This window comes from Pteronotus mesoamericanus, unplaced genomic scaffold, assembly GCF_021234165.1.
Source record: "Pteronotus mesoamericanus isolate MK-2021 breed Mesoamerican mustached bat unplaced genomic scaffold, CSHL_Meso_final contig_46, whole genome shotgun sequence".
Taxonomy (NCBI): Eukaryota; Metazoa; Chordata; class Mammalia; order Chiroptera; family Mormoopidae; genus Pteronotus; species Pteronotus mesoamericanus.
This window is the reverse complement of record NW_026555170.1, coordinates 9,003,340-9,147,518: the sequence shown is the minus strand read 5'-3', so window position 1 is coordinate 9,147,518 and position 144,179 is coordinate 9,003,340. Positions and strand designations below refer to the sequence as shown.

Below are 144,179 nucleotides of genomic sequence, written 5' to 3'. Positions count from 1 at the left end.
TATTGCTTGGTTTTGATGACTCTTTAAACCAGTAAAAAGCACTTCAAGGCAATCCTAGTCAACATCCTGGGTTCAGGAACGAGGCCAGAGGATGTGATGCAGGCTCCCAAGGCAGCCGGGGTCTGAGGAGGCTACCCCTGAGCTCAGCAGACCAGCCGATAAATCCCTGTGGGATAACTCTAGTTGAAAATGAGGGTGAGATAACAGAAAACCAAGTGCATCGTGACATTTTATGAGCTTTGTGGTACTCTGACAAGCCCTGAGAGAGGGATGGAGGGGCCAGGAGTGCACCCCCTCCTCCCCTTGCCCGTCAGCTTTCCAAGCGTGGTGATAATTTTCCAGCAGATGGCAGAACACACACATAGAAGACTTCAAAGCCACCCAAGGTTTCCGCCTCATTTTTGGTCCTTGGTGTTATTTCTTTAAAAGTCTGCCTTGTGTAAGAAGAAATCTTGCAAATAAAAAGCCCTACCCACCTTCCATCCTTGAATCCTGTTTACACAGTACTTTGGTCTTCCTGGAGAGGCTGAAATTCTTTGCAAAGAGAAGGACCACAAAGTAAAGAAATTCTGACCAATAAACTGCAAAGACCAGAATCAACATCTCCTGGCTGTTAGAGAGCCTAGCAAATAACTTGGTGCATTTTTTCTACGATTTCTAAACCCATTCAAGGTTTTCATTAATCTTCGCCACATGCACATATAAAGGTATAGTTACAAATTGTCCTTTCTAAAGAAGCCCATGATTTTTACATTGCCTGTTTCCAAGGAGAGAAGCCATACAATATTCAAAGTTACACAATGGGTCAGGAGAACAACCAGGTAAACCAATCAGGTGGCGCTCTACTAGGATGTGTTTTCACAAAAACAAAATCATGTTTCAAGCTGAAAATGTATTTTCTAAAATGTACTTTAATTGACTACTTCGGGCACAATAGTAAGTAAGTAGGTCACTTGCTCTCTAGGATTCAAAGAATATCGGCATGTGATGCCACGTTTCTATCGTAAACAAGAAAGTTAAAGGGAAAACATTCCACACAACAAGAAAATCCACACCACAAAGCCCTTTACAGCAGCAGCTACAGCTTACAGGTTCAATCTATGACCATGACTTTCATAGATGACTTTTAAGAGTCATTTGACCTACAGAAGTATAAATAATTGGGCTTCCCCCAAAATTTGCAAAAACCATATCCACACTACCAACCCTCCCTTCTAGACAACTTCTAGTCAGAAATGGGATCCAGGAATAAATGCCCTAGAAAAATTTTTTAAATAGCCCAAATTTTATTGTCAAGCCATATTCCTTCTCTCTGTTGCCCTCTTTTTTTCAGTGTCTAATCTGGTCCTGACCCAACCCCCAAACAATTATTCAGCGTTCCCAAGGATACCTACCCCATGTTCTGTGCTTTCCTAGATGCTATTGCCATACAAAATAGAATGTTAGAGCTAGAAAGGACTTGACAGAGGATTTAACACAGCTTCTTCTACAGATGAGAAAACCTTAGCCCTGAAAAATGAACTCTCCATGGCCAGAACTTGATGGTGCCAGAGTTATAACTTTACCCCTTAGAATCCACCTAGGTCTTGTCAGGTTGTTAATTTTCACCAGACAGTAAGTACGGGGCCAAAGTATCTGGCTTTGCTACTACTTCTCTCAGAAAACAGGTCTTTAATGAACCGGTTTGGGTTTAGAAATTTCAAGGAAGACTGGTTGGAGCAGACAAAATATTGAGCAGTGGGTACTTTCCAAGCCTTCAAAGTACATTCTGTGTATAAATAAACCATTCTTTAGAAATGTAAACATGGAGGACTAAGCTTTGGTGACCTGCCCCTTGGCAACTATAAAGAATGAATGCTCTGCTCTGACTGGTGTGACTCAGTTGGAGTGTTGTCTCATGGCCTGAAGGGTCGTGAGTTCACTCCCAGCCAGGGCACATGTCCAGGTTGTGAGTTCCGCCCTTGGTTAGAGTGCCTACAAGAAGGCAACCAATAGATGTTCAATATTTCTCTCTCATGTCAATGTTTCTCCCCCCTCTCTCTTTCTCTCTCTCTCTCTCTCCTTCCTCCCTCTCTAAAAGCAATGAAAAAATGTCCTTGAGTGAAGATTTTTTTTAAATGAATGAAAGCTCCATGAGGGTAGGGACTCTGTTTTATTCACATCTGTATCCCCAGCTTCCTGAAGCTGGCACTGAATAGCAGTTCAACCATAGATTTTTGTTAGATGAACAAAATGAAAGAATTATCCCTCCTCCTTTCTCTTTATAGTTCATTTCTACCCACTTTCTGGTACCTGTTGAACTAAAGTCTAGTTCTTTTAATCAATACTCTGTTATCAGGTAATATCTATCAGACATTTATATTTTGATAGGCTTTTAGCCACTACTTAGAGAGTTTGAAGTTTTAACAGTGGGTACTTTCCGTCTTAAAGTTTTACCTCTGAAAAAAAGCTTTGCAGGCTCAGTCTCAGTCTGCAAAGAAAGCCCTTTGTGATCAGGCCCTATCCATCTTCTCCAAGCATATGGCCAAGCTTTAAAATCTTTGAAAGAATAGGAACTTTTTCATAGGAACAGACATCTTCCCACCTATGGCTCTCCTTAGCTTTCACATCTTTATAAAATAATCTAAAACCCTATCTTCTTGCTGTCTCTATTTTCCTTTCTCAGCTGTCAAAACTTAAAAGACTTGCTGCTGTTGAGTATTTACATTCAGTCTCACTATTCAACAAATGCCAAGCGGTGAATTTCCCCACTGCTCACTCCACAGCCAGAACCCCTCACCTAAGTTAACCAAGAGCCCATCCCTGCCTGATCACACACTAGGGGGTGCTGTTGCTATATCCAGACCCAAGGACTTTGGTGACAAGGAGAAAAAGGAAGTGGTAGAGCTTTCAGGGCCTTGGAAGGCATTTCTAGCTGGGCCTCCCTGTGCAATCCCTCTGCAGTTTCTCAGAATCAAAGACCATTAGACCTCATCGAGCTGCACAATATACATGATGCAATAAAAAGGGAGGGCTGAGGATCTCCAAGCTAAAGGTTTTACTGTAAGACTCTTTTAGATACACAGGCTTATGTAATAGTATTTATGATGACTGCTGGATATGAATAATTAATATCCACTCGCCACAGGAGAGGAAAATTCTGTTTAGACAACCAAGTGGCAAACACTGTCAGGCAGAATTAGATGTATCAAGGGGAGCCAGAACAGCCAGGAAATACTTAAGTTTGTCCCTGCTTTTCACAATCATCTTTCCTGGTATGTGATGTCTAAGACTTTGGGAATGAAAGCTTCATACACAAACAAATGAATATCAGCGTCTTTCAGCCCCCAGCTTGGCTATTGCACAAAGCTTGCAGGCTGCCAGAGAAGCCTCCCAGGCCTCAGTTAACTCTTTCCTTGAATGACTGGTGGACCCATGCTGCAGGAAAACCTCTCTCATATAGCAGAAGGCCTTTTCAAATTTCTGAACAAGTCATGACAAAGAAAGTATTTGGTTGGGTTTGTGGGGTTTTATTTTTTAAGATAAGTTGAGAAAAATGTATTTTTTTTTTAAGTTTTCTGAAGGAGACTCTCACCTAACAGTATGAACATTAAGCATTCCCACACAGAGAAGAATGGATCTGCACCAAGGGAAATAACCCTGGTATTAATCCAAGGAGAAACAATACCGCTGGCCCTCGCCCCCACAGCAAGCTAGGGTTTCACACCCTTTGTTGGTGTGACTCGGGTACTCCACACAAATGCTAATGAGCAACAACTCACTAATGCTAATGATTAGAATTCTCTTTGGTTCCAAGAGCCACCCAGCCAAGCTAGAAACTTGAAGAATCCCAAAGCAGTTTAAGAGGGTTTCAGCCAGCCGGAGGTGCCATTTTAGGGAAAATCTTACACAGAGTGGTTTCCTTTTTCTCTGAACTCCCATCCATAAAAGGGACAGAATCCTAACTAGAGATGCATCAAACTTTTGGATAAAATGCAAGGAATTCCCAGTCCCAGGTGCATTGCAACAACTAACGTGACGTTTCCACGTAAAGCTCTAAAGACAAGGATAAATAAACCATATTTAATAGAGTGTTGGGTAAACTTTTTGAAAGTGGCTCTTAACCTAATTTCTGCCCTCACATACCCAAACGATACACTCCCATCTGTTAGGAAGGCTGATTCCAGCAGTATTACTTAATTGGGGCCCCAAGGAAGCAGATCACCAAGAGGAGGTCGGAGGCTGTAATATAAGGTGAAGTTTGGAAAAGGTTTACTCAGAGAATGAAACTCGGAATAGCCCCCTAGGGGCACTGTGCTCATCCTCATTGGAAATCACTAAGGTTAATGTAGTCATATGCCAAAGACAACACATAGGTAGGTAATACCAGGATATGCATGGTTTAAGGTCCTGATAAATAGTGGGTAAGCATTTCTAGTTCGAATACCCTAAATTTCATTTTTTAAAATGAAAAACACTTTCATTCTTTAAAAAGAAAAAGCCTTGTACCTGCTCCTATACAAAAACCTGCGTATGCAAAAATGCTAATTGGCTTTTTAAAAGTAATAACACTAGCAAGTTTTAATTTAATAATATTAGCTACATTATTAAAATTTTGTTTTACAGTCATTCCCATGATTTCCTAATCCAAACAATGAAAATGAATTCTTGCCTCCTTAGTACTTCCACAGTAATCTCAATCATTTGCCCATTAGATTCACTGGAAAGATTAAAATATGCTTGCCTTGACACCACCCCCAGTGAACTGTTATTTTTAATTGGATTGGGGCAGGACCTAGGTGTCGTACTTTTTAAAACTCCTCAGGTATACAGCCAGGTTGAGAACCAATGAGCTGGTGTATCCAGGCTTATAACCTGAAACTAAGGGCCTTCTCTGAACTTCCCAATATCTACATTTTACTCTTCAAAATATAAAAAGTTAATCAAGAGACCTCACACCCAAATACAGTGAAAACAAGACTACACTCATAAAGGACTTTGAGATAATGGGGTAAAATGAGAAGTGGGTACTTCTATTGATATTTGAAACCAATTGTTGGCACTGCTAACAATGAAGCCACAGATGTTGATGAGATGGTGAGATGATATACCAAATATGTAGCAAATCTATAACTCTATATATTTCCATAGTTCTGAGGTAGTAATGTATATTACATGGCCTCACCCAAGAATGTATTGCATTGTAGAATTTAGCATTAAATTTAAATAAAGAGGTAGTAGAAGGACCGAGAAAAGAATGGGATATGAGAAGCTTACATCATGAAAACTCTAAACTCAGATCCAGAAAGATGCCAATCCCTATTCTCGTGGAACAAACACAGCAGTCACCAGCGGAAGAAGAAATTAGTGCCTGCCTTTCCTTTGCTTTCCAACCCTCCGACACTTCCATGCAAATCCAATGGACTTGGTGGGTTCCTGACTGAAACCATTCATACTTCCTCTGCCCTGAATAGCAGTGAGCAGTCAGCCCCTCGCTGCTGACAGAGGTTAAGGGGACACAGACCCTTTTAGGGCCTAAAACATCTCTCGACACCAAATCAGATCTTCAGAGTAAGAATCAATAGACTAAATCATAGAAATTAGAACTCTCTGAGTCCTAACTTGACTTAAGAAGAAGAGGCCAAGTGGCACCCCTCAAATATACAAGCTCTGAATGGGCAAATTTCACTTTCTCGGAAAACAAGAATCACAGATGCACTTGGCCAGCAGAAGATGGCACATCTCCACTCCCCAACACCTGCAGCATCACCATGAGAGAAACGCCTTACATAATCAAAGATATGCTGTAAGGTGACATGCATGGACCTGTGTTGGAATTTCACACAGGTAAAAGTCTTTAGCTCCTTCCAAATGTATTTTTAATGACCTAATTTGGTCAGGATTTTGGTGATACATCTTAGCAACCAGCACAAAGTAACTTCCCTATCCCTTCCTGCAACGTACCCACAACCTCAGTTTCGACTCCTCTCAGCCCTTCCTAGTCAGGGCAAGCCCCAGGTTTCAGTTTCTTAAACAGGCCTTGGATTATGGCAATGATTTTTCATGCAATCACCTCAAACTCTTGCTTCTGGAAGACTGAAGCAGGCTTCTAATAGCCACCCATTATTAAGAACATACTGTGTTCTAGGCTCTAATCTCAAATTCATCTTCATAACAATTTATAATGGAAGTATATTAGCCCTGTTTTACAGATGAGGAAATTGGAGCACAGAGAAGTTAAATAACTTTTGTCTAAGGTCACAGAATTAGTAAGCAATAGAGCAGGCTTTAACTTCAGGCTTGTCTAATCCTAAACTCATATTTTTTAAAATAATAATGGTGGATTCTTATACAGCAACTTGTGTCAGGCATTGATCTAAACACTCTTTAAATCTAATTTATTTAATCTTTACAACAACCCTAGAAGAGAGGTATTATTTCTACCACTGCCATCATGCAGATGAGAAAACTGAGGGACAGAGAGATTCAACAACTTTTAAAATAGCAAAACTCATAGTTGATAATACCAGAATTCAAACCCGGGCAGGCTAGTTCTTGCATCCAGGCCTTAACCCCTGCCCCTCATTCTGCCAGTAACTTTCCTGTGTTCATTCATTCAAATATTGCTTAGGCACATTTGTGTACCAAACATCTTGCCAGGTATTGTACAAAGATAACCAGTATTTGACAGGTTCCTTCCCTCAGAGAGCAGTAACCTAGATGAGCAAAATTAGAAAAACAATATTAAGAAAGAAAGTAGTTACCAGACTGTGAAGCCAGGTAATGCATGTATGGCCAGCAGGAAGTCTCTTACATTGGAACGGGCAGGAAGACCTCAAGAGGTGCTGAAGGTTGGCTGAATATGGAGAAGTGGAGAGAATAGTCCGGGTAAGAGGAAATATGTGAGCAAAGGTAAAAACAAGGAGAAAAACCAGAAACAGAAGATAAACCCCCATGCCAGACTCCATAGTGCTGTTTTACATGTTATCTCATTTAATCTTCATACATGTCTACAAGGCATCTTCACTTAACAGATAAAGAAAATGAGGTGTAGAAAGTTCAACAACTCATGATGGTCACACCACCACCAAGGAACACCGCTGGGTTTGCTTGCCTCCGACACCTGTTCTCTAAACACAGGGTCTCTTCACACGGGTGAACACAAACTGAGAAGGCCAAGGAACTGGCAAAGCACTGGCAAAGCACTGTCAAGGCCAGGCAGAATCTAACCATTTTGATTTTTAGACCCTTTAGAGCAGCTAGAGCTCTTTGTCTTCCTCCCATCCCCCAGAGGGGTATGTGCATTTTCAATTTAGGAGCCTCTTCCTGTGGGGTTCCCACTCCAGACAAGCTCCCTTTCTGTACACTGACACATCATAACTTGCTTTGTCCAAATATAGAGCAGTCCTCTCACCAAGGAAGGGCCTGGTTGAGGACAAGCTCTCCACTGGTGAGGTCAGCTGGTGGGGACCCAGGCTGGGCCTCAGGGACTTCGAGGATCCCCTAATCCAGACCCTTCTGTTAAGAGGAAAATTCTGATACCCAGACTGGGGAGGAAAGTGAGTCACTGTAGACATTCCCTCACCCTACAAAAAGGAAAAAAAAAAAAATTCTGAGCTCCATGGAAGTGCCTTGGCAAGCAGAGGTCTTAAATTCCTCCAACAGCTTGGGGAGGAGGTAACTAAGGATCTGCCTTCCCACAGAGTCTGTCTTTAGATTCCAGTGTTGCTAAGACTAAAAAGAGCAAATCTGTTTTCTTAGCAAGGTTCAAGCTTTACTCAAATTTTGTTGCAGTTAGGATGGAACTGGGGTGGAGAGGCATCTAATTGTGAATCATCAGCTTTTAATTGAATTTACTCTCCTCCCTCTGCAAGGAAAGCAGGCCCTGATGTTGCAGCACCCACTTACAGCTTCTTATAGCATGCCTCTTACAGCACCCACCTCCTACAACAGAAATATAGGTGTTGTGATGCTTCTACCATTGTACCCTTAGGTGGTCCTCTAAACAGACCTGAAGCAGCAGAACTGCCCACAGCAAAGGAGAATCTGCTGTCCAAAGATAAAAGAAGTACCATTATGTCATTGACAGAATGTTAAAGTGTATATCAAGACAGTTACTCATCAAACATCCCCTCTAGGAACGTATATAACCCATTGCTCTTTCTAAAGCCAAAAGACTGTGAGTTACTTTCCATTAATATTTCCTGTCACTCTTCAGTTCCATTTCCACCAATCATCACATTAGACCATAGCCAAAAGACATAATATTTTTAAAAAATGTACTTACCTTAATGTGCTCAGAGTATTTAGAGGTCAGTTTCCCTGCTGGCTACTTTTAGTGTAGTTCTGTAGTACATAAAGGGGATTTCTTCTCATTGTCTTTAGCATGAGGTAAAATCCTCAGAGGGAGCAGAATCCAGATATGTTTCAATAAAATAGACCAATGACCTTGGACTATATTATTCACATAGTAGTAGTTGAATATGCTTTTTTTTTTTTCCCTGATCCAGGATTTATTGACCAAAAGTAATTTGCAGTATTTGGGAAACTAGAAATTGGATGACTTAAGTATGAGGAAGTTGGACCATTCCCCCTTTCTTTAAATTCTCTCTTCCCCTGTGCACACCTCTCTGTTTGCTTTCTACCTTTCTGATCACTCATGGTTAGGTTTCTTTATGCGCCTCTCTCCCTCTACCAAGCCCTTAAATGTTGGTATTTCCCTGAACAAACTCACCCACTCCCATGTCTACATTATATCATCCCAAATCTGTACCTCAATTGATATCTCTCTTCAGAACTCCAAACCCACTCATCCAACTGCCAACTATACAAGCTCCTCAAACTCGACATATAGAAAATTGAACTCATTATCTTCTCTCTCTACCACCTCCTCACACCCTTTTCTTTTTCTGTTCTCTGTATTGTTAATGGCACCATCTTTTATTGTGTCATTGCCCAAATCAGAGAACTGGTAGTCATCCTTCACTCTTTGCTACTCCTCACCAAAATTCCCTCACATGTCAAGGGCTGTCAAGTTCTTCTCTTGAATTCATTCATTTTTCTCCACTCTCATGGCTATTAGCCTAGTTCAGGTAAAATTCATCATTTTCGAACTGTGAGATGTCTCCCAATTTGTTCTCCTTTCCCTACTTGAGCTCTTCCAATCTATTCTTTATGTGGCACCCAATGATCTTTCTAATATGTGCATCTAAGTACATCATACCCCTCGCTAAAAATCCTTCTAAGTAGATCCTCTGCTTTTAAGATTAAGTCCAAATGCCTTAACCAACTGAAGAAACCCTGTATATCTTGGCCTCCACATACCTCTCCCACCTCATCTCTCACCAATTCTTTCTCATTTCATGGTCCAGCCACATTGAATTTCTTTCAGATTTTCAAACCAGCTCCATTCTCTCTTGCCTCCTGGCTTTCCTAGGATCATAGATTGCACAGAGGAAAGGGACTGAAAAATAGCCAAATCAGAGCTTTCCACCAGCTTCCTTCTTATCTTCAGAAAACTCAATCCAATTCATTGAATATTGATTGAGTGCCCACCAAGTGCAACACACTACTCTAGCAACTGAAATGACACTCAATAGGAAAGACATAGTCCATGCTTATTGAACTTGCAATTACACTGTTTCTCTTAAGCCTGCGTTTAAAAATTCAAGTTTCTAAAATTTACTTCCTTTCACGAAACTTAAGCTAAGCCACACTAAGAAACTATCTGTCCTTGGCACAACTGGCTTATGCCTATACTCACTTTTACCAGAATAGTTCACACCCTTCTTTATCAATCCAGGGCCTAAATATTTTTTCCCAGTTTCTTTACTTCAAAGAAGCCCCAACTGGCTGTTTATGCCTAGATTAGAAAACTCTTTAAGTTTCTGTTGATTTTCTCAGCTGTTGCTTAAGGCACTCCAATTGGCACTGATCACCAAAGATTCCCAGGAGCCAGAAGCCCTGCATTTAGTAGCTGTGTTTTGTGTTGCATCAATCAGTGCTGGAAAGAATGTTTAAATTTAAAATACTAGAACTCAGGAAAGGGGGAGAAGGAAGAGCCACCCTAAAGAAATTTAGTAACCGGCATTTCTGGGTTACCCTTGATCACACACACAGCAAAATGATGGATCCAGGCAAATCTAAAATTAAAAGACTATATTTTATGTCTTTGTTGAATTAGGAATGTCATTTGATGATTAAGACAAAATCTTTGTGACAGTTTTCCTTCTTCTTGGTAAGTAGATGACTGGAAGGCTTAGTATTACTAGAATTGCAAAAAGGCATCCCCTCTTGGCAGACAGGTGTCAGAACATCAACCTTTCTTCCCTTGTGACTGGAAGCAGGCTTTGTGCAAGGCGTATACTGCCTGTCCACACGTGGTTGGCCTCCAGACCCACCCATCCAACTGCCAGCTACACAAGCTCCTCAAATTTGAAACTTAGAAAATTGAACTCATTATCTTCTCTCTCTACCACCTCCCTAAAGAAATTTATATGACACCCTGTGCTTTCCAAAATCATGGCTGTCACTACACAAACAGAAGGTATTCATTCTCTCAGGTTTCTCACTACCCAGCCCCAAACAAGAGGGGGTCTACTTTCTAAACAGAGGAAGTTACTACATTTTGCATTCTTATTCTCTATTTAGAAACTCATGTGAAGTTTCTGAATGTCTTAAACTTTCATCATCTGTTCATAAGGGTCAACTCTCTCTCTCTCTCTCCCCTTCTCCCTCTCTCTCTCCCTCTCTCTCTCTCTCTCTCTCTCTCTCTCTCTCGCTCACACATACACCCACCCACCCACACACACACCACTGCCCTTAGTGAGGAAGAAATCTGGGTTGTTCTCAAATATAACACAAATAGAATTCCTGGCAATCAGAGTTTTACCCAGAGGTGTTAATGAAGCATAGTCATTCCTGGCTGACCAGAAGCCCAATGACTATTAATAGAGGAAAGCAACATGAAGGTATCAAATAGGGGAAAGAGCATGCTACAGCTGAGTTGAAACCTAAATAAATAGAAATAGGCTGTAGAGAATCAAGTGACCATTTGTCCAATGTCTTACTCTCTTTGGTTTTCTTAGGCTGAATTGATTCCTGTCTAGTTCGGGTTGGGAACACACAAGACTAACTTAGTTTGGGAGTCAACCAAAGATTCTAGGTGCTCCTTTTAAGACAGGTCCTGCGCCTTAGTTTAGCTGAGTGTTCTTATGTGAAAAATACCTTTCCTTCCATCTATGGCAGGCTATGTTTGTGAGTGTGGCAGACAGCAACAGCAATAAGCAGGAGAATCAAAAGATTGTATGTGGCATCAACCCTATATTTCACCTGCATTCCTAGAGCCGTGAAGTTTCTGCAACTGGTATAGCAAAACCTCCCCACAGGACTGCACACAGAGTGACTTTCATATTTTCCACCCCCTAGGTATGACCTTTTTACTCAGGCGATTTAACTCCTACAATCCACCTAAGAACTTTTCGGTGAGTCTTTCAGAATACAGAAGTATCAAATAAGGAAATTACTGATTTATATCTTTAAATATCAAAGATATTTGTTGAATTAGAAAACATGTATCAATGATCTTCTCTTAGGAAAACAATCGGTTTAGCACTAGGGTGCCATAGGGTAGGGTGAGGGAAGGTTTGAAAGATGAGAGACACAAGAAGCCTGCCCACATAAGAACTTAAAAATGGAGGAAACTGGCACAGATAAATACATAATACAAGAGGGACAGAGCCTAGGTGTCTGGAGTTGTGCTTGCTGAAAGAGAACCAAATTTGGAACTTGCCATACCATCAATACCTTTTAAATAATTTTTCATTCCTCCGGAGTAAAATTTTATCATACCTGCCAAGGAGAGAAACTACAGTAAACAGAAGTATGCTCCTTGGGGAAGATTTGTCTGTACTCTTTTGCTATTCTCAGCATAGCGGCCTGAGGTCTCTTTTCAAGTTGAGTTGGTTTTGATGTGTGTGAATGATTTGGTCCTTAAGATGGTTAAATAGTCAAATAGATCAAAAGGATTAGAAAGGCCCACTGAAGCAAGGTTATGATCGATCCATCCACCTGTATTTGGACTCTGCAGCACGGCCAGGACACTGACCTACTGATTCAAGTAGATAAGACCGTAACTGCGGGCCCCAAGGGTCTTTTACACTCTGGGGAGCCAGCAATTGCAGCCCTAACGGGAAGGTCTGAGAAAGCAACTGCAGAGCTCCACAATCCAGTGCATTGAAAGCTATCAAAATCGGAGGCTTTGCTGATGACAGAGGTGGAGCATTAGAGACCCTCAGGGAAACCCCCTCCTGCTGGGTTACAATTCTTGACTCAAGGCCTATTTCTGAAAGACATCAAACACAAAAAGAAAAAAAAAAGTCTGAGGAAAAAACAAAGCTTATTCCATTTGCAGGACAGAGAATGAGACAAGTAACAGATGGAATGGGGAAGTGCAAAGGGCTTAATAAGATTCACTGCAGGATTAGGCATTCATGTGATTAAAATCAGCATATGCAAGGCAGAGGCAGAACAAAATCACACCACTCTGACTCATCATCCTTCAGGGTGTGCAGCCACCACCGTGCAGGTGAGACCAGGTGGAAGCCATACACACGAGCCCTGCCAAGAAGCATCATAACTTGTGAACTGGACTGTGAAGGTTTTGTCTTGCTCTTTGATGTCATGAAAGTTTCAGCCACAGAAAGAACAACTCATCTGGTACAGAAACAGCTTCGAGTGCTCAGTACCAAGCACGGTGCCAGATAAATCAGTGCTTAATAACTGTGCTTTCAGTGAGTATAAGTCTAACCTCTTAGAAGGAATATAGGAATGGTCTGTGATCATATGCCCAGATTGGCCTGATAGTACCAGTTTATATCTGTTGTATCAGTATAATTAGTAATGCCTCCTTTCACTTGCAAAAGGGTATCAGTTTGTACAGCAAATTATATTTTACCTTAGGTATACAGTCTATCACCAAAATAAATGTTTTCCATTGGTTAGATGATCACAAATATACATGGGGCCCTTTACTTTTTCCATCAGGTAGCTCCTTAGTCCTTGCAGAGCCTATATTTGGTGAACTTTGAGAGGCCCTTTTCTCTTCGGTCTCCCTTTTTATCTCTTTGCCCATGTCTCTGTTATTTGTTCCATTTCTGTCTTTCCCTCAAGTGTCCTGACTCCACCCCCCAGGGGAGGGGAGTATGAATTAGCTTCTCTGTGTCCTGTGAGTCTTGATTATTTTAAGTCCTTCAGAGTCCACCACTTCTAACACACCTTTCCTTGCTAATATTGACCATCTTTCATAACACAACTTGGATATACATTTGTGCTGACAAAGTCTCTTTTTATCCTGTCTTACTAAAGGCCCCTCCCAAGAATGAGTGATAATGAAGAGAAGGAAAAGAAGCAAGAAAACCCTATCATGCTGCAAATAAACAAAGAGCTTGAGTGAGGTCCTACATATTGACTTTTAGCCCTGTGGGTTTCTCTTATCTACCAGAAAGGACTGAATTACGTGCTTGCTTTCTAAGCAAGCAGTCTGATTCATTCCTGGGACTTACATCTATTTCCATTTAGCTTAGCGTTTACACCAGCAAGATTCAAGAACAAATTCTATTTTGTGTGAGATAAATCATTTTTTTACCCTGGGAAGCCCAAAATAATCACAAAAATAAAGAGAAGTAAAAGGAAAGAGAAATGTTAGTAAGAATTGGATCCATGAATGTGTGTGGGATTTTTATATTTTTAATGTAAAAATTTTCAACCTCTCTCTCAGACCATGAGTGGGAGTTTATTATCTGCTGTGTAAAATTCTTATGAGCTTCTGGCATCATTGCTAATAAGGAAATAATAGCAGATCTATAGTCTCTGTCTTCATAAAAGGAAGCAAGAGACTCATTTGGCCATATCAAATGCAGGACTGAGTTAGGAACCTTAAAAAAAAAAAATTCAACTCCACATAGTGTATTGTAAATGAAATTAGAGTCTGAAGACAAGGACTGGAATCTTATTTTATCCGTTCCTTACTGTGTGGCCTTGTACAAATCTCTTGGGGCCTCAGTTTCTTATTTGCACAATGAGAGGCTTGTTTGCTCTACCCACATTACTCAAGCTCTATCAATCCATGACTTGGTCATTTGGTAAGAGAGAATTTTTTCTGTTATCAGCCCCATGTGAAAGACATCAAATGCTCACTCCATCTCCTACTCCCACATTCCACCAGTTATCTTCTAAAAACCCTCACGGAAGCCTCTGGGATCTCCGTGCTCCCTCACTGCCCCCGTCTTTCCCTGAATCAGACTCTCTGGATTACATAACTTCACCACGGTGATTTCTGTTAAACGAAAACTGTCTCTGCTCACAGTGTCCAGCTTGTGCTTTAGCTCTGAGCTCTCCGAGCACAGCAAAACATCTCATATCAAAAGGTCCATCTGCTTTCAGCTGGAAAATAAAGTTAGAATAACCAGGTTGCTATAAATTGGTCGGCTCAGGTCCGCCACTGAGAAATCAATTGCTCAGCCTTCCATGTCCCTCCTGAACCAGTGTAGGTTCAATGGATGCAATAATACAACCCAACTCCCACGCCTCCTTGGCAAGGTATGTTTTTTCATTCCCCCTGCCTAGAAAGGTACCAACATTCCCTGACTTGCTATTGACACTTTTATATTCAAACCTGACTCCCAGACATGTTCGATTATTAAAAATAGCCGAAGCAAAGTGTGTATTTTTCATTTTTCCTTCATTAGAGAATATTTTGCAGGATCTTTTTGTAGTAACCTTGGTCAATCTGGCTTAAAAATCGTGGTCACAACTAATACCCTCTGTTTCTATGCGATGCAAACACCTATACATAGTCAGGTGGTCTTAAGTCCGGGGGTCTTAAACCCCGTTTGGAGATTTCCTGAAAGTGCCCTCACAACTCCCTCCTGGAATTGCAGGGACCATGAAATGAGATGATGCATGTGAAGTATGCAAAGCCTAGCGTACTATAGGAACTCTTATTTCATAACAGAGCATTGCAGGAGATCTTTTCATGATGGTAGGGAAAGATTACTGTAAGTGGTAAAATGGTAGGAGTAGAAGAAAAGGAACAGATGCAGAAGTAGATAGAAAAGTGAAACAGATGTAGAATAAACCGTGAGCACAATGTGGGAAAGCTCTCCCAGACTCTGACTTCTCAGCATCCCAAATGGCCACATTCATGACAACCTGATTTTCTGGTGAGTCTCAAGCTCCATCCTCATTACAGAGTCTGTAATCAACTTACAAACTTCCCCTTCCTGCTCTCTGAATGCTGCAATCATAAAAGCACACTCTCTGCTCCTTAATTCTTACGTGCAATTCCTACATCTCTCCCATGGGATCAATGACATTCAAAACTCTGCATTTGATTTCTCTGATCTGAATGGAAACAGCCACCTGAGATGCTGCTGTACAGGTAATTTGATAACTTCATGCCCACTTAATTCTCTAGGAACTTTATCTATCACTGCTCTGCTATGTTCAAGGGCCCATAGTTGATACTTTCTTCATAGTAATCATGGAAGATATATATAGACTTCCAAATGATTTCAGTGCCTAACTGAAAATAGCTTCCCGCAGAGGAAGAAATTTCCTGCCCCCAACATCAAGGCTCCCCTCTCACGCCCTGCTTTGGTACACTCTGTCTAACCTAGTGAAATACTTCCTAGAAGAGAAGTTCATGAAAAGCCTCCATAATTCTAAATCTTAGGTTTGCTAAGATGACTGCCCCATTCCCACACCCTGGCTATATATATAACACAGATTCCTCATTACCTTTGAATCCCACTCCCTTGGCTCTACTGACTGGGTTCATGTACATTGGGCACCAGACATTCTTGAGAATGAGACTTCCAACCCAAATCTACCATCCACTCTCAGGTTAAACTGGTTCTCAATCTCTTTTCCTTGATTTTCTTTTTCTAGCTTCCTCTGTTCTTTCTATAATTACTGTTTTTCCTCCTGTTACAAGTAAGCCTCTCTTTCTGTCATCTCCTAAACCTCCCCGAAAGAATTCTTTGGCAAGTTCTGGGTATTATAAACTATCATAGATGCCTAAAACCAGTCAAATGACAATAACTACAAAAGAAGCATGAATTTCGTGTGGAAACCACATGCTTCTATGTTATCTTAGGCACTAGTACAGAAGGATCTCTTGAGAAAAAGCCAGGCTATGACATTACTTTATACTGAGTATCTTGGCAGCACTGCAAGGTGATATTTACCATGACCTTCCTTTGCACCAAGAGCTAGATTTCCAGCAACCCCTTCCCTGGGACCAATTTCTAATAGCTCTATGGCCAGAAACTGCTGTACAGCTGGGAGTTGGGCACAGGAATCAGATCCAGGCCCTATGTGGCGGTGGTGCTATATACAAAAAGCTGGTCCCTAGAGCAAATGAAGACCTGAAACTACTCTGGCCACCTGGCAATTTGAGAGTATCACTAGTTGCAGAAAAATGTTTGAGGTCTAACCCAAATAAAAGGGAAAGTTGGAACCTTACTTGCTAACTCTACACTGAAATAAGAAAGGAAGCCCAACCTCCAGAACTTCTTCCAGCAGCTAGGCAGGTGGCACAACAACCTGGCAGCAGGCCTTAACTCCCCCCACCCCACCTTGACCATACCCCAGCAAGAAAGCATTCCCCAATATAAAGTTCAGCAACACTCTGTCTATAAGGGTAACTAAGAAGGGGTGTATGGCCTGACTGCATTATCTGAAGTGATGAGAAACCTAGAAAGAGGCTATAGATACATCCTCGTATGGCCACCACAGCCTAATTCACACCTGTGTGTGTAGAAGTCCCTCATTCAGGGCCCACACAAAGCTTTGTGGGTGGGCAGCTGGGATGGAACATGTGTGTGATTTCAGTCCCCACTGCTTCCTGTGCTCCAGAACAGTGCAGAACGCACAGTCACACAGAGCTGCCCCATTCCATAGCTTAGAGGCTAGAAATAATTAGGCTCCAGGCAGAGGGTCAGAAAAGATAGCAGGTGTCATAGCTGGATCAGCACAAACCATTTTCACACTCCTCTAAATGTTGGGGCTTCCATCTGTGCTAGCCTAGCTGAGGGCAGAGGTTTTAGGAGGAACAAGGGGAGGAACATAGTGTCAGTACTCACATTCAAGCTGCCATGTCCTAACCTCATTCTGACACAGCCACTGAAACTGAACCCATTCCCATCATCAAATTCAGTCACCACCATCTGACTTTGAGGAAAATTATCACGAACACTCCGTGCTCTCTTGCTCTAAGTACATCTGGGGATCCAACAGTGATGGGAGGTGAGAAAAATGGGCTGAGCAGTATGGTCTCCAATAAAGTAATCAAAAGTAGCAGGGGAGTCTTAGTTGGTGTGGTTCACTGGATTGAGCACCAGCTTGCGAACCAAAGGGTCGCCAGTTCGATTCTCAGTGTAGGGCACCTTCCCAGGTTGCGGGCCAGGCCCTCAATAGCGGGAGTGCAAGAGGCAACCACACATTGATGTTTCTATCCCTCTCTTTTTCCTTTCCTTCCCCTCTGTAAAAGATAAGGAAATAAAATCTTTTAAAAGAGAAAAAATGTAACAGGGGAAAGCTTTAAAATCAGGGTGGATTGGTTCCTACTAAGAGAGAAGTAGAACCACACCATTCTTACCACTGCTCCAAGCAAAAAAATAAAATGTAAAAAGGAGATATTTAAAGGTGGGCTCTAAACCAATATAATGACCTCCTTGGACACAGCAGATTTCAGCTCTTGGGGATTCATGGCGACCTGAGATGCTCCACACATGGCAGGTGCCCTGAACCAGACTCACTATGAGAAATCAGGGCTAGACCAGTGTCCCCACCCATGCTACCCGCAAGAGGACAACTACTGCAGCTGTTGCCTTACAGTAAGCCCCTGTGAAGCTGCAAACCTAGTGAAACAGGAGGAAACCAGCACAGCTGTGAAATCAAGCTGCACTGAATGAGGACCTGAGCAAGGCTGCCCACGAATGAATGCAGGAGCTAGGCCTGTGACCTATTCGGTAGCACACAGGGCAGGACTCTCCCAGCACCCATGTAATACGTGGTTCCAAACAGGGTCCCAGGGGACTTGGGGCAGAGACAACCATCCAAGAAGAGATGAATGAAGAGAGAGGGAAAGAGAAAGTGAGAATCTCTCAATAAAGAGAGACAACCAAAAAAAGTGAGGCAACATTGCAAAGGCAATTTAAAATAATCCCAAAAGTGTTCCTGTATTTTTAATATCCTCACAGAGAGAAGAGAAGGATTAACATTTATTTAAAAACTGATAAAACAACGGGCACAGCTAATCAATTCCACAAGAGCAGAGAGTTAATTAAAGAGAAGCAATATTCAAAGGGTTAATGGCTAACAATTTTTGAGAATTGAAGAGATATGAGTCCACAGTTTGAAAATGCACTCTGAGGCAAGGTAAATCAATAAAAATAAATCTACAACCGTAGTGTATGGCCAAACTATGGAACAGTGTAAAAGTTACCAGAGAGAAAAAGATATATTCCTATGAAGGAATGACAATTAGATTGACAATAGATATATCATCAGCAACAATCAATACTAAAGGAAAATAGAATAACATCTTCCACATACTGAGAGAAAATAATTATCTACCTTGAATACACACACACACACACACACGTACCTATATATCCCAAGCCAACAAAGGGAATAAAGGAGTATAAAAAAATCATTTATCAATCCCACAGGAAGCAGAAAAGGAAGAAAAATAAAGAGGGTGGTTCTGGCAGAAGAGCCCAGATGTCTGTCAAAGATTTGTGTTCCTCTAACAAAGTGTGGAATTGTTGCTGGGAAGTGGCCATCATGCCATGAACTGCATTTCCCAGACCCATCTTGCTTTAGTGTAAGACCATGTGACTAGTTCTCATAAACAAAAGGTGAGTAGTTCCAGGCTGATGTGGTTAAGAAGCAGGTGTGTCTTCTGTACCTTTTCTTTCTCTTTCTTATGGCGATCTTGGAGCCCACGCGTTGAGAATGACAGAGCCATCAAATGGAAGGAGCCTGGATTCCTGAATGACTATGCGGGGCAGATCATACTCTGTGCCACTAATAGGATTCTACATAACAAAATATATACTTCTATTGTGTTGAGCCACCGAGGTTCCTGGGTTCATTTGTAACCTCAGCTAGCACTGTCCTAAGTAATACAGATGATAAACAGAAAGCACAAAATAAGGTAGCAGAAATAAGTCCAGATATATTATCAATCACAAAAATGTAAATGGATTAAGCCCGGTGGTTGACAAACTATACTTGGCAGGCCAAATCTGGCCATGCACATTCATTTATATATTGTCAGGGGCTATTTCTGAGTAATTACAAACAGACTACCTGGTCCACAGAGCCAAAAATATTAACTATCTCTCCTTGCAGGAAAATGTTGCTGTCCTCTGAGTTAAACCCAGTTTAAAAAGTGGGAAAAGAGAGTAGATCAATTTTTTAGAGATGCAAACAATGTTATTTATAAGAAAAAATTTTTTTAAAAATGACTCCAAAAGTTTGAAAATAAAGATATAAATAAAGATATGACTAGCAAATATTAACAAAAAGAAAACATACTTAGCAAGAATAATATCAGACAATATAAAGGTTAATGCAGGAGCATTAACAGAGATAAAGAATTATACTATATAAAGATAGGAAAAAACATACCAAGAAAATAAAACAATCTTGAACTTCTAAGCACCTAATTATATAAAGGAAAAGTAATAGAATTACAATGAAACCTTTTTTAGAACTAAAAATACAAAAGTACATTATACCACAAGGCTTTCAGAAACTGGTAAATAAAAGTAATAAATGTTAGTTATATAAAAGAGCAACTAAGAGATTTGAAAGCTATGATTTCCCGTGGAAAATGGGTGGGGTTTCAGAATCACCTGAGGAACTTTTTCAAATAGCACATACACCGCCCACCTTACCCAGAGAGGAGAAAAGGAAGAAATCCTTTGAGAACTGATTTGGTATACCCCTGTTATTGTCAGAAAGAGGGGTATCCCTTGGTGGGTGGGGGTATGCTGTGGTGAAAAGAAGCTGAGAATTATCTTTCTCAAGGTGGTAGATATTAGCCAACCTCAATGATATGTGCTATGAAAAGAAACATGTTGCTTTGTCAAGTAAACCATATCCAACCTGAGCTTTTCCTTAGCTACCAGAGATATCAAAGAACTGGAATAAGAGGGAAAGATCTGTTGTGATAGTAACCAGCTGTCTCTTCTGAATTGCTGGATAATTGTTTCTAATTTTCAAAACATGTCAGAGCTTTGTCTTAGTAGAGTCAGTTTTACTAAAGATAAAACTGCTCAGGATGGGAAATATTTTTTTAATATTGACTATATATTGACTTAAAACTTTTGGCTGTCCATCTTTAGAAAAGTTTTACCAATAAACATATTAAAAAGTATTCCCTTCCCCTAGCTAGACTGGGTAGCTCAGTATGTTAGAGCATTGTCCAGATACACCAAGGTTTCAGGTTCCATCCCTGGTCAGGGCACATGCAAGAATCAACAAATGAGTGCATAATAAGTGGAACAACAAATCAATGTCTCTCTCGCTCTCTCTCTCTCCTCTCTCAAATTAATAAATGTTTAAAAAATGTTAAAAACACCATTAAATGTACTTGCTCTAAAAGTTCAAATTCAAAGTCCATTGAATTAAAAAAGTCCAATTTAATCTAAGAAAATCACCAAAGGGAAGTTTAATAGATAAAATAGAAAACTGTAAGGCCTCACCCAATAAGTCCATCAGTCCACTTGGTTGCCTCTCTAGCCCTTGTTTGTGGAAAGGGATTTATGATAATATCACCGATATATAATACATCAAAATTCCCCATTAAGAATTTTGCCATGAAAGTTTATAAGGAATATATTTTGAGAATATATACTAAAATGCAGGAGTAAAGAAATTGTGTCTAGCCCTGGCTCATGTGGCTCAGTGGACTGAGCACCAGTCTACAACCGAAAGATCGCTGGCGCGATTCCCAGTCACGGCACGTGCCTGGGTTTTGGGCCAGGTATCCAGCTGGAGGCGTGGGAGAGGCAACCAATCAATGCATCGCTCACACACGGATCTTTCTCTCCTTCTCTTTCTCCCTCTCCTCCCATATCTCTAAAGGTAAATAAATAAATCTTTAAAAAAAAAAAAAGAAAAGAAATTGTGTCTAAATAATGGACTGGAGGCACCTGTTCAAATACTAAAAATAAATAATATTGGAGTGCAGTTTATAGGAAACATAAAAGACTGGGGAGAGAAGTTCAGTTCGGACATAGGAGAAGTTCAGTTCGGACAAAAATCACTACTTATTCTTCAGTAGGTGAGTGACATGGTGTAAATGATGTATGTACAAAATGAGAGTCAAATAGGTGAAAAAGGATTAGAGCAGGGAGAAGCTAAAAGACTTTTGGATAGTTCACGTATGAGTTGGCGCGAGTGGAGGTCTTACAGGGGTAGCCATGAGAGTAAGATGTAATGTGAATGAAGGCTGGGGAGGAAGAGCCAACCAGACGTAGTGAATGACTAGATGAGAGAGAAGAAAAAAAAGAAAAGAGGAAGAGAATGGAAGAGGAAAGAGCGGCAAGATGAAGAAACAAAGACTATCATGATTACACTTATAAAACGTTGGTCCAGGTATTATGACAGGGAAGAGAAACCTATATCTATTCTAGAAAGTTAGTTTCAGACTCATTGAATTCAAGATAAAAGATAAAAATCAGGCCAGCAGTTGAATAACACAGTAATTCTCAAAGACTAGCCTACAGTGCTCTGCACCAAAAGCCCCAGGTTGCCTATTAAAATGCAGATTCCTGGGCTCCTCTCCAGACCTACTGAATCACAAAATCGCAGTCCCAGGAATCTGCATTAAATGAGTCCAGAGCAGGTAAGTACCAAGCACACTGGAGTGTGTCCTCCACTGAACCAGAAGTAAGATACGCACCCTCTGTAGACCAAATATCAAGTGTCTCAGCTTACCCAAAGTTATTAAAGAGGAAAGCAGGATCCAAGCATTAAGACTTGGGGAGTGGGGTAGCATTAACAGTTATAGGTCATAAACAAAGAGGGGCCAATGAAAAATGCATTAAAAAAATAGTTTGTGAGCTACTCGCACAAATCAGAATTACACATTATCACAAAGATGAGAAGGTTTCTGGTGAAAACACAATTGAGTACTTAGATGTTTCTTTTCTTTTCTTTTTTTCTTTTTCATTTTCTTTCTTTCTTTTTCTTTTTCTTTTCTTTTTTTTTTTTTTTTTTTGTCCTCTGAAGTTCTGGATAATTTACATTGGGACTCTTATGGCTGCTGATAGCATCCTAGACAAAACCAATAGACAATAGTAGGTACAAAGAAGATACAAGTAGTGTGACTTGTAAGTCTTAACTCCCCCAAAGTGACAATATATCTTATCTCTCTCGTTTTCAGCATGCATTTAATAAGGATGATCTAAAGTATATAGCTTTGGGGTTTTTAAAAAAAATTTAATTTTTTTAATTTAAAATATTTAATTTAAAATAAATATTAAATTAGGAAATATTTAAACAGGTAGGTGCCTAATATTTTAAGCCTTCGCGGGGAGTAAAAGGTGACTGGCCATAAGTGTGCTTTTCCTCCCACTTTGTTTCCTTTCCATTATTTTTAAATGCTCCTAGTCTCCAAGGTAACAGCCAATGGATACTGGGTTGTATTATTTCCAATTTAAGAGTTGTAGGCAGATGCTCTTTAGGATGTAGTGAAGGCCTTTGATGCAATTATTCAAATGCTCTTCTTGAATTGATGAGTAAAAACATTAAATCACTGTAAACCTTAAAGCTAAAAAAGCTTCTCATGGCAACAACAGCTATTTATACACCCACAGAGCTTTGCAATGCACAAGGTACTTTCCTAATCATTTCTCACAGATCCCTCTGTCAACCCTCAAAAACAAGCAGGGCAGACAGTATTATTATCCTTATTTCATAAGAGGATGTGGGCTGTCCAAGAGGTGGAGCTGGGATTTGAATTCTGACCCTTAAACCTAGGGATCCATCCAGGATACCCAAAACACATAATTAATTAAAAAGAGATGTTTCCCCCTTTCAGAAATAAATCTGAGAGGAAGATTTGATTGATAAATGTTTTATTTGCAGTATACACTATTAAATATTTCAGTGAGGTGGCCTCAGTTTTTCTGGTGGACTTGAAGTCTAAATTTCTTGGGAAAACAAAAACCTTCAGCTGTGTGAATGAACAGAGTTGGCAGAGGTAGTGAAACCACAGTGTGGATAAGGAGATGTGAAATGTAAATCTTTTATGCAGCTGGAGTCTTGGTATAAGAACCAAACTCTTACTTATCTTACAACCCAGAAATATAAAGAGCCACTCCTGGAAGCAGTAAGGCTGGTCCAAAGAATCAGTCTTATATGAGGGCCTGAAAAGACTCCTGAAAGAGTGGAGTTCAAATAATAGGGGGTCAAGGGTGGGGGGCCTGGACATTGCTGTCTGTCACTCAAACTCACCATTCTGGAATCATTCAGGACTAAATCCTAGCTAGAACAGAGGTGGCTGAGATACAAAGAGCAAGTTAAAGCAAAGAATTACCTCATTAACATCTTCCTGAGACCCTGAGAACCCCTGACAACAGCATTCTGTGGCTCTAGCTGTGTTGAAGGGCAACATGAGAGACACATTGAGGTGTAGGAGTTGTTTCTGGAATAGCTCCTGTGTGAGCAGAAGGCATCTTGCCATGGTATAAACGGGTTAAAGTCATGGAAATATGTTCTTACAGTTCTTGCAGCTTTTTTATATATTATTTCACTCAGAAAGTATATATTGAGGTCAGACTTTATAACAGGTAGTTGGGATATAGCAGTGAACAAACAGATGAAGTCTTACTCTTTGGAAGTTTTATTGTAGTGGGGGAAGATAGAAGACAAACAAGCATATAAATTGTGTGGTGGAGATAGCTGCTATAGAAAAAAAAACTGAAGCAGGATAAAAGGATGTGGCTTTGATAAAACACAAGATGTGTTTTTATTTTAAATGCTTTTATAATTCATCAAAAGCCCACTTGATTAATTTAGTAGTTGTATAGTTGAAAACCATTTATTAATAATAATGGGATCAATTCCTGAAGAATACATAACAATGCTAAATGTGTCTCTATCTAACAACCGAGCATCAAATACATGAAGCACAAAATGTTGGAACTGAAAGGTCAAATAGAACTTCTTAATGATAGTTAAAGATTTCAACAATCCTCTCTCAAAAATGAATTAAAGAAGTACAAGAAAATCAGTATGAATATAAATGATTTGAACATTATCAACTAACTTGACCAATTAACATTTAGAACATTCCAGCCAACAACTGCACATTCTTTTTCTGTGCATATGGAGCATTCGTTAGCCACATCACTTCTGGGCTATAAAACAAGTCACAATAAATTTAAAATAATTGAAATCACCAGTCTGCATTCCCACAAACATTGCACTAGGGTTATGTTTCCCCCACAACCCCACCAGCACTTGTTGTTTGTTGATTTGTTTATGATAGCCATTCTGACCACTGTGAAGTGGTATTTCATTGTGGTTTTCATTTGCATCTGTCTGATGGTTAGTGATGCTGAGCATCCTTTCATATGTCTCTGGGCCTTCTGTATGTTCTCCTTCCAGAAGTGTTTGTTCAGGCCCTTTGTCCGTTTTTTAATTGGATTGTTTGTATTCCCGATGTGGAATCGTGTTGTACATTTTGGAGATCAAACGCTTGTCTGAGGTATCATTGGCAAATGTGTTTTCCCATACAGTTGGTTCGCTTTCTATTTTGTCGACATTTTCTTTAGCCATGCAGAAGCTATTCAGTTTAATGCAGTCCCATTTGTTTATGCTTTCCTTTATATCCCTAGAGGATGTATTGGTGAAAATATTGCTGTGTGGAATATCTGAGATTTTCCTGCCCACGTTCTCCCCTAGGACTTTTATGCTATCGTGAGTTATATTTAAGTTTTTATCAACCTTGAATTTATTTTTGCAAATGGTATAAGTTGGTGGTCAAGTTTCATTTTTTTGCATGCCCAATGTTCATAGCAACACAATTTACAATAGCCAAGTGTTGGAAGAAACCTAAGTGCCCCTCAGTAAATGAGTGGATCAAAAAACTATGGTACACTTACACAATGGAATACTACATAGCAGAAAAAAAGGAGCTCCTACTCTTCACAACAGCATGGATGGAACTGGAGAGCATTATGCTAAGTGAAATAAGCCAGGCAGTGAAAAACAAATACCGTATGATCTCACCTATAGTGGAACCTAATCAACAAAACAAACAAGCAAGCAAAATATAGCCAGAGATATTGAAATAAAGAACAAATGGACAGTAACCAGAGAGGAGCAGGGAGAGGGATAATGGGGGAAATAGGGGGAGAGTCATCTAGGAACCTGTATAAAGGACCCATGGACAAAGCCAAAGGCGGTAGGTTGGAGTGTGGGAGGTGGGAATGGGTGGGGCAGGGGGGAGTGGTGGTGGGAAAATGGAAACTTGAACAACAATACAAAGAAGAAACCTTAAAAAAATTAAATAAAATAAAAAGATTCAATCAAAAAATAAAGTAATTGAAATTATACCACAAGTGAATTAAATTAGAAAAAGAATACAAAGATTTCAGGAAACACCTCCCCCCTCCCTCCCCCCATGCAAGTATCTGGAAACTAAATATAAGTATCTAAATCCATGTGACAAAGAAAAAGAAAAGTAAAAGGGAGAGTAAATATTTTGAACTAAATAAAAATATAAGCACAGGACAGTAAAATTTGTGGTGTACAGCTAAAGCAGCTAAAATTGCTAAGAGGCACATTTATGGTTTTAAATTCTTCTATTAGAAAAAAAGAAAGGTCTAAAATTAATAATCTAAAATTCCTCTATACAATACTAGAGAAAGAAGAGCAAATTGAACTAAAGTAAATAGTAGGAAGGAAATAGTAAAGAGGAGAAATCAATGACAGGAATAAACAATAAAAAAATGAAATGAAAAATTAGGGTTTTTTGTAAAATACAATAAAATTGATAAAATTGTAGTCAGACAATTCAAGAAAATAAGAGAGGAAACACAAATTACCAACATTAGGAATGAAAGAGGAGATCTAATTCCAGATACTAGCAAGATTAAAAGAAAAATAAGATATTCTAAAAAACATAACGTTTTTCATAACCTGCTGTTTCAGGACAAAATTAGTCTTTTCCTTAAAAAAATAGAAGTACATACACAGTTATATTTCTCTGAAACTATTGCTTCTTAATGTAATCCCAACCATGTACAATGATTATAACTTTTAACCAGAGTGACTTATATTTTTCAGAGAAAACTGGGGTGGGATGGGTAGATGATGTGAACTGTCACACTGCGGCATTTTATCAGACTAGCAGAGCTTGTGAATTCATACAATACAGCTTTCTACCATTGCTGATATCCCATATACAACTTCTCAAAGTGGTGGAAATGAACATGTTCATTAACAAGAGCTAAAGATACAGTCTTTCTATAGTATATAAAAATGAGAAGCAAAGGTATACAAAGTTAAAGTTATTCTTAATAATTAATATTTTGGTATTAGATCTCACTTAGAAATGATCTAGATATTCAATGATTTTCCATTAATTAACCCAATTTAATACCAACACAAGATTTTAAGTAAGCTGACATATTACAGAACATAATTACTAATGAAATAAAGTTCATCAGATTAAGGATGCACCCTGGCCAGTGTGTCTCAGTAGGTTGGGCATCAAACAGCAAAGCTAAAGGTCATTGGTTTGATCCTGGTTAAGACACATGCCTGGGTTGCAGTTTTGGTCCCTGGTAGGGGAGCAAGTGAGAGGCAAAATCTCTCACATTGATGTTTCTTTCCCTCTATTTCTTTCTCCTTCCCCTCTCTCTAAAAATAACAAAGTCTTTTTAAAAAAAGAGAATAAAGGGACAAGTTGGTTAAACACAAATTTACATTTTTTATAAGCCAGCATTGAGTAGAAGTCACACTAGCTTATTTGATCAGTAAACCTGTATAAGTTTAGAAAAACACACAAGTATAATAAAAATGTATACTTGTATTATATATAACACTAATAAATAAGCGAAGACAGAATCATTTTCTTAAACCAAATAATTAAACTAGTCTAGTTTGGCAAAGATTTACCTAAATGAAGTGAACTTAAATCCTTAATATGTGTCTGAACTGGTTTCTTTTAAAATACTTTTAAATCAAGCACATTTTATATCTTGTAAGTTCCAATTCCTCATTTTCTAAGAATTATAGAAATATTATATTTATAAAAGCACTTATATATCTCATAAGCCAAACAGAATTCCTTTAATTTAGCATAGTTTATAATCTAATTTATTAATACCATCTGCATTTAGGAAAAGATTACACATTCATACAATGAGATAAAGACCTTTCTGAATTACAGGCATACAGACATGGAGTTTATAGCTTCCATTCTGTCATTTCAGTCATGAGTCAAGAGTAAACAGAGAAGCACAAAAATTTTACTGGTTCAGTTATCAAAGAGCTGTGCTCCTTCTTGGTGGCACACGGATTTGAACCCAAATAGAGGAATAGGCAAACAAGTTAAGAGTAACTAGTTTCTTTGCTGTCTCTCACCCAAGGGATACTAGATCTCTACAAATCACTAATGCATTTATAAAGCTCATCAAATGGTCAGACCATAATACCAAATACCCAATCATTGTTATTAACAGTAGGCTATGACTTAATGCTATAAACAGAACAAAAACAAACCACAAAATTAAGAGAACAATATGAAAATTAGAAAAGCAGAGAGTCAACAAAGTTATATTGCCATTTTGAAAGCTAAAAGCAGCCAATAGGCTGTGCTTCTCTGGTGAAAAGTATATCTAGTTTTCTTAGGTAAACCCCCAAACTATTAAAAGACAAAAAAAGTAAAAATCATGCATTTGATACAGGTATAAAACAAGCATGTGTTAAAATATTTATTGAATGTATTAATAAAGGAGCAAGGTAGATGTTGTAATCAGCTCCAAGGAGAAATAAAAAATCATAAATTTACATGGAGTCAATGAATGTTGAAATGAATGCGCAAATGGAAGCAAAACTAGCTTCTTCTGCAGTGGCAGAGGGAAATGAACTAGGCAAGTTTGAAAACAGTGCTCTACCATATTTTAGTTTATCAGGTTAGCTAGCCAAACCTCGAAATAAAACCCAGCCCTGGTAAGTTTTGAAAGATCTTGGAGTTCTTTTTAGATGGGATATTTAGGAGAAGTCCTGGGGAGTCAATGGGTACAACATGAGGGAAGGGAGTATGGCCATACAAGGAAGGGAATAGCAAAGAAAGGGATCTCCTGGGGAATTTAGATAAGTTTCATCTGATAGACAGTGTGTCCCATTGAAAAACAGGAGCCAAGAGGGGGAAAAACGCGTATTGAAAAGCCTGAAGCAGATTTGTGAAGGCTAGATAGTTCACAAGAGAAAGAGACAGAGAAACAGAACAATTAAATCATAACTTTCAGGATAGACTTGGGCACTGGTGTTTTAGAAAAGCTCTCTTGATGATTACAAACTGCATCCCAGTTGTAACCTCTGTTTCCCAGCTGGAGTTCATCAATTTCACACCAGGTAAAGTTGGTCATTGATGCTGTGGTTCTAAGGTGACTCATCTGTTCCCTGTTCCAAAGGATGTGAGAATTTTTGCTGAGTATCTTCTTCTTTTCAATTAGAACAAAATTCCTGAAAAGGAAATGACTTGTGGTCTTTGCCAGTTTTAATTGAGTCAGATCACTGAATGTTTCTTTTATGTGAATTAAAAAAAGAATAAGGTAGACTTTGCACTTATCGGTGTATACTATCCTGTTTCTGCAGTCAAATGAGCAGAACTCAGAAATGTGGTTGTAAAGTGGTAGGCTTGAAGTCTTCATTCTTTTCTTTGTAACATATTGCAAATAGTATGACCCAGTAACACTACATGGTACCGATATAATGAACAATGGATTTGGCCCCAAAGGATAGTAGGACCAGTGCCAGTATTGCCCGGGGAGATCACAACACACTTAGCCTCAGTTCCTTCTCTGGAAAAAAGAGATACATCTCTTTGGATCTAAAATGTCATTGGTTGTAAGATGCATCACAGTTTTATAGACTGCAAAGACAGATAATTGTATTATTCCACTGCTAATGTAAATAGTTAGAATTATTATGACAGTATGGTCCAGAATATAAAAAATAATACTTTTTTGTTAAAAATTGGATTAAAGTCAATTTGTTAACAATGCCTACTGAAATTTCTCATTTATGTCAATTCTTAACCCAGGATACAAAAGATTAACTGAAAAGCCAACTACTCATAACTTTTCTACATGACTTCCAAAAGATTTGCTCTCTCTCCAAGAAAGTGATTGGAGATTTAAATATACTTAAGCAGTGACAAGAGCAAAACTTGTTTTTGTCAAAATGCAAATATGGAATCTTAAATATTGTTTAGTTTAGCAGAAGCCAATAGTGTTTTAATGTTGCAAATGCGTAGTGTGAAGATGAGCATAATTACAAAGGCAAAAAGTGAACTGGATATATGTGTTCCGTTGGTGAAGTATGCAGTGTAGATGGGGGGTGTGCAGGTTGGGGGAAGAAGAAACAGGAAAAGACTGTCGGAGGAACACAAGAGCTTGTGTGGCGGGGGAGGGTACTATTTAACAGTAAGGAGAAAACAGAATAAGGAAATTCAAGATGTTAAATTTTAATGTCTCTAGCACATTGTCCAACTGGATGAAGCTTTTAATAAATGCATAGCCTGACAGAAAACAACATTCATAAAATATCCAGAAACGAAACGTCAGCCTATATTCAAACAGAGATGAGGGCAGGTGGAGTTATTTTCCTATACAATTGATTCTACGCAAATAAATGTAGCTAAAGGATAGTCCACTGTGACTGAGTTGGAGACCAAATACTCAGAGCCAACCTTAAGCTGCTCCAGAAGAACCTCTTAGCTGTGAGGAGACAAGATGTTAGCTCATAAAACCAAACTATGGAATAGAACGAATGATCCGGAGACTCAAACCACATTGGCACTCTTTCTTCATGTCTTTTCCTGGTCTTACTTGCTCAGCTTTCTTCTTTGGGGCACAGAACTTAGACACCAGTTATCTTGGGTTTACATCGTTATATCTCATGAGCCAAGGTTAAGAACCAGCCAACAAAACACTAGTTCTACCTACACCGTTCATCAGTGTATTCTAAAATCCTTAAGTGAGAGACTTGTGAGAAACTTTGTAATGGAGGGGTTCAGCCAGACATTGCAAACGTCAAGCTGGGATGCAGTATGAAGTCCGCGGCCCACCAGTGAACCGCTAATGCTTAAAAAACTAAACCTTAAAAAAATTGAACCTTTTGATGTAAATATGAATTTTCAATCAAAATGGAGGCTAGAGAAGTTAAATGACATCATCTTCAAGAAACTGGCCAAATGCAAGAATCATGATGTTCCACAGGGCAAATATCCATTGTCCCCACTAAATCAATGGCATGAAGAGAAGTGGTGAGAGGGTGACGTTAGAGAATAATAGAGGCCTAAGAGACACAGCAACCAAACATAATGGAAACGGGACTTTGCGTGGATTCTTGACAAGCCAACAATAAGACATCTTTGAAATAATCAAGGAAATTTGAACGTACAGTGAATACTAGGTGATATTAAGGAATTAACTTTTCAAGGTGTGATAATTAATGGCTGAGTGATTACTTTTCTTTTTAGATACCCGTCAAAGAAACTTTAAGTGGGAAACGACTTGCTTTAAAAGCATGGCGCTGCCCTAGCCCAGCCCTCTCCGCACCAAAGACGCCTCGAGGATCGAGTCTTCCCTGCTTGCCAAGTCCTCGAATGCGTCGCGCGCTTAAGTTTCGGCCTCGGCGCCGGTCCCGGCGTGCTCCGCGGATACAGCGCGATAGGCCTGAGCTCCCACAGCCCGGCTTGAAGCCCTGCCACAGGCTCCTTACCCAGGGTACCCCGGGCGCTTATTTGCATATCCCAACAGAGAGGTAAACCTGAAGTCTCAATCGCAACCTAGAGATCATAGCAAGCGACGTACGAGCCTCGTGACATGGTTCCGTTGTATCAAATTCCCCTAAACGTTCCGAGGTCTTCGGGAAGGTCGGCAATTCGGTCACCGTCAGTTATAGAGGAAGAGTCTTCCGTGCCTTAAATACTCCGTGGCGGTAGGTGGTGTCGTGCTCGCTTCGGCAGCACATATACTAAAATTGGAACGATACAGAGAAGATTAGCATGGCCCCTGCGCAAGGATGACACGCAAATTCGTGAAGCGTTCCATATTTTGCACCACTGGGCATTCTCCTACCAAGTTAGTCCTTATACTCGCATTCGAATCCTTCTTTTAAATTAATTAAATTAGTTTGGACAATGAACTTTTCATCAAGTTTTCCGTCACAGAGTTCGTCCGTTTTAGGTAAACTGGCACTTGTAAGTGATGCGTAAAAGCTACATGAATGACCTACAAAACCGGTCTTAGAAAGACTTGTGAAAAAAATCCAAGTGGGCTTGCTGCTTGCAGCCAATTTTCAGTTGGTCCTAGCGCTCTAAGGGTCCGCAGTTACCGGCCAACATTGATCTCGACCGTCTCTGCCTTTGCGCCGCTCGCGGCTTAAGGCCGTATGCACTCAGGTCTTAAAAACGGCTGAAAAATGTCACAAAGTAGACACAACAAATGAACACTAATGTTGCTTACCTCTTTTGGTAAGGATCCATTATTTTAGCAATAATTTAGTAACAATAATTCAGAAATGATTTGGAAGGCGTCACCGAGCAATTTATGTTCCAGGCTTCTAATTAATAAAAGCTAACCTACCTGGGTCTGAGGAGTTTGTGTTGTTGAGGGAGACAAAACCATAAATAAGACGTTTAAGGTTTATTGAAAGAAATGAAAGTGAGTAAATCAGCCTAAATACCCCAGATATAACTGAGTTTAATTTCATGTCACCTATTACCATGTACGAAAAGTCACAACTTTTGCTGTTGAGTACCACACATTGCACGTGGACTCACATCTTTTCTGAAAGTAATCATGCGGTCTGAGGGCGGGAGAATGCCCACTGGTGCAAAATATGGAACGCTTCACGAATTTGCGTGTCATCCTTGCGCAGGGGCCATGCTAATCTTCTCTGTATCGTTCCAATTTTAGTATATGTGCTGCCGAAGCGAGCACGACACCACCTCCCGCCACGGAGTATTTAAGGCACGGGAGACTCTTCCTCTATAACTGACGGTGACCGAATTGCCGACCTTCCCGAAGACCTCGGAACGTTTAGGGGAATTTGATGCAACGGGACCATGTCACGAGGCTCGTACGTCGCTTGCTATGATCTCTAGGTTGCGATTGAGACTTCAGGTTTACCGCTCTGTTGGGATATGCAAATAAGCGCCCGGGGTACCCTGGGTAAGGAGCCTGTGGCAGGGCTTCAAGCCGGGCTGTGGGAGCTCAGGCCTATCGCGCTGTATCCGCGGAGCACGCCGGGAGCGGTGGGCACCGCCGGAGACCCAGCGCTGGCGGTACTCTGGAAGTCCGAGCGAGTAGCCAACTCGTGGTCCTTGAGTCACCGGGCTGGCGTGATCGAGGCAGTCCCGGCGTCCTGCCTGGAGCAGGCGGCCTCTTCTCTCATTAGTTTGCCTGCTGCGCCACTTCGGCTTTGGATCGAGTACGGGTCCTCCCAGCAACATATGGAAGGTATCACCAATATTTCACCTGCGACACAGGGACCTTGTGCCTGTTGCAAAAGATATTGTCGAAATGAACTCAGGGCCAGCCCTTCGGGAAATTCCTCCCAACGCCTGGCCCACTCGGTTCTGGATCGTCAGCAGCACACTCTACGTTCCCTGGGCTCAGCAAACTTTCGCACTAGTGCCCGCGGCCTGAGTCCATTATGCCCAGGCGCCGGTGTGATGAGGGAAGGGCTGGGTGAGCCCAGAAGAACCACCACGCCTTTCACAGGTGTGTTTCCCCTAGGCCACCTTAAAGCCTGGTCGCCAACTGGCCGAAACGCTGAAGAACATGCTGAAGCCCACATTTTTGGCCTAAGAGATGGATTCGAGGAATTACACTGTAAGAGTTGAATGGAGCATCGTTCTTGTAGTTCCCGCACCCTGACACTAGCCCTGTTATAATGAAAACGCGCTGAACATGCAGACCTACTTGCAATAAATACCAAATGTTGTGTTCAAGATTATGATTTTAACTGCAATAACCATACTGCTCAAGTCAACAGCCCTCCGCGTTGTGAAATGAGAGCTAAAGGTGAAAGAAAGCCTCTGGTATTGAGATGATTGCTTCACAAATTGAAGAAAAGTGAAAAGCATAGGTTAGCATGCTTAAGATGGTACCTTTAATAGGGAATGTGGTATATTTATGGAATAAGTGCAGTTTTGCTTCCCCCTGCCCCCCTCAATTTGGTTGTCCTACCTTTCTCCAAAACGATGGCACAATATTTTGGAGTAAAAACCTGTGAAACACAATTTTAAGAAGTTTTTTAATTAGTACATGGTTTGATGATGTACAAAAAGAAAATAGTGTGTTACCATATGAGTTTCTGGTATGCAGAGACAAAAATAGAAAAGGAACAGGAAAACTACAGGGAATATTGCTAAATCTATCTATGTTTGTGGTTATAAGTCTCTTTCAAAGCTTTGAGAAGTAATAAAAACACTGTGTTCTTCCCGACCCCAAAGCAAAAAAACAGGCACAAATGACACACCTATTGACTAAATTGTCGAATCACAAATTGTTTTATATTTGAAGAAATATATCAAAACCCTTCATGTTTTCTTTAGAAACCTTACAACCAAAGAGTTTATTAAAGGATTTATGGTGAAAGAAATCTGTAGGTGGAAGGATGGTCAGAGTTCCAAAGCCATGAACTTGGTTTCTCCAAAAGTCAGGCTACACTCCTGGATGACCATGTTTAAACCCTTTATATTCTGAAAAGAGGAAAAATGTTTGCCACATATAGAAACAAAAAAGGTTGATGAGGTCAAATCCTTGGGGGAAAAATCTTTATAATGGCTCTAAATTATCCGGTTTACAGAAATAGCAAAAAAACATAATTTTAGAGTTGCACTGCCGCACAATATGCTATTAAAGAGCTACAGCAGAATTTCTTACAGGTGACTTACTTGTGAACTCTTTTAAAGCAATAAACTCTCTCTAGTCCTCCAGTATTCCTAAAATTACTTCTATTATATTATACATACTTAAATATGTATAAACATAAAACTATAAACTTATAGCTGTTATAAACTAAAAACAAACTACATTATTTTGTGTTAGATTGATTTGTTTTATAACTAACTACAAGTCAATGCAATTCAAATTAACAACATTCATTTATTTCAGTAGATGATGTGTTTGGCTAAAACTAAATCACCAGTGTTGGGTTTGATAGTTGACAGATGTAGCCTCAAGTTCAGTTCTATACTTAATCTGTTTCTTTGTTTTGACTAATGCAGATAATACCAGTTCATGTAAGTATGTTCTAAAAAAACTGAACCTTTGTTTACAACTAAATTATATACATATTTGAACATACATTATTTTTCATATTTTAACATCTTTGAAATCAGGATACCGCACACAATAAATAGGAGCCAAGAGTATGAAATAAGGTAGTTTAGTAGAATCAGGCTTCATCCTTGTACACTCTGCCAGTGAGCAATTCTTGAATGCCAATATATTGCTTGATGATTCTATAAAGCTGCATTATATATTTCAACACGGAATTTAACTCCGAGTAACAGTATAATTGAAATTGGTACTAAATATATATCTAATCAAATATTGCTAAGTTTGGAACAAGAAAAGGTGGTCTGAAATTAGTCTTAAATTTTCAGAAACATTTTTTAAACTTTTTTTTTTAAGTTTCATCCCTGAGCTCAGAATGTTGAAGGTAAAGAAGGAAAGAGGGTTCTTATAGTGTTTTATTTATATATATTCATATGTTTTCTGGGCTATATAAAATCCATAATGTGAAATTACATTTGATTCTGTGAAGAGCTTTCTCACTTTGACAGAAGAGATTTTCTTTAATTTATGACTTTTCTGATATATACTAGGAGCTGATTCGAAGGCCTTTCCCACAGTCAGTACATTAATGGTGAATCAAGTATGACTACTCTAGTCATATTCAAAGGGCCTTCCTATACACACACATAAACAGAGTTTTTCTCATTTGTGAATCTGCTGATGCAGCTGTGGTATTTCCTAGAGGAATTACCACAGTCAGTACATTCATAAGGTTTCTCCCTATTGTAGGTTCTCTGATATGTATTTAAAACATACTTATCCATGAAACCTCTCTCTTATTAAAACAAATAGTTTTTCACTCTAGTGAGTTTTCTGATAGACAGGGTCCAGCACAAATAACACCATTTTTTAAATTACAAAATCTTTTATTACAAAATCATGAGCATGTAATTCTGTAGCATAACAATATCATACTCAAGCACACCATGTGATATTTTAGGTTAAATGTTCAAATTAAAACTATAAATTAAAAAGCCATGAACTTGGTTTCTCCAAAAGTCAGGTTACACTCCTGGATGACCATGTTTAAACCCTTTATATTCTGAAAAGAGGAAAACCCTTTATATTCTGAAAAGAGGAAAAATGAGTGACTATATGTCACTCAGTACATATGTATGGTTTCAGTTTCACTGTGAATTTTCTGATATACGTGGAGTTGTGACTTGGAAGGAAATGCACAATCATCACATTCATGAAGTGCTTCCCCAATATCAACTTTAAGTGCAATTGTACTAGTTATTTTTTGCTGCATAAATTACCCTCAAGCTCAGCAGCTGAAAATAACACTCATCACATTTCTGAGGGATAGGAATCTGGGAATGCCTTAGCTGCGTAGGGAGGCCTGGTTCAGGTTCTCTGGTGATACTTCATTCAAGGTGCCAGTTGGGGAAGAAGCAGCAGATTCCACGCTAGTTTAAATAATTATTGGTAGATCTTAGTTCTTCTGGTTGCTAACCAGCCTTCAGTTTCTCACCCATGTGAGACTTTCCATAGGGTCATTCACAGTCTGACAATTTGCTTCCCTCAGAGTGAGAGATCATAGATACAGTGGATGCCCAAGAGGGAAAACGAGTCTCTTATAATCTAATCTTGGACCTAACATACCATCACCTCTGCTGTTTTCTACTGATCCCACAAGACCAATCTTGGTAAAAATGAAGTAGACCATGCAAAAATGTGAATATTAGGAGCTGGTACTATTGGGGGTCACCTTAGAGGGTGGCTGTCATTCAATAAGCAAGTTTGACTTGTGGTCAATGGCCTTCCACACTTAATCTCTCTTCAGCATGAAATTCTAGTGTACCCTGAGTTGTAACTTCTAGGTGAAGGTTTTTCCATGGGCACTGCATTCAAATGGCTTCTTGCCAGTGTGAATATTCTGAACTTCAATCAGGACTGACTTAGAAGTGAAGGCCTTTTCAAATTCAGTATATCTATAGGTCTCTTTCCAGTATGAGCATTACAGTGTACAAAGATAAGTGACTTTTTTGATGAATGCCTCCGCATATTTAATGCATAAATAAGATTTCTCTAAGGTGTGAATATCTGCAAACTTGGATGAATTTTCCAGTTATATTGTTTCTCTCCAGTATGAATTCTTTGGTTAACAAATATATCTTTCTGAACGAAGACCTGTTCACATTTACTATACATACAATTTTTCTTGTAGATGAATTCTTCAAAGGAACCTGAATACTATTAGGTGAAGTCTTTCCTACTTTATCCACCTTAGCCATTACATTCTCAACTTTACTTTCCACAGTAGTCTGCAGGTGGTTTAACTGTTTCAGTGACAGCTGCTGGAAGAGGCAGGCTAGTCTCAACAATGATCTCACAGTCCCTACTTCAAGAGGCTCAAACCCCCGGGCCATGGACCAGTACCCATCAGGTGGCCTGTTAAGAATTGGGCTGCACAGCAGGAGGTGAGCAACGGACCAGTGAGCAAGCTTCATCTGTGTATACAGATGCTCCCTATTGCTCAAGTTACCACCTGATCACCTAACATACCAGGTTCAGATCAGCAGCAGCATTAGATTGTCGTAGGAGCACAAACCTTACTGTGAACTGTGTGTGTGAGGGATCTAGGTTGTGTGCCCCTTATGAGGATCTAATGCCTGATATCTGAGGTAGGGCTGAGGTGGTGGTGCTAGTGCTGGAGAGTGGCTGCAGATACAGATTATCCTTAGCAGAGGTTTGACTGCACAGAGACCATAAATCAATTGCCCGCATACTCATATCAAAATTCTATCAGTGAGTGACATATGATAATTAAGCTGCACATCTGGTGGCAGTCTTCATAGTGGCAAGTAAGTTGATGTACTTCAATTGTACAATTGTAAGCTGCATTTGGTGGCAGGCTTTACATTAGAATCCAACACTTCTTTTAGCCCACACGTGGCCTGCCCTTTATTTTATTTACCACTTCTGTCCACACCTCTTTCTTGCACTGCACACTTGTCTCAGCCACAGTTTCCGTAAGCCCACAAGCTAACCCTAATCAAAATGAGTAAAAAACAAATGTCATTGGAGAGCTTTTTTGAAAAGGGGGAAAGATCCAATGATGAGATAGCAGAACACTCTGACTGTAAACAAAAAGAAAGCTGTATTTAAAAGAAAATACCGAGTTCTACTTAAATTATGGGTTCAACAGGTGATTCACATTCTCCAAGCCCACTTTTTGTAATACATGGTGACCGGGTATCCAACGAAGCCATGAAACCTTCAAAACTACTTCATCACATGGAGACCAAGCATGCTACATTAAAAGATAAGCCTTTGGAGTTTAAAAAAAAAAAAGTGAACATGAAGAACAGAAGCAATTATTGAAGGCCACTACTTCATCCAATGTGTCTGCACTGAGAGCATCATTGTTAGTGGTTAATGGCATTGCTAAAGCTAAGAAGCCTTTTACTATAGAAGAAGAGTTGATCCTGCCTGCTGCTGAAAGTTCATTTGTCATGAACTTTTAGGAGAGGATGCAGTTCAAAAGATGGCATGTGTTCCTTTCGGCTAACACCATAACTAGATGAATTGATGAAATAGCAGAGGATATTGAGGCACAATTGTCGAGAGGATTAATGAATCACTGTGGTACACAATCCAGGTTGATGAATCTATCGATGTTGAAAAGGCAAAAATGCTTGTTTTTATGTGATAATTGTTCAGGAGGATGTGTGTGAGGACATGTTATGTGCACTTTTGTTGTCAATGCCACAGCTGCAGAACTGTTAAAGTCTTTGAATGATTATGTATCAGGAAAACTAGATTGGTTATTTTGTGTCAGTATATGCATGGACAGAGTGGCTGCCATGACTGGATGGCTTTCTGGTTTCACTAGTCGAGTCAAAGAAGTCGCTTCTGACCTCTTTGAGTTTATGCACCATTATCCATACAGAAATACTGGCTAGCCGAAAAATGTCACCCGAACTTAACATTTTGCAGGATGTGATTCATCAACCACATTAAAGTACATGCTCTTAACTCACGATGCAGAGCACACACATCTTCTCTTATACACGGAAGTGAAATGGTTTTCTAAAAGGTAGTTCACAGGCCAGAGTTTTTGTTATGAGAGTCGCACCAGAGATTTTAGAAAGTCACCAGTGGTGGCACAGTTCAGTAACACAGAATGGGTCACAAAACTTGCTTAGTTGTGTGACCTATTCAACCTGATCAATTAACTCAATTTGCCATTTCCCGGGAGAATGACAACTGTGTTCAAGCTGGTAGATCAAGTGGCTGCATTCAAAGTCAAACTGGAATTATGAGGGCGACATATGAACATTGGGATTTTTGACGTTTCAAACATTAGCAGAGATTTTGAAAGACTGAGCCAGGGCCTTATTTTTTCCCAGCTGGTGCATGGCCCCCTATCTCAGCTTTCAAGAATTTGAGCATTACTGCCCAACCACAAGAGACCACTGAACTAGGAAGGAATGGATTCGATTTGTAAGCCAGGTGAATCCACTTTGTGCTTGAAGAGGATCAGCTGCTTGAGATTGCAAATGACGGTGGCCTTAAAAGTGTTTGAGAAAATTTCAAATATACATATGTTCTAGATTAACATCAAGATGGAATATCCTGAGATTGCCACAAAAGCACGATTTCCAACATCCTATCTTTGTGGAGCAGGGTTTTCTGCAGCGACAGCAACCAACATGAGATTATTAAGTAGTGGACATAACAGACATAGCAACACACTTCAGGTGTCACAGTCTCTCATCACCACCAGATAGGACGGTCTAATCGCAGGAAAACAAGCTCAGGACTCCCACTGAATCTGTATTATGGTGAGCTGTATAATTATTTCATTATATGTTACAATGTAGTAATAGAAATGTAAATGAAGTGCACCAATAAACGTGTGCTTGAATCATCCCAAAGCCACCTCCCACCTCTGTCCATGGAAATATGATCTTCCACAAAACCAGTTCCTGGTGCCAAAAAGGTTGGGGACCACTGCTCTACTTGGTGTTTGTATCTGAGATATCCCAAACTCCAAACTCTGTGGGTTTTAGAAGGGTCTTAAAAGATTTAACACTCAGAGGCCCTCAGAAACAAAACTGTTGGAACTCTCAATGACCACAGTAAATTGCCCAAGAACCACTTCAGCTTTCCGTAGTTTCTACAGGATTTACTTAAGGCCTGCTGGTGACAATGTACTAATCAAGATAATTTAAAAGTCATCGTCTAACTCCACAACCTAGATCTGGATCCTTGAATCAACTATATTCCCCTCTTCCTCTGTTATGTCATCTGATTATTGCTTCACATACCTAGTAATTTTTAAATTGTATGCTAGATATCATGTATGAAAGAGACAAATTCCTTCTTCTTTAGTGGGTCCCTCCTTTCCTCTGTTAGGCAAAGAATTCTGGCAAGATTTGGCCCAGTTTATCCCTGTTCCTAGGGTACAGACTTAGAACATTTCCAGTTAAGAACCTGGGCCTTTGTTTTCTCAGGTATGAAAGGCTGCCAAGGGATTCAACTCTACCTCAGAACTTTTTAGCTTCACTAAGGTTCAACATTTAACAAGTATTTTGACAGAGGCTGGTTATTCTTTCCAAAGTCCAAATTTGTCTCTCCAACCCTCATCAATCGTTAAAAGCATACCTGGTTCCTATTTCCCTTAATATGGTCCTCTGCCTGGACCAGATCCAGATTCCTGGGCTGAGCCCAGATTCTACGAAGAATAGTACAGTGAGAAAAAGTTTTGTTCTTCCACTAACTTCTCAATAGTTCTACTCTCTGCGAGGCCAAACCTGTTTTGGACTCATGTCCACATCATATTGCTGACTTTAAAATATGGCTTTTCAAAGTTATTTTTTTATGTTGCTGTGTTGTGTGACCTACATCTCCTATGAAGACTGAACCTCTACGTTTGTAAGGCAAATATTTAAGTGGCAGAAAAGTGAAAATGGTAACTGGAAAACTAAAGTTACATTAGAATACTAAAAACATTTTTCAATACAATTACTCTCTTCCTCCAGTTCCTTCTCTATTCCTTTTATCATCACTGTTTCTCCTTTTTCTATTTCCTTAGTAGAACGCTTTTAATAAGTTATGGTGGAGAAAGCATTGTAAATAGTTAAATTTTCTAGAAAATAATGTGAAGAACGTCCTAACATGCCTAGATCTGTGCCTTAAAAAAACCTTAATTTCAATTTTTACAAAATTGCTTATCAAGTCTGCATATTGACACAGTTACAAGTTTACATTTGAATACTAATGTTTGCTATGTAATTAAAACTTACCACTGAACAATTTTTCAGAAACTCATGCAATGTATAAGGACATAACTGGGAATGAATCTGTTATGCTGCACCTCGGCAGAAACTTGTAGTTGATGGCCTCTGGATAGCCCGATTTTTCTTTTAATTAAATCCTCACTCAAGGATATGTTTATGGGGGGGGGGGGGGAGAAAAGAGAAAGAGAAAGAGAAAGAGACCTTGAAACATCAATCAGCTGTCTCCGAAATGCAACCCAACTGGGGATCAAACCCACAACCTTTATGGTGTACAGGAAGATGCTCCAACCAACTGAGCCACCTAGTCAGGGCTAGAGAGCTTGATTCTTAAAAAGTTTCCACAAGTGATTCTGACATTTGGAAGCCACAACTATAAACAGAAAAACATTCAAAAGCCTGGGCAGTCTTAAAACTTCTAAGGTTATTAATTAGCCAAAGGAACTTGTTTACACTTAAGCCTGAATCTGTTAAGATTTGCCTTATATATAAGCACTTTTAGAATCTAAAAATAGCCAAAAAGATTTCAAAATCAGAGACCTACACTTTGAGGAAACCATCCATTATATAATGGTCACATTCTTCTAAATCCATTATCCATTATGGACATGATTTTGATATTTTAGGACCTGTAGTTTGAAAGTATTAATCACTTCATCATCTAATGTCACAATCACTGATTTACTATATCGATCATGAATAACATGTAGTATGTAGAGAAGCAGTTATGGCCCTGAAAAATATTACTGTATATTGCTATGTATAATGTGCACTCACATTTTTAGCCCAAACTTTCAGGGAAAAAGCTTTCATTTTTTAATTCAATTTTTATTTATATATAAAAATGATAATCATATTCCAGGTTATGATTTTGCATATGGGTATCACTGCTTTCTAGAGTTACACTTTTAATGCATAAACATGTACAATTAAAAATATTAATATAGATAAGGAATTAGTACTACCCATGTGTAATGTGCACTTATTTTTTTCCCTAAAAAATTTGGGCAAAAAAGTGTGTATACATGGCAAAATACAGTACTTAAAATCATCCTTAAGTATACAAGTAACACTGTGAAAGCAATTCTGCTCTGATGTATACAATTATATCACCAGTCCTATCTACCAAATGCAATGTTTTAAAGTATTATGATCTCTTAAAACCATATTCCACGTAGGTCTCTGCATTTACTCACTACCTTTAACTAAAAAAGATGATTCCCTTTGGGAAAAAAGGTGGTAAAAATAGAGGGCAATTATCATCCTTTGTAAAATTTTACTTTTACATATCTTGAGTTCATCTATTATAGATTATTCCACATGGATAAAACTTGAAAAATTTAATTTTACTAACAGTCTAAGCCAGGAATCAGCCAACTATTTTGTAATTAAAGAACTGGATTGATTTTAGTTTTTATTTTAAAAGTACACTGATGGTAATGGTTTCTCAATATAAACCAAGTGTCAACAAAAATGAACCACCTGGAAATGAAATTTCCAAGTAAATCTGAAAGGGTATCTGAAGACTACTTCTCAGATACCTAGATTATTTTAAGAAATCTTTTGAGTGACATATTTAAAATTACCGAAGTCCTACACAAATGGTTAAAGGATAATGTGCATTGCTTCTCATTTACTTTTCATTTTAGGGTATTAAATATACATTGGCTTCACTGAACACCTATGAAGACATTTACTTGAATAAAATAAAATACAAAGAATTTAGGGAAAAGGGAAACTAAGAGCTCAAACCTAAAACTAATATCAGCTACTTTAAAAATCGTCAAGTCCTAAAAATATTAAAACGATTAGGACAAAATATTGTTTAAGGTCACAAGATGATGATCTGGTAAGCAGATACATAATAAAACTAATTTAGATGAATTAGTAAGTAATGAAAAAATAGATTAATTGCTAAACCTACATCACTTATACTGGAATAAGATTTAATGCAAAGCAGAAATAAATTTGAAAAAATAGGTATAACATTAATACATTTGTAACTAAAAATCAGGCAAACCACTAGAAGAGAAGAGCCATTATTAATTTGTTCGTAACAGTTTTTACTACTTGAGGCTAGTCAAACTGATGGAAAATCTGCACTGTGGGAATAAACAAATACTAAGTTGTTTCTTAACTACAAATTCCTTCGACAACTACTCAAAAGTTCATATATGGCAAGACTTAGCACTCCTTACTATGGTAAACATGACTAAACCAGAACTGCCAGCACTGTAGTAATTCCAAGACTTATACTTTCATATATTAAATTTAGTAGTAACTAGAATTTTAACTACCTTTAACCTTTTCAAAATTATTGCTACTGGCTGCAAAATTTATATGGGACTAATATTAAACACTTTAAACTTTGAACAATGTGAGAACTATGGATTCCTCCACCCACAAAGAGATAAAACTAACATTATGAAGGAAAATGCAATCATGCTCACAGGATGATGAGGACGTTCAACTGAATAGTAAATATTCCCAAAGTTTATTAATTAGTAGATATTAATGGCTTTAAAGAGATCATGGTACTTGGGTCCCAATTAATAACCCATTATCACATTATGAGATCTCACATTAGTATCTCACATCCGGTATCATTATCCAGTAACTGGATATTGGGTATCAGCTAATAATACTTGGCACAGTCTTCCCAACTACACACAGATGTTATTTACCATAAGGAATCAATTTTGAAGAGTAGTTCCTTCCCTTATAAAATCTAGAAAGTTTTATTTTCAGACATTTGATTAATTGAAAAGGTGACTGAGAACCTCAGGAGTTCAAATATAATAAAAAAATTAAACATGTCCCATAAGTATTCAAACAAATCAGAAATTGTTCAGCCTAAGAATTAAGATACTTAGTTAAAATGATTAAATTCAAGATAAGCGTATACAAAGTTTCAAGTCAAACAGAGCTCACTAGATCCATAGAATCTGACAACATATGCCCATAAAGTTTGGCTTAATATTCATAAATCATGAAAACAAAAATATATTCTTTAATGTAAGCAGCTCTGCCATCAGCTAAAACAGGCTTCAAAATCTATCTTGTGGCTCAAAGGAATGTCTAGTTACTGCTTAAAATTCAGATCCAGGTAACATTTGAGTCTGACAAATCTGGGCAACCTTGTTTTCCACATTTAAAAACTGAATTTTCATCTCTATGTATATATAGAATGAATTTTCAATCTCCTCTCATGATACAGTAAAAACTCAGTAATACACCTCCCTAATAAAACTTTCATACTGACATTAATTGAAATTTTTATTTTCCTCCTTTATGCACAAAAAGTTTTTTTTTTTTACCAGTGAAATGGTAAAATCAGAGGCAACTAAAACTTGGAATTACACAGCTTCTTAATGTTTTATTCATAGCATTCTTTATACAGAAGAAGCTTCACTAATATTTAAGGAAGCATCCTGTGGGTGAAGCACAAAATGATATTAATTATAAACAAAAAACAAAGCACTTTTGACTTTCAAAAATTATATATATATATTTATATCCAGTTGACAAATAGCATCACAATTATTACTGTATAAAAAACTAAAAAAATCACCATGTAAAGCTAAGGCCTAAATTTTTATTCCAATTGTTCCCTTTCATTTAGATCTAGGAGATATTAGAAATTAAACTCCAGTACCTCAAAGAAAATGTCTACATTATTTACAAACGGTATGGAAAATAAAAGCTGCTGTTCAGCCACGTTAGCCTGCTATTACCTACAGTATTTACATTGTAAATGTTAGGGGGGAGAAGCACTACTAACAAATATCATTTCAAATAGAAATATACTGTATCTGAAATTTTGTTCTAAAATCAATTATGTATCTTAATTGTTGAACAGAATTTGACTGCCAATAAATCTACTGAAGATCTGAAACTGAGTACCACTATATTTCTTCATATTGCTAATCTAGGTACTGTTAAGTATAATATTGTAATAACTACAAGCTTAAATGAAACAATGGCAACATGTGTGTAGATGGAATTTTATTTAAAATTGTAAAATATAATGCCTTAATGTTTACCCATAATTATGAGACTATCTAATACTCTTTTCATCCTTTAAAGTCTCACATATATGTCCCTAAATGATGAAACCTTCCAGTAACTTACCAGAAAAAGCTTAATTATATTATTCTGTTCTTAGAATTTATTTTTCTAATATTTAAAAATATATCTAAACCCTTGGCAAAGCAAACACAATCAATTCAGTGTAACAGACTGAGCTTTAAACCATATTTTAATTTTCAATTAACTGTAACCTACTGGTCAGTTGAATCAAATGTAGATTTTTAAATGACTCACTACGAAGATTTCAAATCAATTAGAGAATGCATAGAAAAGTGGAGATAAGTTTTAGGGAAGGTTTAAGGTAGTTAATGTAGAAAATGATAAATGCTAGTTTTAATAACAAAAATGATATCAAATGCACATGAAAGTTAAATTAACACAGTATAAAAGAGAATAGCTTAAATAAATTGAGATTCACATATTACAATAGCAAAGTTATGAGCAAGTGAACTGAAGACACAAACAATTCTGAAAATTCTCTTTTCAGCCTACTTCCAAAGAAATAGTCAGGCTTTTTTCCTGTACATAGTTTTGAGCTTTGTCTATACCATATATAGTAGAAAAATAAATTCTTTAGCAACCTAGAAACAGTTTATAAAACTCTTAAAGTTTAATTTTCTTTGCCAAACATGCCAATGTTAAACTGACAGCTATAAATTAAAGCTATATAGACAACAGGTATAAGTAATATAGAACAAGTTAAGAATACTACATTTACCGGATTTTTCTTTTTAAAAATTACTGTACTTTCTTAATTCCTGTGTGCTTTGCAATAGGAATAATAGGGACTTTGTTTTCTTAGAAAAAGATAATAACATGTAAGAGTATAACACAAATAAGATAATTTATAATATACATGTACTTCAACAGCAGCCTCATTCATGTCGACATCTTGATTCTGAAGTTAAAATTAGAAGTACAATACCTAGAACATAACAGTTGGGAAAGACAACATTTATTTTAGGAAAAAATGGAGCAAATCAAACTCTTAGGAGTCTGGAATCTCAAAATCATCTATTTACTATAGTACACATAAGACAACCTTAAAATTGCATTATGAATGAAGATTACAACATGGAACAAAGAATTTTCTCTTTACTACACAAAGAATCACCTAGCAATAAAAAGCAGACGTTTTTTTCCTTTCCAGAAAAAAAATGGCATGGTGTGATAATGGACAAATTTTTAATAGAGCCTAAAAAATTTACCTATGCCACCTATTCTGAAAACTATCCATATATCCATAATTTAGTGTTCTGGTGCAGCTTCACTAACAAAATGTTTAACCCCAGACACAGCGGTCACTTATAGCAAATCTGGTACCAACATCAAAGGAAAAAAACTGGTTGAAAAAAATGGTGCAAAAGCCACTTTAGAATTTAGTACAACGTATCACAGAAAAGAATAAGAATACAAGTTCGCAATTATAATATATATATACACACTCCAAAGAGGCTGTCAGTACCCAAAGTATTTTTTATTGCTATATTAGCAATGGATTTTTGGATGTTTTTAAAGGGCCACATAAAAATAGATTCAAGGAACAGATTAAATTGAAGTCCTAGATTAAAATGTTTGGTTTAAAGATTTTTCTACAACAAATTTAATGTTTATGTATGAAAAGTTATATAACCTTATATGAAAATGTCATGAAGTATTTTCTACACTATACTAAATGTATTTCCCAAGAGGGAAAAAATTAAAATATCTAAAATATATTAGATTGAGATTACAAGACCATCATAGATCTTTTGAACATGCACCTGTTTATAGAATTAACAGTATACAAGATGTTTATTTTATTATGGACCATAAAGAAATGAGTTGGTGATAACTATCCTTTCCACAACATTATCAACTCACTTTAGCCACAAGTGTGTCCCTGGTATGTGTACAAGAAATTATGTTCATCTACCCCTCCATCATATTATCCACAGGTTTACTTAACAGTAAAGATGAAGGTGCAGAAATATTAAGTGTATTTTTCTTTCTTTCAAACAATATCCCAAGCATGGCGTAAGTAGCCTGAAATTATAAAATACTTAACTGGGCTTTTAATTATCTACACAGACTGCTAAAATGTAAATTAGGTTGCCCAAATTAGCACATCAAATAACAAAACCAGCCATAAAGCAGGCTGAAAAGCATTAAATGTTTCATATATGTGAGTTTTTAAATCATTTAATTTCTATAGAAAAATTTTATTCACAATATAATGTGACAAAAAATGCCACAGGAATGATATACTGATTGCAATAAGGTTGCATGCAACAGCAGTTTTGTATTTTATATCTATTTTTGTTTATAAAAATTAAACCTCTCCAGTCATGCTTATCACATGGTCTTAAGATTTGTAATTTAAATGAATAAGGAATACCATACAGTTCAAAGAGATAATGTCTCATCATTTTGCATGTGAATTATCTGTAAGAAACAATAAGTATACTACTGAACCCTGAAACATGCATGTCTAGATTTGCTTTTTGTCCATTTTCAGGCTGCCTGCAATCACTTCCTACTCATATAATACCAAGAGGATCCGTTTGTAACTGTGGTTGTATTAGTTGAGGTTGCAGAGGTGGTGGTAACTGAAGCGGTACCATTGGTTCCACCAACTGTCCTGGGTTTGAAGGTGGTGGAGGAGCCACAGTATTCGCAATTTCTACAATTTCTCCATTGTAAAAGAAAAACTGACACTGTTGAATGAATGTTTCAACAACAGACTGATGGATCTTAGTGGTAGACAGAAATTCTCGTTTTTCAAAATCAGGTCTCATCAAGGTTGGCCAGAAACAGATGGATAGGTTGTCTGCTGTCATAAGATTGATTTTATTTTGTTGACTGACCCTGAAATTGTAATAGGAAAAACAATTAGAAAATCAATCAAACTCATTACAATTAAAAAATCCTAGAGCTGAAATTGATCTCAGATGATTTACTTTTACCTTTTCTAATTTAAAACATTCTTCGTGTGCCTTCTATTTTCAACTACATTCTGATAATGGGAGACAGAAGAAAGTCCATTCCTTGTAAGAATCAAAGGTAGCCTTTTAAAAATGTTGTAGCACAGAAGCTACCTTATTTACATGAAAAACCTTTACCTCAGGGTAAGGACATGTAACAGATTTTGATGAGTGCCCTAGCAACAGAAACAGAACATTCTAATTGCAACAGAAACAGAAAATTCTAATTGCCTATCTAAATTACTTGGTTATTGTGAGAGATGAGACAAATCATAGTATGCCATCTCTTTGAACCTTAGAAAAACAGAACTCGGAAAAAAGTTACTTTATCATATCCTCCAACCAGGAGACTTCCAACTTGGAAAAATTAGTATTCCAAAAAACAATCTTTTCAACTACTAAATATCTTGTCCATTGTTAGAAATTTAATCTAAAAGTTAATACTTTGTCACAGAAACATTCTATCCTAAAATTGTTTTTTTAAAAGATTTTATTTATTTATTTTTACACAGAGGGCAAAGGAAGGAGAAAGAGGGAGAAACATCAATGCATGGCTGCCACTCGCGCACCCCCTACTGGGGACACGTGGGCTGCAACCCAGGCATGTGCCCTGACTGGGAATCAAACCAGCGACCCTTTGGTTCGCAGGCTGGCACTCACTCCACTGAGCCACACCAGACAAGGCCCATCTTAAAATTATTAAATAATGTAAAAATAAATACAAACATATAAATATAAAAGTATAAATAAACATTAACTGATTTGAATCTAGTCCTTTAAATATGTGAGCAAGCATGTCCGCTATCACCTATAATAAGCAAGAAATGAGGCAAATATCTTGAATTACAAATAAAAATTATTAAATTGAGGAATCCTAGGCTTTTTATCCAACCCTCTCACTTTACACATAAAGAAACGACACTGTATTCAAGATACTAGAGAATGTTATACTTAAATATGCACATCAAAAAATTTAAAACCAAAGGAACCCCACCCAAACATAGGAGCTGCATATCTAAGGTAAAATATGAGCCCTAAAAACATGTGTTCTGTGGTAAAAGTTATTGCTGTTCACTGAGATACTGATTTACAATATTCAGAATAAAATCAACCTTTTAACATATAGTGAGCCCAACCAGGTGTTTTTATTAGCAGGCAAGTGTAGATTTTGAAAATACCTATAGAGTTGAAAGACACAAGAGTACGGGCATTGGTCTAACTGTTGAATCAAAAAATATGAAGAAAAGGTATCAAATCAGTTAGATATTGAGGGTGGCCTTGAAGAGGTAATGTTTGAGTCCAGCGTGATGAACTTTGGTAAAAAAATGATAGAAAGGAAGAAAAATTTAGTCAACTGTGGTTTTTCCCCAACTTTAATGTATATAGATACTTCATGGACGGCTTGTTGAAATAGAAATTGAAGACTCTACTTGAGGTGGGGCTTGATAATTTGTATTCCTAACAAGTTCCCAGGTGATGCCGCTGCCGCCAGCTTGAAGACTACATTTTGAGGAAGACTGAAGCAGTCATATTAACATGTTATGAGGGAGGAGCCAAAAAGTTGAATCTTTTAGTTGAGTGCTGCTAGTTTAATACAGTGGTACTTACTTGGCCTGTACATGGCGGGGAAAGGAAATTTAACTGAAGAAATCAGAAGTAGACCAACCTAAGGTTACACAATTTGTTTTTTTTCTTTAGTATACAGGGTATTAATTGGCAGGAAGAGAGCTCAATGACAAAGAAACAAATTCCCTAAATGAGAACTGATAAAGCCTCAACTAAAGCTGTGGTAGAGACACAAAGATGAAAAATAATTAGAAGGAAAAAACTGACTTAAAGCAATAACTCACTAAATATGGAGGGTGAAACAGAATACAACCAAATAAACTCCACAGATTAATTTTTGTTAATTTGTCAATCATCGTTATATTTATTATTTACTTCCTATACCAGAATGTAAGTTCCATGGAATAGATGACTGCTTTACTCACTGCTGTGTCTACAGAACTTACAAGAGTACCTGGCACACAGAGTAGCCATGACAATTTAGTTATTTCTCTGTTCTATTCTCCAGTGAGTCCCCATAAACATTCAGAGTAACAAAGATGCAATGCTATTTTCATTGTGAAACACTTGTCCCTCCTCCAAATAAATGTCAGTTAACTTTACAGTGTGCTTAGTGACATACATACATGAATCACTCTTATTTTGTCAGTAAAACATTTTGAGGACTAAAGCTAGTTGTAGGACTGTCTTACATGATCTGGCACGGTCCCTCTTCCCTTTCTGACCTTATCTCTCTTATTCTGTCCTTCCTTCACTCTGCTTGAATCCCATAGGCCTCTCTGCTCTTCCTCAACAAATCAAATATGCTTTTGTCTGTGTCATTGTATCACTGGAGCCAAACACAGTAAGCAAATTATATTGATGGTGGACTAACACTGTGATTCTTTACATATGTTCTTCCCTTTGTCACTCTGAAAGAAAGGGTTCCCCTATACTTTCTAATGAAGTATAATTCTTATTTCAGCACTTTGATCAGGCCAGACAATAATTTATTGGGTAAAGTGTTTGGTGATGCCATGAACTGCTTGTACAGTAATTTTCAATAGTGGGAATTCCACTAATTACACTGCAATATTGTGTATGCAGGTATTTCCTCGGGGAGGGAGACTTCAGAGAATAGGGACTAGATATGCTAATGTAATTTTATTCTACAAAGATAGCAACAAAATTTTAAACACTGGCTAATATTCTCTCCTAAGAGGTATAGGCTGAAATGTACTTGGTTTGGGCATTGACATTATCAGTTAAAACAACAAATTCCAGGTCATAAAAATGTCAGTAGACAATATGAAGAGTAGATTTTTGAGAAAATACAAATACTAATAATGCTATTCAGTCCTAAGAACAACTTTGTGAATCTCATTCTTCTCGTAGTTGAGAAAATACAGACTTAGCAAGGGTAAGGAATTTGCCCAAGGTCACAGAACTAAAAACATTTCAAAACCAAGCCTGTTTGATTCCACAGTCTGAGATTTAAGCTATTATACAATACTGCCTTTCACTTTATGTATGGCTTATGGCTTTGGGAAGAGTATCTTTAGACAAAAGCAGAAACTTGAAGCTTAACATACTTAGGATTGTTAATATAGGATCAATGTCCTGCATCTTAGGTAATAGTAAAGGTGAACAGTAATATGAGTTCAAGTTTCTGATAAAATTTCATTGTGTCAAATATCCCAACAAAACAAGCAAGTTACACAAAAGCAACATAGTACAATTGAAAAAGGAAAATGGAGCCTCTTAATAAGACTTGGATTCTAGTCATGTGTCTTTATTAATTATGTGAAATAAGGCATAAAATTTCCTCCTTTAAATTTTTCCAACTTCAAATAGACTGATTTAGTTGTCATTTTATACCTAAAATTCAAAGATTCTATAAAAGAGAACTGCTAAAGAATAACAGTAATAATAAAGAAAATGCACTAACCACACTTACTATTTATATAATCATTATCTGTGTTAAAAGAGTCGCCTTTCTTTCTTTTATAAAGTCATCAATTTTTTAAAAGCTTTTATTTATTTATTTTTAGAGAGAGAAAGAGAGGGAGAGAAACATCAATGTGTAATTGCATTTTGCACATACTCTGACAGGGATCTGGCCTGCAACCCAGGCATATATGCTGGGAATTGAACCAGACACCCCTTGGTTTGCAGGCTGGTGCTCAATCCACTGAGCCACACCAGCTAGGGCCACACATACCTTTCTTTAAACAAGCTGATAAAAAAATCTACTTTAAAAATCCAGAAAAAATAATTTAGGGAACTAAAACGATATGTTTAATTTTAATAAGTTTGTGTGTCCCTTTTCCTATTTTATAATTACCAATTTATAAAGTTACTGGTACTTGCATTTTATTTGCAAAAGTGAAAATACCTGTTTAGATGTGTTATTACATATCTGAATACATCGTAGTTTACAGGATGAAACTTCTTAACGATTTCCTTCAATGCATGAAGACGTTCTGTTTTATCTGGGATTTCTGTAAAAAGTAGTAAGGGATTTGTGTGAAACTCATGTTTAAAAATATTTGATAAAGCTTCCTACTATGCTTATTGAAAAGAAACAATCAAGAATGTGTTTGAAGCATATTACCATAGGTAAACAAACACAAAGTCAATGTTCTAAAGAACCTGCTAAAAACACATTATCCGCCACCTATTACAATATAGCCTTTTTGCAAGTAAAGCTAATCACTGAAGAGCAAAGTGACACAGAGGTGATAAACAGGAAAATAGTGTATTAGCAATTTGCTCAAGCAATTTATATAACTAGATATTAATTTAGAATCAATTACTTATAAAACTGTTAGGCTCTTAATATTCATGGTCCAGAGAGTAAATACTTTAGTTTTTATAGGTGCAACAACTCAACCCTGCAGTTGTAGCACAAAAGCAGCCACAGACAATAATATGTAACAATGAGTGTGGCTGTGTTGCAATAAAACTTCTGAAATCTGAATTTTATATAATTTTAATGTGTCCCCAAATTTCTTTTTCTTTTAGTTTGTTCAACCACTTAAAAATGTAATAACCATTCTCAGCTTGCAAACACCTTACCAAAAACTGATGGCAGGCTGAATTTGCCCTGTAGGCCACAGTCTGCCAATATACTTGATTTAAAATCATCACCCTATACTTATTTATATTCACTATTGCTTACTGAAAAATCTTTCTTCATGAGCAGAACACACATTTAACCCAGTTACTCTCCAAATTATGCAAATATGAAACAGGATAACAGAAATGTGGTTCTGCAATAAACAGGAGACAAGAGAGTGCTTTACTCCTCGTCCTCATTCATTTGATTCTTCCAAAAGGTAACACAGGTTCCCCTGGAGGAGGCCAATCTGCATACCAACTCATGATAGGTAGTATCACCTAGTACTTACAAATCTAATTTTCCACAGATTGCTTCTAAATCAGTACTCAAAAATTTCTTAAGTAGGAAAATTCCAAGGCGATTGTTTATTAAGAAAATCTAAGCTATCAATGAACCATTTCCCTGTTTACGTATGAAGTCTGTAAGAGCTAACTATACCTTCTGACAATATCCTGTTTTTTAATGAAAAGAAAATTAAGAACTTTAACATAATTAAAATTGTAAGAAAGTAGTCTCACTGAAGAGCTTGAAAACTTACCATCAAAATAAAGAGAAATATTTAGAAATAGCCATTTTAGCCATTGAGAACAAAATGTGGATTAAGCACTAAGTTACCTGATACTTGAATAGATATATCATTTTTCCAGGTAACAAATGAATATTTGTTGAATAGAAACATCAGGATGAATGATGCCAAAGCAGGAATAAGTACCCTTTTTTCCTGACGTACTTTTCAAAAAACGACTTTAGACAAGAGGCCAAAGTTAAATTTGACTTAAAAAAATTTAAATACGTATGTGTACAGACCACGCAAGTTAATGTTTTACTGTGGTATATTATACACACATTCTTTTGAAAAGTTTATTTTTCTTCCAATGCCTTTGAGTTTGAATTAAAAACACAATTCTTAAACTTCTAGTGCAATGATCTTCAAAGTTCTAAGTGGAGTGATTCACCTGAGAGACAAACTAAAACTAAATTTTCTCGGCAGCCAAACCCAGGAATTCTTGAAGTTTTACCTACATATCTTGATGTTATAAAGAAAAAAACACCTTTAAGAAACAGTGCTAGTAAGCTGAATTTTTATTAGGTACACATTCTAGTGCATGGCTGATTTTAACACTTAGCTATCAATAAAAGAAATTCATCATCTCTCTCAAAAAAAGAAGGCTTATACTTACTTGCTGCTTCCAATAACTCTGGGTGAAGAGAATATGGAATTAAAGGATCTGGCAGATCTGCAAAGAAAGCTTTAAGAGCTCCAGCTACAGCATTCACTGTTACTTCCATTGATACTAGGCTGATATTATGATCTACGAGACAAAAATTAAAATATTAGTTTACAATTTATATAATAAAACTTGAAGTTATTACAGGAATACACTAAACAGATACTTGTACATCCAAAGATATTTAAGTCGTCTCACCAGCTACCTTTCTTTACAGGCTGATTCATCTCTCCCCCATTGTTTGAATAGAGATAAACTATATAGATAAGGGAAGAGAGAACCAAGCCAAGAAGCATTTTTTTTTTCCTGTTACAACAGAATATACTGTTAGGCTTATTAGTATATTGAAGAACATTAGCTTCAACTAATATCTACCTTCTTTTAAAATACTTTCTTTACAAAAGCCATTTAAAAGAAGCCATAAGGAAACAGAAAGAGAGACGAGGAATTATGGGCCTGGCTGGTGTAGCTCAGTGGACTGGGTGCTGGCCTGTGAATCAAAAGGTAGCCAGTTTATTTCCCAGTCAGGGCTCATGCCTGGGTTGTGGGCCAGGTCCCCCGTTGGGGGCATGCTGAGGGCAACCTATGGATGTATCTCTCACACATCGATGTATCTCTCCCTCTCTTTCTCCTTCTCTTCCATTCTCTCTAAAAATAAATAAAATTTTTAAAAAATATCACAGTTCATTAATGTTTTGCTCTACATAAGTAGTTTTAAAGGGTACCTAATAGTCCCCAGATTTAACAATTTCCATAATATTCTATTACTGAACATTTAGATTTATTTCATTTAAAAACATAAAGATGCTATGATATATATTTTTGTGTACTAAAGATTCCTTAAGGCTACATTACTTGTAATAACAGCTACCTAACAAACATTTAATATAGTGCCTGGCACAGCAAACTGTTCATATGTATTATCTCATTATTCCTCATAGTTACTCTTAACACTCCCATTCTAGATATGAAAAATGTGACATATAGAAAGATTAACTTCCCTCAGGCACTAAGACAATTAAGTGGCAGAATCAGAAAACAAAACCAGGAAGTCTAATTCAAGAGGCCCTGGTATTGACTACTTAACTACCCTTCCTTTATGACTGGAAGTAAAACTACTAATTTCATATTTAAAGGTTGAACAGTTTTTGTAACAAAATATTAAAAAAAATAAAATATGCTATACACAATATTCTTTCAAAGCAAGGCAAACATATATAACTGAATAACTGACATTTTACCATTTCAACACACATAAATCTAAATCCCCACTTCCTTTAAAAAAAAATTACAAAAAAGGCAGCAATAAATGCCCTTGTAAGTAGATGCTGGTATGCTTACACAAAGAGTTCTGTAACAAATATTTACAAATTCAATGTCTCTAACAAAGCTACTGAAACTTAATAGTTAAAAGGCACATACAACCAACAGTATACAAAATACTAACTTGTTTACACCGTATCAATAATCTCTTTTCACTGTGATAATAAACAAATACAATCTTTTTAATTTTTATTTCTTTATGACAGATAGCGGCACCACATATTTTCATATATATGTTGGCCCCTTTCTTGTGATGTGAATTCCTTAATCCAGCATAGATATTTTATACCTTCCCCACATTTATCATTCTTCTTCCAATTTTATGTCTGATCTACTGTCTCATATAGAAGTTTTACACTTTTAGGTAGTCTAGTTTATCATCTTGTTTATACTTTCGAGGTTTGATATCGAGTTTTTGCCTTTCGCTACTCCAAGACTATAAAAAATATTCACTCATTTTTCTTCCTAGTACTTACAGTTTTCATTTTTTTACACTTAAACTTTTGATCTCAGGTACAATTTACTTTAATGTATGTATGGAATCAACTGTTTTTACTCCTAATAATTAGTTTGTCCAACGTCAGGAAAAATTTCTTAAATGGCATTTTTAAACAAGTACTGTCATATACAAAGATGCCAATGTTTCATAAGTCAATTTACTATAATACTTTTCCAACTCTGGTAATAGATTTATAGTTCTCCTGTTTCTTGAATGTGGTATTTCTTCTATGAAATATTTCTAATCCTTCTTCACAACTCTCTCCCCTCAGTATCTATATCCTTAGAAGGTTTTCATATGAAAATCAACCTTCCCATCATGAAATCTCAGTAAGGAAAATAAGAAAACAATTATTTTATTTTATATAATTATCACCTTACCTTGGTCAAACTGCTTTTGAATATTGTCTTGATCAGTTTTGTTCCCACTAACACGGTAGAGTCCTTCAGTACATAATCCTAAAAGAATAAAGAGGTATACATAACTTTACAGACATTTTAGTGACTTACAAAAATAGGTGGTTAGAAATATTTTAAAGAATTAAGTATTCTGGAACATTTTATTTTAACAGACTTCTTTTTAAATCACTTAGGACATCCAGTTCCACACAAATGACAAGACACATTTTTCCCTATTTCTCCCATTAAACACAAACTAAATTCCTGAACACAATATATAAAAATCAAGTATCAAAAGGCTCTGAATGGTGGCGAAAAGAAGGTATCCTGGCTAGTGACCCTGGATCTTAAGGCACAACATGACAGTGATTTCCCTGGGTTTTCTTTTTGCCTTTTACATATCCTGGACCTGGCAACCCAGAAATACCAATGAGCACAGGCAAAACACAGTAACAAAATACACAGAAAACCACTAACAAAAGCTAGCTCTCTCTAAAGAATTAAAAAAGGTACAACCTAGCAATCAAAACAAACATTTCTTTTTTAAAATTATAATCACTCTACTCCAATCAAATGCCATGGACCCACCCAACTCCTCACACTCACCAGTGGTGACTAAGTAATGAACTAGAATTCCACCTCTGCCCAGCAGTAACTAAGATGCCCCTTCACCTCCTGGAGTTTTAGCAGGGGCTGAGAAAAAAAGCCTTCATTTCCACCCTATCCCAAGGGAAGGGGGGCACTTTCTCCTCCCACAATGGTAATGCCAGTAGACATCAGTGGAGATCAGGTTAAGAGTCTGGATTCTACCCCAACTGTACAGTAACAAGACAGCCTTTTTCACCTGATGGTGCAGAGTCAAAAGAGGCCAACTAAAATAGAAGATTTAAATATGACCTAAATACTCTCAGAAAATACCCCAAATGTAGAATGTATGTAGAATACAATAATAATGAAAAATATCCCAAATGTAGAATGTATGTAGGATACAGTAATAATGAAAAAAACTAAAATCATTCATCCTACCAAGAAAAAAGAAAATCTCATATTGAACAAGAAAAGACAATTAACAATCACCAACACAAAGATTCAAGGCTGGATCAGGAAAAGTGCAAGCCAAGTCTGGTATATCCTATGCCAGATAGTTAAGGAAGTGCTTAAAGACTTTTAGGAACAAATCTTAAAAGGACACAAGTGGATTATAACTCACTGAATATAGTAAGAATCCATGCCAAAGTTTTAACTTCAGTGAGCGAGTTTGGCAGGTAAGACCAAATGACCAAAATTAATTATCACCTGTACTGAGACAAACTGATATTCTATCTCAACAAATACAATACACTTTTAAGAATAGAACACTGCTTTGTTGGTATTTGTAACAAGAATGCGTAATTCCAATCTAGTAATGAGGAAACACGAGAAATTCAAATTGAGGTAGAAAAGTTCATTCATACAGTAAAATGCCAACCAATAAACACAGGAGAAATGGTAAAGATTTAAAAAAAAAAAGGAGACCAAAACTAGTAGCTACGAGTATGACCAAAGTCTCAAAGTCAAGACAGACAAAATATGTTGAGGAACTCTTCTAAATTAAAGGTATTGAGAACTTCTGGTCAGGATGTCAGCATAGGCAGACAGCGCTTGCCTCTTCACACAACCACAACATCCAGAATATAGAACAATCATCACTCAGAACCAACAGAAATCAAGGTGAACACAAGTCTGACAACTATGGAATTAAAGAAACCACATCCATTTGGACAGGTAGGAGAAACACAGACAAGGAATGGATTAGTCTGACAGCCATGTGTGGAGGATAAAATTTCGGGAGGGATAACTCAGGAGTGAGGCATCCCAATCCCACACCAGGCCCCCAACTCAGAGTTCCAGTGCGAGGAAGTCACTGTTTTTTGCCATGTACAAACTGCTCCCATGCATAATGCACATCTAATGTTTCTGTGTGCACTATGCACAGGATTATCATACCTGTTATTAAACCCATAGTATGTAATCATTATACCCATGTATAACGTGCACCCTTATTTTTCCCTCAAAAATTTGGGGAAAAAAATGCACATTATACACGGTAAAATACAGCAAGTCCCCATAACTTCTGGCTGCAAAAACCTGCAGAGATTGAGCTGGTGGAAGAAACTAGTAGAGCCCCAAACAGTTTCTCTTAAAGAACCCACACACGGATTCACCTACTCAGGTTCACTCCCTCTGAGCTCCAGCACCAGGGTGGCAGCTGGAAATGAACCAGTGGTATACAGGGAGAAACGGAAGTGTCTAGCATGAAGGTGAGCAGAGGCCACTGTCCCTTTGCTAAACTCTCCTTCCACAGAACCAAGCTGGTGCCATATCTGAGACTCCATCAACCTGGCTAATACCATTCAGCCTGCCTTGGAAATCCTGAGACTCCATCCCATCCAATTTAGGGGCCCACACAAGCTGCTTTTCCATATAAATAGCTGGTCTTGGCTCAGGTGTCAAAACTTCCTAAATCCTACCAAAAAGGCAACAGCTGGCTTCAGTGATCTTCAGGCTCTGCACTAACAGCACACAACTTATATTCACAGCTTGGCTTTGCCTTAAAATCTCTGGTTCAGCACAAGTAGCAGCTATCTTAGACTGCATTATAGCTCAAGCAGGGTGGTCATGGGCAGAACACAGGCAGGGCACTCACCCTGGCCTGCACCACCCAGTGGAAAGCTATAGACCACAATGGAGCACCACTACCCTGCCCCTGCACAGCTAATCTTCCACAGAGAGCGGAGGTTGGTGGTTAAGTGGTCACAGCCAATCCTTGCAGCTGACTGGCCTGGGTAAATCCCTCCCATTGATCCGTCAACGGCAACCAAGGCTCAACTACAAGAAGAGAATGTACTCAGCCCACATGAAGGGCACAACTAGAGTACTCAGCTTGGGTGATAGGGGAAGCTGAGCCACTGGGCCCTACAGGACACCTACTACATCAGGCCACACTACCAAGACACGGAATCAAGGCAGCTCTACCTAATACATAGAAACAAACACAGGGAGGCTGCCAAACAAGGAGACCAAGAAACATGTCCCAAATGAAAGAACAGATCAAAGCTCCAGAGAAAGTGCTAAACAAAATGGAGATACGCAATCTTCCAGGTACAGCGTTCAAAACACTGGTTATAAGGATGCTCAAGGAACTTAGTGAGGGCCTTTACAGCATAAAAATGATCCAGTCAGAAATGAAGGTTATTCTAATTGAAATAACAATTTACAGGGAAATGACAGTAGAGTGGGTGAAGCCAAGAATCAAATCAATTATCTGAAACATCAGGAAGCAAAAAAAACCACTAATGAGAACAAGAAGAAAAAAGAATCCCAAAAATATGAGTACAGTATAAGAAGCCTCTGGAACAACTTCAAGAGGTCCAACATACACATCATAGGGGTGCCAAGAGGAAAAAAGAAAAAGAAATTGGAAATCTATTTGAAAAAATAGTGAAAGAAACTTCCCTAATTTGGTGAAGGAAATAGATACGCAAGTTCAGGAAGTACATAAGAGTCCCAAACAAGATGGATGCAAAGAGGCCCACTCTAAGACACATCATAATTAAAATGCCAAATGTTAAAGAGATAATCTTAAAAAGCAGCAAGAGAAAAGCACTTAGTTACCTACAAGGGAGTTCCCATAAGACTGTCAGCTGATTTCTCAAAAGAAACTTCGCAGGCTAGAAGGGATTGGCAATAAATATTCAAAATCATGAAAAGCAGGGATCTACAGCCAAGATTGCTCTACCCAGCAAAGCTATCACTTAAAATCGAAGGGCAGATAAAGGGCTTCCCAGACAAAAAAATGAAAGGAGTTCATCATTACCAAACTATTATTATATGAAATGTTAAAGAGACTTATTTAAGAAAAAGAAGATGATCAAAACTATGAACAATAAAATGGCAAAAAATACATTATTTATCAACAATTAAATCTAAGAAACAAGCTAAGTAAACAAGAACAGAGACTGAATCATGGATACAGAGAGTGTTTTGATGGTTGCCAAATGGGAGCGGTGTATGGGGAAATGGGTGAAGTGGTGAAAAGATTAATAAGAACAAATAAGTAGTTATGGATGTAAAGTACAGTACAGGAAATGTAATAGCCGAAGAACTTATACGCATGACCCACAGACATGAACAATGGTGGGAGGGTTGCATGAGGGAGTGTTGGCGGGGGGGGGGGCCTGGGTGGAGTGTGACAAAAGAGGATAAATCAGAACTAATAGCATAATCAATAAAATGTAAAGAAAAAAAATAAAGATGTTTAAAAAAAAGACATGATCACTAAATGCAATGCACCTAGATTAGATCATGGAGTGCTCCTCTTATAAAGGAAAAAATGGTCCAAAATATCAGTAGTGCTGAGGCTGAAATATCCTGACATAGTGATAAGCCGTTAGTGTTATTTGTTAAGTGAAAATTATCAGGTACTTAATTGTCCATGCCAAAAAATCTGCCTTCCCTTCACTAGTAACTGAATGATGTGGAAAAAATAAACAAAAACATGAACTCAATTATCTAGATGGGAATTATCCAAGTTTTACTTAGACTTAAACCATTTAAATCCCAAAGATTCTATTCAGGGCCTACAAACAATAAAGGCATTAGAAATCTATCCCAATATCCCAAAATTAAATACAGAAATTTAGATGATACCCTTTAACCAAGTATCACCATCTTTTTCCTTTATTAGGTAACTAACCATTATACTGCACAAGATTCTTGATAACTGAGGTTATAAAAGGGTCTTGAATTCTTCCGAGTTGTTAACATATATAATACAAGAGTTCTACCATTCATTTCTGCATACCTTCAGGTCGAAATAATTATAAATTACAAAGGGTGGAGAAGGTATGTAGATAATCTATAAATTAAGTATGTCCGTGGGGAATGACAAAGCAAAGAAATGGAAATGAAAATTTCAGTTTGGTTCCTCCACAATAGCCATAAATTAGCTGCCAAAATGTGTCAGGATCAACCTTTGTATAACTCTGGATGCTAGTTTAAAAAAAAAAAAAAAAAAAAAAAAAAAAGGAAAACAAAACAACCCCAACCACCAGAAGACAGCTTGGTGAAGAAAGAAGCTGTAAATTGCCCACCTATCATCCCTCCACATCCCAGACTGGCAACTCTGTGCTGGTTGCAAAGTGCGAGAGGGAGCCACAGAGATCTTGTCAAGTATTGTGGTTGTAGATTTTGAAACTGTCTCAGGGCCTCCTAGGAGAACAGCGTATATTTTTACTCAACTTCAAGTGTTCCCAGGCCTGGAGTAGCTTCTGTCAGGAATTAAAGGTACAAATATTGGCTATAGCAATGTGGGGAAAGGAGCGACATTTAGGACCAGTAATAGAAAAACTGAAAAGCCTAGGAGGGAAGATATTGGGAAAGGAGATAGTGGGGAAATAGGGCTTTTAAAAGCTCTTGCATATACAGGGGAATTGAGAAACCCGCATGCATGCTCAGGGCTGGATGCACATTCACAAAATGCCTGGTGAGATTTTAAACTTTCACCTCTAGCTGGCCATAGACCCGCCCAAGTTGGGCATGAAAGTCATGAAGACTCAGGCAGTTATAAATGTTGAAAGAGTGCCCCAGAGCCAACCTGAGGAGACTTGGAAAAAAGTTTCTTTCCATTGGTTCCGGGCATTGAAGGGAACTTTGAAAACATTTGCCAACCTTTAAGCAATAGAATACACACTTCAGTGGCCACAAATGTAAGAATATAGACTTTATAAGTATAGTTTAGAAAAGTCACAGAACAAGTAAACATAGACAATAAATAGAAGCAGCAAACCCTGATGAAAGAAAACCTGATTTTCACAGATGCAAAACCTTTTATTTTAAACAAAAAATTAAGAGGCATAGAAAGAAATAAAACAGATGGTCTATTCAAGGACAAAAAGTAGTTAATAGAAACTATCCATGAGAAAATCAGTTATTGCACTTACTAGACAAAGATTTTAAGTCAATTGTTTTAAAAATGTATTAAAGAATTAAAGAAAACCATGAAAAAGAACTAAAGGAAACTAGGAAAATGATGACTTAAATAGTGTATATCAGAAAATACACAAAAAGTACAAAAAGAACTAAAGAGAAATTCTAGAACTGAAAAGTATGATAGCTAAAATTAAAAAAAAAAATTCACTAGAGAGTTGGTTAACAGCAGATTTTAGCAGGCAGAAGAAACCACCAGTGAATTTAAAGATTGGTTATTGAGATTATCCAGTCTGGGAGCAAAGAGAGAAAATAATGAAGAAAAATAGTGCCTAAGATAGTTCTGATACACCATCAAGCAAATCAACATATATGCACAGAGGCTTTCCCAGGTAAGGAGGAGAGAAAGAATATTTAATAAAATACCAGCTGAAAAACGTCCTAAGTATTAAAAAAAAAACCAACCACCCCACAAATCCAAACATCCAAGAAATTCAACAAACTGCAAGGAGGATGAACTTAAAGAGGGCTGAAAAAAAAACCCCAAAACCAAATGAAGTAACTTATCACATTCTAGGAATCCAAAATAAAATTAACAGCCTATTTCTCTTTAGAAAAAAAGAGGGCCTAGAAGGAAACTATCAACCAAGATTTAAGTATCTGGCAAAACTATCATTCAAAAGTGAAGGAGAAATTAAGGCATTCTTAGATAAACAGGGGTTGACGGAATTCATCACTAGTAGACATGCCCTACAAGAAATGCTAATAAGGGTCCTCCAGGCTGAAATGAAAGTACATCACACAGTAACTTGAGACCATACCAAAAAATAAATAACAAGAGTAAATGCAGTTACAGAGATAGGTATATAAACCAGCAATAGTACTGAATTTTTGATTTGTAACAACTCATGTTCCCATATGTCTAAAAAATGCATAAAATAATCATCATAAAACTATGTTATGGGCATAAATGAATAAAAATATAATTTGTGACAAGAGCAATATGGGGTTGGAAACAGCTATAAAGAAGCAGAGAATTCATACATGTACTACTGAAACAAGTTGTTTTTAATTAAAGTCTGATTGCTATAAAGTTAAGATGCTAATTGTAATCTCCAGGTAATGACTAAGAAAATAAATTAAAAATATACAGAAGAAAGAACAAGAAGGAAATTAGAAAGGTATATTAGAAAAAAAATCACAGAAGAATGCAGTAATACAGGAATTGAGAAACAGGTTTAACACATAAAACAAATAAATGGCAGAAATAAGTTTTCAAAAATTACTTTAAAAGTAAATGGATTAAACAAAAAATCATAACCCAACTATGTGAAGTCTACAATATACTCACTATGATCCAACAACACAAATACAGGGTCCAGCAGAGGTAAGGCTTGCTTAAGTGTGGTTGGTAGGGTATGTCAATGTCTCACACAAGATGGACAACAATTTGAACATTTCACGTAAAATGTTATATATGGTGTGCTTGAATGTGTTATTATTGTGTTACAGGATTACATCTTTATGATTTTGTAATAAAAAAGGGGTGTTTTCTGTGCCAGACACTGTATGTAGAAATGTAAAAGAATGGGAAAATGCATTCCATGCCAATAGCAACCATATAGCTGGGTGGCTACTATAATTTCAGAAAAAAATTGACTATGACAACAATTGTTGTAAGAGACACTTAGGACATTATATATTGATAAAAGGGTGCGTTCCAAAATATATGAAGCACAAAACTGACAGAATTGAAAGGAGTTAGAATACAAGTTAGACACTTTAATACTCTACTTCTCAATAACGAATAGAACTAGACAGATCACCAAGACGACAGAAAACTTAATATTGTAAACCAATTAAACCAAACAAAAATAACACTCCCACTCAATAACAACACAATATATATATACATGCCTCTAAAATGCACATGGAACATTCATTCTCCAGAGCAGATTAGATGGTCACAAAACAAGTCTAAAGAAATTTTAAGGTTTTGAAACCATACAAATATGTTCTTCGACCACAAAAAAATGAAACTAGACATAGGTGTTAAAAAAAAGAAAATTCACAAATATGTGAAAATTAAACAACATACTCTTAAAACAGTCAATGGATCATCCAAAGGAGAAACTACAAATAAAATCAGAAAGTACTTTGAGCGTAATAAGAAGGAAAATACAACATACCGACATCTAAGAAATGCAGCAAAAACAGTGGTCAGGTTAGGTTAACAGTAAGGAAATACAAAAAGAAGAGCAGACTAAATTCAAAGGTAGCAGAACAAGAAAAATAATAAAAATTAAAATGAATAGAAATAAAATATCAAGTAGAAAAACAGAAGAGAGAATCACAAGGAAAGAATGCTTGCTTTTTGTTACTTCTAAATAAAAACACTGAACTGAAGTTCTAGCTAGAATAATTAGGCAAGGAAAAAAAAAAAGAAATCCAAAATGCAAAGGAATGAAGCATAATTATCCCTAACTTCTCATTATTTTAACTAACTGTAAGAGCTAACACTATCAAAGTCTTGGGAGGAAACACGGGGGTAAAATTTTCATGACCTTGAATTTGGCAATGGAGTCTTAGATACGGCACTGATACATAAAGAAAAATAATAAATTGGACTTCATCAAAATTTAAAACTTTAGTTCATCAGAGGACATTATAAAAAAGATAACCTATAAAATAGGAGAAAATATTTCCAAATTATTTATCTAGTACCTAGAATATATAATGAACTCTCAAAACCAAACAAGAGAAAGACAAACAACATATGGTAAAAATCTGCAAAAGATTTGAAAAGACATTTCTCCAAAGAAGAGATACAAATGGCCAATAAGCACAAAAAAAATGCTCAATATCATTAGTCACTGGGGAAATGCAAACCAAAACCACAATGAGATATTTTACTCCAAAATCACTAATGATAGCTGTAATTTAAAAAATGGAAAACAAGTATTGGCGAGGATATGAAGAAATGAGACTCTCTTATTAATATATTGCTGGTAGGAATATAAAATGATACATTGTCTTCCTGAAAAAGTTAAACATACTCCTAGGCATATAACTTAAAGAACTCATATTAGGTATTCACATTGCAAGAGCCAAACAGTGTAAATAAGCCAAACATCCATCAATGGACAAATGGATAAACAAGATGTGGTATATCCATAAAATGGAGTATTAGCGATAATAAGGGATGAGGTACTGATAGTACACTACGCTTAATAAAAGAGCCAGACATAAATGGATCCACATTTTGATTTCGGCTACATGAAATAACCAGAATAGGCAAGTCTACAGACTTCAAAAACAGACTGGTGGTTGCCAAGGGCTGGGGGATAAGTGAATGAGTGAGTGACTACTTAATCGGTACATGATTCCCTTTTGGAGTATGTTGGAATTAAAAAGAGGTGATGATTACACAACATTAATGTACTAAATGTCACTGAACTGTACATTTAAAAAGTGGTTAATTATATATTGTGAATTTTTACCTCAAGAAAAATGTAAAAGCACATGTGCGAAACAAGGTATCAAACACTGGTATTATACATTTATTCACACATTTTGCAGCCAATCGCTGCAAAATTATATGTGCATTCTTATTAGCCTGATATAAATTTAAGGACCAGTGCTGGCGGGTGTAGGTCAGTGGACTGAGCGCTGGCCTGCAAATTAAAGGGTCGCCAGTTCAATTCCCAGTCAGGGCACATGCCTGGGTTGCAGGCCAGGTCCCAGGTTCCCAGTAGGGGCCTCTTGAGAGGTAACCACACACTGATGTTTTTCTCTCTTTCTCCCTCCCTTTCCCGCTCTAAAAGTAAATAAAATCTTAAAAAATAAAAGGGCCCGTGAATGAGGTATATGGGTAAATGGTGGTATGAATACAAAATCGTATTTCAAGAAAACTATATAATGAAATATGCATTGAAACACACTAAAACATATTCCACATTAACCAGTTATCAAAAAATTAAATTTATTATTATTTCTGAAAATTTAGAATTGGGATTCAAAGACATCTGGTTAAGCTCAGGATGTGGTGAAAACTGAGACATATCAATCTAGCCTCTGTGAAAAGACAAGTCTAGATATAGAAAATGAAAAAGAATAACAGATGACAACACTTCCTGAGTTCTAGTCTTCTGGGATTGGATGTTCTTGGTTTCCAAAAGATAGTCTTCATTCCAATTAAGTATATATTTTTGTATTTGATTTCTTGCAACCAAAATAATTTAGATTTAAAAGGTCTTAATCTCTAGGCTGTGAAATTTAGATCTATTTTTTTCCCCTAAGCACTCAATATTTTTAACTAGGAGAGACATCCAGGGGTAGGAAGACAACTAGATCAGAAGAAGCAACAGGAGAAATGTGATATAACAGATCTTAATGTGGCAATGACACTGAAAAACAGATGTAAAGAAAAGTATTACTAAGAAAGGGCAAAAGTTATCAATTAATGGTGTGTAGGCACAATGGGTAAAAGAGAAGTCACATTAATAAAATACCTTTCCTTGTTTAACTGAGAAAAAGACATTGGCATTATTAGGGAAAAAAATCAAGAAAAGTAAGTGGCTTGCGGGAGTATGAATTGGAATTTAATATTAAGCCCAAGATATCACATCCAAATGTTCAGTAGGCAGTCAGGAATAAAAGGAAACATTGGAGTGTGATAAAAAGATCTGGGAATCATTCTCATAGAGGCGATGACCTAAATCCAAAATTAAACAGAAACCAAGCATGTGCAAATGAAATCAACACTAAATGAGATGGCTCTAACTTGTTGAAATTAAGTAAAAGTGCACTTAGTTGACACAAAAGATATACAAACATATGGAGACATACTATGATGTGTTTTCATTTGGAACAGGATATAATGTTTCTTAATAAAATGCTTACTATGTGCTGCATATTAGGATATGCATGTGTGACATAAGACAATATACTGTTCTTGATATAATAATATAGTTTATATAGTTCAGTAGGCCAGCTATTTTGAGTCTTAAAACAATGACTGATGTAAACATGTTCAGTAATCTTCAAGTTGAGTGAAGTGAGGTTTCTGCACACACAAAAAGAACACCTATGTACTGACAAAGACATTACAGAAAAACTACAGAACAATGTCTCTCATGAACACAGGTGCAAAAATGCTCAAGAAGGTATTAGGCAAGTTGAATAAAGAAAGTATAAAAAGATTTATACACTATTACCAGGTATGTATACAAGGTTGGTTTAAAACTTGGAAATCAATGAATATAACCCATAACATCATTAGACTAAATAAAAATCACACAATCAATACATGCAGAAAAAGCATTTTGACAAAATCTAATTCATTCATGATAAAAACTGTTACTTTAACTAAGAGAGAGAAACACTGATTTGTTGTTCCACCTACCAATACATTCATTGATTGTTTCTTGTATGTGTCCTAACTGGGGAGCAACCTTGGCATATTGGGATGATGCTCCAACTAACTGAACTACCTGGCCAGGGCCAAGGGTAATTTCTTTAATTTGATAAAGATAATCTACAAGAAGCCTACAGCTAACATTGTAATAGTGAGAAACTCTAAGCTTCCCCACTAAGATCAGGTACAAGGCAAAGGTATCTCCTGTCATCATACCTTTGAACATTGCATTGGAAGTCTGTGTTAAACAATAAGGTAAGAAAAAGAAATCAAAGGTATACAGATGGAGAAGAAGGACACAAAATTGTGATTTTTCAGATGACATGATCATCTATGTAGAATATCAATAGGAAAAAAAAAACAAGAACACCCTACTGAAAGATGTAATTATAGCAAGTTGCAGGATGCAAAGTTAATATATAAAAATCAACTGCTTTCTTTACATATCAATGAACAAGTAGAATCTGAATTTAAAAACACAGCTTCAACCAGATTTATGTAATGAAAACAATAAAACTGATGAATAAAATCAAAGAACTAAATAAATGGAGAGCTATTCCATGTTCGCTAATGCTCTTCCCTATGTGACCAATAGATTCAATGCAATCTCACATTGCCAAAGAGTCATTTCATGGCTACCAACAAACTGATTCTGAAATTTTTATAGAGAGGTCAAGACCTAAAGTTAACAGAATATTCAAAGAGAAAAATAAAGTTAGAGGTTGACACTGACTGTAAGACAATAAAATCTACAGTAATCAAGACAATGTAGTCTTGAGGAAGGCACAGGCAAACAGATTAGTGACACAGAATAGGGAGCCCAGAAATAGACACCCATTAATAGTCAACCAATCTTTGAAAAAGAAACAAAGGCAATAAATACAACAGAATGAAATGTCTTTAACAAATGTGCTAAAAATGCTGAGCATCCACATGCAAAAAGAAACAAGACACAGACCATATGCCTTTGAAAAAATGAATTCAAAATGGGTCATGAACTTAAATGTAAAATGCTTAATTATAAAATTTGTAAGTAACATAGCAGAAAACCTAGATGACTTTATATCACAGTAAAACTACTGTGAAAAAATATTGATAAGCAGGACTTAATTAAAATAAAAAATTTCAGCTCTGTGAAAGACAATGTCAAGATAATCAGAAGACAACCCACAGATTGAGAGAATATTTACAAAAAGACACATCTGATGAATGACTGTTACCCAAAATATACAAAGAAATCTTTTTTTTTAAAGTATATTTTATTGATTATGCTATTACAGTTGTCCCACTTTTTTCCACCTTTGCCCCCCCTTTGCCTGGAACCCGCCTTCCCTCCAGCAATACACCCACTTAGTTCATGTCCATGAGCTGTGCATATAAATTCTCTGGCTTCTCTATTTCCTATATTGTTCTTAACATCCCCCTGTCTATTTTGTACTCACCAATTATGCTTCTTAATCCACGTACCTTTTCCCCCATTCTTTCTCTTCCCTCTCACCACTGATAACCCTCCATGTGATCTCCATTGCTATGATTCTGTTCCTGTTCTCATTGTTTGCTTAGTTTGTCTTTGTTTTTTTAGGTTCTGTTGATAGCTGTGAGTTTGTCATTTTTACTGTTCATAGTTTTGATCTTTTTCTTAAATAAATCCCTTTAACATTTCATATAAGGGCTTGGTGATTGATGAACTCCTTTAGCTTTACCCTGTCTGGGAAGTACTTTATCTGCCCTTCCATTCTAAATGGATAGAATAATCTTGGCTGTAGGTCCTTGCTTTTCATGACTTTGAATACTTCTTGCCAGTTCCTTCTTGCCTGCGAAGTATTTTTTTGAGAAATCAGCTGAGAGTCTTACAGGAACTCCTTTGTAGGCAATTCTGCTTTTCTTTTGCTGCTTTTAAGAGTCTCTCTTTTACCTTTAACATTTGGCATTTTAATTACAATGTGTCTTAGTATTATCCTTGTTGGGTCCTACTTGTTTGGGGCTATCTGTGCTTCCTGGACTTGTATGTCAATTTCCTTTGCCAAAATGTGGATGTTTTCTTTCATTATTTTTTCAAATTAAGTTTTCAATTTCTTGCTCTTCCTCTTCTCCTTCTGGCATCCCTATGATTCGGATGTTGGCACTTCTGGAGATGTCTCAGAGTCTTCTCATCCTTTCCTCCTTTTGTTGAATTCTTATTTCTTCATTCTGTGCTGGCTGACTGTTTATTTCTTCTTTATGTTCCAAATCATTGATTTGAACCCGGGCTTCCCTCCCTTCACTGTTGGTTCCCCATGGATTTTTCTTTATTTCACTTCATTTCTTCCCTTATGTGTTTGCCATACTCAATGAGATCTCTAAGCATCCTCATCACCACTATTTTGAAGTCTGCATCTGATAGGTTGGCTATCTCCATTTCGCTTAGTTCTTTTTCTGTCGTTTTGTTCTGTTCTTTCATTTGGGCCTTATTTCTTTGTCTTCTCAATCTGTCAGCCTCCCTGTGTTTGTTTCTATGTATTGGGTAGAATTGCTCTGACTCAGTCTTGGTGCATCTCTTACTTTGTAAAGGGCAGAGCTTTACATATTTGCCAGGTTGGGCAGCCAGCTTTGCTGCTTTGTGGTGCTGTATGTAGGGAAGGGGTCTGAAGGGGAATGATGCCACTTGCTTGTCACTTCCCCAACCTCCTGTATGCAACTGGCGCCGCACTAGCTGCTGCCCTAGTGCTGAACCCCAGAGAAGGTAGGTTTGCGTAATTCCAGGACCATGCAGGTCCTTTAAACGGACTCTCCAAAGAGACCGGAAGTTTCTTCTGCTGCCCTAACATGCAATGGTTTTTATAGCCAGAAGGTAGGAGACTTGATTTTCCTGGTGCTGGAACCCTGGGCTTCGAGGTCTGGCTGGGATTTGGGATAGCTCATTGCCCAGGTGTCCCTTCCGGTTTTTATCTGTCACAGTTGAAATGCAGGACTGCCTGTTCTGTCAGCCTCCACCACACAACATCCTCTCCTCCCTGACTCTGTCTTCGCCCCTCCTAACCGACTTGATGAGTATTTCTTCTTTAAGTCCTTTGTTGTCAGACTTCCATGCAATTCAATTTTCAGGCAGTCCTGGTTCTATTTGGTTTTGAGATTAGTTGTGATCCTACTTATGGTTGTACAAGGAGGTGAAGCATGTCTACCTACGCCTCCATTTTGGCTGGAAGTGCAAAGCACTCTTAAAACCCAGTTAATACAAGAACAAACAACTCCATTACAAAATGGGCAACATTAACAGACACGTTTATCAAGGAAGATGAACAGATGGGCAGGCAAATTAACAGGCTATATGAACTATGATTCCAACTGTATGATACTCTAGAAAAGGCAAAACTATGAAGAAAAAAAAAAACCTGATGGTTGTCAGGTGTGGAGGAAGGACAGCAAAGATGAATAGGCAAAACACAGAGAATTCTTAATGGCTGTGAAAATACTCTGTATGTTATTATAATGATGGATATATGTTCTTTTACATTTGTCCAAAACCACAGAATGTACAACAGCAAGAGGGAAGCCTATTTATATGTACTTTGGATTTTAAGTAATTATGATGGGTCAAATTTATCCTTGGTTAAAAAGGGTACCATTCTAGTGAGTGATGATGGCAACAAGGAATGGGGAAGGTTCATGTATGGGGGCAGGGGATATATGAGAAACCTCTGTACTTCCCTCTCAATTTTGTTGTAAACCTAAAATTGCTCTAAAGACAGACAAGACATATTGATGGCTTTATATCTATATATCAAGTTATAAGGATAAAGTAACATCAATGGAGTATGAATCTTTTAGCAGTGATGCTTTAGGCATAAGATCACTACAGGAATAATAAAACTAAAGGCAATATTCTCTTTTCTCAATGAATTAAAAACAGTATGTTAAAATTCAACTTGGGGGGATGTGTATTTTTACAACCTGAATTTACTGAATTAAAACGTCACTACTTTCCAGCCATTAAATATTTAATATTTAAGAAAAAGTAACAACAGCCTTCCAATACTTCATTTTGTTACTCTCTTTACATATGATTAAAAATTCATAAAGTAAATATAACACACATTGTCTTCATCCCATCTTCAAAATAACCTGCAAGAGGCCTTATTTAAAGATAAGAAAACAAGCTTAGAAAAGTAAAGTGATTTGCAAAGGTCACACATTGAGCAAGCTAGGGATATTAATTTATTCTATTTAATACATTAGGGATGGATTTTTGAAATGCTTCCTCATTTGTTTTATGGTGAACAGTGTCCTTTATGTGCAGCATGCTCTCACTGGGGTTGGACACAGCAATTTCATTTTTGGACATTATTCCTAAAAAGTAAAATATAAGTGTATAAAGATGACTTAAGTTTAGATATAGGGTATTACTGAATAAATTATGATTATCAAGATGTTAGAATATGATGATAAATCATAAAAAGTAATTCCAAAGATAAATATCTTATCTCATGAAATGAAGTTGTTCATGTATTAAAAATCTTACAAAACCTGTCCTGACCAGTGTGGCTCAGTTGGTTGGGCATTGTCCTGCAAAGCAAAAGGTTGTCTGTTCAATTTCTGGTCACGGCACATGCCCAGGTTGCAGGTTAGGCCTCTGGTTGGGGCACATACAAGAGGCAAATAACTGATGTTTCTCTCCCTCTTTTTCTCCTTACCTTCCACTCTAAATAAATAAGTAAATAAATATTACAAAACCATGTTTAATTTTCCTCTTTTGAAAAAGCTGTATATGTTTAAATGTATATTATAAGTGGCATAAATATATAGAAAAAGAAAAACTTAATCATGATCATGGAATCTCAGGTGATTTTTGAGCTCTATTCCTTAACGGACATATATCTGTAATTTGTCTCCCTGCTATAATGAAATAGTCCCTCTTCTAAAAAAAAAAAACAAAAAACAAACAAACAAAAATAAATGGTTATGAAAAATCACCTGTAATCAGCTCTGGCTAGATGGCTGAGTTCATTGGAGTGACAGCCTGTACACAAAAAAAGGCTGCAGATTTGATACCCAGTCAGGGCGTATACAGAGGGGAACTGATAGATGTTTCTTTCTCTCTCACTCTCTTCCCCACCATCCTCTTTCTCTAAAATAATGAACATATTCTCTGGTGAAGATTTAAAAAAAAAAACAAAAAACAAAAACAACAAAACACCTCTAAGTAGTAATGGAAAGTGGGGTCTGGGTAAAATTGTAATTGTGTGACCGCACACAAGTTATCTAGTTTCTCTGAGTCTCAGTTTCCTCACCTGTAAAATGGATATGGTAACTGCCACACATACCTTATAGAGACCTAAAAATTAAATAAACAAACAATACACTTATTTTATAACATACTGAAAGTTTACTATACAAAGAGTAAACATGGCCCTGACTGGTGTGGCTCCATGGGTGGGGTGTTGTCCTGAAAAGTGAAAGGTCGCTGGTCCAATCCCTGGTCAGGGCACATGCCTGGGTTGTGGGCCAGGTCCCCTAGTTGGGGATGAATGAAATGCAACTGATCACTATTTCTCTCCCTCTTTTTGTCTCTCCCTTTTCCTCTCTCTAAAAATAAACAAATAAAAATCTTAAAAAAAAAAGGAAACGTAGTAAAAGCTGATTATTATATTATCAAAGTAATTATTTCTAGTGAAAGAAAAAAGAAGAAATAGAGTGTTTCTTCACAGTTCACAACAGTCATTTTTTTGGCATACATCACCTGGTTGTCAACCACAAAAATGACACATATTTCAATTTAACTTAAAAAACAAAGCATTTAAGCCCTAGCCAACTGGCTCAGTTGGCTGGAGCATCATCCCATACACAAAAGGTTGTGGGTTTGTTTCCTCGGCAGGACATGTATGGGAGGCAACTGATCAATGTCTGTATCTCACACTGATTGATGTCTGTCTGTCTGATTCCCTCTCTCCCACTCATATCCTTGGCTGAGGAGTTAATAACTAACAACAAAAAGCATTTAAGATAGCTTACACCTAAGAAATAGCTTTTGTTTCCTTGTCATAACCATTGAGAATTTTGCATACTGTGTTTCACTTCCACCATCCATTACCATCACAATACAAAATTCGAATTCTTTTATTATGACTTAGTGACTCAGCATAATCCAAATTACTCGGATGATATATAAATTTTGAGAGATTTTACTGTAGCACAAAAGCTTCCAATCTCTATAGCAATCAATGATCATGCATTCTTTGTATTTGTAGGAAAAAACTAATGCTAATTCTAGTTTGGAATATAAAGACTTAAATATTATTAATGTATAACTAATATCACAAGAACTAACATTCATGATTCTGCCAAAAAAAAAAAAAAACAAACCAAAAAAAAGGCCCTGGCTGGGTGGTTCAGTTGGTTGCAGCAGGTTCAATTCCCAATCAGGGCACATACCTAGGTTGTGAGGTTGTGGGTTTGATCACAGGTGGGGCGCATACTCTGGGAGGAAAATGATCAATGTTTCTCTTTCTCTCTCTCATATCAATAAACATATCCTCAGGTGAGAATTTAAAAAAAACTTACAGTCCCTTTTTTAAACATTTATTAAGAAAGAATTTAATTACAGACTGTTTTAGGTACAAAGGGTACCTAATCTCATGAAGATTACGGTCTAAAGGCTGTGGTGTAAAAAAACATTTTTAAAAAAGATTTTATTTATTTTTAGATGAGGGGAAGTGAGGGATAAAGAAAGAGAGGGAAATGTCAATGTGTGGCTGCCTCTCATGTGCCCCCAACTTGCGGACCTGGCCCACAACCCAGGCATGTGCCCTGACGGAGAATCAAACTGGTGATACTTTGGTTCGCAGGCCAGCACTCAATCCACTGAGCCACACCAGCCAGGGCTAAAAATACATTTTACAAAAAGCATTACCTAAGACTCAATGACCAGCTATCTCAAGAAGGCAATGTTCTTGCGACAGATAAAAATATACTTCAAAGCTAGAAAACTATAAATGATAATATTAATATACCAGAAAACATTAAGAAATGTCTGCCAGATAGGTATACTAACACAATCTAAAGAAGTGCTTTCAGGGCTAATAAAGAACTCCTCTTCACCACATTAAGAATAAACAAGTTACATTTGAATCATTTAATTAAGATGTCAATGATACCAACTTTTAGCATGTATCTGAACGGTGCGGTTAAGGTTATTAAAACCCAGAGTTTCAAAAGCAATTTAAAAAGTCCTTTAAGAAGTGACATCATTTGTCCCCTAATGCATCCCATGATGTATTAAGAAGGATATATTAACTCTATGAAAAAACTCCATACAAAAATGTTTACCTGGAGTCTGACTAGGAATTAGACAATTAAAATTTAAGAATGTTCAGGGGGAAAAAAGGCTTTGGAAATTTTTCTAAATTAAAGAAAACTAAAGAGATATAACTCATGATCCTTGACTGGATTCTGAATTGAATGAACAAAAAGCTTTAATAGGACATTACTGGGACAATGGAGGGAATTTGAATATAGATAGAATATTAGATAATATAATTTTCTCAAAGTTAAATTTTCTGAAGATGATATTTATCTTGGATTATGTGCTGGAAATGTCCTTGTTCTTAGGAGATATAAGATTTAGGAGTAAAGTGTCATGTTATCTGTAACTCTTACTCTTAAACAATTGAGCAAAAAAGAAAAAAGTTGAAGAAATGTGGCCAGAAGTAAATAACTGGTGAATCCACATGAAAGGTACATGGATGCTTTATCATACTATTCTTGCCACATTGCTGAAGGTTCAAAAACATCAAAATTTAAGGAAAAAATGGTTATTAAAATAAAATAATTCTTTATGAAAGCAAGAGAAAAAATTGACTAGGAAATTATAGGATGATTATTCAGATTTGTGGTCATATAGTTAAAGTGAAATGCACAGTTTATGTTTTCCTACAACCATAATCCACTTTCTGGTACAACCACAGAGTAGGCAGGGAATTAGTTTAACCAAAGTTGAAGTTTTGCCAAGTGAAAAAACATGTAAGGGTTGAGAACGTATGCAAAGGAATGAACATAAAAATAGTTTTAGAAATAGAGGAAATTCTTCAAAACATCAAATGGAAATGATGGAGTTTAAATTAAATGGCTTTATTTTTTAAAAATTATATTTACCTTAGAATAAAACAAAGATTCATTCATCCACTTCACCTCAGTTATTTCATCATTATTGCTGTGTTGGAGCAACACACAATTTTTAGACCTATATTTAAAGAATCTCACTGGCAGTTCTAACTCAATCTTATCAGAAATATAACCTCTATGCTATAGAGACTCTGTTTTTTAAAAAGAGCTTTCATTTATTTATTTTCAGGGAGAGGGGAAAAGAGGGAGAAACAGAAGGTGAGAAACATCAATCAGTTGCCTCTTAAATGCGCCCTGACCAGGACCACACCCACAACCCAGGCATGTGTCCTGACCAGGAATCAAATCAGCAACCTTACACTTTGCTCCAAGACACTCAACCAACTGTACCACACTGGTCAGGGCAGTCTATTTCATTACAATCCTTTTGTCATAGTGGAGGCATTCTAGATTAACTACATTTATGTGCATATATAAATTCTGGCAAATAGAGGTAAAAAAACTCACCTATCTGTAATTTGATCATATGATCAGCTAATCTAGAACTGAAAAAAAGAGAAACAAAAAGGTCAACAAGTAGCCAAAAAGGTCTCACAAAGGCCTTTCACTAAAATACATTTCATTTATAGGAGCAACACTTCCTGTTTTTCTCAATTCCATTTAATCTAACCCAAAAACTCAATTTAAGCCAACTCTGTCAGGTTGTCCTGACTCAGCAGATTAGAAGTTACAATTTGGAAAAGCAAGATAAGATTTTCAGCAGGAGGTAAACAGATTAAAAAAAAAAACAACCTAAAAATGAAAAAAAAATTTAAGTCTCTAACGTAGGAATACCTCAATAAATTCTGAAGATAGCACACTGGAGGAAACTCTCCTGAAAATACTATTCTAAAGGAGGAAACACTTCTGAACTCTTAAGATACTAAAGCCCAAAAGAAAGTCATTAGAAGAAATATCCCATATGAATACAGATGCAAAAATCTTCAACAAAATACTAGCAAACTGAGTCCAACAGCATATTAACAGGATTATACGGCATGACCAACTGGATTTATCCCAGGAATGCAAGGGTGGTTAATATAAAATTAAAAAATCAATGTAACTTACCACATTAACAGAATGAAAGAGAAAAACCATATTCTCACCTCAGTTGACACAGAAAAACCATTTAACAAAATCCAACACACTTTCATAATAAAAAATACTCAACAAATTGACATTATTTGGAAACAACGCCATTACAGATATATGAGGTCATAGTGGAGCAGGGTGAGTTTTTAACCCAATAACTAGTATACTAATTAAGACAAAAGACAGAGAGGGAGAGCCTGAAAGGCAGGCCCTGGAGTAATACAGCTGCAAAGCCAAGGAACATCAAGGACTGATGTCCTCTCCACCAGAAGATAGGAAGAGCTATGGAAGGATTATACCCAGAGTCTCTTGAGGGAGTGTGACTCAGCTGAGACCTTGATTTCACATTTCTTGCCTCCAGACTGAAAGTGAATAAATTTTGGTTGTTTTTAAGTTACCCAGTTTGTGGGACTTTTTAATGTCAGCTCCAGGAAACTAGTATAGAAGTGAACTTAACTTTCTCAACATAATAAAGAGCATTTATGAAAAGTACAGATAACATCACAATGTTGAAAAGAATGAAAGCGTGCCTGCTTTTTACCACAGCTATTTACAATTACAAAAGTTTAAGCCAGAGCAATTAGACAAGAAAAAGAACAGGCGTCCAAATTTGAAAGTAAATACAGAAGTAAAGCTATCTTATTCACAGAAGACATGACCTTACATAGACAGAATATCTCAAAGGACGGACAGGGACGGACGGACACACACACACACACACACACACACACACACCCCCCACCCACCCACCCACCCCTCACACCCTCCCCCAAATAAAAAAACATTTAGCAAAGTTGCAGGCTAAGGGAGAATCAAGATGTCAGAGGAGTGAGTGGAAGTTACAGTGACCTCCTCCCAGGACCAACCTGGAATTACAATTAAACTGTGGAGAAATCACTTGGAACAAACAACTGAACAATAGTGAGAGGAGGCTTATAACCTCAGACAGACAGCAGAATCGGCTTTAGCACAGTCTAACTGGTAAGGAGTGCAGCAGAGAATCGAGAAGGCAGGAGGGGTGCCCACGGCAGCAGCACCAGAAAAATACTGAAATGGCCAGTTGGATCCCTCTAAGAACAGGGTCTAAACCATAAGTAGGGATCTCCAGCCTACAGCACCAGAGCCCAAAAAGTACACAGTAACAGTCAGCTGTGAAAAGCGGCAGTTGCACTCTGCCAGAGACAGGCGGCTGGAGACACAAAAAGCCCTTTAAAGGGCCAATGCATAAATTTTTATTTGCAGCCATTTACCCTGGTCTCTGGCAAAGGCAGGGGCAGAGTGGGCTGGAGACACCTGAGGAGAGACTGGGGGAGGAGGCTTTGGGGAGAGAATGGAGAGAGTAGCTGGCGGGATCCCAGTGCTGACTCATTCCCTGTGCAGCAGCAGCCATCTTACTCAGGCAGACCAGTCCCCTTAGTGGCAAAAGAGTGAGAAGACACAATAGCCTGCCCTCAGGAGGGACTCGGCCCTGCTGAGTACACAAGAGTTGTAGCCACAGATGGTAATTCCCTGGCCAAAAGGGGCAGAGTGGTCTAGAGATTCTTGAGGAGTATGGAGATGGAGGCACTGGGGAGGGATGTAGAGAGTAGCTGGTGGGATCCCAGTGCTGACTCCACCCCCATGCAGCAGCAGCTATCTGGCTCAGGCAGACCATGCCCCTGAGCAACAGCAGCACGAGAGGACCCAATAACCCCGTGCTCAGGAGGGACTCTGCCCCACCCTGTGGTGCCTAAGCCTGACTGCTGAGTGCAGAGTGACTAGATTAAGCTGAAGGAGACAGCCCCAGACAGTAGATTCCTGGAAGTCTCCAACAGACTGCCTAAGGTCAGAGAGGGTCAACATCTGACATCATGAGAGGCAGATCCAGAGAGAAAAAAAAACAGCAGTATCCTACCATAGAAGTTCACACCACAAATAAGGTATGATCTTATAGAAATAAGATCAACTGAAGAAGCAGAAGCAAAAAAAGAAGAGTCTCAGAAATAATGGGAAGACAAAGAAACACCTCCCCCCCACCAATCAAAGAGAAAGGAGGAATCCTCAGAAAGAGAACTAAATTAAATAGAGGCAAGTAAACTATCAGTGAGTTCAAAACACTTCTAAGAAAGCTCAATGACCTCAAGTGAGCTCAGAGAGAATTACCAAAAACTACAGGGAAACTAAAAGGAACTTACTGCAAACTATATCAGGATGAAAAAGGACATAGAAACTCCCAATAATGAGACAAAGGAAATGAAGAATACAATTTCTGAATTGAAGAACACAAGAGAAGGAATCAAAAGCAGGCTAGATGAAGCCAAGGATCAAATCAGTGGGCTGGAGGATAAGGTAGAAAAAAGCTTCCAGAAAGAGCAAGAAAATGAAGACTCAAAAAGAATGAATAGGCGTTGAGGGAAATGCAGGACAACCTGAAATGTAATAACATCCACATAACAGGGATACCAGAAGGAGAAGAGGGAGCAAGGGATAGAGAATCTGTTTGAAAAAGTAATGATGGAAAACTTCCCTAATTTGAGGAGAGAAAAAGTCACACACATCCAGGAAGCACAGTGGGTCCCATTCAAGAGGAACCTAATGAGGCCCAGTCCAAGACACATCATTAAAATGGCAAATATCAAAGACAGAGAATCCTAGAGGAAGCAAGGAAGAAAGAGGCAGTAACATATAAGGGAGCCTCGATATGGCTAGCAGCTGACTTCTCAACAGAAACACTACAAGCCACAAGGGAATGGCAAAACATATTCCAAGAGATGAAAAGCAAAGCCCTGCAACCAAGACTGCTCTACCCAGCAAAGCTCCCAATTAAAATGGAAGGTGAAATAAGGAGTTCCCTAGACAAGAGAAGGCTAAAAGAATACATCTCCACCAAACCAGCACTGCAAAATATGCTAAAGGGTCTGCTTTAAGAAAATGAAGAAAAAGAGTCTATAAATACCCATTTCCTTTCACAGTCACCAATACTTAAATATTACCGATATTTTTAATACTTAACCTGATTCTGACAATGTTATTTTAATTGTTATTTTATTATTTGTTGAAACTAAGTCTGTTTTTGTTTATTTCTTGCGTATTTCTAGTATATTTAAAAGGCCTTAAATGACTTTCTGGTATTCTTTATCCATTTCTTGATTTAATGTTTGTAGAATTTTTCCCCTAAAATAAAAAAATACGATTAACCCTTTTTTAAGATGTGTTGCAAATAATTTCCCATTCTATTACTTGTCCTTTAACATTTTTTATATGTAATTTACTAGATAGCCTTAAATGTTTATTAATATGGTCATATTGTCAATATCTTACTTTATAGCTTCTGGGTTTGAATACGTCACCTCTGGGTAAGAAAAATATTATTTTGTATTTTCTCCTAAAACTCCTTAGATTTTACAGACTGATTTTTAACTCACCTAAATATTTTTGTGTAATGTGTGAAACAGGGCTCTATATTTGTTTTATTTCAAGTAATAGTGGTCCATGCACCTTATTTGTTTTTAAGCCTTATTTTCCCCATTGACTTGAAATATCACTTAATCATATAGTATATTGTTAGAGAGATATATATACACACACGCATTTGTTTCTAGAAAGCTCATTTTATTTAATTGATCTACTTGATTATTTCTGTGCTGGTGTCATGTTTTAATTGCTGAGACTTTATAATGGATTAAATTTTTTAATATGTTATAATGGATCTTGACATTTAAAATAAATAAATAAAATCAATCTGCAGTAGGAAGGAAAGAAAGAAGGAAGAAAGGGAGGGAGGGAGAGAGAGAGGGGGAACATACCTTTTGCAACAACATGGATGGACCTGGAGAATATTATGCTAAGTGAAATAAGCTAGTTGGTGAAAGACAAATATCACATGATCTCATCTATAAGTGGAAGCTATTCAACAAAATAAACTAACGAACAAAATAAACCACAGGCAAGGAAACAGAGAGCAGATTGAAAGTGACCACAGGGGATGAGGAAGGAGGACAATGGTGGAAAGGAGAAGGCACTGAACAAAGAACATGAATGAATGACCCATAGACATGGACAACAGAGTGGGAATTGACTATGGGAGAGGGGGACGCGATGGGATGGGTAGAGGAGGGCAAAGAGGGAAAAACTGACAAATGTAATAGAATAAACATGATTTAAAAATAAAAAATAAATTAAAAAAACAAAGTTGTAACCTAAAAGATCACACAAAAATCAGTTCTATACCACAGCAACATTCTAAAAATGAAATTAAGAAAAAAAATTCTGTTTAAAACAGCATTTAAAGGAGTATGTAGGAATAAACTTAACCAAAAGGATGCAAGACTTGTACACTGAGGACTACAAAACAATAATGAGAAAAATGAAAGTATGCCTAAATAAATGGAAAGGCCTTTAGTGTTCATGAACTGGAAGGCTTAATACTGTTAGGATGGCAACATTTCCAAAGTGATCTACAGATCAAAATATAAGCCCTATCCAAAGGGATAGGATAGCCAGGATTAAAATATACACACCCCTCTGAATATAACAACTGTTAGCAAGGATGCAGAAAAATTTCATTTTTGTACATTGCTTGTGAAAATGTAAAATGGGGCATCCACTGTAGAAAACAACTTGACAGTTCCTCATCAAGTTAAACAGAATTATCATGTGACCCACCATTCTACTCCTAGGTATGTACCCAGAAAAACTGAAAACAGGCACTTGAACAAATATTTGTACATGAACATTCACAGCAGCTCTGTTCAAAATAGCCAAAAAGTGGAAACAAACCAAATGTCTACCAACCGATGAATGACTATACAAAATGTGGTATATACCCATACAGTGACACGTTTCAACATAAATGAACCTCAAAAACATTATGTGAAGAGATAGAAGCCAGATAAAAGGTCACATATGGTATGATTCCATTTATGTAAAGCATCTAGAGTAAGTAAAGCCACAGAGACAGAAAGCAGGTTGGTGGTTGCCAGTGGCTAGAGCAAGAGGGGACTAAGGAAGACAGTAATTACAAAATGGGTATAGAGTTTTATATGGGGCGATGAAAATCTCTGAAACTAGATGAGATAGTTGTTTCACAATACTGTACATGTACTACATGCCAGTTAATTGTTGTATACTTTAAAATGGTTACTTTCATGTTATATGGAAAAAAGTATCATTCTAAGTCACCTGATCTATGTACATTCAGTGCTGGTAACCATGCTTTGTTCTTACTAAAAATATTCTTCTCAGTAGTTCAGGGCTCCACTCTTTTGTATAGCCTATCTGCATTGTGAACTTTTCTTCTCACTCTGTATTTTCTCATTCAATTAATCAACACATAGCTGACATTAATATCTATACAATGGCAATGACCAAAATCTTAAGACCAAACCATTTTTTTAAAGATCCACTGCTATCACATATCCAAATGAGTCTTCAGCTTTTATAAGGATACCCCATAGGCGCCCTAAGGTTTAACATGTACATAACAGGAATCCATTATCAAAATGTCAAATCTGCTTTTCATACTATCATTTCTATTTTCATGAGTGATACACCACCTAAAATCAGCCTAATAAAAACAATTCGAGAGGCATTTTTGAGTCCTCTTTCAACCCCACATCTATCAGGTTTATCGTCCTAATTCCTGAGAGGGGCCTTCTGTTTTCTAAAAAAGATTTTATTTATTTATTTTTAGGGTGGGGGCAGAGTAGGAGAAAGGGAGAGAAACATCAACGTGAGGGAAAAAAATCACTGACTGTCTGCCTCTTGCTCATGTGTGCACACACACAAACTGGGAACGGAACCTGCAACCCCAGCATATGCCCTGGACTAGGAATCAAACCAGCAGCAACTTTTCACTCTGCAGAACGATGCCCAACCAACTAAGCTACACCAGTCAGGGTCTTTTCTTTTCTTTTCTTTTCTTTTCATCTTCATCTGAGGATATGTATTTATGGATTTTAGAGAGATGGAGGGAGAAAAACATCAATGTAAGAATGAAACATCCATCAGTTGCCTCCAGTAGAGGCCCTGGCTGTGGATCAAATCTCCAACCAGCAACCTTTTGTCCTTGTGTGGGACAACGTTCCAGTTAACTGAGACACCCAGTCAGGGCGATTCTCTTACTTTTCAGTCTCTCTCCTCTGCATTCTCTCTTTTTGTCTACTTTAAATTTATACTAATATTTCAAGGGCCATTTCCCAACAAGAATAACTTAGCACAACTTATTATATAATACCTATTATAAAAACTGCTATGGGAACAAGAAGAATAGAGTTTATAAGGTAGAGTCTAAAAAAGAGGAGGAAATAACACAGAGAAAGAGCTTCAGAGATGTAGAGAAAAGTCCCCCAAGCATTTGGTTGAACATGTATGGGAAAATGTATGTGCATTTTCCCATGAGCTTCAGAGATGTACAGAAAAGTCCCCCAAGCATTTGGTCGAACATGTATGTGCATGAAATGTATGGGGAAAAAACTTCCTTAGGCCAGGGGCTGAGAATAGATCAAGTTCTATGCTCAAAAAACCACTGGGTCAGGTCTTTAAACCATATTGTATATCTAAATAAATACTAAAATAAAAGCTGCCATGTATCCACACACACACACAAAACAAGCAAGCCTAAAAAGGGTCAAATGGCTTCACAAAATTCTTAACACATGACAAAACAAATACAACACTCCTTAAAAGAACACTAGACAATTAACCACCCAATAATGTAAAATTCAAAATGTGTGACAGCAAAAAACCCACAAACAGGAAAAATCAATGGAAACAAAAGCAGACCCAGAAATAAAATATGACAGAATTTATAACAGAACGATCATAAAAAAGCTGTTATAAATTTTATAAGTATATTCAAAGATGTAAAGGGAACTATCAACACACTGGGTAGAAAAATGAAACACATTAGAGACTTAAATGGAACATCTACATTTGACCATACGGAAAACAATAAATCAGTGAACTAGAAGATACAGCAATAAATACAGTCTAGTCAAAATGAAACACAATGAACAGAACCTCAGTGAGCTGTGGGACAATTTCAAGATGTCTAATATACACATAATCAAATTCCAGAGCAGAGGTATGGGAGACAGGACAGTAAATGACTCCAAATTTTCCAAATTTGAAGCCCTAAGAAGCCCCAGAAACCTCAAGCAGAAGTATTTTTTAAAAACTTGCACACAGTAAGTCACATTTTTAATAAAATTGTTAAAAACCAGGGAGAATAATCTTGAAAGTACCTGAAAATTGAGGGAGAAAGAACATATCACATACAAGACCACAAATTAGAGTAACAGCAAAATGTTTGTTAGATATCATGCAGAAGATAAGAAGAGTTTAAAAGTCTGAATGAAAGTTGTTTTTAAAAAATCTATTAACCTAGAACTATAGTCCTAGACAAAAAAAGTTGGAGCATTCGATAATTTTCAATTTTAAAACTTATTACAAATCTACAGTACTGAAAAGAGAGTGCTACCAGCATATTCTGGATAGGTATACAGATCAATGAAATGTAAGTCAAAATCCAGAAACATTCATGATTATGGTCAATTGATTTTTAAAAGAATGCCAAGGCAATTTAAAAAATGATACTTGAACAATGGATACCTACGTGCAAAAGAATCAAGCTTACGCACCCTTCCTTGCACCACAGAGAAAAATTAACTCATTATGTATCACAGACCACAATGTAAAGGCTAACACTGTAAAACTCTCAGAATATATAGGAATAACTCTTTGTGATCTCGTATTAGGCAAAACCTTCTTATATACATTACCATGCACACAATGTCAAAAAAATTTTTAAATTAATTGAATAATACAATTTACAACTTCTGTGCTTCAAAGGACACCATCAAGTGATTGTGAAAGACAACCCACAAAGATGGGAAACCCAAAAAAGATGGGAAAAAATTTTTGTAAATATTTGAAAGCAACTTGTATCCAGAATATATAAAGAGCTCTTAAACTCAATAGGAAGACAAACAGGTAAATGATCTGAATAGGTATTTCTCCAAAGAAAATATACAACAGCTAACACTTGAAAGTATGCTCAAAATCATTTGTCATCAGGCAAATGCAAATTAAAATCATATGAGATTCCACTTCACACACGAGAGAATGACTATAATCAAACAAGAGGAAAATACGCAAAGACATGGGGAAATTGTAGGTCTCGTATATTGCTGGTGGGAATGTAAAATAGCGTAGCCATTTTGGAATACAGACTGGTAGTTTCTCAAAAGGTTAATCATAGGGTTATCTATCATATAATCCAGCAATTCACTCAAGAGAAGTGAAAAACATGTCCATACAAGCATGTATGGAAATATTCACAGTAGCACTATTATCAATAATCAAGAAGTGGAAACAACTCAATTGACCATCAATGGAAAATTATTCAACAATAAAAATGAATGACCGACTAATAGATGGTACAATATGCGTGGACCTTGAAAATATGTTAACTGAAAGAAGGCAGTAATAAAACACCAGAACAGGGGTGACTACTTAATGGGTATGGAGTTTCTTTTGGGGATGATGAAAATGCTCTAAAATTGTGATGACAGTCACATAACTCTGTGAATATACTAAAACACCACTGGACTATAATTTAAATAGATGAATTGCAGAGTATGTGAATTACAGTTCAATAAAGTTGTTACACAAAAGATTTATAACCTAAGAAGAACATATCTTTCAAAAATGAGTATGGTTATCTGTTTAAGGCAAAAGTTACAAACATGTACGGTGGTGTTTAAAACACTGTACAATTAAAATGCACAACAATAGAACAAGGGACAGGATGGTTAAATATACTGTCAAAAGGTTCTTCAACTACACATTATGGTGGTATAATATTATTTGAAGATGAACTATAATTGAAGATGTATATTTCAAAAGCTAGAGCACCACTAAAAACCTGGAAGAAACATCACTAATAACCTAATATTGTAATTAAAATAGAATTTATGACTACATGGGACAAACAGAAAATAAAAACAAGATAGGAAATTTAAAACCAATTATACTGATAATTATATTAACAGCCAATGGTCTAATAAACACTCCAACGAAAACAAATGGATTGTCAAACCCAAAGAAATGGTGTCTACAAGAAACATGAAATATAAAGATACAGAAAGGCTGAAAGTAAAAGAATAGAAAAGATACACCACATGAACACTACTAAAAAGATAATACTATTGGCTTATTAGACAAAGTAAAATCCAGAACAAAGAATATTAGAAAGCTAAAAGAAATGCTTCATAAGAAGTCAGTTCATGAAGAAATAATTGTAAATGCAACTAAAAATTTCAAGACACATGAAGTAAAATCTAACAGAACTGAAAGGAGAAACAGACAAAACTACAATCAAGATTGCAGATTTCAACAGTACTCTTTAAGTAATTGAAAAAACAAATCCACAGGAAAATCAGTAAGGATATATAAGACTTGACCAATACTCTGAAGAACTTGACCTGACATTTTTATAAAACCCTTCATCCAACAGTCTAATAAACATTCTGTTCAAGGTCCCATGGAACATCCTTCAAAATGGATATTTTGGGCTATAAAACAAATCTCTGTAAACTTACACTGAAATCAAACTGTTTTCCAATTGCAACAGAATTAAACTAGAAAAGAGTAATAGAAAAGATATCTGAAAATATTTAGAAATAAAACATTTAATAACCAATGAGTTAAATTTAAAAAATCAAAAGGGAAATTACATAGTATTCTGACCTGAATGGGAATGAAACAACACATTAAAATCTGTGGCATGCAACTAAAACAATGCACAGAACAAATTTTAAACACTGCAGTAGAAAAGATTGGCTGAAATCATTAATCTTAGACTCTAAGAAACTACAGAGAAACTAAACAAAAACAGAAAGGAAATAAAAAATAGAATTCAATGAAATAAAAAATGGACAAAAGAGAGGAAAAACCCACAAAGCTGGTTCCTTTAAAAGATAAATAAAACTGATAAACTTCTAGCAAGATGGGGGAGGGGGGGAGACAAATTAGTAACGCCAAGAACAAAAGAAGACACCATTACAGATACTACAGGCATTAAAAGAATAAGGAATTTTATATAACTGCATGTCACACAGACAACAGTGTGGTGACTGCCAGGTGGAAGGGACCTGGGAGTAGACAGACAAGGGTACATATTGGGGGATCAATGGTGATGGAAGGAGACTCGACTTTGGGTAAACAAACAATACAGTGTACAGGTGATGTGTTGTGGAGTTGTGCACCTGAAACCTGTAGAACTTTTTAAACCAGTGTCACCCTAATAAATTCAATAAAAAGGAAATAAATGAATAAAACAACTTTATTCTAACTTGGATAAAATGGACAAAATCCTTCAAAGAGGCAAAGAACCAATGCTTACTCAAAAAAGAAATTTAAAAATCTGTACAATCTTGTACCTATTAAAATAATTTAATCCCTAGTTAAGTCTCCTCACAAAGGAAATGCCAGGTCCAAATAGTTTCACTGGTGAAGTCTACCAACATTTAAGAAAGAAATATTACATTTCCCATTTGACTACCACATTCTCTCCTAATAGGTTTTAGTGGCTATGCTTATGGGGTAGAGTAAAATTGCCATGATCTGAGGGGGGAGGGTCTATTTGTGCCCTCCCCCTGTATGAAATGGCTGAACAGAAAAAAAAAAAAAAAAGAAAGAAATATTACTAATTCTATGTAAACTTTTCCAGCAAATAGACAGCCTATAATATAATACCAGCTTTACCTGTGATACCAAAATCAGTCAAAACACTGCAAGAAAAATAGAGACCAGTATGTTAAGGTGCAGAAATCCTTAACATTTTAGCAAATTGAATCCAGAATACAGAAAAAGGACAAAACATTATGACCAAGTGGGTTTATTCCAGAGATGCAAGATCAGTGAATAGCATCTGAAGATTAATTAATATGTCATCAGAAAAACAGACTTTAAAAGAATTGTATATAATCACCTCAACAGATTCACAAAAATCACACAACAAAAGCAACACTCATTTTATATAGAAATGCAGCAAATTAGGAATAGAAGGGTACTTCTCAACCTCATAAAGAGCATCTACAAAAAAAAAAATCAACAGTAAACATCATACCTAATTATGAAACACTGCATGCTTTTGGGGAGATGAAAATATCTTATGTATCTTGGCTGTGGGGTGGTGCTTATATGAGTATGACCACAGAGTTATCAAAACTCACACTGTACAACTAAGACTGGTAAATTTTATTGTGTGTAAATTATACCAATAAAGTTGATTTTTATATCTACCATATTTTCTTAAGGATTGTTCTAAAAAGTTCAGTTTTTTAAACAAGAGTGTTGATTATAACAAAAGTACTAGTCATTTATACCACTATGTCTAAGGATCTATAAAGAATAATGTACAACTTTTAATTAATAGGTATTTAATAATATAATTGCATTACAAGTTGGACCTTAAACAGAGGATAGCTCTGCTAAAGTCCATAGTGAGAATTCAATAATGAATTCTTAAGAGGTAATTTTTGATAAAACTCATTAGCATAGCATTAATCAGTAATAAAATCAAACAATATACAATAACAAAACAACCAGCTTTACTCTTTTATATAACTATTCTTGTGGTCTTATGGTACCTCAGTATACTTCTATCAAAGCAGTTCATTATATAAATTACCCGTAAGTTGATTGAATTAATTCAAATTGTGCTAAGAAATGGACTACAATTTCCTTTTATCTTACACTTGGAAATCATTCATTTTCCTCAAACCAAACACTCAACTACTATCAAAATATTTAAGAAACGGGTATTTTTAACTATAAAAAAATATATGTACAAAATGTTATTAATTATTGTTATTTTCTAATCACAAAAGTGTTTTCTAATTGCTCAGTCATATCCATAAGGCCTAATCATAACACTAGAGAAAATGAGAATTCCTGAACCTCAAAACAAGAAGCTAACATAAGAACCTTTGCATTTCTACCGTGCTAAAGATTAACAGAAATATAGACAAAAATATAGAAAAGAAATCTGCATCTTACACATTTTGTTGAAGGAAAAACAGATGACTAAGGGCATATCCAAAATGTAGGCTCTATAAATTAACACTTAATAATGGAAGGAAGAAGATGGAGGCTATTTCAACTAAAATACTGGATAAGACACACTGTCTCACATTCCACTCCTACATTAAAACTGAAAGTCAGCACTTCTCACCAGACAACCCAGTATGTATAAAACTTAGCTTACAACTGACTAAAGGGTAAGGTGTACATCAAGGGTATCCAACCTTTAGGCATCTCTGAGCCACACTGGAAAAAGAGTTGTCTTGGGCCACACATTAAATACACAAACACTAACAAAAACTGATGAGCAAAAAAAAAAGGTTTAAAGTAAATTTACGATTTTGCTTTGGGTCGTGTTTATAGCCATCCTGGGCCACATGCGGCACACAAGTTGGACACTCCCTGAATGAGCTTGATTTTTTAGATAGGATATAGGTACCCTAGTTGTTTTTAAATAAATGCTTGTTTATCAAAGCAGATCATTAAAAACAAAGTTTAAACGGAATTAGCTCATGTTTTCAAACCATTAAATTCTGTAGCCTATTCAATCATTAAGGTTTCATGGTTATCTCTTTCTCCTTTTAAATGCACTTAAACACAATAAATATTCTACCCTTATTCCCCAGCTCTGACTAGTCCAACCCTCAGATAATGGTTTACACTGGAAAAAGTAAACATAAGAGCAGGCTTATTTTAAAAATAGCGAGGATAACTACACACTCCAATAAAATACAACTCAAACCACATAAGCCACATCAATCTAGTGCTGCTGAATAAAATGCAACATGCCAAACAAACCACCTTTCATACATTCATAAATATTGCTAAGTTTTAAAAGAAAAATTCGTATGTAAAATGAGTAATAAAAATCAGTACTATTACTTAAAAACATTGAAAACTTTCAAATTATACATTTCAATCATAACTACCTATGAATAAATAATTTAACAATCAACTTATTCTAAATTCCAGAATAAGGTAAGTTTAACATTTTAACATTTGACTTAGCCACTTATTAAAGAGAAGTCTAACAAAAGCATTATTGGCCAACAACAAAATTTCTTTCAAATACCACATTACATCCAGGGTTAATACTCAAGACGATCCTAATAAAGAGAAGTATACACCTCTTTTAAAACTTAGCTTTAATGAATCATGAACATGACAAACTGCTGTTGTGGCAAAAGTGAAATTGTAAATCAAATCTCTTGCAATCGTACTTCTATCCTACCTGTATCTTCAATAAATTCAACACATTTTTCAACAAAGAGTGGTATAGGCTTCTCAGCTGTAACCAGATCCTGGAGGGGCATCCCAAAGTAATTACTTTCCCAATTTCTACGTGTTGGTGGATTGAAGTTCTTAGTTTTCTTCTTCTGCTGTAAGAAAATGTATTTAAGTTAAAACTATTGTAATTAAACTCTTTCAGAATAACATTAGTATTAAGCAATGCAAATATACATTTTGTATCAAGAGAAGTATTTAAGCCACATTCAACCGTACCCATCAAAATGGGACTCATTAAATAAATTTTGCTAGAAGCAGCAACTTGAACAATAGAAAGAGAAAAAAGTAAAAAAAAAAAAAAAAAAAATTGGCTGACTAGAAAAAAAAATGTTCCCTTTGGAAAATAATAGAAACTGGATAGGTAGGGAGATTAGAAAAGATCATTTTTCAATGTCAATGCAAAGGAAAAACTAGAAGTAAGCAATGCTCAATTCAGTTTAGGTGCAGTCTGTTGATTTTATTTGACATTTGGGTCATATGAGGTTTTTGTGCATTGCTCTATATGTAAGAGCATAATATAGCTTAATTACTGATTATATAATGACCTATGTAACTTCATAAACTTTTAGTCTCATCATTTGTCCCTTATTTTCCATTTTCTTCTATCTACTGACTATTTCTAAAGATAATTTTCACAAATAACAAACAAAACATTTTCACAGAAAAAAAATTAAGTTTCAGGGTTTAACTTCAATCTAGCATTGGGACAAAATGGATTCTTAACCAGGGAGTGAACATCTCAAAAGTCTAAGGAAGTGTTGTCTGGAATTCAACCGATGAGAAAATTCTGAGTCAGTCTTTCTGGAGTAGAGCATAGTTATCATCTCCACAGATGATTTTGCTGTGTACTCCCAATTGAGAATCTCTTAAAACATAGAAAGATGAGGAGGAAATTTTCAGAAGCTCATAGATGTTAGAGCACCTTTACTGACAGCCTCTGTTCCTTTTTATCTACAAATTTTTATTTTCTCCAGTAAAAATAACAAACCTATTGATATTTGTCATAAATATCATTACTGACTTACAAACAGGATAAAAACATACCACTTCTAATCAGAAAAGTATGGTTAGGTGATGGAGGAATCACAGGCAGGGCTTTCAATGCCTAAAGCAACAATCCTCATCTTAATTTCCCATTCTTTCTGGAGGAGTCTCTACTTTGGATGGATCCACCAGTGTATTCTTCTAAGTCTCTGGATATGTTGAATAATTAAACTAATTCCTTTCTTACTTTCAATTTCAGGTTACTCCATCTAGCAAACTCCCAGAGCTGTTTAAATCCAATTCCTAAATCATCATACTATCACTCCCTGGTGATACAGACTGCATACAATATAACTAACTAGATGTCTGGAATGCTGCCATCAAAGCATTGGAGTGTTTGGTCTAGCTCAAGAACTAACCCACCAAGTAGTGTGTGGATCCTTACTCCTGAAATAATTCTTCCACTACCACCAGCACCACTGAAACAGAACAATGTGCAAGGAAGTGGAAATGAGGAGACTGTAATTTCAAAGCTGAGGTGGGGATACATTGACTGAGTCTTCTCTTTCTCAGGAGAACTAAGGTACTTTCTATTTCCAACCTGCAAACTACTTAGCTGTACCATTTGATTAGAAAAGTGAAAACTGAGGCAAAGATGGATTTTTTGGAGAGAGAATACAGTGGTGAAAATATTACTTCGGTATTAATGAAAACAGCAATGTCTAGCCTGTGGTAGGAGCAAGAGGAATGAAGAGAGAAAAATATTTTAAGAGCCTGCAATGCCACCTAAAGTTTTGGAAATAAGCTACCTAGTCCTAACTGTTCCAATCAACTCTTTAGAAATCCTCTTTTTAATATTGCTCTTTAGAAAGCAATCTAAACTACGAGATGACTTTGAAGTCATCCTACTCTTTACCTTTGGGGTTATAGGAAAAAGGAAAGTGTAAACTCTCTAGGAATCCCTTAAATTCTTTACTCATATTGGGGGCAGGGGGTAGAGACAGGGAAGCAAAATAATACAGATTCTCCAGCATATCCTCAGAAAATATCCCCCAAAGTCCATAAAGTTACAAGGGCAAGTTACTAAATTCTCTAGTTACATCAATATTTAGGACTACTAATCTAAGATAATGAAAGGCTAAGTGGCTTGCTTATAGCATGGAATTTCTGGCAAACTCTAAAGGAGTAATTTACTAAGAGAACTTCCCCAGTAGTCAAGTTATATAATTCTTATATATTGGTGGAGAAAACATAAAAGCTTATGTGACTTTACTAATTTTTCTACTAATTGGCACTGATAAAAAGAAAATTCTATGCCAAAAAAAAGTTTTGGATTAGACATTTGGATATGATCTGTCTATCATATATAGACATATAATGAATAAAAATTTATACAATTCCTTTTTTCTGTAAGTAATAGCTCTTAAGGATCAGGATCCCTTCAGGGAGTTTTTTTTTTAACACATGTGGATTTTAAATAACTCTCCTAATTATGACATATATGACTTTAGTTAAAAGTTTCTGACCTATAGCTATAAATTTACATCAATTCAAAATTATATATATATATTTGAAAACATATTTCATAAATTAAACCATCTAAGGCTAGATGACTACAACTGCTATAAAATGCTATCAAGATTTTCTAAAACACAAGAAGATGATGAGTATGGTTGTTTATATCTACAGCTTGTGATGAACCATTAGTCAGAAATGGCAGCCCCCAATTAAATAATTGAATAATTGTGCCTGTGGGAAAACAAGATCTAATTACTCGTAATCCAACTTTTTGATTCATTACCACATTCATACGTATCTTAACTTCTGCCTAAGTAAATGCCCAGTCTTTCTGGCCACTTAAGTAAATCTCAGTCTGCGAAGGCATATCCAAAGTAAAATAAACATTCCAATTACAGATAATATAAATAATATCATCAATGAGGTGTCCAGCAGGTATTTAAAAACTATCATCAGTATAAGAGAACAAGACCAGGAAAAGGTAAATAAATAGCTCTTTCCAAAAACTGCTCTCCCACTTCAGTAATATTGACAACACAAGGGCATCTAAGCAACAATCCTCAAATAAACACTATACTCAATAATATTTACCAAAACATAACACTCAACTTCTTCATCTGTAACCAACAACCTGAGGAAACCTTAAGTAGCAAAAAGCAGTTGACAAAACTTTCAAAGAACCAATCCACTAAATAATACAGACTTCTCTATTCTCTTAAGATGGAATTCTTGAAATAAAAGATTAAGAAGAAACAAGACAACAGGAGGTAAAATGTAAAGAAACTAAATGGGAAAAAAAGCCATTAAAGAAATGAAAACCTCTTTAGTAAAAGAGTCAGTATGACTGAAAGCATTAGAATAAAGTGTGAAAGATCATCAGAGTTCACCCTTGTCCTTTTATCATTCCTGTGACACACACCAAATACCAAAAAAAAAAAAAAAAAAGGAAAAAAAAATTCCCTTTACACCCAGTTTTAAAAGAAGTCTCAACTTTCCTCTCCTTTTTAGATTCTTGCCCCAAAATGGTCACTTACTCTTGCTGACAAACTCCACAGAAGTCATCAATAGTAGAAGTGCTCCAATTCCTCTCTTTCCATTACCTCATACTATGTATTCAAATTAGTCTATGGCCCTCAACTGTTCTAATTAAGGCCACCAGTGATAGTTTTTCAACAATTAGTTGTCAATTGTTATAACAATTAGTTCTCAATTGTTATCTTGCCTTGCCTTCAGCAGTCACTCTTCACTGACCACTTTTCAGGAGACCACTCTATCTCATTCACTCTCTCCTTATTAAGTCTCCTTTGCTGGTCCCTCCTCATCCACCTTATAATGCTGTGAATACCCAGGCCTCAGACCCTGACTGTCTTTTTATTTCAGCACCTATATTCATCCTCTTGGTAATGTCATCTCTATGTTAATAACCCCAATTAATATTTCCACCTTAGCTCTTTTTCCTGAACTCCAGATTCACTTAAAACATTCTACCTGACATCTTCACATGGATTGTCTACAAGATAGATATATTCCCTTCTAGACATGTGCAAAACTAAACTTTCCATGATTTTCTTAAAATGTGCTTTATCTGCACCCTTCACCTCAGCTGATGGCAACTCCATTTTTTCAGTTGCTCAGGCTAAAAATTTTGGAAGCCATTCTTGATCCCTCCTTTCTCTTTCATCTTACTTTCAACTGTTAAGCAAATGTATCAGATATAAATAGAATCTAACTACTACTTAACCATCTTCACTGCTAACTCTCTTGTCCATAAAGCTATCATTACTTCACACATTTAGATTACATGGACTGCTAAATCCATCCCTGCTGCTTCTACCACCATCCCCTACAAGCCACTCTCAACAAAGCAGAATGATAGTGGCTCCACAAATAAAGGCCTGCAAGGCCACAAACAATCTGCATGCTTTTACATGCTCCTGACTTAGGACTTTTGTAGTGGCTGTTCTCTACCTTCTCAATGAGGTCTACACCTGGACTATCCCATTAAAAATTGCAATCTTATGGCCTGTCTTCCTCTAGTTCCTGCCCAGTACTACTGATCCCTCTTACAGTGCTTTCTCTGCCTACAACATTATATAATTTATTCATGTAGTTACTTTACTTAGTGTCTCCCTAATAGAATTTAACCTTCATGCAAGGGCAGGAAAACTTATCTGCTTTGTTCACCAGCATACTCCAAAGATCAAGAAAAAAGTACAAATATATTTGAGGTATCTTCTGAAATAATAAATTTGTAGATTGATCTCACCATATATTAGGAAAGATAAACAAATAGACGTGAACCATTAAGTTACAGACATCATGCTGGACTCAGTACACTTCAAAGATCTTAAATGCATCTAGGCAGAAGTAGTCAATGACCAATGGTGGAGGGAAAATACCAGGCAAGCCTCAAAATTCTCAAGAAAACTGGGAAAGGAGAAGACTCAGAATATTCATGAAAAATGATGTGTCAAGAATTCTTTACTTAGCCAGTATTTCACTCAGATGTGTATAACAAGCAATTACAGATTTTTTTAAAGTTCTGAAATATGTACTAGTATTTAAAATACAGCACTCTCGAATTCCTGGAAAGTTTTAAACACATGATGAAATTTCTCAACAAAAAAAATTGTATTACAGTTAAACATAAAACTAAGTTACAACAGTACAGTTGTTAAATATTATAGAATATAATCTACAATTTTGTGGGTAAAACTACAAAATCTAAAAATAACTTGGTAACAGGCCAGAACCAAAAGTATCAACCTACCCTAAAGGGTGGGGAGGAAATATAAGATATAATTATGCTAATTTATTTTAGAGTATCATGATGTACCATGGGGAAGTAAGGATGATAAACTTAAATATGGGTTCAATATAAATTTAAAAATAAAAATAAGGAGCACCCAAAAAATTCCTTCTTTTTTCTATTTTTTGCTACTAATGAATAAAAATAGGTAACAAAAGAAAAAACGAAATCGTCAAAAGAAATATAAATGGAGTATCAGCTACAAAAGATTCTCAGATTTGGTATAAAACTAAACCTGACTAACCACAGGTCGAAACACAGAGACTCAAGTTGAAAATAGGATAGGAAAAGCCATCACTTCTTGTTTTCCAAAGAGCCATGTTAACAATGGAGATGTCCAAGGCAAAAAGCTTTCAACTATACAGTTACCCCTATTCCTTATCCCTTTTCTCCTAATTTGTCCCTCTCTTGGGTCATTCTTATGAACATATAAATACTCTCTAGTATCTCTCATTTTTAAAAACATGAAAACCCTCCTTTGTTCCCACACTGACCTCCAATATCTTCCCCAATTCTTGCTCTTTCACAGCAAAACTTCTTGAAGAAGTCATCTGCATCTATTCCTACTCTTCACAGCTCATTCATTCTTCAGTCTATTTCCATCTGGTTTTCTCTTCCATTCCACTTAACTGCTTGTCACAATCAGGTACTTCTTTCTGCACTATCAGATCAAAAAGGAACTTTCTCTTCATCCTTCTTGAGCTCTCAGCAACATTCTCTCTTGACTACTTCCTCCTTAACACTTGCTCTTCTGGCTCCCATGTCACTAGTTTTTCCTTTCTCACCAGGATTCCTTTATGTTTCATCTGCGAACAACTCTTCTTGGTCTACTCAAACTTAGTTCCAATCCCTCTCTTCTTATTTAGCTGTGCTCTCCTCTTATATGAATTTATCTAACCCCACAGCTTTATTGTTTTTAATTTCATTAGGTTTATTGTGGGGACACTGGTTAATAAAATTATATAGATTTCAAGTGTATAGTTCTCTACTACATCATCTATATATTGCATTGTGTGTTCACCAACCAAAGTTAAGTCTCCTTCTGTTACCATATAGTTATTTGACCGTCTTTACCTTTTTCTATCCCACATCTCCCCTGTCCTCTGGTAACCACCATACAGCTGTTTGTGTCTATGAGTTTTTGTCTGTCTTATTTATTTGCTGTTTTCAGTTTTATATCCTACATTTGTGTGAAATCATATGGTTCTCGACTTTTTCCATTTATATTTCACTTAGCATGGTATTCTCAAGATCCACCCATGCTGTCACAAATGGCAGTATTTCATCTTTCTTGATGGCTGAGTAGTATTCCACTGTATATATGTACATCTTCTTTATCCAATCATCTATTGAAGAACACTAGAAAGCCACATGTAAAAGAATGAAACTAGACTGCTATTTGTCACCATACATAAAATTCAAAATAATAAAATGCATACAAGAAAACATAGGTACTATAAACTTATGAACCTTGGTCTCAAAATTTTATTTATGACTTTGACTTCAAAGGCAAGGGAAGTCCATGTAAAAATAAATGAATGGGACTATATCAAAGTAAAAAGCTTCTGTATAGCAAAAGAAACCATCATAAAAACAAAAATGAAATCAACTAAATGGGAGAAGATACTTGCAAATACCTCTGATGAGGGGTTAATAGCTGAAATACATAAAGAACTCATAAACCCTACAACAACAAAAAACCAAACAATCCAATTACAAAATGGGTAGAGGACCTGAACAGATCCTTTTCCAAGAAGATATGCAAATAGCCAATCAATATATGAAAAGACGCTCAACTTTACTAGCTACTAGGGGAATGCAAATCAAAACCGCAATGAGATACCACCTTGCATCTGTTAGAATGGCCATTATTAACACGACAAGTAATAATAAGTGTTGGAAGGTCGCAAAGAAAAAGGAACCCTCATACACTGCTGGTGGGAATATACACAGGTACAGCCGCTGTGTAAGAGTAGGGAGGTCCCTCAAAAAATTGAGAATAGAGTTACCATATGACCCAGCAATCCCTCTTCTGGCTATCTACCCAAAAAATCTAAAACATTTATTCATAAAGATGTATGTACCTCTATGTTCATTACAGCCTTAATTCCACAGATTTAAATCCTTTTACACCCTGATAATTTTTCCTCTGAGTACGAGATTCATAATATTTTCTAATTCCACTGGTATATCAACATATTTTAAATGTAACATAAAAGGTACAAAACCCTGACCTGGTAGGTAGCTCAGTTGGTTAGAGCGTCATCCTGATACGCCAAGGTGCGGGTTCAATCTCTGGTCAGGGCACATACAGGAAGCAACCAATGAATGAATGCATAAATAAGAGGAACAAATCGATGTTTCTGCTTCCAACCCCTTCCCCCTCTCTAAAAAAATAATAAAAGTTAAAGGAAAAAAATAAAGGCACAAAAGAGATGTCTTGATTCCATCTGATCTGAAACCCTTCACCCTCAGTCATCACTATCTCAGTAAACCCACCCAAGTGCTTAAATCATAAATCTACAACAGTCAACCATGATTTTCCCTTTTCCTCTCCTCTCCACAACAAATGCATAAGCCCTGTTGGTATGACTTCCCAAATACTCTCTAGAATATGTACACTGTTCCCATTTTTGTTACCTGTACCTGTCACAATACCTAGCATATGGTAGATGCTCTCAGTAAATACTGACAAAAGCAAACAAAATTCTAAACAGGAACCAGAGAAAGCCTTTACCATGTAAGATTCCTGTTAATAAATATACAAAGTATTGTTGGGTTTACTTATCCATTTCATGCAAACAGTTTCATTATATCTAATTCTTTATTCCTATGGTAGTCACTGTATAGGTGTCTCTAATAAGCATCTGAACCTAATAAAATCAGGACTCATTCAAAATAATGATTATCATAAAATTACAAGAATTAAACAGCCAATTCTGAGTGAATTTACTTGGATATAAAGTGATACTTTCAACTGTAAGAACTGAGCAGTTATGTGCATAGATAGCATCATGCTAGGTATTGTACAGGATACAGTAACAGTGGAAGTAAAGTTAAATGCCCTCAAGAAACAGATAATCTATTATGAAGAATAAACATCTCACTATCAGTCATTTAATTAGTAGCATGAACACAATAGTGTATGATTAAGTGTCAAAATAATTAGATGTAAGGCTTAAACCCAGACTTCAAAAGTAGAGATGAAGTCAAGTCATTTCAGGGATTTAGAAAGAATCTAGTCTATCTATAGGTCATTTACTCATCTGAACATTTAGTATTTACCACATGTCAGCATTCATATTACCATATGTAAACACTCAGAAATTACTAGAAACTATCATTTATTGCTTACTATATATTAGGTACTTGGTAATATTATATGCATAATATAACCATCACAAGAGCTCTGAAAGAGCTACAATTTTGCACCTATTTCAACACATCTGGAACTAAAAAAATATGTATAGGAATGCATAATGAAGGTAGAAAAAAAATAAAGCCACAATGCAAACAACTTTAGCTCTCTAACTAAGGAATCTGAACTTTATACCAAAACTACAAATACTATTTTGTAGTGAGAGAGTTTAGGCGTGTCCCTTAACAGTACTGCCCAGAAAATAACATAAAAATACAGTTTCAAACAAAGGTTACAGGAGACACAGAAACTTAATTAAAAAGTTACTGCACCACCAATGCTGATGAGGATATGGAGAAACTGGATTCACTATACACTGCTGGTAGGAATTTAAACTAGTACAGCCACTCTAGAAAAGTTTCTTATAAAACTAACTATGAAATTACCATACAGCCAAGCAACTGTGCTCTTGGGCATCTATCCCAGAGAATGAAAAGCTATGCTTACATAAATATCTGTACTTGATTGTTTATAGCAACTGTATTCATAATAGCCCCAAATAGGACATACAGATGTCCTTCAACAGGGTAAAAAACTGTGCTATATTCATACATGGAATATTACTCAGCAATAAAAAGAGACAAACTATTTATGCAACAACTTGTCTGAATATCAAGGGAATTATACTGAATGAAAAAAAAAAATCAATCCCAGGAAACTACATTCTCAATGATCCCATTTATAAAACATTCTGAAACTGGCAAATTTCATAAAATGACAAAAAGGGAAATCAGTTGGGGACTGCCAGGCGTTATGTATGGGAAGGAATGAGAAGGGAAGGTATGGATATAAAAGGGAAACAGGGAAGATCTGATGGTTACAGAATTGTTTTGTATCTTGACTGTGGTGGTAGATACATAAACCTATACAGTGAACAATTACATGGAACTAAATACAAACACACTAATGAGTACAAGTAAAACTAGGGAAATCTAAGTAAGATCTGCGGTTCACATTAATGTCAACACCCTTGCTGTAATATTGCACTATAATTTTAGAACATGTTACCTTTGTGGAAAACTGGGCAGAGGATGCATGGAATCTCTGCATTATCTTACACTGACATGTCAATCTACAATTACCTAAAATTAAAATGGTTTTTTTAAAAAGTCACTGCAATAATCTAAGTAAGAAGTGATGGCAACCTCAAGTAAGACTGTGACAATGAAATGGAAACATATTTTACAATGGAATATGGATCGGCTAAGTAGGACAAAGAGCAATAGCATGTAGCTTTGGCCCACAGTAGCTCCTTCCTGAAAATACATCTCTACCAAATTATGGTGAGGATAGGGAAATAAAATCTATGACCTGTGAGGGAAAACCTGCCTTTCCTAATAAGCAGGTACAAACATGCCTCGTATGAATGACTTCTAGAACCACACAGGAATTTCCTTAAAGACCACATTCTTATACACAGGATGTCTCCACTTCAGTATTACTGACATTTTGGGTTGTATAATCCTTTGTTGTGGACTTCTGTAGGAGGTTTAGCAGCATCCCTGTCCTCTACCCAACAGATAACAGTAGCAACTCCTCATCTCAGCTTTAACAGCCCAAAATATCTCCAGACATTGCCAGATGATCCCTGGAGGGCAAAACTGACCCTGGTTGAGAACCATTGTGCTAAGTTAAAGAAACAAAAACCAAGAAACTCAAGTTTGGAATATGGCCACAGATATATTTTTGGAAGTCTTGAGAATTTTAACTTTAAATTAGGTCAATACTTAATGGTAATCATAACTGCCCCTGAAAAGGTTACAATGCAGTAAGAAAACAAAACATTAAACTACAAAGTGATACAATTACTATAAAGTGATTACTTCAGGTGGGAGGAATAACTATTACACCATAGCATAACACATCAATATAGAAAGGAGCCTCTAGTGGGAGACAGGACTCCATAAAGGTTTACTTAACCCCCTTTTTAAAAGTCTATAAAAGCTGTAGGTGCTGGATGAGAGTCCAAACACTTTGAAAATCAGAAACATTAAGGCTCTTTCACACCCTGTAAGCTAACATAGGTGAAAGGAGTGAAGAGAAAATAACTGTGGGTAAATAATGTGGTCTGGGTTCTTCTATACACTAACCGACAAACTGGTTCTAGCATTAATCTCTAAGACAGCATGTTCCCATTAAGCATTTCGACATGTACCATCTAACTGGCAAGTATTTTATAAATGTCATTAACAGCTTCACAAACAAGAAAGTCACGTGGAGAGGGTCCTAGCAAAAACACCTAGCTATTAAAGTGAATAATGGGTGGATTTCTTCCCAGCTTCCCAAATATATATTTTAAAAGTGTATTCAAGTTAAAATAAGTTTTATTTTATACCCAGTATTGCATTCTTAAAACCGCTGTTTCTCTCTGTTTCCCATCTCATCTGTTAGGTACTTCGTTACTCTAATGCTTGCCAATCAGAACATCAGTAAAGAATGAAGAAAAATTTCAATTGTCTTCCTCCTCCCTAACATCAGCAGAGGTTCTTAAATTAGTCCAGTTTGAGCAAACATATTAAAACCTTAAAACTCCAGCAAAATTTTGTACATGTGCATTTTTCCAGGAAAAATACCCAAAGCTATCCTCAGATTTTTACATGCTAAGAACGATTTAAAAAATGCTCAGAGCAATTATTTTATCCATAGTATGCAAGGTGTACTTTCTATTTGGACAAAGTTAGATAAAAATCACAGGATTACTATGGCCGCACCCTTTTATTTTGCTCTAAGAATTGGAAACATCAAAAATTACTGCTTTAAAAAGCAATTCTACTGGGGCTTCTCTTTACAGTCACATAGATTAAGCCCTGTTTACTTGAGGACTCTTTCACAACATCAGCTGAAATGACAAGGAAACATAAAATTAGAAATCATAAAACTATACCAATTGTAAAAATAACTCTTCCTGGATTGCGTGGAACAATAAGTAGTATACCAAACATTGAAGCACATAAAACTGACCACCGTATAAACTTACCTATAAGTCTTGCAATACTAACAACTGTTCATTGATATAAAATTATAATAAGGATACAATACGTCAGCAATTTTCAACTTTTTTATCTCATGGCACACATAAACCAAAAAAATACATTTTTTGCTGATCTGACAAAAAAATAGGTATAATTTTGATTCACTCATACCAGACAGCTCTTGTTATGTTGGCTGTTGTCATTTTTTAATTTGACAATCTAAGGGAAGGAGGTCAGTGCCCTTGACTAAACAGTCAGGTATTCCATGTTTTAAAAATTCTTACGGCATATCATTTGTGCCTCTTGGAGCATACCAGTTGAAAATTGCTGTTATACAGAGACAAGAGGGAAGGAGAGACGGGGGGGCGGGGAAAAGGAAGGGAAGGGGAAAGTCAAGGAACATTTAGCAAGGACTCATGGACAAAACCAAAGGGGAAGAGCTGAGGGAGGGAAGGAGGCAGGCGGCAAGGGAAAGTGGTGGGGGGGAGGCAGAGACAAATGTATTTGAAAAAATTAATTAAAAAAGAAAAAAAAGAAAATTGCTGTTATAGAAGTGTCTCCTTAATATGGAAACTAAATATATTCTAAGAATTATAATATGCTACAGAAATAAGAGTAATTTCAATAATTTGTGTGATGCCAGTTTTTGCTAAATATTCAATGTGCTATGAAAGCTAACAACAAAAAAGTCTGAACAGAAAGCCAAACTTAAGAAATTTACACTTGTTTTTAAATTAGTGAAAACAAGAATACCACTGACACAATCATTTAAATTAAGTCTCAAAAGAACACAAGTCAGAAATATACTTTAAAAATTGACCACTTACATTTCAACCAGAATTTGAAAAGTAAAAAATCATGGTCAAACAGACAGCACAGAAGACATAGCCAATAGTAAAATATTGGCAGAAATACTCACATTATATATCTACACTTATATAATACCATAAAGTAGCCAGCACCAGAAATACTACTAAAGAAACCAATTTTAAGTTGATGAAAAATTTTAGACACACCATATAACTAATCAACAAGAGGTGGACCTAGTTGCCAATCAGCCAGTAAGGAACAGAAACAGTTTAAAAACACCCCACTAAATGCTTTCCAAATGCAATGGAAGATATGAAAGAACCAGAAGTTTAGCTAATCTTGCTAAAAATACTTTTTAAGTGTTTAATTTTTCCCAAAGTCAATTTTACTAGACTGAATTCCTTGAGAGCAGAGTGCCTAACTTAAGTCATTCTTGGATCCTTAGCTTCAGACACTGTTTAGCATAGTGGGCATTCAGTAAGATGCTTGTTGAATAAAAAAATGAAGTTTCCTTGAATCAAAATAAATTCCAACCATTAAACAAACACATAAACCCTTCTTTTATTATCACTACAAAAACAAAGCCATATACTCCTATTGACTTAAACTGATCACAATACAACATACTATGCTAGGCCATGGAGATCAATATAAACAAGATATAAATGTTGCCTGTAGTAGACATTGTGGTTTTCATCCTTTAGAAATTGCATCCCAATTTGTGCAAAGCCAACTTCACCCAGAGGCCTAAGGATAAACGCTTGGGCCTATATTCAACAGCATAATTCTAGTCCTCTGGCCAGAATTTACTGGTTAGGAATGGATGGATACAGGGCCCAACTCAAGGCAAAGAGGCTGGAAAAGATGCTGGATGAGGGGTCTGGGAAAGCAGCTTTCTCATTCCTCTGGACATACTTCCTTTACAAAAGTTACCGTCACTCCCCTAAGGAAGTGTCTGCAGGTAATGCACATAATAGACATCCTATATCAACTGCCAAGAAATCTTTTTTTTTCTTCCCCCCCAACCACCTTCCTCTGTCCCCTCCCTTCCTCAAATCCTTTCTCTTTGGTTTTGTCCATGAGACCTTGCTACACATTCCCTGACCCTCCCATTCCTTTTCCCCCTGTCCCTCCACCTCCATCCTAACCAACAGTACAAAGATGCAAGGAAAATAAGACCAGCAACACTGAAAGGAAAAGATTTCTGCCAAGAAATCTAACCAAGGTATTCCCTAAAAAATAAGTTAAAAAAAAAATCTGAAACTTTTAAGCAGCTTAAGATTTTGTAAAATGACCTTGCTGATTAAACAAGTGCAAGCCTACTCTATATGCATTGGGTCTGTAAGTATTACTCTTTCTACACAAAGATTTTTAGTATACAACTTTTTTAGCCTTAAGTATAATTTTTTCAAGAACCTGGTTTTTTAAACACAACTGTCAAGAAACTTAGTGATATACACTAAAAATGAAAAGTACTTACCCTATAACTTGTGCACTTTGATACAAACTAAAGCTCAATACTGACATGTTATTTTATACCTAAATGAACAATTTATGGGTCAAGAGAAAATTCTGGCCACCGCTCTTGGGTTAACAGTATTTTAAAAAGGCATTTTACCTAATAAATACTGAGGTTCTGGCAGTCAGAAGTCAAATAATTCTAAACCTAAGATTTTACTACATTCTAAATGATCTACCAAATTAATAGTATGGTATCAATTCACTATTTACTACAATTAGTATCATGTTACTCAGTATTTACATATAAATATCTACTCAGTTTTTTTTTTTAAAGAAAATATACTTATTTTAGTATTCTTCTCCAAAAAGGCTCCATACCCTATTACAATAGCTAAAGCAGCAGAGTCTTTTATAAAACACTATCTGACAGTGGGGTTCAATAAGAAGGGAGCGGTAAAATATGAAGAAAAAAATTGAGACTGCAAAGAACATTTGAGACTATCAGGAATAGGTAGTTGCTGATGTAAGTAAGAGGATGAAAAAATTCAGGACCTAGAAACAAGATAGGAAACCAATTTAAAAAGCTGAAAAAGAAAATCATCAGAATATCAACTTACTTTAACGCACCAAGAATCACCAAGGATTTCACTATTTACTATCTGAATCAAACTGACAGCAATGAGAGAGATACTGAAGGAAAAACAAACTAGCTTTTAAACACAGCTATACCTAACTTTATTACATAGATGTGTTAAACACTGGCAATTTTATCAACATATCCAAAATTTTTCTCATTCAGTTCATTCTTTTAAAGCACTTTTTTCAAACAGCAGATTACAAAATTAATTCGGTAGGTCACAATCAGCACTTTCCCCCCCACTGTAACAGAATAGAAAATCAAAATAACATACACAGCAGAGGTTAAGTATTATTTTGTGAGATTTCATCTACTGTAGAAGTATTTACATGTATAAATAGGTAAAAATTTTTTAAAAATTCTCACTGATGGTTGCAATCAAAAAAGATTAAGAGTTTTTCTTGTAACTAACACTAAACTCACTTTGGAGTATAGGTTTAAAGATCATCCAGAACAAGACCTTCTCTGACTGGCAGGAATGACAACTAAGCTGTTTACGAGAAATCTCTCTCTGAACCTCCCTTACATGCTCTAATGCCCAAAAGTTATGGTTTTCTATGGCTGAGAAAAAATTCCTAGACTGTGGCTCCCATCTTAGAATCAAAGAATGAGGTATACAAAATGAACTTTTAGAGGACAAAAAGTTAAGAAGTGCATAAACTCAGGATCAGAAATCATAGGATTATTTAATTTAAAAACAAGTCAGAAAACTAATCCAGCAAATGGGACAAAGACCATTCTAAAACAGAGGCAGAGTATGCTGGAATACTTTAGGCTTCATGCACATTATAATAGTAGATACTGAACACTGCTATATGCCAGACACTTGAAACACATAGTTCCAATTTCTAGCACAATTCCAAGAGAAGTATTATACAGATCCTCCTCAACTTATGATGAAGTTACATCCCAATAAACCAATCATGAGTTGAAAATATCACAAGTCAAAAATGCACTTAATATACCTAACCTACTGAACATCACAGTTTACCCCAAATGTGCTCAGAACACTGGTAGAAAGTACACTGTAGAGTATTGATTGTTTACCCTTGTGATTTTGTGCCTGATTGGAAGCAGTGGCTTGCTGCCACTGCCCAGCATCAAAAGGGAGTATCACATAGCATACTGTTAACCTGGGAAACAATCAAAGTTCAAAATTTGACGTATGGTTTCCACTCAATGTGTATTGCTTCATAAAGTCAAGAAAAAATCACAAGCTGAACCGTTACATGTCAGGGACCACCAGTTATACCTATTTTACAGGTAAGAAAGGACCCAGCTAAGAAAAGTTAAGTGGTTTATTCTCACTCTCTACCTACTGTTCTTAAGAATCATCTCTGCTACTTGTTCATTCAACACCGGCAGTTTCTCAATACTCTGATACATACTTCATTACATTCGCTCTTTAGGTCATTTCACCAGTTACCATTACTACCTTCACTGTCTCCTGAAGATGTTATCTCCAGCTCAGACTCCTGCTCTGAAAACTCATATATCTGCCAAATTGACATCTCACCTTGAACTCTAAAACCAAAGTTATAATTTCCACACCCCAACTCCAAATCAGGTAAATTTCCAATGCTCTACATCATGAACAGCATCATCACTGATGAAGCTGCACAAGCTAGAAAACAACAAGCTATCTTTCCTATCTTGTTCATCATCCTCACCCTTCCCCCTACATATACATCATCAAATCTTATGGATTTTAAATATCTCTCAAATCCATCCCATTCCATCCAATGCCAGTATTTCCCCTCCCCACTCCAACTACTCAAAGCTTTTATCATGGTTCATTTAGACTACTATAATACGCCAACTGGTTTTCCCTATCACTCAACACCTTCTCCACACTAAAACCAAATGATTTCAAATTCACTCACTGTCTAGTTTCAAATTACTCTTGGGCTAAATAACAAAAATTCCTAACACTGCTAAAAAGGTCTGAGTCTAGTCCCTATTGTCAAGTCTCTCCTTGTACTACTATTCTCTACCATAAATCATGGGTCAGCAAAACTATGGCCTGGGGGCTCAATACAGCCTGCTGCCTGTATTTTGAAAATAGCTGTAACTCATCCATTTACAAATTTCCTATGGCTGCTTCTGTACCGCAACAGCAGATTTTAGTAGTTATAACAGAGGCTGTATTACCCTCAAAGCCTAAAATATTTATTATCTGGCTCTTTACAGAGAGTATACCAACACTGCCTTACATCAATGACTAGCGGCAGTGGCCTCCTTTAAGAACACATACCATGTTCCCTCTCACCACATGAACCTTCTATTCATTCATCATTAAATATTCTTCCATCCACCCAAATAGTCCCCTAGATAAGTGCCATTCATCTATCAGATCTAACTTAAAATGAAACTTCTCAGGGAAGCCTTTTCTCACATTCTAGACCAGCACATCTCAACTCAGACCAGCCACATTTCAAGTGTTCAATGGCCTCATGTGGCTACCATGTTGGAAGGACAGCTTCAAGCCAGAGGTCTGTGGTTTTAGGGCTCTGTATTCTATTCTACTGATCAACGTGCCTATCCCAGTGCTATACCACATTGTCTTAAATACTAAACTTCACATCTGATTGAGTAAGTACATACACATCATCACCACTCTACTTCTGCTACTCTTATTCATAAGTGTCCTGGCTAGTAGTCTAGGTTCTTTGCTCTTCCATATATAGATTAAAATCAGTGTGTGATATTTCTTGAAAACCCTTGACACTTTGAATGAAACACTGAATTTGGACATCAGCTTTAAGGACAACTTCTTTATGATATGCCATATTCATGGATAAAAAAGCACTAAGCTCCCCATTTATTTAGTTCTTCTTTAATGCCTTTCAATAAAAGTTTATACTTTCCCACAGATTTGAACATGATATTATAATTACTCCGAGGAACTTGATACTCTGCCCTGCTTTTGTAAATGGTGTCTAGCTGCTTATTGCTATGTAGAGCAATACAATCAACTTTTGACTACTGATCTTATGTTGAGCTACTTTGCTAACCCTTTTTATCAATATTAATAATTTATCTGCATATTTTAAAAATTACTTATAAATCTAAAAGCTTCTAAAATATCATTTGTCCAATTTCCTTAGGGTTCCAATATCATAACATGACTCAAAACAATGATATGTAGAAGTGCAAGAAAATTCTCTAATCTCTCTGAAAGTAAGGCAGCCAAGATTACTGAGTGAAATCAACAGAAAGCAGATTTATATAAGAACAACTCAAAGTCAACTTACCACTTCAATACAAGCACGACAAAGACCGACTGACACCAAATGAAAAGATGTACCTTATACAAAACACTGAATCAAATATACAAACAATATACAAGTGTGGAGAAAGACATTTTAGGTCTGATATTAATTCCTATTTCTATATGTGGCTAGGAGTAATAAAAACTAAAGATAAATTACTGTAATAAGTGAATATAAGATGCCAGTGAAAAATACCATTGTTTTATGCTCCTCTAAAAAAATGAAAAAAACCCGATATTGTTTTATGTACCTCTGAAAAAAGAAAAAGAAAAAAATAACATGCGTTAAATTATGGCATGCCATCAATTTTAAGACATATCCAGATTAAAGATTTTAAAAAGTTAAAAAAAAAGAATTAATATAGCTAAGTAACTAGATACGACAAATCAGATGTGAAGAGATTTAATTCAAGTAACTATCATTGATTAACTGAAATCAGGAACTGTGCTAAAATTTCAGAATATAAATACAAATTTGGCACACAAATTTCCCCTCACAGTGCCCAGAGTTAAGAAATTAATATTGAAAGGGCTACAGTAATAATAAATATCATCATGGAAATAGTCATGACTTTTGTATATTTATCTTAAAGAAATAATCCAAATGGAACAAAACTTTAATGCAAATTAATTAGCCATCCCAATAAAAGAGCAAAATTTAAAACTTGGAAGCCTAACCATCTAGTTTTGATACAATTTGATAAATGGAAAACTATGTAATGACTGAAAGTATAAAGAGCAATATGGAAAAATATAGTATGATTCCAACTAAATAAAAATTAGGTATACTGTAAGATAAAAGGATAATTGGAACACAGGTTCAAAATGTTCAAAAATCTATGTTCCAAAAATGTTTTTATCTTTTTGAACATAGATTGGAGATTAAATATAGTAGTTGCCCACCTCACACCTGTATCCACAACTTCCCTTTATGCAGTTTTAGTTACCTTCATAAATCTTGGTCCAGGGATATTAAATGGAAAATTCCAGAAATAAACCACTCATAAGTTTTAAATCGGGTGCTGACGAGTGTAATGAAACCTTCCACTGTTCCGCTTCATCCTGCCCAGGACATGAATTATCCCTTTGTCCAGCGTATCCCCACTGTGTATGCCACCAGCTCATTACTCACTTATAGTCAGCTAGGTTAGCAGATCAAGTGTCCCGGTATCACAGTGCTTATATTCAAGTACCTTTATTTTATTCAATAATGCCACGTTCACATAACTTTTATTATAGCATTTTATTATAATTATTCTCTTTTATTATGAGTTGTTAACTTCTGTGTTAATTTATAAATTAAACTTTATCATAGGCATGTATAGGAAAAAACATACTACACACACACACACACACACACAAACACACACACAAACACTCACACACAGGATTTGGTAACTATCCACAATTTCAGGCAGACACTGGGAGCCTTGGAATGCATCACCCACAGACAAGGGGGACTACTGTAGTGCAGTTTCATTGCTAAATTCCCTGATTTTGGTATCTGTACTGTTGCCATTTAAGAAAACGTTTTTGTTCTTAAGAAGTACACAGTAAAGTACTTAAACGATAAAAAAAGAAGAGAAGAAAAGAAAAGAGTCCAATATCTCTAACTTGATCTTAAGGGCTCAGAAAGAAACACGCCCCCCCCCACCCCCAACACTCACACACAGCTCAAGAATGTAGGACAAAATGCAAACAGTTGGCAAATCTCAGTAAAAGGTACATAAGAGCTCCTTTTACTCCTCCTGCAAGCTTTCTCTAAGTTGAAATTATATCAAAATAAAGTTAGCAAAACAATTAAGTAGATGTGATCAAAAATGGAAAAATAACATAAAAATAAAAGCAATTTAAAATGGAAACACTGTGGATACTTTTTATTTTTGTTAATAAGCATGAATTAGTTTTAATAATATAAGCAAATTAAGAGAAAAATACTGAAGGTTTTTGGCAGTGATAAAATATGTAATGAGGACTAGTGATAATAGGGTGACGATGAAAAAATGCCAGAGATATTTAGTTAGCAGTGTGGCTTGAGTTCAATTTGTGCTGTGGATCTAAGAGCCTTATTTCAACAGTTTAAATGCTTAATCTGAAGAATAAGGATAAAATAAGGAAATACTGAAACTTAAATTTAGAAAATAATATGAAGTCTACCCAACTATAGGGCAGCAATTACTATATGAAGGAAAACACTAAAAAATTCTGTATCTTCAACTGGGCTTAATAAACAGCAGTCAGCTGTAGTAAATATTAAGACTATGGTCTTACTGGATGAAGAAATGAGTAATATATAGAATAAAAGATTATTAAATGCCATCTGAAAACCATAATAACCTTGAATAAAAGTTAAAGGGGGAAATTTTGGGACAACTATAATAGAATGACAAAAAAAAACCCTCATTTGTATTATACACTAAAAAAGTTTACGTACATTCCACTGTCAAATGCAACAGCATTAAAAGTGAAGAGGCTGAGAGCTTTCCGGCCAAGATGGAGGAATAAGTAGATACACTTCACTTCCATGCACAACCAAAAGAAGGATAACAAGCAATTTAAAAACAAAAAACAACTAGAAACTACCAGAAAATCGAACTGTATGTAAGTCCGACAACCAAGAAGTTAAACATTCATCCAGACTGGTAGGAGGGGCAGAGATGGGAAGCCGGGCAGCAAGGACACACGACAAGGCACTGGATGGCAGACCGGGGTGGCCAAGACAGCCGCTGGTGGACCGGGATATCCCACATTCATGTGGGGATAAGCCGGGAGGAACAACTGGGGAGTGAGAAAGACCAGGCAACCCAGGGTTCCAGGGCAGGAAAGTAAAGCCTCAAAACCTCTGGTTATAAAAAACCGTGAGGGTGGCAGCAGGACAAACTCCCTGTCCCACAGGACAGTGCATTGGAGGAGCCTGCAGCATCCTAGAATGTATACAAGTCCACCCACCCACCCAGTCCGTGAAAGGGCACAATCCACTTGTGGGAAGCAAGGGAAGTGACTGCAAGTGGGGCCAGAGCCAAGCAAGTAGTATTATTCCCCCTTTGTCCCCTCCCCGCGACACAGTACCACAACGCAGCAAAGTGGGTTGCCCTACCCTGGCAAGTACCTAAGACTCTGCCCCCTTAAAAATGTAACAGGTGCACCGAAACAACGATATATGGCCTAAATGAAAGAACAGATCAGGCCATAGCTGGTATGGCTCAGTGGATTGAATGCTGGCAGGCAAACCAAAGGGTTGTCAGTTTGATTCCCAGTCAAGGCACATGCCTAGGTTGCAGGCAAGGTCCTCAGTAGGGGATGCTGGACAGGCAATCACACACTGATGTTTCTCTTCCTCCCTTCCTCTCTCATAAAATTAATTTTAAAAATCTTAAAAAAAAAAAAAAAGAAAAAGAAAAAGTTCAAAACTCCAGAAAAAGAACTAAGCGACCAGGAAATAGCCAATCTATCAGATGCAGAGTTCAAAACATTGGTAATCAGGATGCTTACAGAAATGATTGAGTATGGTTGCAAAATAAAGAAGTGAAGGACACGCAAAGTGAAAGAAAGCAAAATGCACAGGGAATGAACAGTAAAGGGAAGGAAACGGATTCAAATCAACAATGTGGAACACAAGGAAGAAATAAACATTCAACCAGAAGAGAATGAAGAAACAAGATTACAAAAAAATTATGAGAGGCTTATGAACCTCTAGGACAACTTTAAACATTCCAACATTTGAATCATAGGGGTGCCAGAAGAAAAGCAAAAGCAAGAAACTGAAAACTTATTTGAAAAAATGAAAGAAAATTTTCCCAATCTGGCAAAGGAACTAGACATGCAAGTCCAGGAAGCTCAGAGAGTCACGAAGAAGTTGGATCCAAGGAGAAACAAACCAAGACACATCATAATTACACTACTCAAGATTAAAGATAAGAAAAGAATCTTAAAAGCAGCAAGAGAAAAGGAAACAGTTACCTAAAAAGAAGGTCCCATTAGGCTATCAGCTGATTTCTCAAAGGAAACCTTACAGGCAAAAAGGGGCTGGAAAGAAGTACTCAAAGTCATGAAAGGTAAGGACCTACAACCTAGACTGCTCTATCCATCAAAACTGTCATTTAGAATGGAAGGGCAGATAAAGTGCCTCCCAGACAAGCTCAAGTTAAAGGGGTTCATCATTACTAAGCCCTTGCTATATGAAATGTTAAAAGGATTTATCTAAGAAAAAGAAGGTCAAAACTATGAACAGTAAAATGACAACAAACTCACAATTATCAACAACTGAACCTAAAGAACAAAAAACAAAAACCAAGTGAACACCTAGAACAGGAACAGAACCACAGAAATGAGATCACATGGAGAGTTATCAGCCAGGAGCGGGAGGGAAGAGAATGGGAGAAGAAGGCACAGGGAATAAGAAGCATAATTGGTAGGCACAAAATAGACAGGGGGAGGTTAAGAATAGTATAGGAAACAGAGAAGCCAAAGAAGTTCTATGTACAACTCATGGACATGAACTTAAGCAGGGAACATGCTGGAGGGTGCAGGGCGGAGGTGTATAAAGGAGGAAAAAAAGGGACAACTGTATTAGCAGAATCAGTAAAATATACTTTAAAAAGAAGTGAAGGGGCTTAAGTATCACTGTGAAAAAGATCTAATAAAAATAAAAACTATTAAATACAACTTTAATAGCATTCATACTTAAGATTCTAATGCTTAATACCATCAGATGAGTTAGTAACTATTTAAAATGTAACAGACAAAAACTTCCTATTTGGAAAGAATTCTACAATTCAAACTTAAAAAACCTTTCTGCAAGTCTATAGGTGGTATACCACTATCTAAAGAAGCTTCCTAGAAAAGTTAATAAATTTCCAAGTCTACAAATTTTTAGTTTTATTGTACTGCTAATATGCTTGAGTGAGACAGATATATGAAATTAATATTGCAAAACTGATGGGTCAGCAGGGAAAAACAAACAGGATGCTTACAAAAAAAATTTTAAAAACCAACAAAATCACTGTATATTTGGGTTTCTATAAAGAGAATATATTCACCCAGAACTTTCATGCTGAAGAATATGAAATAAAACTACCCCAAATAAGATAAAGCACTACTTAACAAAATTCAATAGAAGCAGCAACAAAAAATAATTTCCCCTCACAAAATACTCAGAAAAATTTAAAGAGCTCATTATTTACTGAATGACATAAGGCAGCTCATGTTCTCACTGGTATCAAACCCATTATCTTTAAAAAAAATTTTTTTTAAGGTAAAACATCTTTATAAACATCACTGGCCATAAGTTAAACTTACTTTTTTATCTTCTTTTACTTTGGGGATTTTCTTCTTCATTTTCTTATCATCTAATTCCTGGTCTGAAGTGATTGCAGGATTATCAATACCACCTTTCCAAGTTTCCACAGGAGAAAGAAGTGGATCTTCTTCACTTCCACGATGTCTTCCTTTTCTTTTTGTTTTAGAAGTAGTGAAAGCCTCATCATCACTTGCATCTGAATGTGTTCTTCGATAGTACGACTTGGCTTTACTGAACAGGGTTTTAGATTTGTATTTGTATTTTGAAGGCCTCCGTTCCCCATGACTTTTTGAGGTTCTTTCAGAAAACCCATTTTCTTCATCTCCTTGGGTGTTATTTACAAATGAGTTTCTAATTTTAATAATGCGATTCTGACTATCATCTGGAACAACATATATCTCATCAGAACAGCCCTTCTGTTTGAAAATTGTGTCAATGGGTTCCGCATAGTTATCTGAAGGATCCATATCTTCAGGATGTGCCAAAGGCACCCGGGAAGTCTGTTTTCTTGGATTTTTACCAATACCAGCTTCAATTGTTTTTAAAAGGTTTGGATCCAGTTTCTTCACATTCGTCTTAGGTACAACTGGTTTAGGTTTAATAGGTGGAGGCACTTTATGGTTGCGTTCATGGTCATGACAGTTAGGGGTGCTATGAATAGGATACTCATTTCCTTCAAAATCTAATCTGTATCTGGAACGGTCACTAGGCGTTGGAAGCAACTGTACATCATCCCCAATTGGACTATAAGGAGGTGGTGCTTCAGTATCATCATCTGAATCAGGGTAGTTGTTATAAGGAAAACAGTCTCTGGGAGATGGTAGAAAAACATCTTCACTCTGATGGGTTGACTCCCTTGTACTATCTGACAAATAGGAATTTTCTATCATATTTTTTTTCTCTAGAACATCACTGAAAAACAGTGTAAAGACCTCAGTTTGCCGATGATACTGAGATAAAGAATACAATGCTGTAAATTTAGCAGTGATCTCAGTTGCAATGTGTTCTCCTTCAGTCATTAACTCCTTAATTGCCTCATTTTCAAAAAAATCTGCTTGGCTGTCGGTAACTGCCACCAGCTGTACAGGAATGGTGTCCTGAACTTCAGAGAGAAATGCTCGAAGCATTCCCATTGATGCTTTTCGTTTGGCAGAATAAACTAATATATATCCATGAACAAGTTCATCTTTCCTTACTCCAATTGAGGAATGATAAGATAATATTGTGATCTGTATTCGCCTCCTTTTTTCACCAATGATTTTATCAAGCATTAGGGAATTATTCTGTCCAGCTTGAGCAGCACTGCAAGAATGAGAATCAAGGAAGGGTGAAAGAATAAGATCCACACTAAATGGATCACCACACATGGCACACATGACAATTCTCAAGTCAGCTTCTGATACATCCTTACTGGTGGGAACTGGGCTTACCACATCTAAATTATGTTTAACCGATTCTAATACTCCTCTCAGAGCTTGCTTTATTTGGGTTTCATTAAACTTACGAGGATATGTACCAGCAGGTACATCTACAAAAGGACATTGTAACTTGTTTGCCAACTGCTGCCCTTGGTGCCTGAGAATTGGTAGATTCTTACTAATAGAATCTCTCTGATTTGCCAGAATTAGTGTAAATGGAAGATTGGCCATATATTTATCTTTTCTGATCTGAGAAGCTTCAGTTCTTATTTTTCCAATAAACTCCCCAATAAAATTCAGTGACTCAATGGAATTAAATACACAGAAGCACCCATGTGGTTTAAAGGCAACAGTCCACGACTGACTTAAGTAAGGCGACTTGGCATCAACTGGTCGAAGGTCAAGTTCATAAATTTTTCCATCTAAGGCATACTCATCATCAGTGGATTGTGTCCTTATCTCATTTGCTAGTTCTTGGGCAAGGCCATCCTTCCCTAAAATGAAAAGGTTAACTTTATCTATATTGGTACTATCATGATACAACCGTAAGCGGCTATGATCCAGCTGCAAAAGGCTACTGGCAAGTAACTGCTCTACTTTAATGTCCGTACAATTTTGGCCACTGAGACATGTTTCTTTAGTGGGATGATAAACAAACCCTATATGCTTAAGTAGAAGAGACTCCCTATCAGGTGCAAGTTTCTGTAAAGCTTTATATCTGGGCTCTTCACTCAAAACTGTATGAATTTCACTCATTTTATCTGAACTAGGTGTTGCATTAAGATCTAAATCATAAAAAAGTTCAGAATGCTCAAAAAGCATCTCCTGAAACTCTTCTTTGGCTTTTTCAACTATTTCTCGCTGATGCCTACTATACACTTCTTTGCTATCAGCCTCTGTAATATACTTGAAGGCTTCATCCTCCATAACAAAGCACATAACTTCCTCCCATGGCTGCCCAGGTGAAATGAACTGAATTTTTTCCAAAGTCTTTTTGAATTTTTCCTTCATTTCTACTCTCCTCTTCTCTGATATTAGATGTTGTACATGGTTCTGATAGACTTTTTCAGCTTCTAAAGTGCTTAGGAGATCAAATGGGATTCGTCTATCATTAATTTTGTCTATATGGTCAGTTTCATCCCAAGGTGTTTTTTCTAGCACCACAAAACATAACTGAAAATCTGCTCTCTTTTCCATTAACTTCAAAGCTTCTGACCAATTCAAATGTTCAATCTCTTCTAGATTTGGCAAAAGAGTGTTAAAAGCTCTTGGTAAGGTATTTATATATTCTTCTCTCCTTTTCCTTATATGTTCCTGTTTAAGTTGTTCTATATGTTTTGAAAATGTATTTCTGGCCTTTTTTGTTCCCTCTAAGTTGATGTATTCTTCATAATCAGGATGATTTTTTAATTTGTTACTAACAGTTTTCCAAGTTGCATGATAATCTCTCACAGTCTGCACAAGCTTTTCAAACTTATCTGTTGCTGTGACAACAAGTTGTCTCTGTGTTTTAAAAGCATCCAGATAGGGAATAATTTTAGGTTTGCCACGAGTTTTATCCAACATTTGTACCAGTGCAGTGAAACATGTTTCAATGTTGACATTCAATCGTGCTGATGTTTCCACTACAAGAAGGTTCTTTTTGTTTGAAGCAAATGCCTGAACTTCTCTAAGATAGTGATCCACACATTCATCACATTTAGTTGCTGCTATTATTACAGGTTTTTTTGATTTTGATAGTTGGACAAAAAGGTTATTCACAAATTTAAGTTGATCATCAAACTTCCTATTGCATCCCTGACTTACGTCAATGCACAATAAAAATCCATCTACACTGAGCTTCCCTTCAGGCATTTGCTTCTGTTCAAAGTCTTGCTCCAGGCCTAGCTGATCAGTGCAAATGTACATTAGTTTTTCTGCTGACTGCAATTTTGAGGCAGCTGCACGTTTTATATACGGTTGCAAATTCGTACTCCGATGAGGCAAGAACGTCTGGTCATCAATGAACTCTGTTTGTTCAATGACATGAATTTTGCATTCTACTCCATCTTCACCATTTAGTGTTATGTCACCCCAGTACAAAAAATGATCATTGTTTACTACTCGTCCTCCAAAGTCAATGGTGCTGAGCACAGAAGTATGCTCTGGATAATATTCATCTGCTTTTGAGCGTACAAATCTATTGCACAAACAAGACTTTCCAACTCCACAGTTACCTTTGTCTTTTTCAGTCCCAGAGAGTCCAACTACACTGATAGTATAGGATGGGGGGCGAGGCTCTTTGTTTTTTGCCATCATTACCCTCTTCTCATGTCCCTACATTCATAAAGGTAACCAGATATACTTCTCATTCTGAAAATAAAATCATCTCAAAATACAGATCCTGAATTTCAGAACTATATTTGGTTCTTTGTATTTCCCTCATTTTTGTGCAGAAAGGTCTTCGAAATCATATGGATCATCATCTTCCTAGAAAGAAGAGAAAAAGGACAAATCTTAATCATGAATTACACACATTAAATTATATACATATTAAAGATGTTCATGACAAGGCACCAATCAAGTTAACATTAGACGTATTTCAAGAAATCATCATAAAGAGTCTATGGCTTACTGTTATAAATGAAAAATGACCTTAAAATTTAAGGCGATTCTAACAATTAAAATAACTAATACAAAATTTAATCTCACAATCTTTAAAATAAGCCCGAGTTTAAGGAAACAACTAGCCCTTTCCCCTCCCCTCAATTTGCCTGCCTTCTATGGGCTATGCTTGGTGATAACTAAAATGCACTAATTGCCTAAACAACTCCCTCACAACCTTTAAACAACCTGCTTTCTAACCTGCTCTCTCAAAATTTGTCCCCTAAAATGAAATTTCATATGAATTTATTAGCAAGATTTTAGAATTTAAAAATTTTTCAAGAAATTTCAACATACTCCTGTGAAAGCTGTCAAATATTATGCCCAAAAACAATTAAATTCAAATACATACAAGCAGAAATAGAAGTAAATGGATAGTTAGTGCAAATAACGAATATTTAACTAGATCAATGCTTCTCAAACTATCTAAAGGACCAATTTTTACTTCATATCTACAAGCCCACTTTTGTAAAATAAATAACATTTATAAAAAATCCTCACCCAAGGGTATGCTTATCGATTTGAAAGAGAGAGAGAGAGAGAGAGAGAGAAAGAAAGAAAGAAAGAAAGAAAGAAAGAAAGAAAGAAAGAGAGAGAGAGAGAGAGAGAGAGAGAAAGAAAGAAAGAAAGAAACAGCAATCGGTTGCCTGCCATACACATACACATTCCAACCAGAGATCGAACCCACAACCTACGTATGTGCCTTGACTGGGAATCAAACTAGCAACCTTTTGGTGTATGGGACAACACTCCAACCAACTGAGCCACCCAGCCAGGGCATAAATAACATTTTTTTAAAAATCTAAGCCCAAATTTATTAGATTCAGGAGACATAAAATTACTGCCCAGTTGTTTCTAAATATTCTTGATTTCTGCACTTATTTCCTCTCAGAGTAGTTACAAAGAACTCATGAACCATATTTGAATAGCACCAAGCTATAAAGAATTTTAAGAGTATATATTTGGGACAATCTATTACAAGTATTTTATATGGCAGCAACATTAAATAACTTTTAAGAATTCCATGTAATTTAGGTTATTTATGCGGAGGCAAATGACTCAGTCTCTTAAATAATTTTCTGTATTTAAAATTAGTGGGGAAGAGACTTCATATTCTTTTGAGGTTGAATTAAAGGCAATATATCATTTCCATCACATCAAAATTTTACAAGACAGGGCAAATACCCAGTTATATACACCAACATGTTAAAGTTATCTTTAATCCAGACAAAACAAAGAATATAAAGAATGTGACCAAAAAAATAAAAAATAAATAAAGGTAAGGAACAAACTGCCACCTGGCCCCCAATACCTGGCTTCCCCACTGACCTCAATTTCAAGTAAACATCTATTCAGATCATACTGCATATCTGCTATACTAACAACTAATGATAAAGAGAAACTATTCTTATAATTTGAGTTTTTCACTATCATTTCAGGTAAAATATTTAAAAATAAAATTTCAGCCTTATTCTTGTATTCCAGAAGTTTATTCTATTAGCCTCAACTAAATATTAATATCAGTTGTGTGATATTCAAACAAAATGTTTATTAGGTTCACCTCTGCAATAAATATCACTATGTTGAAGGGGCAACAAAAGAAGTAGAACACTGGGAGTAAATACAACTGATTACGAGTAGGACAATCATATCCTAGTTTATGGTAACAGATCATAAATCTCTTGAGACATGGTTCCCATCTATTAAATGGGGCTATATTATGTACACCAATTTTAAGAACTAAATCATTTTTTCAAATGTTAAGTGTCTGGCAAACAAATGGTGTTTAATAAATAATAGTTCAGTTTCTTAATTTGATCATTTCCCTCTCCCTCTAAAGTCAATAAACATATCCTTGGATGAAGATATTTTTTAAAAAATAGGGACAGTCCCATCCAATCCCATTAACTTTTGTTTTATGGTAAGTTTTTTTAAAAAATCTTAATCTGGTCAAACTGAGTATTTGCTCCTAGCACCAAGTTTAACATTCTTTACCTAAACTGTGTAAAAGAACAATTGGACTACTTTATTTATGGATATTTACCAAAAAGAAAACATAGTGAATTAACTGGATAACAAAGCTACAGTGATAAACAGGGAATTAGTTGGTGAAAACAGCACAATGATTCCATAGCTAACAAGGAAACAACTGAAAACAACAGAATGAGGTCTATCATTCCTTCTTACTAGACAGACAAAAAATTGCATACAATACACTTTAAAATGTACATCAAAAGAAAACTTATCTAGTGATTACTTTAGGGAATTTTTATATTAAATAATACAAACACTATAACTACACAGAGCCCTTTATTAAACAAATAGCTATTCTGAAAATTAAGAGCAATTCAAAGACTGTCCGCTGCCTTCTACCATTGAAGACACAAAGTTCTTTAGAGAGAGATAACAAGTCAATGTCATATGGGCCCGAGTAATGCAGACATTTTTCAACTATAAATCAAATCCTTGCCCGTCATATTTTTATTAGTATTTCTTATATATGCTTATCCAAACACATTAAAACCCATTTCTGCTCTCCTATAACATAAACCTCAAAATACCAAGATACCTTTCTATCTTAAGTTACTCATTATAAGACCAAAACAAAACACTATCACAAAATGTGTATTAAAACAAAGATAGAGTCATGAAATCATCACCCTTTCACTGGTCATTGAAAACCGGAAGGCTTTTTATTTATCTAAAACAGAAATAAAACTATATTATATTGAGGACAAATTTTAATACTAAGGCTTCAACAGACTGCAGTTAATTTGATAGCAGCAGTTTCTGAATCATGAATATTAAAGTTTAAATTAAAAATGTTAGATTTGTGTAACATTTAAGGCTTTCATAGTCAATTCACTATAAACTACCAATTAGATACACTAAGGAACATCCATGTCCTTTCTAACAATGCTCTCACAGGTGGGCTACCTGCTGGTATTTTGAAGTCAGCTCCCAGAGCTTATGTCATGAGTCATCCTACAGTGATTTTCAAACTGTGGAAAAATTCTTTCACATGGGGGTAGGAAAGAAAAATATTGGGCAAATAGTGTTGCTCTCTCCTTTCAACTCTCTCAAAAGAGCAGTGCTTTCTTTATATGATTTACAGGTTTACTTAACTCAGAGGCTTTAGTTTAAAAAACTGTTTTCAGATTTTAAAAAAGTTTTAGAAACCCTAGACTAGAAAAAATTTGCCATCACTCTGCCCTCAAAAATATTTTGCCATTTGTTTAGGTGAGTATGGTACTGCCACCTCATGGAGAAAGACAGCTTTCGTGAGGTTGGCTATAGTAGGTTAAAAGGGAATTTAATTTCAGACACTTGGATAGTTTATAAACACTTGAATTTACTGGCCCTCAACATCCAAGTCAAAATTGCCCTCTACTCACTAACCAAGGTAGTTTTTCTTCTGTGCTGAGAAAGAATCCATTGGGTTTTTTTGTGCCCACCAGGAATAAACTAGTGACCAATGTCTACATGCAGGATGTTTATTCTGAAAAATCCTTTCAAATATGTTTAATGGTAATATTTGTGTTGATCATACATATCTCTTCTACTTTTAATGTAATTTTAATGTAACTTCTCATATCATACTTATTTTTACTCACGAGTAAACCAAGAGCAATGACCTACTCAATGTTAAGAGCTACAAAGAGTCTCTTAATGATCAATCTTATTTTAAGCATTAGAACACTTTTGTCATTAAGCTTTACTAGTTTGCAATGCACTTTCTCATTTTGCCTTGAGATAATTTAGATAATCATTTCAAGGAAATGTTTAGGTTAACTATTTTTACGGAAATTAATGACAATGTATAATTTGAGTGGAACTGACCTAAAATTGCTGAAATGAGCCTATCTCAACAACTAAGTTTTCTAAGACATTTTCTACTAAGCCATTCAAATATAACATGCTCCTTTCAATGTAGTTTTAATAACATGAAGTGGTTTTCTGCAAAAAAAAAAAAAAAAAAAGTTTTTATAAGTTCTACAAGGAATCTTGGAAACTGAAAAAAGTAGGTTCTTAGTAATTTTGGATTTAAACTAAAATTTTGTACCATTCCACAAAATTGTTGCATTCATTGATAAAAACTGTATTTTAAAAAATATTTTAACCTTTGAAGTTATTACAGTATCAGGAAATTCCTATGACTCTCTCTTTAAAATATACCCATAATCTATCACTTTTCACTACCTTTACTGCTATAACTCTGACCATCATCTCTGGCCCTAGAACATTCCAAGGCATCTAAACTAATCTCCCCACTTCCACCTCTGTTCCCCTTTCCTAGTTTATTCATATCAGAACAGCCAGAATGTTCCTTTTAAAACCTAAGTTAGAGCCTCCCATTCTGCTCAAAACTCTCCTGTGGCTCCTAAAAGTAAAATAAAAGTCTTTTCAATGGACTTTTAAGATCTTCCTTCTCTAACTTTGTGTTTCTCTGTGTCTCACTATTTCCCCCACTCTCATTCTGCTCCAGTGAGGAACACTGAACAGTTCCATGACACATTAAGTATGCTCCTGAGATTGCACTTACTTTTCCCCACTACCCTCTCCACACCAAAATCCCTTGCTTTATCACACCTTATCTCCTAACTCACTATACAACTTACTTTATTACTTGTCATTAACTCTATCCCTTCCTTCATCCCCCTTCAGGTTTAATAAAGATTCACAAAGACACATTTTTATTTCATCAATACATCCCAAAACCCTGAAACAGTATCCTCCCATATAGCAACTACTCAATAAATGCATGAATCCTAACATATATTAAAATCAAAATGTTCTTCATTTCATGGCAAACAAAAGTGAGGTATGTTATATTTATTAAGTGCTATAGTTTATTAATTAAAAGGTTTTCTAAAACTATTTATGGAGGAAATATACACAAATTTTAAGGTACCAAAAATTTAGTCAAAAATTAAGCTAACAGAATGAAGACTATGACGTATTCAGCCAGAACAATCATCTAATTTTTATTTGACACATTTTTAAAATCAAATATGCATTATAGGAAATTAGGTTTTCAAGACCTAACTACACAATTTTATTATTACGTGTTCCATCTTCTTTAAGTGAAATAAATGAGCTATCCCTTATATAAACAGATATTCAAAAGAGAAGAAACACCCAAGGCCAAAGATTATCATACAGGGTCTGGCAGAAGTAAGGCTTGCTTGAATGTGGTTGGTAGGGTAATAATATGGGTGTAATAACTTACAGTTTTAATTTGAACATTTTACCTAAAATGTCATTATGGTGTACTTTGAGTGTGATATTGTTATGTTACAGAATTACATGCTTATGATTTTGTAATAAAAGGTTTTTAATAAAAAGGGGTGCTATTTGTACCAGACACTTAATATCCCACAATCTTAGATAAACTTATCTAAAATAAAAATGTCAAATGGTACTAAAAGATGAATATGGTATAGTATTGACATACTGTTACTTTTCTTAACGTTGTTCATTTTCATCGACAAATTCATCAATGCTGTGAAAAATTAGAGGAAATGAAAAAGCCATTTTAACACATACGAAGTAGCTAAGTAAACAATGTAATAACTGGAGGAGAGTCAATCATATTCCATAGTATTTCCTTTGACCAAAGTTCATAAGCACACAATCTAAAGGTTGAAAGGAACACTAAAAAACTCATCATTCCTATGAATTAGTCTTTAGAGAAGACTATAATCAGGTGAATAAAGAGAATCTATTAAAAATGTCACCAATTTACAAAGTTAACTAAATAACCTAGAAGTACATTATCTTGGTAGGATTTATGATCAAACTGTTAGGATGAAAATTTTGTTTGTTTTGTATTTTACCATATTCTCAGAACCCAGAGCAGTGCCTGACACACAGCAGGTGCTCAAATATTTGGTGATTAAAATGAATCGATTTCCAGATTTAGAGCCTCAACCACTCAGCAATCTTGAAGTCATATTTTTAGTCACAATTAACAAAAACACATGAGCCCATAAAGCCTAGTATAGTAGAATGTTCTTATAACAAGTCCAGCTTTTTCCCAAGAAATACAGTCTGCTCATTAGCACAAATTATGGATTTATAAACAGTAAGCCTCATGGTTCAGTGGAAGGATTTCCAGCAGGGTCCAAGTAGGCAGTACCCTGGAAGGTCCCCAAGCCCTACTCAGCAAAGGTAATTCTGTTTTTACCCATTTTTGCCTTTTAACATTTCAAAAATGTACTACTTAAAAAAAGTTTCACTTAACAAAATATATGAAAACCAATGACCTTCCTAAACCATTCCCAAATAGATTAACTGCCTACCTTATTATTTAATCAATAGTTGCTTCAACAAGTTATGTCACTGAGGCAGGCCTTAGTGTGAAAGTTATTCTAAACTCTTCCTTGACCACTTCCTTATTCTGTGGTGAACCAAAGGTCATTTCATTTTTATCAACCTATGCAAACAACTCATTAAGTATTTACTGGGCTTAGCCACTATCTGCTTAGCTTCATGTCAGGTTTTGAGGGTACAAAGGTATGCATAGAGAAGTCCATTAAACCAGTGCTATGAATATGCTTACCTCCATTCTGAGAAGAAGTAGGGAAATGAATGTACCATAATCTGACATTCAATATTGCAATGCTATACCGGAGGTAAAACCATTATTTTCATTATACAAACTACAACAGGTGGTTTAACAATTTTCTTAATGATGGAGGACATTAACAGGTCCAGTAAGAATCTTGGGAAGGGGTACAGACTAAAAAGGAGATACAGGTTTTTTTTGTTTTGTTTTTTTTAAAAAAGGTTCAAAAGCACTTTCCCCACTAATTTTAAGAAGCTTTATACTACCATAGGTATGAAAACAAAGGTAATGGAAATGATAAATAGTAATTCAAATAAATGAAAAATCAGAAATAATTGGGATAGATCAGAGCTTTGAAAACTTTCTGAAAAAGACCAGACAGTAAATATTTTAGGTTTTGTGTTCCACACAATGTCTGTTATAACTACTCAAATCTGCACTAATAATGCAAAAAAAAAACAAAAACAACAACAACAAAAAAACCCTAAAACCCATACATAGTATGTCGTATGTGAACGACCATGGTTATGTTTATGGACACTGAAATGTGAATTTCATATAACTTTAACATATCACAAAATATTCTTTTAATTGTTTCCTTAACCATTTAAAAATGTAAAAAGCCACTATACAAAAGCAGGCAGAGGGATGAATTTGGCCCAGGGGCCATAATCTGCAGACCTTCAAGTTTCAGTGAGAGGAGAGAGCTGAGTCAACTTTGAAAAATAAATTGGATATGGGTCTAAAACAGAAGAACAGAAGTCATTCCAGGTGTGTGATCAGGGTAGAATGGTACAGCACAGATACGATGTTAGAAAGTAGAGACATTTCTTACTTCTTTTATTTTTGAAGATATGACTATAGAGGATCTTCAAGGGCAAAAAACGAGTTAGACCTTGTAATAAGCAGTAAGACATTAAAGACTAGAAGTGAAACAAAGTTAGATTTGGTAGGGCACAAGATTCAAGAGGTGGATGGATACTGGAGGTTCTTACAGCATCTGAACTATCACAGAACTGAAAACAGCAAACGAAGACAAAGAGAGTTTGGTCATCAGCTGCTAGATATAAGAAATAAAGACAAAGACATCAGTATTTCTTTATGAAAAACGTATCAGTTTTAGCAATAAATGGTGGTATCTCTTGAGTTTCAGGTAACAGTATTTCTGAAGACAAGTAAATATACGCTTAATGAAATGAGGCTAGGCCAAGATTAGTAACACAAATAAAGATCATAAACTTTAGAAAGTTATTTGAGACCATTTAATACTCAAAAGAAACATCCAAAGGGTTACACAGTAAAAAAGAATAAAATCTGGATCTTTCAATTTCCCACATAACAAGAATGTTAATTTCCACTAGTTCTCTAGTTAATCAATAGATAAGTAGGTAGGCAGGTGTTATCTTGGCTCTGAGAAGCTAAGTGTAGGAAAAAACCCTGAAATTCTGGATCAATAGGAAGAAAACGAGCTATACAGTATACGAAGCAGGCAAGGTAGGAAATTTTTCCAAGGCTGTTTAGCAATGCCAAATCCAGCAAAGAGGAAAGATAGTAATGCAAACATTATTTATTTGTCATTCCTTCTGATACATTTAATACTTTTCTCCAAATCTCTTACTTTGGCTCATACAGTACAAATGGATGCTATTACATTTTTACCTTACATTTTCCCCTCACCTGCCAATCTATCCTTCACGTCCCTCTGCTTTTGATCCAGGGTCAGTAATTTACCCAAATGTCTTTGTCCCCTCTCATTTATCCCAATCCTATGAAACTCCCAAATGTTATCCCCTTTATCTAAATTCCTTAGCACCTATTTTTAACTCAGTATGCACTGCCTTGTATGTGGTTCTACTCTACCTTGAACTGGCATTTAACAATTCCTAAATTGTCAAACTCCCCAACAAGACTATAAGCTCTTTTAAGGGAGCAATAGTTTGTATCTCCTTTGTATCATTCATAGTGCCCAGCTTCTTAACAAAATATTGGTCAGCGACAATAAAATAGGCTAAGTCTAATATGAAGCTAGAAAAAATAAAATTAATTTTTTATCTTTAATTCTTCATAATGAAAAGCTTGAGAATCTAACCAAGAGACACATATTAATCACATTTGACCCTAAAATTAGAGTTATGCATAACTTTTTCCCAAGTAATAGTTTTAATTCTAAGGAGCAAAACACACAGACATGACCAAACATTAATAACCTATTTTATTTGACTGCAAATATTGTGGACAGTCAGCCTCCAAAATATAGTGAAAGATGACCAACCCTGTTTATTGTCTCTTACCTTCAAACTTCTGCAGTTAAAACATTTAAATTCAAGTTTCTTCTGCTATAGGATTCCCAAAGAGGCCTTGAGAGAAACAGCTGTTCCCTTTCCTGCATCTTAGTACTGGTAACTATTTATTCCCATAACTACAGTTAACTACCTGTTCAACTCCTATAACTAAGGTTAACTACCTCTTCAACTACATCAGTCTGAGCTACACCATCTCTGATTTATCAAGGCCAGGCACATGGTTAAGTGCTAAATAAAGGTAATATGGATTAACGTACAACAAATCTGTGGCTTTCAAATTTTTTTAATGCAGGTGATTTTTTTCAAAGGAATTATTTTATTTAAGTATAATATATTTAACAGACAAAAACAGAAGCTGCCCTTGTTTGGGAGGGTGGGTTGTTAGAGGAAGTCTCAATACACCCAGGAAAAATCCATAAGGGGTCCAACGAACAGTCAGCGAAACAATTAATTTAAAGTTAAAATTAAAATTCTTACCATTATAACTATTTTTCTTAATTTCTAATATGGCTTTTCCTGGTTTGATAAAATGATCTACAACAACCTTCACTTAAACAAATACGAGCTTGATTACTCAAATCACCAAATGATGATCAAAGTTTCTGCACAGTTCTTCTAAAAACTAAATTCCCCTGCTGTACTTCAAATGTTTCACAAACATCTTTTAGTAACATAGACATTACTGAAGCAGAACACTTCACAATGCTTCTTCAGTCAACTTATATTATCTGCAAAACCTATGGCTGTATAAAGAAAAAAATCATGGCTCTTACAGCCCAAATAGCTCAAAATAATATCTATGAAAACTGAAATCATGACAATGAAAACTTCTGTAGCTACCAAAAAAATCTCTACCATGCCATTTCATATTAAAAAAGTAAATACTAAAGGCAACACCTCACCTTAAGTTCTGCTAATGTTGAAAAAGTTTAGTATAGCCTTCATGGGACATAACCTTTTCTTCAATTTAAAAAAGTGAGTTACAAAACTGTTATTCTAAGCTGGACCACAACTTACGGTAAATTCCAAAAAGTAATGCAAATACAGTATTTTATTCCTTAAAAACTTTTAACTTGCAAGGTCAAAATAATTTATTTTCCCCAAAAGATTAGGTGTACTAAATCTGCCTTTCAAACAGAAAGGGGGGGGGGGCAAGTTTTAAAACATTTAGGCTAAGTACCATGAGACAGAATTAAGATAGTAATTTTGCAATATATTCTTTAAATTGATACAGTAATTTATATGCAGTGCTAAAAAACGGATAAAAATATCAGAATTCTGTGCTCTCATAATCAAAGTGTAACCCAACCCATCCCACAAAACTCTTGTAATATACAAAGAATGATAAAATAAGACCTGCCAAGGTGGGTTAAAAAAATGTGGTTTTCACTTGACGACCAAATCAATTGTTTTCTAGTGTCACCTGTGTCATTCTAATTTCTGCTTTAAGTCAATCAGATCAGTAGTTCTACTTCTTGAAAGTTACATGCATAGGCATAAACAGCTTTTCAACCATGTATGTTTAGTCATACATACTCCAAGACCTATGTAAGTTTTTGATCTTCATTTAACATTCTCTTACTCTACTATAGATACAAGAAATGTGGGTCAACTACAAAGAGTATATGTAACAGTCAAAAACGAGAAAATAATTTAAAATGGAAGTAGCCTAGTAGGTTGCCTGTATGATCTGTATGTATATCTACAAATAGAGCACAATCTTATATTACAGTCAAATAAACCAGAATTGACAATAAAATATTTCCAAACACTTGTACCAGTATCTTATTTAACAAAATGTTTTTCTGAATAGTTGCATCTAAACAGACCAAATTTTTGTTAAAACAGCCATTTAAAATGGAGATTTAGAGTAATAGTCCCTGAAGTGAATGAGATACTCACTATCAACAAACAGCCCCCTGATGTACTGTTCAAACTGAATTTTGGTTTTGGCTTAGTTTTAGGTGGAACTGGTAACCCCCACCCCCAACACCTGTAGAAGGCAGCATAAGCAAAGACCAGTATAAATACAGCGATGGATTTCACTATTTAACCCCTGAACATTTTTTAATGGTATCGTTGGGTATTTAAACTTCAAAACAAGTGTACACACCATCTACCTGCCTATTTTGGTCTAACTTTTAAAACACTTAAATTCCCATATATTAAGCACGGGCCCAAACGGGATCTCTGTCATATGGCCAAAGTATAAGCGCCTCCCCTACAACTTTCTCGAAATTTTATTAAACGTCTTAATAGTTTGTTTTTACTTCTGAGCACCTTTCAGCTTCAGCTACACCCAAAACCTTCACCTTACTTGCATTTCTAATAATGCTGTAGAGGGAGGGTGTGAGGGAGTGAGTGAATTTCTGTGAAGTGCGCGCGCGCTCCCGCGCGGTCCCCCCACCCCCACCCCGATACTTTTCTTTAGTGGAAACAGAGGCAGAGTCTAAAGATTATTATTCTAGCGAAAACTCAGTATCAAAGCCTCAACCCAGCGAGTCAATCGACAGGACTCCGTTTTGGTGGCGCAGTGCAACTTCTCACATCGTACCCCGAGTTTTAGAAGCGGTAGGGAAATTGGTGAAGAAAACCCAAGGCGGAGTGGGGGGACATAGGGAAAAGTGAAAGGGCTGAGTCCCCCGAAAGGAGCTGAAGTTTGCAGCGAAGATCGTGTTTCCCCGAAAATGCATCCACCCGCCCCTCTCCCTCTTCCAGGTGGAACTCGTTAGAGGCAACCCAGTCCACAGACACCATAACCCTACTTACCCGGGCAAGTCAAGGCGACCGGAGAAAGCGGACGGCTGGCGGAGCCGGCGCGTACCCGGCCACCACCAGGCCTTCGCCGACCCCAGCCCGTCACCTGTGGAGAAAGCGCCCCCTCCCCCGGCCTCTCTGCCCTTCAAGCCGACAGTAACCCGCCCCCCCCCACCAACCCCCGCCCCGCCTGCGAGGACCGAGCGCGGCGCCAGGTTCCCTTCGCGGCTGCGGGGCCCCAGCCCCTTGAACTGGTTACAACCGGCGGCGGCGACCGAGCAGGGCAGCCGGCGGCTGCTAGGGTCCCTGGCGGGGCGGGGAGGGGGCGAGAGGGCAGGCCCACAGGAGCGGAAAAGGGGAGGGGGGTCGCATGGTCCTACCTAACACAGTAGGTCTCCTCCGTCTCCTCAACGGCAGCGGCCCCGGCAGTGGCGGCGGCAGCGACATTCCTGGGGAGCGCTCCCGCCGCCGCCGCCGCCTCCTCCTCCACTCTGCTCGCCTCTCTCCGGCGCGCTCACCGAGCTCCGCGTCCCTTCAGCCACCTCCCCCGCGCTCCCCAGCACACACGCCCCGAAACCTTAAGCCCTACGGCTCTCGCTGCCGCGTAACCCACCCTCCCTCCCAGCCACCAAAGGCAGCCCCGTCCCTCCCCCCTTTCCCCGCGCCGGCCGCCGCGCGGGGTTCAGTAATGGCGGCCACTCGGGCTCCCTCACGCTGACGGATTTCTCTCTCTCTCTCTCTCTCTCCCGAACTTTACCTCAGCATCTCCCCCGGCGCGCACCGCCGGAACGCACGGGCGCGCGCGCGCGCGCAGCCACACACCCGATCGGGGGTGGAGCGGCAGCGCAGCCTCGACGGGGCGCGCGCGCGTACCCGCGCCCCTCTCTCCACAATCCCCCCCCACCCGCGCCGCCCTCACCTCGCAACGCCTCCCGCGCCGTGCGCCGGGCTGGGCCCCGCCCCTGCCTTCGTCTCCCGGGAGCCAGGGAAGGCGCGAGCTCTGGAGTCGGAGGGAGGAGAGCAGGCGCGGGGCCGCGTCCTCGCTCGCGTCCTGGCTCCCTCATTGGCTTCTGCCCCTCCCCCTTCTTCCTCCGCCTCTCTCATCCATTGGTTCCCTCTCCTACTCCATTCCTTCTCACCTTTTCCCTTTTACCCATTGGCGTGAGTATTTAGCTTTCCCCGTCTCTGTAGTCTGCTCTTTCTGTGTCCCATCCTCCACGATTTAAAAGCTGCAGACTGTGCAGTCCTGAGCACGGTTGCCTCCGATCCCTCCCTGTTTTCTCCCTTTCCTTCTGTTCCGTTTTCTGGCCGAAACGCAGCAAACCACAGTATTGCAAAGGAACCTGATTTGTGTTAGCCGTTCGAAAACATCGCATAGGCAATGAATGATTCTCGATAAACCCCTCTACGGTTTCTGAGCATTAAAGAATTCGAGAGAAGAAAATCTACGCCCAAGCTCATTCGCAGGGACATGCTAGCATGTATGCAGCGAGCATTCTTTCTGGGGATCGTTCGTCAACTACAGACATCACCCGCCTTGGGACCTGGTGACGTACTCACCCAGAAGGCAAAACTCCACGGGAGCCAAAAGAATCCTTTTCTCCATTTACATGGCACCGGGAGGCTCAGGCCCTCGATTTAGTCTGTTCCCATGGAAATTGAGCGCGGTGCCAAAAGGGGGGGGGGGGGCGGTTTAGGGTGGCCCAGAGACCCCTGCTCACACCACTACCAATTCAACCTGGATTTTATTATACTGCCTTAAATATATTCATTATTTTTTGAGACTTAACAAGTTTGGGGGTACCTGGGCTTTCGCTGTATTTCTTATCTGGGCATTGGCACTGAATGGTGGAGAGAGAAAGGACAGTAGAAAATGCCTTTCCTTTTACAATTGAAACTGAGGTGTTGTGACTTTCCCAAGGTCATCAGAATCTGTTTTATTTAAAGGTCTCAAAATAGTTGCCAGGAGATAAAAGAATGAGCAAAATAAATCTACCCCAATTCGTTGTTAAGTCTAAAAGAAAAGCAATTTGAGCTAGAATTTCTCTTTGGGGACGGATCATTTCCTACATTGAAAACAGTTCATCAGTAAAGTTAACATATAAAAAGTCCTTTATATTCAGGTTTTCTTTATTTCTTGTGTTACATAAGGTACTGAAGTTAGTCCAGGCTGCTTTTTAGCGGTAGGTTGCAGCTGCTGCCAACCACGTACAGTTATGTCTCTGAGTAAAGAAAAACAAAAACTGCCTTTTGGTTAAAACCTGGTAGAAAATATTTGTTAGTAAATCTGTCACATAATTCGAGCAGAAGTTCAGTTTGTTACCCATGCCTGCCCCTCTGTTTTTCAAAGCTAATCTTAATAGACAAAAGCAAAAGAGAGATGTTTGATTTCTCTATGTCTCTTACTCTAATTTTAGAGAAGTGTCATTAAAATTCCTTATTCCAGTCACTCCCTTGCATCTGAATGGTAACTAATAGGTTAAGTAAGGTCTGTAAGTACCTTACTTTCTTTCTTTTACAAACCACAGACAGGGAAGAGGATGCTAAAGAAAACTTGCAATAAAAGTAACCATAGAGGGGAGAAAAGGAAGAAAGAGTAGGGGAGGAAATTGGGGAGAGGGAGTGAAAACTTCAAAACTTCAAAGGTACTAGTACCCACACTGCTAGTATAGGTTGGAAAGTTCAAGAATTTAAATGCATTTCTTGACCTTTGTACTAAAAGTCCTTGAAAATATAAGAAGCCAATTTGAAGTCATAACTTTGATTTTGAAATGTTAAGTATTCTAGCGTCTCCACCCTAAAATATTTTAGAAAGCATTTCCTAAACAATCAAATTTCATAACCATGGACATGTATGGACATAAAGCAAAGTCAAGTAAACCAGGGCTTTTCAAGGAAACATTAACATATAAAGAAGGTATTCACCTTCTTTTAACCTTTCCTCTAAAACAGACAAGATGCTAAAGAATCAGGACATGATACTAGAGGGGGGAAAAGACTTGAAATCTCATTTTCTCATTAAGACACCAGAAAATGTAAAAAAAAAAAAAAAGCTATGGTTTTTGACCAATAATTTACACAGCTGACATTATTTTCAGTCATTCTACATCGTCCATTTTGATTCAAGCAACCTGGAACTTTAGGACTGTTGTTCCTTATTAAGATTACTAGTTTAAAGATGCTTACCATTATAAATAGGCTAACAAATTTTTATTGTTTGCATGTTACTTGGTCTTATGAAAAAATGAAGCATACAATTTCAGTACAGATAAAAATCTGAACATGGGAATTGGGAAGGCCAAAGTTATATGGTTGAAAATGCTCAAGTATCTACAAATAAAAAGAAATAAAGAGCAGAAAATAAAACAAAAACCAAAGGATAAGATGGCACCTTTTAAAATTGATTAGGAGCCATGCCTTCTGAGGAATAACTTTAAACACCCTCCATCCCCACCCAAAGAAGAGAAATTTTGAGAAAGTAAATAATTTATTATGCACGCATGAGGGAGAAAATATTACCAAGCCATCTTAGATCAACTATTAGTGTTATCTTAAAAAGAAAAAAGTAAGCACTTGTTCCACTGTAGAGGATAAGTAAAGTCACCTGGAGCTTTGTTCCTCAGTTACTCTGAAAAAATTAGTAGAGTAAGATTTTAGTCAGGCATTTTAGATTTTTAATTTAAATATCCTCCATAAATTTCTATGCTTTAACATATCCTAATAAAGTATTAATATGCAGGCCTTTTTAGGATCAAAAGAGATGATAGCCATAAAAAAAATGTTATCAAAATTCCAGCTTCGACCCTCTATGGTAAGACTACAAGATTCTGATGTTTGATGTGTTTTAGCTTCAAAAGAATTTACCCTATAGAAGCAACTACACCCCCTGCTGGAAATTTCTGATCATAACTACTCTGGTTTTTGTAGCCTCAACCAAGACCATATAAAAAGCCAAACAGACTTTCCAGTCATGACAAAATTGACCGTTACATTTTGCCTGTCTGATACAGAACACACTTTTGGGGAACAGACTACCTCAGAATATCATCTTGATTACAGACAAAATACACAAAGTTGGAAAATAATGAAGACAACTAAATGACCAAAGCACCAAAAGATTATTTGTTATCTATTTTCCTATTGAATTTCACAATTCATTTCTAACCCACTCTGCCTCACTCTTCCTCCTGCCTAGAGTTCTCTCTTTCTCCTTATCTTATATGGTTAGGGGGAGAGCAGGTAGGGTAAGATAGGGTGCCATTCCTGTAGTAGGCAAATCAAGATATGCTAATAACCATAGTAATCATTTGCTGACTTAAGGTACTGAAACATTTTCTCCAAATTTGTTTTATGGCTACCAATGATATTTTCAGCATGAAGAAAGGGTGCTAATTATGTCTTGGCTGTTACTGTAGAAAATATTTTGACAAGAGTTAGGTAATTGTGAGCATGGGACTGGAACAGTAGGCAAGTAATACATTGACCTGCCTGGTATTTTGTTTCACAGAGCCTTGTTCTGTTGATTTTCCAGAATCGTATTTTCAGACTGAAATCCCAAAGATGGTATCAGAGTCTAGCTTCAAAATGTCATGTTCATGCCCTCCTGGTCCTAGGACATAACTGAAATAGTGAAAGTAGACTTCTATCTTTGAATAATTAGTATTTTATAAAGATTATTTGTCGTCCAGACTCCTTTTAAAGTAATAGCAATTCATTCAGGTCCCACCAGCACAAATACTTTAATTAGACAAAAATCTTCAAGTTATTTCCTCTCACAAAAGGAGGTATTGTTGGGCCATCTGGACCCTCCATTGAGTTTTTATAAAAGATCGCAGCTTGAATTTAATCAATCTCAATAAGGTTAACCCCATAAAGCTAAAAAAAATAATTGCAAAGGCTGCTAACTGAATTCTCTGAGATTGTTACCCTTGTCATTTGTAAATCATTACAATAGGAAGCAGGAACATATATTGCTTGACTATTTAACCACAGAACATAATTTTTGTGGGAATATCTTTTATTCCCACTCTTTTTAGATCAAATTTGAGTTGTGAGCCCCTCTAGATAGGGATCACAAATTAACATTTGGACTACACAATAACTAGAATATCATTTGTAGAAAGCTCAACAAATGTTTGATGATAATAATATTAAACACTCTAGGTTATATGGACTTCTGTGGATGTAGTACTAACAGAAGGCTTTAGATTATATTTTGAAGTACTGACTGAGATAATCACTTTTGGAAAATACAACTCATTTAAAGAAATTGCCGAATTAGCCTATGAAAGTTGAGTTAGATGTCCTTCACCAAGCTCAACCCATACTTCTCCATATAACATCCTTCTAGAAAGTAAATGTGAATCACTAGCAACAAATAACTGTAAATCTAAAACATCAGGAAACGTCCTAAAGGACCAGCGCAGCATTAGAGTTTCTGAAACCAATAATAAGGTGTCTAATCACCTCACAATGAAGACTTTGTCATTTTTCCCTATTATCATAAGCTGCAGTAAGTAGTAAATGTTTGCCTTGCCAAATCATGCTTCCGCCTTGTCTTCAAAAACTTCTCAAATAACAATCTGATTTTTCTGATGGACACATAGCTTCTTTGGACACGTCTACATGTATTATGATGAGGAATAATAATACTCATCTTTCCCCTAATAGCTTCCCATCTCTCTTCAGGCTGTAACATATACTTAATTTATTTCCAGCTTTGCTTCCTATTGTAATAGACATTGAATGTCTTTTTTATTCTTCCCCCCCCAAAAGTATTTACATTAGAAATTCTGAGATTTTACAAACATGGTAACAGAGTAAAAGTAAAATAGCAAAAATTCATAGACAGCTACAGTGTCCATAAATTAAATTCTTATAAAATTAAATGGAGGCAACTATTTAAAATATTTTAAAAATATATTTATTGAGGTAGAAAAATATCCATAATATTTTCTGTGAAAAAAAATTAGGCTACAAAACAATAAAAGGTGTGTAATTACGTATTTGTAAAAAGAAAATATTTTAAAAACAAGATGACAATATTGGTCAACATGCTAATAAATATTTAATCTAGATGATGGGATTATAGCTAATGTTTATTTTCTTCTTTTTGCTTTTATGTATTTTTAAAATTTTTTATGGTAAACATTTATTGTGCAATAAAAATGTGGATTATAGTGGTGTTGAAAATTGATATTGTGTAAAGCAGGATGAGGTAAATTGTCTTGAAGATATTGAACTGCCTACTACATGTATCTCTTAATTTTCCCTTTTCTTCTTTTATTCTCTCTTATTCCTACTTCAGATGTTTCTTCCTTTTTCCTTTCTTTTTATTTATTTTTTTATTTTTCTTCTCTTTTCCTTCTATCATAATTATGTCTTGGACCTTTACAGGCCATCTGGTTCTGTCTGTAGCAACCTCTGATGTAATGGAAAAAAAAGGTCTAGGCAAACTTATTACTGCTACCACTGGATCGATTGTCTTTGATTACTTTTTTAAGTTCTTACAGACCAAAACATATTAAGCAAAGAATATTTTACAATATATTAATGACTTTTTTTAATTATGTAATTTTGCCATTATTATTGCCTATACATCTGATAGTCTCAAGGCACAAATTCTATTTTTAAACACTTAGTTTCTACACTAAGATTCTATTCAAAAGCTTTCAGGTATAGGCAATAGATAGTTTCTCTAATACTGATAAAACTGAGCTGATTTTTCCACATACTGTGGTATTTCCTTTTGGACCATAAGGTTTATGATAAAAATGTTTTCTATCACCCCAGGGAACTGAGGGTTGCTTTTCTAAGTTGGAGCATTTATCTTCTAGTCCCCCTCCTCCACTACATCCTCCTCAGCACCGCACAATCAATTACCAGTTTGAAGAAAAGGTAAAAAATGGTCTTACTACACTGTAAAGGAATGCTGGGGCGCAAATTAGTATGAAGTGGAAAGACCACTGAACTGGGAGTCTGTAGACCTGAATTTGTGCCTCAGGTTCTGATTACTGCATGACTTTCAGAAGTCATTATATCTCTCTGAGCTGACATTTCTACATCAACAAAATGATCCCTTTGCTACTCCGATATTATATAGTCTGACCTTATTTTGCAGAGTTAGCCCACAGACCAGGTTTCACTTTTTCCTGGTTCACACCCACCCACACCCACCACCACCACAACCAGGACAAAACCTGTTGGTTTTGTGTGGGGCCCTTAACTCATTATCCCCCGACCCACCATGTGAAAAAAAAAATTTTATCATGATGAAACCAAGTTAATTTGCATTTCTCTAAAACCCATCCCTAAAATCTATTACATTAGGCTTGGACCTCCAGACTTTCTGGAACAAGTCTGCTCCATCCCTGTTATAAGGTCGCTGCTCTGCTCGAAACCTTCTTTCCTGAAAGGTTGCCTTGTAGTTTCTAATCCCTCAGTTCTTTATACTCTTATAATTTACTCATCACTCCCCCCACCCCCACCAGCAGTACCAATTCAGAGCATCCAAGTCATCAATCCTGGGTTACCCACAATCCTATTTAGTAGTACATTCAAGCTGCTCATGGTCTGTCTTGTGTCTTTCCTCCCTTTTTCTCATTTAGTCAGTCCTGTTTCCATCTTCAGCTTCAGTCAACCACTAATCTTTCTACCTCTAAAGATTTGCCTATTCTGGATGTTAATATAAATGGAATCATACAATATATGGTCTGTGCATCTGACTTCTTTTTCTCATCATAAGACTTTTGAGGTCCGTACATATTTTAGCATGCATCACTAATTCCTTCCTTTTCATTGCTGAGTAGTATTTTATGGTATGGATAGACCACATTTTGTTATCTATTCACCAGTTAGTTGACATTCAGATTGTTTCCACTTTTTGGCTATTATGAATGATGGTGCTATGAACATATAAATGTTTGTATGAATATACAAGGTCTATCCAGAAAAAGTCATGCCATGGTTAAAATAATGAGAATGGCTTGTGTGACATTGATATAACCTGGCAGTCAAGGAGAATGGACTGGAATGTGCATGAGTGAATAATGATGACTTCATTCTACTGGTTAGTGTGGGCAGTAGACACCATTGAGTGAGCATATGTACTGTGTGGCTGTTGCATTCAAAATGACTGTGCGAGTAGAGCAAGGAATCTGCATCAAATTTTGCATTAAGCTTGAACATTCCTCCATGGAAACTATTTGAATGATTAAGAAGGCCACAGCTATTGGCAACTTCATCACGACAATGCGCTTCCTTATGCGTCATGTCTCTTGTGGGGAGTTTCTTTGCAAAACATCAAGTCACCCACACCACTCAGCCTCCCTACAGCCCAGATTTGGCACCCTGCGACTTTTGGCTTTTCCCAAAACTATAATCACCTTTGAAAGGGAAGACATTTCAGACCATCAATGAGATTTAGGAAAGTACAACAGGGAAGCTGATGGTGATTGGGAGAACTGTGTGAGGTCCCAAGGTGCCTGCTTTGAAAGGGACTGAAGTGTCATTGCCATATTTACTATGTTTCTTGTATCTTGCATCTTCTCCAATAAATGTCTCTATTTTTCATAGTACATGCCAGATACTTTCTGGACAGACATCATTTATTTCCATTTCTTTTGGATAGATAACCTTTAGGTAAAATTGATAGGTTGTATAGTAAATTTTTGTTTAGTACTATAAGAAAATGCCAAGCATTTTCCAAAGTGGTTGTACCCTTTTACATTCCAGTCAGCAATGTATGAGATTTCTAGTTTCTCCACAACCTGGCCAATTCTTGTTATTATCTGTCTTTTTTATTATAGACATTCTAAAGGGTATGAAGTAGTATCTTATCATAGTTTGGATTCACACTTCCTAGTGACAAATGATGTTGAGTATCTTTTTTGTGTGCTTATTAGCTATTGGTATCTCTTATTTGACATGACAACTATTCAAATCTTTTGCCAACTTTTTAATTGGACTTTTAACCTTAATTGAATTGAGCCTCATTGGATCTTAAATTCTTGGATTGAGTTTTCCCCCAAAAAATCCTTGAGATTTTTTTCTTAATGCAATGATAACTTTATTTTACTGTTTCACAATATTTCCCCAGAATCACTTTTTTTGCATGTTTGCAATACTTCTTTTTCTCAGCTTGCAAAATACTGTCAAAGATACAAAATAATTGAGTAAATCATTTCTCTTCTAGGGCATTCTTACAAGCAGTTTACTTAATTGGCAATACGTAGTTGCTATGTTGATTTTTTTTCTCCATTTCTTCCTTTTCAAACAACAGTTTCATGCCAGTTATCATTTTTGATTTTTGTTCTTAGAAACACTCATTCTATCAGAGAATCTGCCTGAAGAACTATTAAACAGTGAGCAATATACTCCCTGATCCAGCAGAGTTGGGATCTCTGTCTCAATAACATGAGCATTGAGCAGGACTTTTGTGGCATTTCAATCAAAAGTGAGTAACCACAAATAACTTTCTTGGTGTCCAATTCATTTTCAATTAGTATGTATGTTTGAAAGTGAGTTAACTTAAGCAAAGGCAGCACTTCAAAGTGATCTTTTCGTTTGATACCTGGAAACACTAACATGCCTTTTAATATTTTGCAGTGCAAGGCAACTGCTTGGCCTCAAAGAAATCATGTGCCACACTGACATAGGGGTTAGAAAGAAAAGAGGCTACTGCAGTTTGGATATTCATTTCTGATTTACTCTGTGCACATCCACAGTGTGGCCTGCAGGTTCACGTTACTGTGGTACACATCCCAAGTGTCATCCTAATTCTAATAAAAGAGCTCTGCCCTTGACAGTGTTCTGTATGTTTATCTTGTATTAGAATGGGCTGCTGACCGTTCTTTGAATTTACCTGAGGGTAAAACTCTTTACCCTCCCCAATCATCTCATCAGTTAATTCACTGTAATCCATTGCCACAGCCCACAATTCAGGTAAGTATTTTTAGCTAAATCATCACAAGAGGTATTTGCAAAGGTATTTTTCAGGTCAGATGCCACTATGTATACCTGCAGCTTTAGAGGTGAATGCATGTCTATCAAACTCTCCTAAGACATAAAGATCATTTGCCTTGCAACATTTCTAAGATAAAATGGTCTCATGTCTGAACATTTTGAAAATGAAAAAGTCTTCATACAAAGTGAAAACACTTTAGAAATGCTGGCAACCAGGAGATCCAGGAACTCTCTTGAATTCTATCACCTTGATCCAAATCTTACCTAGTTTTAGTTTCTAGATTATTTATGTTGAGAGCTCTTATTGTTTGAAAGTGATATATATTAAGTTTAAGCTGGTTATAGAGTAATTATTTTTAGTTTACTCTGGATTGTTTTACACATGAAATATATTTAGAGTTTGATATACTCATATACTAGAGATCCAGTATGATCCCAAATCTGGTCAAATATTTTTTTAAAATGAATTTTAAATAGCCTAGAAGGAAATATATAGAAATATTAAGAGTGGTTATCCTGTATAATTTTCTGAAAAATATATCATATATACTTTCTTCCATATCCATCTTATAAACTTTCATATATATATATCATACGCACACCCCCCCCCACACACACACACTGCACATAGTATTATCTTATTCACAAGTTTCCTTAAAATTACACTGACTGGAAGAATACAGTAAACAAGAGTTTTGAAACTTAGGTAGACCATCTCTTTGAAATACTCTTTGATATACTCTCTCATTCAACAACTATAAATTTGTACCCACTATGTGCCAAAGGCTGAGCTCAAATCAGAGCTATAAACATGAAAATCATGATTCATGCCGAAAATGAGTTCATTTTCAAGTCCTAAGATTGAATCTTAACTAAGAAGTAAGCCCATAGATTACATATTTCAAAGAAGAGCAAATAAATCTTTAAATTTCCATTATTTTATAATAGCTCCATCATTTACAATTTCTCATTTTAAACATCACAAACTAGCTAGCCAGCTAGCTAGTTAGATAATAGATAAAATCTTATGAAGAATGACAAACTTAAATGGGCAATAATTTTTCTTAATCGAACTAGCCAACTAACTTGTTCAAATCAATTTTGTGATTATTTTCAGATTCATATTCGGAATATTGGAAGTACTTTGAATCAACTCATTTTTCTCTTCTATTGTCAAATTTGTAGTCTTGTAGTTCTGTTTTTTGCAATCTTCAGGTTAGTGCCATACCACCAAATGACATAGAGGCCATTCCAAGACTGAGTAAAGTCTTGTTTTAACTGGCACAGAACTGTTTTTATTTGGGTTTCTGTGGAATTTGGAAGTCTGCAACTCATCCAGAATAAGGGCATTCCACAAATTCCACTTCATAAAAGCCATTCCCTTTTCATATACTGTTTCTGTTCCCTTCAATGTAACTAAACTTTTAGCAGGACATTCCAAGAAAAGTGATAAAGGGATGTGTTTTAGACAGGCAAACACAGAATTCTTACTCTGTAAGTCCTCTTGGTGGTATTAAGAGTAGTAGCAGCAGGAACAGTAGTAGTAGTATAGAAAAATAATAATCACAATGTAGTTAAAGACTTAAAACATCAATCCTTTTAAACAGATTTAGAGAACCCAACAATTAAAAATATCTACATTTGGTACATGTATTAATTGGTACAATACAAATAACAGTCACAATTCTTCAGCAATGTGTGTTATTTCTCCATTGCTTAAACAAAAACTAACTTTTCTGGTTTGCCAAATTTTTAGCCTAAAGACCTTAGTTTTTCTTTTAAATGCAAAGTTTATTTGGATTCAAAGCAATGCTAATACAAAGAGAAATGGATAGAATGTGCTATGGAAAGGAGGCATTAAGGAAGACCTTGGCTATCTTCTGATATAAGATGACTCCTGTGGCATCTTGTGTTCTGAGAGAGACAGCCTATGGCAGCTCTCCACATATGTGTGTCAGTCTCTTTTGATGTGTGGGTAAAGCTCATTAAACTTAATCGGGGAGAGGCATGTACTTAAAGGTGAGCCTGGAACCTACAGAATAAAATAACAGAGAAGACTCTGAGAACATTCTGTGAATGAGCAGTTGGTTTGTTGAATTGTAATAAGGGTTTTGTTCCAGGTCCTCATTTCACTTGGGACAGCCTTGGCATATTTTCTTGAACCCTTTGTGCAGACTCATGGCAGAGTGTTTTGTTCCAATGATGTGCTGCACAAGGTCTACTCATGGAGCACAATGTAATACAAATACTTTTTAGTGCATTACTTTGTGGGAAATATGCTCCTTAAGAGCTGAAGCAATTTTGATTCCTTTGCATGAGAAAAGAAAATTTATTATTAGGTATATAAAGAATATAGTAAAGGATGAATAAAAAGAAATGAGCTTACACTGCCATAAGGTTAAAAAGAAGGAAGACCTGACAGTGCTAATTTTAAAAATTAGGTACCATAGGGTTTTGCAGCTTCTCTAGAGATTTTTAAAAACCAGAGAGAGTCAAGAGTGCCATTAGTAAGTCAGGATAAAGGAATAGTATCATATTTTTATGATACTACTCTTGTCAAGAGAAAAAAATGCCATTAAAATAAAATGTTCTGTGTATCTTAATATGCCTATAAAACAAGAAAATTACCTTTCACTTGGTATGAGAGCACAGGGTAAATAATGTTCCAGTGGCACAGGGCACATACCAGTATCAGCATTATTGTCGTGTTTTGCCTCAGTGGATGAGCCCTTGATCTCAGACTCATCTTTGCATCAATAGTACTCATCCTCTGTTCCCACAGGTACTACCACTACTATAATAAAATACTATTATTATTATTATTATTATTATAGTAGTAGTAGTAATCAAGTAACTAATAAAAATCATTATCTCTTTCCAATATTTGTGACAATTTAAATGATTCAAATTTTTAATAAATATTTAGGAGAAGGAATATTATATTTTGTTTCCCAAAGTTTTCATGTTCACTTCAAAAATTTTCAATCGTTTTCATGTGACACTTTCTATTTTGAGAATTTATTGATGAGACAAATACAAATGACAGTAACAGTAAAAACCTACTATGGATTTTCTTATCATTTTAAAATGAGTATATTTTGTTAATCTCAGTGGCACTTATGTACATTTGAAAAACTGTACCTGTGGGACACTATATATTAAGTTTCCAGACAATATGTTGTATGCACATTCAAAGGTCCAACAAAAGTCAGCCCTCTAAGGGCAATAATAACTAACCTGCGTTGAGGAGACCTGGGTCTGCAGTAACTTGAATGCATAAGCAAATGTCTACTATTTTCTGAACCTTAATTTTCTCATCTGTAAAATAAGGCAGTTGGACTAGATGCTCTTTAAGAATATTTTGAGCTCTAAAACTTTTTTGATTATATCAGGTCTTTCATTTACAAACCATACAAAACTGGATTTAAATGTCATATATGGTTGTAATGGTCAACATGGGGCAATGTTAATATGTTTTTCATGACAGGGAAATTGTTTTTATAAAAAATTTATCAATATTCCTATACATTTATCTTTAGTAAACCCAATATAAATAAATATCTGGCATGCTTATTATTAAATACTGCTTTATTTTTTATATTTCTTTTAGATCTTAAAAATTAGGTTTCAACATATTTGTCCTTATAGTATAGATGAAAAGAAACATTGGAGTATGTCCAAAAAAATCACAGAGTAACTCAGTGAAATAGTTTAAAATGAAGCTGCCAATAGGAGGTAATTTCTGCAAAGAATGCTAAAAGAATGTGTTTATGCTCTCTTCATAGTAATGAGTAAATTACTGAAACAATCACTGTAGGTGATTTTCTTCTCTAAAATTATCACTGTCCTAATTATTTATGACTATTAACTCAGTATTTTTCTAGTTTATGCCATTTGATTGTAACTGATTAAAAGATTATAATGTTGCTGCATTAGAGTTTGTGTGTATTTTTAAATGTTGAAGTTGAACTGTACTTTAAAATATTTAATATTAATACTATTATTCCTTATATAAACAGCATTTGCAGGTAAATTTCAAAAGTGATTGAAATAGTAGAATTCTAATAAGTGCTGTTCTTAGTAAATTTCAAAAAATTATCATATTCTCTAATTTAAAAATATCAAGCCACATTTTAATTTTAATGTTTCTATCCCTATCTGATGGTTACTGTTCTTTATCAATATGATTTTAGTGTTATCTTTAGCATTTATTTTAGTCTTTTGACCATTTTTTCTTAAAGCCCAGTTTACATACAAAACTAATATGACTTTATAAACAAATAAACATATATAATATTTAAATGCCATGCAAACATCTCTTCCTTTTTTTAAATCATTTTGAACTCTCGGTGGATATTTTAAGTAGCCACAGGAATAACTTTGATTTATTACTGTACCATTATTTTAAAGCCTAATTACAGGAAAACATTTTTGTTTTAAAATACTGGGAGTATAGAAATAAAGAGATTTCTACTCCAAGAGACTTGGGATAGCCAATGTTTTACGAGCTACTGAGCACCTAAAGTACTCAAAACAAGAGTAGCTTTCAACTTGAAGCAATAGAACTATTGTCCGGAATAAACCAGTTTAACAAGGGTTCAGTATGTTTACATTTCACCTAGGTATAAAAATTATATTGAGTAAAATTCTAAGAAGTCATGTCAAGGTAAGCATTATAAAGGTCCAGGGTTTTAGCTTGCAATGGAAAGACAAAATTAGAGCCCAAATCATAGGGGACTTAAACCTGGAAAACTTCTGTAGAGCCAGGGATTTTGGCATTGAAACTTCTCTCAATTCAGCTCTTCCTTTTTTTTAATCCTTCTCATTGCTGAATAAATTAGGACGGCTGTGCCACACTGCAGGCCCCCTAGAAGGGGTTGCCCTCCTTCATAGTCATTATTCTGTGTGGAAATAGATGCATTCTTGGAAGCTGACTTTGCGAGGTAGAGCAAGTTTTGCACCCTGATTAAGCACTTACAAATTCAAGGCTTCTGAGCAGTCTCTTCATGAAGCTTTCCCAGGATTGCTTGGTGGGGTAAAGATCTTCCTAAAAAATACACTGATTTAGGAGTGGTTCATATACAGTCTGGCAAGTGCTACATGAGACAAGTAAGGTCAAAAGCAACTAGGCAGAAATGTGTAAAGGTATAAACAGGCCCTTGATTGGCCACTGAATGATGGGAGGATACAAAATGGGAATCTAGACATAGACACAAATAAAAACTTGAGAAACACTACTATAGTTTCAATGCTTAAAAAAATTCAGAAATTAATTTCAGCTTTACATAATCATACAGGAGGCAATTAAATGAAACAAGGCAGACTGCTTGTTCAGAAATTAATTTCCATGCTAATCTTGAAC

The 144,179-nt window shown here is 36.4% G+C and overlaps 1 protein-coding gene and 3 non-coding genes across 7 annotated transcripts; 2 read left to right on the top strand and 2 right to left on the bottom strand.

Annotated features, from left to right (window-relative positions):
• Positions 1-31,251: 31,251 nt before the first annotated feature.
• On the top strand, positions 31,252-31,358 carry LOC129074214 (U6 spliceosomal RNA). The gene has a single exon (XR_008529521.1). It is a non-coding gene; the product is annotated as a U6 spliceosomal RNA (small nuclear RNA).
• Positions 31,359-32,136: 778 nt separating this feature from the next.
• Positions 32,137-32,243, bottom strand: LOC129074216 (U6 spliceosomal RNA). Its single transcript, XR_008529523.1, has one exon. It is a non-coding gene; the product is annotated as a U6 spliceosomal RNA (small nuclear RNA).
• A 12,018-nt stretch (positions 32,244-44,261) lies between these two features.
• ARHGAP5 (Rho GTPase activating protein 5) lies at positions 44,262-130,015 on the bottom strand. Of its 4 annotated transcripts, none has more exons than XM_054577923.1 (7): positions 129,235-129,408; positions 113,165-117,052; positions 89,931-90,075; positions 56,005-56,082; positions 53,755-53,886; positions 51,848-51,953; positions 44,262-47,791 (listed from the first exon to the last, which is right to left on the bottom strand). In XM_054577923.1, exons 2-7 carry the CDS (start codon positions 116,879-116,881, stop codon positions 47,464-47,466), a joined length of 4,506 nt encoding a protein of 1,501 aa, XP_054433898.1. In that variant the 5' UTR covers positions 116,882-117,052; positions 129,235-129,408; the 3' UTR covers positions 44,262-47,463. The 4 variants fall into 4 exon arrangements, with proteins under 4 accessions (XP_054433898.1, XP_054433896.1, XP_054433895.1 ...); XM_054577921.1 differs by lacking the exon at positions 129,235-129,408 and adding an exon at positions 129,994-130,015 and having other exon boundaries at positions 44,263-47,791; positions 89,931-90,078; XM_054577920.1 differs by lacking the exon at positions 129,235-129,408 and adding an exon at positions 129,612-129,743 and having other exon boundaries at positions 44,263-47,791; positions 89,931-90,078.
• Positions 87,161-87,297, top strand: LOC129074211 (small nucleolar RNA SNORA29). Its single transcript, XR_008529519.1, has one exon. It is a non-coding gene; the product is annotated as a small nucleolar RNA SNORA29 (small nucleolar RNA).
• Positions 130,016-144,179: the final 14,164 nt, after the last annotated feature.

Excerpts from the sequence above, each read along its gene's own strand:
- ARHGAP5 (XM_054577921.1), bottom strand. The coding sequence starts at position 116,881 with ATGATGGCAAAAAACAAAGAGCCTCGCCCCCCATCCTATACTATCAGT. Across the intron at positions 90,079-113,164 it reads AAGTAAAAGAAGATAAAAAA|CAGAAGAAGAAAACTAAGAA; the intron begins GTAAGTTTAACT and ends ATTTTCTTACAG. Across the intron at positions 47,792-51,847 it reads GTAATAACACATCTAAACAG|GGTCAGTCAACAAAATAAAA; the intron begins GTATTTTCACTT and ends TTACAATTTCAG.